The 121,896-nt window shown below is 43.4% G+C and overlaps 6 protein-coding genes across 14 annotated transcripts in view; 3 read left to right on the forward strand and 3 right to left on the reverse strand.

The window, feature by feature from the left end:
- unk (unk zinc finger) overlaps nucleotides 1-3,872 on the forward strand; it is an 11,591-nt gene extending 7,719 nt beyond the window's left edge. For all 3 annotated transcript variants that reach the window (XM_052478168.1, XM_035734471.2, XM_035734473.2), the window contains 6 exons: nucleotides 935-1,148; nucleotides 1,413-1,508; nucleotides 1,598-1,783; nucleotides 1,940-2,121; nucleotides 2,294-2,554; nucleotides 2,701-3,872. In XM_052478168.1, coding sequence (XP_052334128.1) covers nucleotides 935-1,148; nucleotides 1,413-1,508; nucleotides 1,598-1,783; nucleotides 1,940-2,121; nucleotides 2,294-2,554; nucleotides 2,701-2,853 — 1,092 coding nt within the window. In that variant the 3' untranslated portion in view covers nucleotides 2,854-3,872. The remainder of the gene's footprint in view (nucleotides 1-934; nucleotides 1,149-1,412; nucleotides 1,509-1,597; nucleotides 1,784-1,939; nucleotides 2,122-2,293; nucleotides 2,555-2,700) is intronic.
- Nucleotides 3,495-16,546, reverse strand: LOC118357407 (protein unc-13 homolog D). Of its 5 annotated transcripts, none has more exons than XM_035734468.2 (34): nucleotides 16,386-16,546; nucleotides 15,452-15,484; nucleotides 15,278-15,328; nucleotides 14,991-15,047; nucleotides 14,734-14,841; nucleotides 14,495-14,554; nucleotides 14,335-14,401; nucleotides 13,956-14,136; nucleotides 13,725-13,769; nucleotides 13,559-13,630; nucleotides 13,396-13,465; nucleotides 13,045-13,149; nucleotides 12,612-12,704; nucleotides 12,412-12,512; nucleotides 12,211-12,328; nucleotides 12,001-12,122; nucleotides 9,822-9,912; nucleotides 9,664-9,720; nucleotides 9,426-9,523; nucleotides 9,235-9,286; nucleotides 9,021-9,151; nucleotides 8,772-8,892; nucleotides 7,791-7,943; nucleotides 7,541-7,636; nucleotides 7,141-7,347; nucleotides 6,536-6,610; nucleotides 6,331-6,410; nucleotides 6,048-6,162; nucleotides 5,110-5,181; nucleotides 4,876-4,959; nucleotides 4,673-4,793; nucleotides 4,462-4,585; nucleotides 4,069-4,286; nucleotides 3,495-3,993 (listed from the first exon to the last, which is right to left on the reverse strand). In XM_035734468.2, the coding sequence occupies exons 1-34, from the start codon at nucleotides 16,446-16,448 to the stop codon at nucleotides 3,881-3,883; spliced, it is 3,354 nt and encodes a 1,117-aa protein (XP_035590361.2). In that variant the 5' UTR covers nucleotides 16,449-16,546; the 3' UTR covers nucleotides 3,495-3,880. The 5 variants fall into 5 exon arrangements, with proteins under 5 accessions (XP_035590361.2, XP_035590360.2, XP_035590359.2 ...); XM_035734467.2 differs by having other exon boundaries at nucleotides 6,325-6,410; XM_035734466.2 differs by having other exon boundaries at nucleotides 12,412-12,530.
- A 4,224-nt stretch (nucleotides 16,547-20,770) lies between these two features.
- Nucleotides 20,771-31,532, forward strand: wbp2 (WW domain binding protein 2). Its single transcript, XM_035734477.2, has 8 exons — nucleotides 20,771-21,031; nucleotides 24,333-24,441; nucleotides 24,563-24,701; nucleotides 25,244-25,336; nucleotides 25,445-25,588; nucleotides 25,733-25,855; nucleotides 26,061-26,131; nucleotides 30,783-31,532. The coding sequence occupies exons 1-8, from the start codon at nucleotides 20,973-20,975 to the stop codon at nucleotides 30,828-30,830; spliced, it is 786 nt and encodes a 261-aa protein (XP_035590370.1). The 5' UTR covers nucleotides 20,771-20,972; the 3' UTR covers nucleotides 30,831-31,532.
- A 27,825-nt stretch (nucleotides 31,533-59,357) lies between these two features.
- On the reverse strand, nucleotides 59,358-87,769 carry trim65 (tripartite motif containing 65). Of its 2 annotated transcripts, none has more exons than XM_035734478.2 (8): nucleotides 87,650-87,769; nucleotides 82,945-83,419; nucleotides 82,723-82,818; nucleotides 72,476-72,706; nucleotides 64,711-64,879; nucleotides 64,207-64,296; nucleotides 63,760-63,977; nucleotides 59,358-63,626 (listed from the first exon to the last, which is right to left on the reverse strand). In XM_035734478.2, exons 2-8 carry the CDS (start codon nucleotides 83,377-83,379, stop codon nucleotides 63,318-63,320), a joined length of 1,548 nt encoding a protein of 515 aa, XP_035590371.1. In that variant the 5' UTR covers nucleotides 83,380-83,419; nucleotides 87,650-87,769; the 3' UTR covers nucleotides 59,358-63,317. The 2 variants fall into 2 exon arrangements, with proteins under 2 accessions (XP_035590371.1, XP_035590372.1); XM_035734479.2 differs by having other exon boundaries at nucleotides 63,405-63,626; nucleotides 63,723-63,977.
- A 701-nt stretch (nucleotides 87,770-88,470) lies between these two features.
- LOC118357413 (39S ribosomal protein L38, mitochondrial-like) lies at nucleotides 88,471-96,997 on the forward strand. Its single transcript, XM_035734481.2, has 4 exons — nucleotides 88,471-88,585; nucleotides 95,222-95,423; nucleotides 95,772-95,817; nucleotides 96,372-96,997. Exons 1-4 carry the CDS (start codon nucleotides 88,511-88,513, stop codon nucleotides 96,454-96,456), a joined length of 408 nt encoding a protein of 135 aa, XP_035590374.1. The 5' UTR covers nucleotides 88,471-88,510; the 3' UTR covers nucleotides 96,457-96,997.
- A 4,417-nt stretch (nucleotides 96,998-101,414) lies between these two features.
- On the reverse strand, nucleotides 101,415-121,444 carry fdxr (ferredoxin reductase). Of its 2 annotated transcripts, none has more exons than XM_035734484.2 (13): nucleotides 121,358-121,444; nucleotides 120,676-120,848; nucleotides 120,344-120,444; nucleotides 114,668-114,763; nucleotides 114,413-114,535; nucleotides 114,192-114,305; nucleotides 112,440-112,541; nucleotides 109,847-109,954; nucleotides 109,068-109,152; nucleotides 107,916-108,115; nucleotides 107,542-107,713; nucleotides 107,028-107,201; nucleotides 101,415-101,793 (listed from the first exon to the last, which is right to left on the reverse strand). In XM_035734484.2, exons 2-13 carry the CDS (start codon nucleotides 120,764-120,766, stop codon nucleotides 101,663-101,665), a joined length of 1,497 nt encoding a protein of 498 aa, XP_035590377.1. In that variant the 5' UTR covers nucleotides 120,767-120,848; nucleotides 121,358-121,444; the 3' UTR covers nucleotides 101,415-101,662. The 2 variants fall into 2 exon arrangements, with proteins under 2 accessions (XP_035590377.1, XP_035590376.1); XM_035734483.2 differs by having other exon boundaries at nucleotides 120,676-120,885; nucleotides 121,358-121,428.
- Nucleotides 121,445-121,896: the final 452 nt, after the last annotated feature.

Here is a 121,896-nt window from a genome sequence, read left to right on the forward strand (position 1 = left end):
ACCCTGGTTTAAATGAAGATATGGATTTACACACTGCAGTCCACTAAATACCCTGGTTTAAATGAAGATATGGATTTACACACTGCAGTCCACCAAATACCCTGGTTTAAATGAAGATATGGATTTACACACTGCAGTCCACCAAATACCCTGGTTTAAATGAAGATATGGATTTACACACTGCAGTCCACTAAATACCCTGGTTTAAATGAAGATATGGATTTACACACTACAGTCCACTAAATACCCTGGTTTAAATGAAGATCTGGATTTCTCACCCTTCCTGTAGGTTTGTTATAGGTCAATTTGATGTCATCTAGTGGACATTTTGTTCAATTGCCTTCAGCTATGTTTAGACTGTTGTTGTTCGTGTTTTTCTGTGTTCTAGTGTACTATGGAATATATTGCTTTCTTATTCTTGACACTTCTCCCAGTCATATTTAAGGTTAGAACTACCTTTCTAAGTGTTCTAATACTTCTAGCTTGGAGTTGTATTTTTATGATAACATAGCTACTGTATTTAACTTTTTAATGTGTATAGTATTGCTTACTAGGTGTGTCCAATCAGTTGTGTAACCACTCCCTCTTCTAATTAGGGCTAATTGGAAAAGCTGTTCAAAAGAGGACATTGTATTATTTCTTTGTCCTCTCTGACGAAGGCCATGCAGCTGAAACGTGTCTGATTTTTAAAACCTTGTTTCTATTGAACATGTTATACAAATAAAGGCATTTTAATTAATTATATGAAGAGTGCCTTGGTCCTTTCATTTTGATAATTACACATTATTGGCTTGGGTGTCTGTTGCTGCTTCAGCCAGCTTGTCATTCATTGTCTTGATGTCTCTGTAAGGCAGAAACTATCAGGTGACATTGCTTATTGTACTATATCTACACTAGTCTGTATAGAAGATACCATCCTTCTCGCTCTCTCTAGGACCTGCTGGTGTTCCTCCCAGTGGGTAGTCCTCTGAGTCTGTCCTCCAGTGTTCCCTCCAGCCTGGCAGCCACCCCTCCCAGCCCTGCCCCTCCTGGACCCCTCCACCAGGGCCACCACCACCATGGAGCCCCAGCACCAGGCCTCTTCCCGGGCATGAATGCCAACGCACTGCCCTTCTATCCCACCAGCGACACCGTTGAGTCTGTAGTGGGTGAGTCAGTCACACAGGCACAGTAGACTTTTTAAACTCGTATTACTCTTAGAGGAGCTAGCCATTTGTAAAAGTAGCTAACTATTGTAGTTCACTTAATAACATTCCATTCAATTTAAAAAAACTTTATTTATCTCTGAGGGGCAATTACATGGGATATCGCTGAAGAATATTGCCACTTGATTGCCGTGGGACTGATGTTTTGGTTGATAATGTGGGACAGATCTGACAGGCTGATGTTTTGGTTGATAATGTGTTGTATAGAATCAGCTCTGGATGACCTGGACCTGAATGACTTTGGCATGTCTGCCCTGCAGAGAAGTCTGGACAGCAGCTCGGCTCTTCCCAGAGCCATGCTGGGTGAGTATGGATGCAAGACACACGCACACACCTGAGTGGAATTTCATGATTGATTGATTAATTAAATTATTGATTGATTGATGTTGCAGGAGGAAATCAGCTCCAGAGTTCTGCTCCTGTCAACATTCCAGGAACCCTCTGCAGCTCTGCCCCTTTCAGCTCCCCCTCGCCCTCTCCACCAATCAGAGCCCACCAATCGCCATTCTTCTCCTCCCATCTATCGCAGCCTAGCAAATCAGAAAGCAGCTTCTTGGGGCCATCGCATAGCTCTTTAGGTTTGTGGATATCTTTTTAGATCATGTGTTTTTCTTCCCAAATCTTACAAAATTAGAGGGTTTTAAAATGTGTATAATTCTTTAATTCTCCCATACATTCCAAAGACACCTCAGCTAAATACATGTCTCATGTGTTCCATGTCTCCTGTATTGCAGGTCTGAATGGTATGAGCAGTAGTATCTGGGAGCACCCATCAGGCCAGGGTTCTCCCGGTACGCCCCCGGCCCTGCTACCCACCATGGGCCAGAGCATGGAGACAGCCCGGGTCCGACAGGAACTAGACGATGCTAACAGACTACTGAAACACTGGGACCACACCTGGAGACATACAGCACAGGTACGAGAAGTGGGAGTAGGTGTGGGTTTGTGTGTGTGCGCATGTTAGTGTACACAAATAAACCAACAGATGGGTCAGACTAAAACATTTTCCTTCAATTCAATCCCTCTGTTGCTCTCTCCCTCTTTTCACTCATCACCCTCCCCTACTCAACATCCCGCTCTCGCTCCAGTCGTGGGCGGTGTTGAAGTCTGATGCAGAGGAGTCTCGTGGCTCGGCCGGTCGGTCAGCTCTTGAAGCAGAGCGGGCCAGGCAGGCTGAGGAGGCGGCAAAGAGACAGACCTCCCTTCTCCAGGAGGCGCTGGAGAGCATGAGGACAGGAGAGAACCCTCACTTGGGCCTCCACCAGCTCCAGCTGCTCCACAGACTGCCTCTAGAGTCTGTCCTCAGTTTGCAGGCCCAGCTCTGTACATGTCTACACACTGTGGAACAGGTAAAGGAGACACACTGATATTTGCAGTATACACATGCAAACTCACATACACACAGAGCTATGCTTGTTGATGTGAAACATTCCCCAACTAACCAGCAGACATTTATTTTACCTCTCCTCTCCCCCTCTTCCTTCCCCTTATCCAGGTGGTGTATAGAAAGCAGTGTCAATGTTGTGTGACGTGTGGAGAGCAGGGATCGGTCTCGCTGCCCTGTGGACATGGTCTACTGTGTGACAGCTGCACCAGCTCTACAGAGTGCCCCCTTTGCCCAGAACAGAACCTAGATCAGTTATCCTGACCGAACTCCACTATCTATAGCCCATATATAGATATGGTATCCTCACTCAAAGACCAGCCCAAAGACCAGCCTCCGGTCCATATAGTCACTGATTCAAGATCAGATTTTTTTTTTTTTTTACATGCACTACCCGTCCATAAGAAATTATTCAGGATCAGCTTTAACCACAGACCTGGCTTTAACCATTACAAGCTAAACCACAAATCTGACTCAGTTGTTAAAGGCATGTATGATCCAGACAGCCATCTCATGGTGCAGCCTAAGTGGGCCACCATTTGAAGGAGTACAAGGTTTTAGTTTTTACCGTTAGTTATTATTGTTTTTGCTAAGGAGACTTATAGTCTGAGGAAGAATAGGGCTGCATCTCAATAGTATAAAAAGGCTTCCTCTCCTTGTCTCCTTCACACTGATCTGAAACTACAGGAAGGACATATGGTGGAAGCATACAAAGAAATTGCAGATTAAGGAAGGAAAGCCATGTTAAACTATTTGGACGCAGCAGTCTGTGTTGCTTACAGATAGTTTCTGTGCGTGACTGACTCAGGTTTGCAGTCTAATATTATTATTCTTTGTTAACCGGAAAGATGGGAGCATGTTAACACAATCAAGAAAAATGTACTATTCAATTGTGTAGTCTGAAATTATGCCGACTTTTCATTTTAATAACAAGGCGCTTCACGTTAACTCAAATGCCAGCCTTTTCTTTTTATAAAAATCTATGTATAATGTTTTTGGGGCATAATTTACATTTGTAAGCATTTTGATATTTCACAGTATGTCAAACTCATGTCAAATATACATAGTTCTTGTATGTCATACTTGCTACATGCACTGACTACACCAGGTGTCAGGCTTTGGAAACAGCAGGGGTGTGTTGATAACCAGTGAAAAGACATGATTACTTCTATACATAGACTTGGCACAAAGTTCACACCTTGTCCTACTGCATCCACCAACAGTGATTCATTTTTGTGTGTTTTGGTATAAAAAAATAAAACAAATGTATATTTTTGGATGAAGCTGTGTGTTATTGTTGTTTCCCCTCCTGTGACTGTTTCTCTCTCTGTCTGCGTTTCTTCACAAACAGCTGAGCCTCCCTCTCTCCTCTCCTCGACTCCAACAGCTTCAGGATACTGTCATCTGGAGAGAACACACACACTTCAGTATCATACACCTTTGTGTTTCATTTTCACATAATTGAATTCCAAATCATACCGTTTGGTTTGGGGTGCATGAGCGGCAGGCGTATCTGGGCCGGGGAGGGGTCTGGCTGGTGCCCCTGTCTGTCCCCTGATCCCCCTCCGACCCCCGGCACTGCCTTCAGAGCCAGGAAGGCCTCCCCCTCGAAGTCGTCTGTTGTCAGGGTGTCATAGTCCAACACTGTCACCACCAGACATGCCCCCGCAGCCTGGCACTGCTCCACTGACACCAGACTGACAGAGGGAGTACATAAAGAAGAAGAGGGGAATGAGAGAGAATTACTTGTATGGGTCCTAAGGGCAGGGATGAGTAGGAGGCAAGGTTAAAGTGGAAAAGATCTGAGAGACTTGGATTATCCGCTGCCACCAATGTAGCGATGGAAGGGCAGCAGTTGGAGCTAGTGCTTACAACTCGAAGGCCTCGTCGAACAGGGGGTTAAGGTCACAGTTCTTGATCTGGGTGGTGCGAAGCTCCACCTCAGAAAACACATGACCAGGCTCCAGACGCAACTGGACAAACGGATCACTGGAACCTGGAGAGAGACAGGAGACATATCTGATCTGTAAGAACCTGTCTCGTTGACCTGTCTAGAAGGAGTCAAGGAGAGGAAACCAATTACCGTTGGAGTCCATAGGTAGGAGGTTAGCTGCATTCAACACTTCCACTCTAAGTCTATGGTCAGACCTCCTGTAGGATGCTAGGAGTGTGACCGCGCCGTACTTCTCTCCACTGTAAACCTTCTGTTACACAAACACAGATGCAATGTATTCTCTATAGCAATGCTTTTTACTGTTATACAACACAAATGAAATAGTCTCTTACCTGCTCCCATACTTTTCTATCCAGAAATTTCTCTATGAGCTGCTGGCAGTTGAGAGAGTTGTGTGTCAGATGAGCTTTCAGAATCTCAATGAATGAGTAGAGAGAGGAAAGAGAGTTATTGTATAGTGTTTATAAGCCAAGCCCCCCCCCCCCCATTTCATGTTTCTACATGTCCTTATAGAACCATATATGTTTCTAACAATATAATGTGAAATGTAACCAACATGAACTCACCTTGTAGCTGTCAACGTGAAGAGTATCCAGAGGCATTCCATTCCCCTCAGCATGAAAACACTGCTCCAGACACTGCAACACAGTCAGAAATGTTCTGAAGTGTGTATTTAAGAATAATGTATTAATCTGGAGTGTGTACTCAGTACCATACTAACCTGGAGTGTGTACTCAGTACCATACTAACCTGGAGTGTGTACTCAGTACCATACTAACCTGGAGTGTGTACTCCGTACCATACTAACCTGGAGTGTGTACTCCGTACCATACTAACCTGGAGTGTGTACTCAGTACCATACTAACCTGGAGTGTGTACTCAGTACCATACTAACCTGGAGTGTGTACTCCGTACCATACTAACCTGGAGTGTGTACTCAGTACCATACTAACCTGGAGTGTGTACTCAGTACCATACTAACCTGGAGTGTGTACTCAGTACCATACTAACCTGGAGTGTGTACTCCGTACCATACTAACCTGGAGTGTGTACTCTGTACCATACTAACCTGGAGTGTGTACTCAGTACCATACTAACCTGGAGTGTGTACTCCGTACCATACTAACCTGGAGTGTGTACTCAGTACCATACTAACCTGGAGTGTGTACTCTGTACCATACTAACCTGGAGTGTGTACTCCGTACCATACTAACCTGGAGTGTGTACTCAGTACCATACTAACCTGGAGTGTGTACTCAGTACCATACTAACCTGGAGTGTGTACTCCGTACCATACTAACCTGGAGTGTGTACTCAGTACCATACTAACCTGGAGTGTGTATTCAGTACTTAACTAACCTGGAGTGTGTACCCAGTACCATACTAACCTGGAGTGTGTACTCAGTACTTAACTAACCTGGAGTGTGTACTCGGTACCATACTAACCTGGAGTGTGTACTCAGTACTTAACTAACCTGGAGTGTGTACTCAGTACTTAACTAACCTGGAGTGTGAATTGCAGTCGTTGACAGAACACCATGAGTCCATCCTCCTGCTTCTGCTGTGTAGCTACCTGGTATAAGGTCCTTATGGAGTTAGTCCACAACGGAGTCAACAGACTGGGGAAGGAAGGAAGAGTGGAGATGACGAGAATATTTGAAAGGCTTGGCAACTACTACTCTAAGATATTCATACAGGCATGCTGGAACAAAGAGGGTGATACATGTTCACCACTAGTTGAACCAGAAAGAGTGTGTGATCGGCGCTACAGGTGTGTGTACCTGTACCTGTTGAAGTTCTCTTGGACTAGGTTCTCATTCATGTACTGCAGTTCTCTCTCTAGATATTTTATCAGGGGAACCACAGCCTACGGTAGGGGACACATGGAACAGTTCGTGTCAGTTACAGTAATATGCTTTTCATAAGTCAAGGAAATGTTTGTCGATAAATTCAGTATTGCTGAATCGGAAATGGCTGACGGCAGTTTCTTACTTCTTCCGTGGACTTGGAGGGGATTCTGCATCGAGTAGACATGCTGCGGACGTACATCGCAATGTCTGAATTCAGCTGGAGAGAGCGAGAGAGAGCTACTTCAATAACTATAAACTATATTAATGAAGGTGACTATAGGCCAATTTCTGAAGCGTTTGGGTCATAAAGGGCGGCTGAACTTCCTGGTTTGGCCTTGTTTTAGATTTGGTTCATTAAGAAATGCTAGAGGCCAAGACTGAATTCAAAATGTGAGTTGAGGTGCGTTCAGTTCGCCTGAACGTTTGCTACGTTGCGGAACGGTTTGTACTGAACGACACGTTTCCCCAAAATGTTCTTGTAAGTTCTTGAACAGACTTTGAGGTATGTTTTGCTCCCGTTTGGTGGGTGTGGCTTGAAGCATTGAGTGATGTATTTAAAGGGAAGTGGCCATGCTGACAGCGTTCCCCAACCCACACCCTCCCCGGTTTTTACCTGGTCGTTCAGTACAGCACCGTTTCCGTTCAATTGAACGTTCCAGAACGTAAAAACGTACTGAACGCAGCCCTGCTCTGGGTCTCTTTTGACTCTCCTCCATTGAACCCCACCCCTCTCTCCTACGCCCCTACCTTCCGTCCAACGGTCTCTAAGGCAGAGTGTATCTCTTTGTTGAGGACCCCCTGTGCATGCAGCAGCTGTGAGGGGAGCACGTTGTGGAACTGAGGGTCCCCTATCACGTGAAGGGTACGTTCTCGAAGCCCTGCCCAGTTCAGTTGCTGGGGCAGGCGGATCAGCACTGACCTCAGGTGTTCCAAGTCATTCACTACTACGCACAGCTGGGGTGGGGGGGGTGAAAGAGGGAGAGACACAGAGAGATGGCCATGTACATAATTCACTTAAAAGTAGTTGAGAGAGGAGGAGATAGCCACACAAACAAAGATTGTGATCGAGATGGACACAAGTAGAAAGAGAGAAAGGAAAATAAATGAAAGTGGAAGCGGATAGAGGGAGGAGTGTTCTTCCCCTCACCATGTTGACAGCCCTGCCGGGGTCTGAGTTCTCAGACAGCTCCCTGACCCGCTCCTTCAGGATACGACAGTAGTTCATCACAATCTTACACACGTCCTGAACCGTGCACACACACGAAAAATTAGCAAAAAACGTGTATGCCAACAATAGTAAATCTGTGTATGATAATGTACGATAGAGCATGTCCTTGTCTACTTATGATGAGATACTATGTGTACTTGCATGACGATGTATGTTTATGATGCAGTACCTCAGTGAGTTTGACCATGAGCATGAAGGCCTCCTCAGGGTCTGGCCAGGAGAGCTGCTCCCACAGCTGACAGATGGGCTGGACACAGGTCACCAGGTCTACTGCCGACGAGCTGTGTTTTATGGGCACCGGGCCCGACTGCAGCGGCTGGAGCTTGGGGGAGAGCGGGAGGGAGGGAGTAAGTATCTTACCTGGCTTTAAAAGACGCACTCCAGACATTTTTCTTTTATACTTTTCCTGTTGAAAAACAATATCCCACGTATAAATACAGTAATGTAGACAAATATGTTTTGAGGAAAATAGTGCTTTTTTTGTTTGTTGCAAACTTCAAGATGTTGGTCTGATGGTGCCCTCTGATGTCATCGGCCTCCCCCTTGCTTGGAGGGAAAAGTAGAGGAGCAATAGAGAACAAAATAGGAAAGTCCAATCCTCCCACTTGTGCCAAATCATGAGGATACCTCGACCACCTATCGAGATGTGCCCTTTGTTGAGTATATCAGGTGAAGAAGGAGACTGGAGTGCAACTTTAAGGTGTACAGTGAATATTGTAGCTGGTATCTATTCTACTATTCAATTGAATAATATAACTGTATAGGTTGTATTGCTGATGTTGGTATGGGCTACCGTGGAAATTGTGTCGGTAAGAACACACAGAGAGATGGAGAACAGTCCAAAAGGCTATAGCCTATTTTAATCATAGAATGTAATAGCAGGGATGACAGGATGGTACAGATGTATTTTCAATAAATGCATCGACAGGTAAAAGGTATAACCTACTGAACTACTACCAACACCGAAAGGTATCAACTGGAGGTTTGTCGGGCTGCCACTAATTGCCTGCAGGTGTGTGTATTTAACTTGGCGAAGGGGCTGAAGTCCCGCCTCTGCTGGAGGGAGAATGGACGGGATAATGGTAGTTTTGACTGAGGAGTGGGTGGAATTCCATTCTATTCTAGGTGCTTAGTTATAACAGTATGTTACCTGGTCCACCTGTACAGCTCTCTCCACCCTGTCCTGAGTGGTGCTGAAGGCCTTGTTCAACCAATAGGGAAGCGCCTCACGGAAGCCCTCATGGAAGTTAGTCAGCTCCAACAGTTTACCCCTGAAACAACACAACAGCCTTAGCTCTATTATATAGTGTAGTAGTGTGAAGTACTGAGTATGTATAAGGGAGTAGTGTGTAAGTAGTGTGTACTACTGAGTATGTAGCATAAGGGAGTAATATCTGACCTTTTCTGTAGGAAGGCCTTGTCTTTGTGGATGACCTGTAGACTTAGGTAGAGAGGGAACAGGCTATTGGCTAGATTCTGCTCCATCTCACCCTCCAACAGGCTTAGAGTGTGTCTCACCTCCCCCGCCAGCTACAGGAGAGAGAGGGGGAAAGGTGTGAGTTATACAGAGGAGAGAGAGAGGTAGAGAGTAAAAAACACTGGACTCCACTTACCAGGAAGTCCAGCTTTTGGTAGACTACAGTGAACACATCCACCTGCACAGCACTACAGAGAGAGAGAGAGAGAGAGAGAGAGAGAGAGAGAGAGAGAGGGAGAAACAACCCCATTCAAGTCCATTCATATCACAAACAGATAATGACACCTCCCACCATACTTATATTCTGTATGGTTGTCTGTCTCTTACCTGACAAACACTCTATTCCAGCTGTCCTTGTTGTGCTTGATGTCCTGCTGTACTTCACCTATCAGTCTAGAGAGAGCACTCACGGTCTCTGTCAGGTCCTGGGAAGAGGGAAATAGGGGGGTGGAAAGAGAGATAAAGTTACAGAATGTGTGTAAAGGGAAAGTGTGTAAAGAAGTGCATGATGTGCTTTGAAATTGATATGTGGGAGGGGGTCTCTCTTCCTTTGTCTGTAGCCTACCTTGGTCATGGGCTGGTGTTGCCCTTTCTTTATGGCGAACCACTCCTGTGTACCAGACTGAGGCAAACAAGGACGTTTAGTCTTACAGAGTAATAGCTCTGTGGATCGTTCACAGTATTAACTGTACACATAATAGTAGTCTTTCTATGTGTACTTACGTGCACAGCCTCGTTGACCTCGTCATGTAGGTCAAACTGAGCTGCGTTCAGCTTCTGAAAGGCCTGCGTCTTACAGACCTGAGACAGGATTCTAGAACAAAACAACACGCAGGTTGTTCATTAGCTCTGTTTTAATAAACACATAATATACGACGCACACACACACACACACGCGCGCGCACGCACATTTTACAGTCAACAAATTGACAACAGACTTTCAGCAGGCGTGTAGGGAAGGACATTCAACAAGCACAGCACTTACACAAATGGCCGATGATTGGCTGAGAGAAATTGATGATAAAAATATTGTGGGGTCTGTTTTGTTAGACTTCCGTGCGGCTTTTGACATTATCGATCATGGTCTGCTGTCGGAAAAATGTAAGTGTTATGGCTTTACACCTGATGGGTCAAATTGGGGTCATGATAGGGGCTGCACCAAATGTTTGATGTATTATAATAATTGATTATGCTTATGTTGTATTAATAGAAGGGGAGGGGCTATGGGACCCCTCCTCCTCTACATTTATAGGATCCTAGACTACAGATTAAAATTATATTTTTTAAGTCTCTGCCTCTTTTAAAGAAATGGGGTCTGTGAGAAAGCATTTCAAAGATAAACAAAGAGACCTGCAGGGGAGTAGAAGAGATAAGAGGCTCGTCAGACATACCTCTATAAATCAACTTGGGGGAGTGGACATTTACTACTGAGGCCTTAGAAAACACTGGAACTATTGTATCTCTTGCCAGTTAGTATAGCCGTGTATGCATGGGCTTGGTCTGAGGAGTAGTACGTATGCAGTGACATCACAGGGGGTTGACTACAAGCATGATAAAAGCAACTCGGACTTTTCCTATGGGGCAGATCTCATGAGAGGCATCAGTTGTATATGTGATGTTTGATCTTTGACTTCAGTCTACAGCTGTATTTTGATTCAAACTGTTATGATTTATAAGTGCACATTTTGAGTGTTCCTTATTTGGTAAGTAAATAAAACGGAGCACAGAAAACCAGAACCAACACACCCCCTGTTATATTGTGAATAAAGAGTTAACAGTCTAACAGAGCACAGAGGTTGTTCTTTAATGGAAGCCTCTCCAACATAATCCAGGTAGAATCAGGAATTGTTCCATATATAATGTGTTTATTAAAACAGCCGCTGTCAGTTTCAGAATGGGCGGCAAGGAATAGGTTAGTCCTAAATATTTAAAAAACTAAAAGCATTGTACTTGGGACAAATCATTCACTGAACCCTAAACCTCAACAAAGTCTTGTAATAAATAATGTGGAAATGGAGCAAGTTGAGGTGACTAAACTGCTTGGAGTTACCCTGGATTGTAAACTGTCATGGTCAAACATATTGATACAACAGTAGCTAACATGGGGAGAAGTCTGTCCATAATAAAGCGCTGCTCTGCCTCCTTAACAGCACTATCAACAAGGCAGGTCCTACAGGCCCTAGTTATATCGCACCTGGACTACTGTTCAGTCGTGTGGTGAGCTGTCACAAAGAGGGACTTAGGAAAACTGCAATTGGTTCAGAACAGAGCAGCACGGCTGGCCATTGGATGTACACAGAGAGAAAAACATGAATAATATGGATGTCAATCTCTTCTGGCTCAATGTGGAGGAGAGATTGACTTCATCACTACTTGTATTTGTTAGAGGTATTGATTGACATGTTGAAAGCACATAGCTGTCTGTTGAAATGACTAGCACACAGCTCAGACACCCATGCATAACCCACAAGACATGACACCAGAGTCTCTTCACAGTCCCCAAGTCCAGAAGAGACAGTGGGAGGTGAACAGTACTACATAGAGCCATGATTACATTGAACTCTATTCCACATCAGGTAACTGATGCAAGCAGTAGAATCAGATTTGAAAAAAACAGATAGAAATACACCCAATGGAACAGCGCAGACTGTGAAGCTACACCAACATAGACACAGACACATGCATACACACACATCATAACATGGATTTTGTGTTGTAGATATGTGGTAGTGGAGTAGGGGCCTGAAGGCACACACTTAGTGTGTTGTGAAATCTGTTATGAATGTATTGTAATGTTTTTAAAATTGTATAACTGCCTTAATTTTGATGGACCCCAGGAAGGCAGCAGCTAATGGGGATCCATAATAAATACAAATACAAACACACACATACAGCAGGGTACCTGAGCAGTCTGTGTAAGCGAGGGGTAGCGTCCTGCGTTGGGGGAAAGATGTCTCTGTATTTGGCCACGAGACACAGTCCGTACTGCAGGAAACCACGGAGAGAGTCCCCTAGCTCCTGTTTCTGAACACATATGTTTGTGTTTATTTCCTTAGTAAATGATATACACAGTATATAATATGCAATCAAAGCAAAGTAAAGCCTGTCTTACCTGTTGGTAGGGCAGATCCTGCTGGTGCCAGTGGTACTCTATACTGGTCAGCTGCTGGAGCAGCACTGAGGAGTCCACCTCTAAACTCTGGTATAGTTTACTGTAGGCCATCCACTTCCTATAAAACATATAGTGTCAATTTGAACATGTAAACGAGTGTAGATGTGTGTATGTGTTTTGAGTGTGTGGTAGCCTACTTACGCCAGGTCCTGCAGGAAAGGTGAGAGGTTACACTGAGTGGCGTAGAGGTCCAACAGGGTCTGTCCCTCCCCACACAACTCCCCCTTCCATGGAACACTACCCTGAGGCAGGTGTATTACCTTCACAGATGAACCACTAGATGTACAGGCTGTATGTACTGTATGTATGACTGTCAAATGTTGGAACTAAACATGTATTACCTGCTGCTTAGAGATGTGTGACTGGACAAACTGCAGTAGGATCCCACAGTAGTTGACGTAAGCACTACGACCAGCACTCAATGTCCCGTCTCTCTGTCACAGACAAACAAACACTATAATCGGTCTGTTTCTTTCTTCACATACAATAAAATACAATTGTACAGCAGACACATCGCCAACTACAAGTGATAACCTGAGCTTACTATAGATCAACAACTATTACTAACTGTTAATAAAACATTGTTTAAAAAATATATATATCTCACAGTTACTGTAAGAGAAAGACCACCCTGCTCCTTGGGTGTTTCTCTCATCTGACTAGATGTGTAGATTGACAATTTTGGTTTGGTGTGTTCATTATGTTGACAAATTTAACTTTATTATTAAACATAATTTGCCACTAGAGAGCTGTAGAGGGACTTGAGCTCCATACCTCTTTATGGATGAATTTGAGCTGCAGATGACACTGGCCCCGATCTGGATAAGTCTCTGTCCTCGGCTCCAGAACATACCAGTTATCCTCTGTACAATGCAGGTCCTTCACACACACGCACACACGCAGACATACACGCACACACACACACACACACACACACACACACACACACACACACACACACACACACACACACACACACACACACACACACACACACACACACACACACACACACACACACACACACACACACACACACACACACACACACACACACACACATTAGGAGTGTTGCTTGGTGAGCATCAGGGTGGGGGAGCATGTATGTTTTGGAACTGCTTTTACCTCCAGTCTCAGCACAATGTTTCCCAAGTAATCATCCTGGCCTTTCTCCTTCTTAGCATCTTTGATCATCCTGAATGCGATCACAAACAATCAACATTGGGATAATGCGTGTGTGTGTGTTTGTGTGTGAGCGAGCGAGTGCATGTGTGTATGCAAGCTCTACCTCCTCAGCCCATGAAAATTGGTTCGGATCTCCTCTAGCTTCTGTGCCAGAGACAACTCCTCATCCTTGTCCCTATGAGAGAGAGATTGTTCAGAATGAATATGAAGTAACAGATTGAGTTTATTTTACTTCAACCTAACAGAACAGTGGTTTACTGGAAACTCACCACATCTCAATGTGGAAGCTGGCCACTGCAGTGTCTTCAAACTCCCTACCAGCCCAGGGGAAGAAATATGTTTACAATCTCCATGAGAGACACCACATGGAGAAGCTTCAGTGTTTACTTTGTCAGGATGTTCAAGGGACCAGGCTATTTCAAGGCACCCTATGTAAAGTAAACTCATAGATTTGTTATATTTATAGGTTCTATGTTCTATGTAAATGTTCCTTCACGCACAGTACGAAGGTCTGGTTCCAGATGGGGTTGAGGGTCTGTTTCTTTGTGTCTGTCGTGTAAACCTTCTCGTCTGAGACGGCGTCCTTCACCACGGCTTTACGGGGTTTAGGTCTGGACCGTCGTGTCTTGCTCTCCTTCTCATCCTCCAGGATGGTCAGTAAGCAGTATGGGTCACTGAAACCTGGGGACAACATAACACAACCCACTGGAGGTCAGCTATAGTTCTGGAGGTCAGCATGCCACAATACTTCTGCCAGATCTGTTGTTCCTAAAGGGACCAACCAAAATAGAGAAATCTCTTGCCAACTCCAGATAATTAAAATAGTTCACCCTAAGTGAAATGAATTGTGTTCACAGATCTGAGGTGAGGATGACGTACCACTGACGTCTTTTCCCAGGATGCCCTTGGCTTCCTTCACAGTGGCCATCAGACAGTAGATTGGAGGCTGTGGACAAGATCCCCCTTAGATACTGTATAGGTATATACTGCTGGGTCAAATGGCTTCTCATAGACCTTTGAAACTCCTCTGCTAACTCACCTCTGTGTTCTGGACCCTCTCTGTCAGACTCTGGTGTTCATCCACTGCCATAGAGAAAGCCTAAAGGGGGAGGGGTAGTTTGATAGCAACAAGGTATTAGTATTGGGACAATGAAATAATCAGAGCACAGCATTTGGTCTGTGAGAGGTTGAGGACAGAGAGAGTGTGGTTAGATGTCATGTAAATGAGAGGGTTAGTACATTATAGGGTTAGCTGAGTTTGTTCGTTTAGATTATCACCTCTCGGATGTATTGGTGCAGCTGGTTGTCAGTGAAGACCTCTGCCGAGAGTGGCTTCCCCAGCTTGTGGGTGATAGTGTACAGCAGCTCTTTATACAGCGACTTGAGCTGGGAGGGAGAAGATGTGGGAGAAAGAGAGAGAAGATGGACAAACATGAACCTTCAAAAGGGACTCTAAAAGGACTACTAATACAGCCTGCTGTAGAGAAAAAGCCAATGAAAACGAGCACAATTCCTGTAAGTTGCAGCGATGATACCTCTTGCTCCTTATGTCTTTTCTCCTTCTCTTCTGGGTTCTCATTCTCTTTAAAGTCCTGAAAGTACATCGATCCTGTTATCTACTGTGTGTGCTGTATTCAGGAAATGCTGAAGTCAGAGTTCATAAAGTGATGGTGTACAAACTTACTTAATAGTTTATTTGATAATGACAAATACAATCAAGACACAACATCATTGAGTATGATATTCATTGCAGCACGAGGCTTTAGCTCATACTGATTAACCACCCGTGTCCCTATGTGGAGAAAAAAGGAGCTGGACCTACCCTCGTGTCCTTCTCTTTCCTGGTCATCCCCAGTTTACGGGCAGGGGAGCTCTGACAGACAGAGGGGTTACACACAATACCGTAATACAGGAAACCTTGGTTCTGGGAAGCATGTATCGCAAAATAGCATTCATATTTTGTGCATATTTAAAATAGAGTCTCTTCTCACTCTACCTGTCTCTGTCTGTTCCAAGTTGAGCCATGAGTCTGTATGGAGGCAAATGTGGAAGGGAAACAACACAGTTTAGCCACTGGTGGTCAAGAAACCCCTGGCCCTATACTTATCCTAGAAATCCACGCCATAGATAGGCCAAATGTACCTGCTGGGACACAGCAATTATGCAATAGTGGGGAGCTTGAGAAATGTCTGAGTTTTAATGTGAAACAATCCCATGCATAGTCAGGGTGACACAAGTAAGATAGGCATCGATTCTGGCAGGGACTTCCTCATTGAAGGCGATAAAGAAACTACACTACTCCAGTCTCTGTACACAAATTTAGGATTGGATAACAAATGATGCACATAAAACATGAACACACACACACGGGTATTAAAACTATGGATATCTTGTCTGTGGTTCTTTTATGAAAAGTGAAAACATATCCCTCTCCATACAGTATCATTTGACCTCATGTAGTTCCGAGTAGTACCGAAGTATGAGTCATGGTCACATCTTATCTAGAAATACCAAATGGACTGCATGTAATGCTTACACAACGAGTACATTAACGATAATTAAAGTGTTATTAAAACATCAATGATCATGACACATTTCTTCTCAATACAAAAGGTATTTTGAAGTCACTCAAAACTTAACTGATGCGGGAAATAAAGTTTTGCAAACCAATTTGACCTCAGCATCCGTAGACAACCAGCCTCCCAAACTGTTATCTAAGAAGACATCAAACTCTAAACACACACACATGAGCCTGATGATAAACATAGTGCCAAACATGCAATATAAACCCTTTCTAATAAGATGGGCCAATGCCAGTACAATAAAGGTGTTTCACAGAAGACGAATGCTTTGGATTTATTTAGTTGCGTATTACAAATTTGAACACATTAAATTCACGTATTTTCTACATGACAAAGTTTGGTACTTGCCTGATCTGGAGGTTGTAGTAGGTCGTCTTCCGTTCTGGAGAATCCATCCTGGCTTGTCATCATGGTTGAGGTGGACGAACAGCCAAATGCCCGTCTTTGGTGAGACTGTACGACTGAGTGTGTGTGGCTGTGTGTTGTCTGCTGTGTCTAGTGGATGAGAGGCTATACGAGAGAGCTGTGCTATCGCTTAGCAACAGGAAGTCATCATTTCCTGTTGAAGGTGGTTGCTGTAACTTGCAACCGTTTCTTTATCTTTGTCCAAATGCCATCTTTCTCTTGCAAACTGTATACAGTAGTGTACACACACTCAAACGCATAAAACAAACACACACACACACACACGATCCATCACTTTCAAGAACATGGCATGTTTCTCTCTCCCCTGCATGGTGTTCTCTTCTCATTTGTCTCTGTTTCAACAAAACTCATAAGCCCATCAACACCAAGCTTCCTCTAGAAGCTACAGTGAACCTCTGTGACTTCATCAACATCTTGGTTTAGGCAACATTGCTTACATTTACATTACATGGTCTAAGCTCAGTGTGCAACACAATGTAAGGGGTCTGAGACTTGCCTGACCAAGAAGGCTATAACTATGGCTCTCAGGGCCTTACACATGCCACATGGCAATATCCTGTTATGTGTAGATTAGGCAAGGCAATAAAATGTAAATATTGAACATGGTTGCTTTGCATTCGGCACTGAAATGTCCACAGTAGCAATCCTGTTATGTAAAAATATAACACAAGACAGGGACGCAACTTTTGCAACATGTCCCCCCCACATTCTGAAATTGCACTTTTGTCCCCCCCAGTTTTATCATTGGAATGTGGAAGCAACCCCCCCCATACACTTCTTAAACCAAAGTTGCGCCCTTGACACAAGATATAAGAATACATTTAACTTGGAAGTTGGGAGCTCAACCCCTCCACGGTAAAGCACAGCACAGAACTTACAGTCAAGAGAAAGACTTCTTGGAATATCACAGCTAAAGAAGGTGGGGAGCACCATGGGCTTTTGCAGCCTACACTGACCACAAAATGTACTCATCAAACCTGGGGTGTATTAATTACATCTTGTAACGGAAACCGTTTACGTTTACCGTTTAAGAACCAAATAGAGCAAATGACCGTTCAAAACTATTTTTTCCTGTCAGAGCTAGTTTTTTCCCCAGTTGTCTTGAATGCACTGAAGTCGGAAGTCCGAGATTTCCGAGTTCCCATTTGTTTTTAACGCGGCATGAGACCTGACTAGCTGTTCTTGACCAAAAATCTCCTGCAGAGAAAATAAAAGAGAAAATAATTGGATCATGAAATACAGTCTTCATTGTTCAGTTGTGCTTACACACAGGGATGACTAACCTACACACAGAAGGTTTTCTGCGTCAACCAATGTATGGTGTCAACAAGAGCACTTGCACCTATAGCCGAGGGAAGTAGTTTGGGGGGGGCTGTGATATTTTCGCTGACGGTGGGTAGTGGTGCTGCAGTGCTGAATACATTTTTTAGCCCATGTTACAGACAACTATATCGGTCCGCTAATACACGACTACTAAAGGCTCCATCTTTTAGGGGGTGCTGCAGCACTAGGGGTGTGCCGACATGGCCATACCCATGTTTGTAATCACATCCGTAAATGTTTTAATATGCCTAAGTAGATGTTCGAAAAATACCTCCCTGCATGTTTCTCACTGCAAAAGAAACTGCAGATTAGGCCTGTGTGTGTGTGTCAAATCAAATCAAGTGTTATTTGTCCCATGCTCCGAATACAACAGGTAGACCTTACAGTGAAATGCTTACTTACAAGCCTTTAACTAACAATGCAGTTTTAAGAAAAATACCTTAAAAAAAAGAAAAAAAAGTTAACAAATAATTAAAGAGCAGCAGTAAAATAACAATAGCGAGGCTATATACAGGGGGTACCGGTACAGAGGAGCACCGGTTAGTTGAGGTAATTGAGGTAATATGTACATGTAGGTTGAGTTATTAAAGTGACTATGCATAGATAATAACAGAGAGTAGCAGCAGCGTGGGGGGCAGTGCAAATAGTCTGGGTAGCCATTTGATTAGGTGTTCAGGAGTCTTGTGGTTTGGGGGTAGAAGCTGATTAGAAGCCTCTTGGTCTGTCTCTTCAACTTGCAGCAGGCAGCCAAGTTTGCTGTCACTCAATCAGAATCAGTGGAGGCTGATGAGGGGAGAACGGCTCATAATAATGGCTGGAATGGAGTCAATGGAATGGCCAAGTCAATGGAATGGCCAAGTCAATGGAATGGCCAAGTCAATGGAATGACCAAGTCAATGGAATGACCAAGTCAATGGAATGGCCAAGTCAATGGAATGACCAAGTCAATGGAATGGCCAAGTCAATGGAATGGCCAAGTCAATGGAATGGCCAAGTCAATGGAATTACCAAGTCAATGGAATGACCAAGTCAATGGAATGACCAAGTCAATGGAATGACCAAGTCAATGGAATGACCAAGTCAATGGAATGGCCAAGTCAATGGAATGAACAAGTCAATGGAATGGCCAAGTCAATGGAATGGCCAAGTCAATGGAATGGCCAAGTCAATGGAATGGCCAAGTCAATGGAATGACCAAGTCAATGGAATGACCAAGTCAATGGAATGACCAAGTCAATGGAATGGCCAAGTCAATGGAATGGCCAAGTCAATGGAATGAACAAGTCAATGGAATGGCCAAGTCAATGGAATGGCCAAGTCAATGGAATGACCAAGTCAATGGAATGACCAAGTCAATGGAATGACCAAGTCAATGGAATGACCAAGTCAATGGAATGGCCAAGTCAATGGAATGGCCAAGTCAATGGAATGGCCAAGTCAATGGAATGAACAAGTCTAGGCTTCTTAAGGCTTCTTAACAGCTTCTACCCCCAAGCCATAAGACTGCTGAACAGCTTATCAAATGGCTGGACTATTTGCATTGACCTCCCCTTCGCTAAATTTAACCAAAAAAAGTATGCTGCTGCTACTCGCTGTTAATTATCTATGCATAGTCACTAAACCCCAACCTACATGTACATACTACCTCAATTACCTAGACTAACCTGTACCCCCGCACATTGACTCTGTACTGGTACCCCCTGTATATAGTCTCGTTATTTTTATTTTATTGTTACTTTTTTATTTTTTACTTTAGTTTATTGTGAAAATCTTTTCTAAACTCGTATTTTTCTTCAAACTGCCTTGTTGGTTAAGAGCTTGTAAGTAAGCATTTCACTGTAAAGTTGTATTCGGCGCATGTGCCACATCAAAAACTCCATTGACTCCATACCAGCCATTATTATGAGCCGTCCTCAGAAGCCTCCACTGGTCAGAATCCGCATCAGCATTTCATATTACTTTCTCTAGCCTTGTCCCGATATTTTTGATATTATGCATATTGATAGCTTGATATGCTTAGTCCCATGTGGCCCAGTTGGCAGAGCATGGCACTTGCAATGCCAGGGTTGTGGGTTTGATTCCCACGGGTGGACCAGTATAAATGGAAAATGGATACACTCATTCTCTGGATAAGAGTGTCTGCTAAATGACTAATAATGTTTAAAAAGTCAAATCAGGGGCCTCCTGAGAGGTGCAGTGGTCTAAGGCACTGCATCACAGTGCTAGCTGTGCCACTAGAGATCCTAGTTCAAGTCTGCGACTGGAAGACCCATGGGGTGGTGCACAATTGTCCAAGTACCGTCCGGGTTAGGGGAGGGCTTGGCTAACCGGGATGCCCTTATCCCATCGCGCTCTAGCGACTCCTGTGGTGGGCCGGGCACATGCAGGCTGACATAGTTGCCAAGTGTACAGTGTTTCCTCCGACACATTAGTGTGGCTGGCTTCTAGGTTAAGCGGGCATTGTTTTAAGTGTCGTGTTTCGGAGGACGCGCGGCTCTTGACCTTCGCCTCTCCCGAGTCCGTACGGAAGTTGCAGCGATGGGACAAGACTGTAACTACCAATTGGATACAACAAAAAAGGGATTCAAAATAAATTAAAGTTAAATCCTAGTATCAGGCAGAAGCAATCTAAATGATCATGTGAGGAAAAGTGATCGGAAGCGAGTGGACTCAGAAATAGGCTCTGTCAGAGCAGCAGGATCAAAGTACAGCCCGCCCATCTCTTTACAGACAGGCAAACTAGCCAGTTGAGTTATTTAGAAACGTGCACATATGAATGACTGACATTAGAAAGTTGTGTTCTGACACCTGATTTAAAAAAATATATATATTTTTTATATTGGGTATTGGGTAAATATTGGGTACTGTAGAGCTCTTTCAAATTCAACTGCTAATATGTTTAACAAAATACAGTATGGTAAACCACTTCACTGTGTAGCTTAATTACATTTTTCTAAAGTCGTCCACTCTCTCTAGAAACTGCCAGAGAGACACTTTGAGATGACACCGCCGTGTGGGCGTAACATGCCAGAAAGTGCAGGCGCATCAGCATCACAACAAAAGTGGTCCGTGAAGCAGGCGGACTAGTGAAACTACACAACGATTTTATCCAGTTCACATTTGAGACTGCATTTGTCAGTCTTTTACTTTGTTCATTCCACTCGGTAGTTACGAAGCGACATCGCAATGGCTTTGAACAAGAACAATTCAGAATCCGGAGGCGTCATTATCACCAACAGTGAAAGGTAACGTTGGATAGCTAGAGCTAGCTTGCTCACACTAGCTAGCTAATGCTCTTCAGTCAACCTGAGCAAGCCAGCCGTAGTAGACGCACAGAGTTTCTTAACACAGATACGGAACATCGCTAGACTTCTGTGAACGCTTGCGAAGCAGACTAAACAGACCAGGCCGGGGTTTGGGGGTTGGAGAAGTCAATGAGAGAATTGAAAAAATATTAATTGGTTGTTAATTTTCATGAAATGTAAAGGCACCACCTAGATTCGTGCCAATGTCTTAAGTATTTGAACATGTTATTACTCCAACCTCGTGAAAGTGACAAACTGACACGTTTTTATTTTCGTCAAAAACGACTTTATATCGAAGGAGTGCCTTTGAGTTGACGGTTTACACATGCGCAGTTCAGCGTGAGACGAGCCTAACGTGTCTATGCGCATGAGCTTCGCTCGCCAACATCGCCATGACTTCGCCTTCAAGCGTCATCCGGAATTTCTATCCAAAAAGCAATTCCTTCATGTCTTCATACTGTACCGTCTTTGGTAGAGTTACGTTAGTTAGCTGTGTCGATGGGGGGGGAATCTCCTCGTCCTCTCTTCACCTCCTCAAAACCCATTTGGAGGAGAAGGCCAGAGGGGAAGAACCTAGGAGTATGCAATTGAGATTCTCCCTATGTAGCTAGGCAATGTCTAGCTATGTAACGTTAGTTAGCTTTCTGTGTATTTTACGAGCTAGCCATTCAATGTATTGTAGCTATTGTAGCTTTGACATTGCGTATTATTTCAGGCACCTAGCAAACTAGCGAATAGATCTTGCCTTGTCAAAAACTTGGCCAGGACTCAGAAGCTAACTCTTGCATAATGATGACAATCAAATCGTGTGTTGACTGTGTCAGTCTCACTTCAGCTCATCAGTTTAGGTTGAGTTTATGCCGCGTTCAAAACAACTGGGAACATCGGAGAAGAAAATAAACGACCTCTGAACGGTCATCCAACTCTAGCATCTTTCTAGAACTCTGACCTGAAGATCACTGAAGTCATGATTTGAACCTAGTCTTATTCTTCCTATTGTGAATTTCTGGCAGACTAGACCCTTTTTGGCATATTGCTGCCTTTCTCAGTTTGGAATGTGCATTCCACATTGTGACAAAAAAAGAAAATAAAGGGGAATAGCAAAAACTTAAATTGCAGCACCATCTAATCCTGCACCTATACACTGTCCCCACTACCCAATCCCACTACTCAGTGTTGTAAAAATACTTTAAAGTACTACATAAGTCGTTTTTTTGGGGTAACTGTACTCTACTGTTTATATTTTACCTCACTACTTTCCTAATGGAAATAATGTACTTTTTACTCCATACATTTCCCTGACAGCCAAAAGTATTCATTACATTTTGATAGGAAAATGGTCAAATTCACACACTTATCAAAATCTCTGGTCATCCCTACTGCCTCTGATCTGGCGGACTCATTAAACACAAATGCCTTGTTTGTAAATTATGTCTGATTGTTGGCTATCTATACATTAAAAAAACAAAAACATTGTGCCGTCTGGCTTGCTTAATATAAGGAATTTGAAATTATTCATGCTTTTACTTTTGATACTTAAGTATATTTGAGCAATTCCATTTGCTTTTGATACTTAAGTATATTTAAAACCAAATACTTTTAGACTTTTACTCAAGTGTTATTTTACTAGGTGACTAACTTTTTCTTGAGTCATTTTCTATTAAGGTATCTTTACTTGTACTCAAGTATGACAATTGGGTACTTTTCCGTCCACTTCCCCTACTTGGCCCTAAACGATCCTACAGTAGGTCGTCAGTCTGGGAGGATGGAACCCCCTTCTCCCAAACTCTCCTGTAGATCTTCTGCACTAAAATCTCTCACAATCAAATATCTTTGCTGCTGCAACTACCAGATCTATCTTCTGTGATTTTGGCTCCATCAGTGCATTGCAGTTGATCACCATGGCTATAAATGCAAGAAATCCAACCTTACTAAAACTCATCCTCTCTGTCTCTCTCTCTTCAAGCCTACTCAATTGGGGGCTCGGAGAAGCCTAACTCACCCTTGGGCTATCCTCTACTCTTTATTTTTATTTTTTTATTTTTTTTTCACCTTTATTTAACCAGGTAGGCTAGTTGAGAACAAGTTCTCATTTGCAACTGCGACCTGGCCAAGATAAAGCATAGCAGTGTGAACAGACAACACAGAGTTACACATGGAGTAAACAATTAGCAAGTCAATAACACAGTGGAAAAAAATGGGCAGTCTATATACAATGTGTGCAAAAGGCATGAGGAGGTAGGCGAATAATACAATTTTGCAGATTAACACTGGAGTGATAAATGATCAGATGGGCATGTACAGGTAGAGATATTGGTGTGCAAAAGAGCAGAAAAGTAAATAAATAAAAACAGTATAAAAACAGTATGGGAATGAGGTAGGTGAAAAAGGGTGAGCTATTTACCTATAGACTATGTACAGCTGCAGCTACTCTCTTCACTGCCTCAGCATATTAAGTTTTCTGCCCCACTCAAACTCTGGCAATCTCAACCTGTCTCTCTCACAGGGCATTTTGGATCCCCAGTTGCATGGGCACCCCCACGGTTGACATCGGGCTTTCTCTATCGCAACTACACTCCCTCTGACTTTGCCCTCCTGCACATTTCTCACATCGTGAGATATCCTGTCTACACACTGCTGCAACATGTCTGAATCCTTGGCACCTAAAGCACCGAAGCTGGTTTGGAACATAGGGCCCTGACAGAATAGCAACTACAACCTGACCTTATCAGGAAGAAACACTGTCAAAGCTCAACAAGACAGACTGGGTATTCTCTGTCTTGCCATTGCCACCGGGTCTACTTCTCACCAAACGGCGGGTGTCACAAACACTAAGAATATTAATTTGATCCACCTCTACACTCAACGCTACTCCACTAATCACTAATCATGCCGTTTTCCCGTAAATACGCGTTACGTATCTGCCATGCGGTCATGGCAGGTAAACGTATTAAGGTGTTGTAACTAACTGTCTAGCCAGCCACTAGTGTGTCACCAAGCCTAAGCCTATTACAGCCTACTAGCTCTTTACTGGAGATGAGCAATGGATCACTTATGGTAACTGACCAACTCGGACAGTTGCACAATGCCCCCCTGATCTCATAAGCATGCTCTTTTTAAATGTTTTATTTTTATCTGTGGTTATGGAAAATAATAATTGTCATGTTAATTTAGGTAAATGAACACTGAATTGACTTGCAACATCAAAATGATATGTTGACAAGTTTGTGTGTGTCATCAGTGTGTTGATGAGCTATGAGAACGTGGAGCTTGTATTCTGTGAAGCTGAGTGCCTGCCTGATGCCTTCAGGAAGAGTAAGAAGGGGAGCATCTTCCTGACCCCCTACAGGGTAAGAGGAGACACACTTCTTTACCGTGCACATTTTTCAAACACCCCAACCCAGTCCCTAACCCTATAGGCACTAGATATGAAAGAAAATGATGAGTGTAATCCGGGTTGTCTGTCCCCAGGTGATCTTTGTGGCGAAGGGGGGTCATGATGCTCTGCTGTCCTTCATGATGCCTTTCTACCTGATGAAGGGCTGTGAGGTCAAACAGCCTGTCCTGGGGGCCAACTACATCAAAGGCACAGTCAGCGCAGAGCCCGGAGGTGTGTGTGTGTGTGAGAGGATGAGACTGACTGTATACCATTACACCTCAAAGAACTTCACACTGTCAGTAGCAGAGAAACATAAATCAAATAAAATTGTATTTGTCACATGCGCTGAATACAACAGGTGTAGTAGACCTTACCGTGAAATGCTTGCTTACAAGCTCTTCACCAACAATGCCGTTAGGAAAATAGTAACGAAAATATTTACTAAGTAAACTAAAGTAAAAAATAATTAACACAATAAAATAACAATAATGAGGCTATATACAGGGGGTACCGGTACCGAGTCAATGTGTGGGGGTACAGGTTAGTCGAGGTAATTTGTACATGTAGGTAGAGGTAAAGTGACTATAATAAGTACATTTATGAGACATACCTAGCCAAGGACCACTTCTGTGCTTAAAATGGACTTAGAAGGAAAGTCTTCTTGATCTCCCTGCCAAACCTTGGAGGAACAGGCTCGCTTTAGTTAAAACATATTCCAGATTTTAATATTTTATATTTTGAAAGAGTTAACTGTACTTCTATCACGATCTCAGGAGGCTGGGAAGGCTGTGCCACCTTTAAGCTGGTGTTTGCTGCTGGAGGAGCCATTGAGTTTGGACAGTGCATGTTACAGGTCGCTGCACAAGGTGAAGAACTTTGGAGCTTTAATCTTTGACCATTTTACCCAGTGACCAGCTCCTTTTGAAATAGCTAGTTTAAATGGATGTTTCCCCCTCTCCTCTTCCCCTGTGCAGCATCCAGAGGGCAGCCTGTGAGTGGTGGCTTTGGGGGCTGTCCGTACATGGCCAACGGGGCATATGCCTACCCTCCTCCCCCAGCCAATGGGTACCCGGCGGGACCCCCACCCGGGTACTCCTACCCCAACCCCCCTCCGCCAGGTACTGACCAGACACGAAGCCGACTGTTGTCCCCCTTTTAATGTTTTGTACTTGTCCAATTGAACTTTGAAAAATAGTTTAATCACAAAAAACAGTCCATGTATTATTGCATCTCATATCTAACCACTGTCTGTTTCTTTCCAGATGCATTCTACCCCAACCCCGCCCAGTTTGATGGCCCTGCGGCCTACATGCCCCCTCCTCCCTACTCCGCTCCCCTGGGACAGCAGGCCCCCCACAACCCTGACCTGCCCTCCACACCTGCAGGTCAGAATACATTTGGGTTCTCGCTTTCTCTCCTCTCTCTTTCTCTCCTTCCCCTCGCTCACACTCTCCTTTTCTTTCTGTCTAACTCACTCTTGCAAAGTTCCTTCATCAGTGATAGTTTTAATTGGCGTGATGTGAGCGATCCCTTGCTGCCAAAGCATTAAATAATAGGACAATTAATTAACTTGCTTCTCTCCTCCCCCAGCCGAGGCAAAGGCAGCAGAGGCAGCAGCCAGTGCCAGCTGTGCCACACTCCCTCCCGTCTACCTACCACAGGTACACCTGTTTACCACCTTTTTACCATTTTACCTCTGTAAATCTGACTTTATCAAATGCACATAGATAACATTTCACATTAGTAGGGTATGGATTTTCCCCATTATATTTAAATTGTTGGCCCAGTAGCAGGTAGGAGAGGCAGGGTCATCAGGACAAGTCATGACCACAGTAAAATTCCACGTAGCCTTTTGAGTCACGTAATCTCCTTTTTATGTACTCTGGACATGATTTGGTAGTACCCAATTTGCTAACTACCATCAGTTTGCTAATGGCCTGGTACTCAGGGCTTTATTGTCCCGTTATACAATACATCGCCTACTGCATATTACACATGGCACAGAAACATAAAAACTGATTTAAGATGTCTGGTACATAATTGGTCGAGTCTGTACTCCAAAATATAACAAATTCTAGTAATCGTCTTTGAGGGAGGACTGTATTATCATGCATGGACTGGTTACCTTATGCTACGCTCCAAACATTCTATATATGATTCTGGGGAAGGACATAAAGGCCGAGGCAGGCTTACAATTATAGTGAAATTGCAAATTCCCTAGTAATAGGGATTTTAAAAAATATTTTCATAATTAATAGGCTGAAGCGAGACTTTTTAGCTTTATACCGTGCATTTCCATCTCCTCTCTCTCCTACATTCCTTTCTCAAGCAAGCAGAGAGTTGGACTGTCAACAGTCAAATTAAATGTTTCCTTGTGAAAACGTAATACTATCGATGTGAAGCACTGGGGGAGCTGTAGGAACAGGGTTGGCGAGCCTATGGCGTACAGAGCACTGGGGGAGCTGTAGGAACAGGGTTGGCGAGCCTATGGCGTACAGAGCACTGGAGGAGCTGTAGGAACAGGGTTGGCGAGCCTATGGCGTACAGAGCACTGGGGGAGCTGTAGGAACAGGGTTGGAGAGCCTATGGCGTACAGAGCACTGGAGGAGCTGTAGGAACAGGGTTGGCAAGCCTATGGCGTACAGAGCACTGGGGGAGCTGTAGGAACAGGGTTGGAGAGCCTATGGCGTACAGAGCACTGGGGGAGCTGTAGGAACAGGGTTGGCAAGCCTATGGCGTACAGAGCACTGGGGGAGCTGTAGGAACAGGGTTGGCGAGCCTATGGCGTACAGAGTTTGGCAGAATATCACCTGTCGTGCAGCGAGAGGCTGCCTGCTCCTCAAACGGTGGTTGATGCATGGAGTGAAATATCCAGAGTAGCCTACCCAGCATGATTGAAAAACAAGCCGTGGGAAAGCGGCCTCCATTCGCTATTCGAGTGCATACGTCTTTTCTTTTGACACTGTTTCTGCCATTCTAAATCAAAACACATTTTTACATATTAGTTAAGACTAAGTTGAGAATCGTCTGTCGGATGAAAATATGATCACTTGATGAGAGAACAACGTGTGCAGCCTGAGGCAAGGAACAGAGTTTAAGCTTTTTTTTTAATGACTTTCTCAAATCATCAATAGCCTATGGGTCGCATCATGTTGCCCATATATGTTTGATTTCAAAGATCTAAGGTTTGTATCATTCACAACTGAAGTTGCCAAATACCTCTAAATCTAGTGTATAGGACTTGTTTCAAATGATCACTTATGCTCAACATAGCCACTTCATATGTACACTCTATCCAGAATGAAAAATATCCTTTGTATTTTATTCAACTAAGTTCAATTATATTATTCTTAAAATAAAATCATATAAAATAACAGCATGTGACTTATAAGCATATATCGTCCTCTAAATGAACTAGCCTACTTATAAGCATATATCGTGCTCTAAATGAACAAGCCTACGTATAAGCATATATCGTCCTCTAAATGAACTAGCCTACGTGGTCCTTCTGTAGCTCAGTTGGTAGAGCATGGCGCTTGTAACGCCAGGGTAGTGGGTTCGATCCCCGGGACCACCCATACGTAGAATGTATGCACACATGACTGTAAGTCGCTTTGGATAAAAGCGTCTGCTAAATGGCATATATTATTATATTATTATTACTTATAAGCATATATCATCCTCTAAATGAACACGCCTACTTATAAGCATATATCATCTGCTAAATGAACAAGCCTACTTATAAGCATATATCATCTGCTAAATGAACAAGCCTACTTATAAGCATATCATCTGCTAAATGAACAAGCCTACTTATAAGCATATATCATCTGCTAAATGAACAAGCCTACTTATAAGCATATATCGTCTGCTAAATGAACAAGCCCACTTATAAGCATATATCATCTGCTAAATGAACAAGCCTACTTATAAGCATATATCGTCTGCTAAATGAACAAGCCCACTTATAAGCATATATCATCTGCTAAATGAACAAGCCTACTTATAAGCATATATCATCTGCTAAATGAACAAGCCTACTTATAAGCATATATCATCCTCTAAATGAACTAGCCTACTTATAAGCATATATCGTCCTCTAAATGAACAAGCCTACGTATAAGCATATATCATCCTCTAAATGAACAAGCCTACTTATAAGCATATATCGTCCTCTAAATGAACAAGCCTACGTATAAGCATATATCATCCTCTAAATGAACAAGCCTACTTATAATCATATATCATCCTCTAAATGAACTAGCCTACGTATAAGCATATATCATCCTCTAAATGAACAAGCCTACGTATAAGCATATATCATCCTCTAAATGAACAAGCCTACGTATAAGCATATATCATCCTCTAAATGAACAAGCCTACGTATAAGCATATATCATCCTCTAAATGAACAAGCCTACGTATAAGCATATATCATCTGCTAAATGAACAAGCCTACTTATAAGCATATATCGTCCTCTAAATGAACAAGCCTACTTATAAGCATATATCGTCCTCTAAATGAACAAGCCTACTTATAAGCATATATCATCTGCTAAATGAACAAGCCTACTTATAAGCATATATCATCTGCTAAATGAACAAGCCTACTTATAAGCATATATCGTCTGCTAAATGAACAAGCCCACTTATAAGCATATATCATCTGCTAAATGAACAAGCCTACTTATAAGCATATATCGTCTGCTAAATGAACAAGCCCACTTATAAGCATATATCATCTGCTAAATGAACAAGCCTACTTATAAGCATATATAATCTGCTAAATGAACAAGCCTACTTATAAGCATATATCATCCTCTAAATGAACTAGCCTACTTATAAGCATATATCATCTGCTAAATGAACAAGCCTACTTATAAGCATATATCGTCTGCTAAATGAACAAGCCTACTTATAAGCATATATCGTCTGCTAAATGAACAAGCCTACTTATAAGCATATATCATCCTCTAAATGAACAAGCCTACTTATAAGCATATATCATCTGCTAAATGAACAAGCCTACTTATAAGCATATATCATCTGCTAAATGAACAAGCCTACTTATAAGCATATATCGTCTGCTAAATGAACAAGCCCACTTATAAGCATATATCATCTGCTAAATGAACAAGCCTACTTATAAGCATATATCGTCTGCTAAATGAACAAGCCTACGTATAAGCATATATCATCCTCTAAATGAACTAGCCTACTTATAAGCATATATCATCTGCTAAATGAACAAGCCTACTTATAAGCATATATCATCCTCTAAATGAACTAGCCTACTTATAAGCATATATCATCTGCTAAATGAACAAGCCTACTTATAAGCATATATCATCTGCTAAATGAACAAGCCTACTTATAAGCATATATCATCTGCTAAATGAACAAGCCTACTTATAAGCATATATCGTCTGCTAAATGAACAAGCCTACTTATAAGCATATATCATCCTCTAAATGAACAAGCCTACTTATAAGCATATATCATCCTCTAAATGAACTAGCCTACGTATAAGCATATATCATCTGCTAAATGAACAAGCCTACGTATAAGCATATATCATCCTCTAAATGAACACGCCTACGTATAAGCATATATCATCCTCTAAATGAACACGCCTACGTATAAGCATATATCATCCTCTAAATGAACAAGCCTACGTATAAGCATATATCGTCCTCTAAATGAACAAGCCTACTTATAATCATATATCATCCTCTAAATGAACATGCCTACGTATAAGCACATATCATCCTCTAAATGAACACACCTACGTATAAGCATATATCATCCTCTAAATGAACACGCCTACGTATAATCATATATCGTCCTCTAAATGAACACGCCTACGTATAAGCATATATCATCCTCTAAATGAACTAGCCTACAGCCTATGGCACGGAGCATAGCCAGATAACATGCAGTCGGCCAACTCGTATTCTGTTCTTCTGAAATACAATTTCTTCATATCCTAATGAGTTGAGGGCCTGGACATGCTAAACGTTTATGTTAATTAGCCGTCAATTACCGTGAGACCAGCACGTCTTTTGCATGACAACAACCAGCAGACAGAATGTAATGACGGCTACAGCCCGAAATCAGACACAGACAGGTTGGAGAAACCAGGCAAAGCAAATGCCAAATGTTATCCTGCTATATCCAGCATAGGAACTGACAGGGTATCAGATAAGCATAGTATCAATGTAGCACTTTAATCAAATGGGTTTAACTCAGTTGATTTTGTCCTCCGTACTGTGTATATCTGTAATAACGCTGAGTTTTTCTCCTCTTCTCCAGGACAAACCTCCCCCTTACTCTCCTACTGAGGACAAGAAGACCAAGTAGAGCATCGGTATCTCGGCTCCCACGGCCTCTACCAACCCAACTCTCCATCCCTATGATGCGTTTCCTCCTCCATTCTCCTCCTCTGTCTCTTCTGCCAACACCTCCTGTCTACCTGGCTCCCTTTTGAATCCATCCCAGCTTTCTCAAGCTTGTGTACAGGCAGTTCCCTTCTACCTGAGTTCCACTAAACAATTATATCATACCCAGCTGACTTTAACTAAACAGTGTAACGTACAGCTCTTCTAGAGTGGTTGATGATATGATTGTAGCTTGTTTGGGCCCTAAGCTGTCAGGAAACAGGGGATATTAGGTTCAAGTTGAGGTTTAGTACTAGTCTTGGGTACCTGCCCTTTTCTGTGTTAGCCAACCCTACATTTTCTTGCCAGACATGACAACGGCAAGTTGGCTGAAGTAGAAACGGGCAGGCTGAAGGTTTAGCAGGTTGTTTTGATGGGAAAGGGATTTGTTTTCTAAGACGACCTATCAAACTGGACTGAATGACGTTTTTTCTTTGCTAATCTATCCAGTGGCTAGCGAAAGTCTGTATTGTTGATTATTTATTTATTTATTTTCTGTACAGGATTTTAATGTGACTACTTTAAATATGAGAGCATAGCAGTAGATCATTGGACCAGGTCTCTGTTGAAAAATACATGTTATTGCAATGAGACTAACCTGAATAAAAAAAGGTTAAAAACAGAACAGTTGGTGAACTTTGACATATATGGTACACATCTGAAATGATACCCTTGTATATAGGAAATATGGTGTCATTTAAGACTCATTCATATTACAGTTCATATAAGGAAATCAGTAAATGTTCAATAAATAAATTGGGCCCTGATCTATGGATTTCACATGACTGGCCAGGGATGTGCCAGGGAGGGCCTAGGCTCACACGCTTGGGAGCCAGGCCCAGCAAATCAGAATAACTTTTTCATTCCACAAATGTGCTTTATTACAGATAGAAATACTCCTCAATTTCATCAGCTTTCTGAGTGGCTGGTCTCAGACAATCCTGCAGGTGAAGACGCCGGATGTGGAGGTCCTGGGCTGCCGTGGTTACGTGGTCTGCGGTTGTGAGGCCGTTTGAACGTACTGCCAAATTCTCTAAAATGACATTGGCTTATGGTAGAGAAATGAACATACAATTCTGGCGACAGCTCTGGTGGACATTTTCCAATTGCACGCTCCCTCAACTTGAGATATCTGTAGCATTGTGTTGTGTGACAAAACTGCACAATTTAGAGTGTCCTTTTATTGTCCCCAGTACAACGTGCACCTGTGTAATGATCATGCTGTTTAATCAGTTTCTTGATATGCCACACCTGTCACGTGGATGGACTACGTTGGCAAAGGAGAAATGCTCACTAACAGGTATGTTAACAAATTTGTGCCCAAAATTTTAGAGGAATAGCTATCAGCTACTGCCTATCTGTGTGTGTCTATAGAGCAGTTGCCCTAAGATGTAATGTCCTGTGTCAGTCTTCTGAACATTCTAGAACTCATTCACCCACCACATCAGATCAAGGATAAGTGCTGTCGTACTTGCGTCACAGCACTCTGCAGTGTTCCGGACTTGCACTCGCTAACAGACGAGGTCAGTTCTCTGTCTTATGACAACAGTAATGGCTGTACTTCTCTTGCGACGTCTTCTTCACTGACATGTTTGAGGTCAATCTCTGAATCGGATCTGAGCACCTTAATATTTTGGCCACTCTCTTTCTCCCTCTGTTACACAAGGCAGTCACCTGATTCTTTGCACTTTATAAAAAACTATGCATCAGGCTTCTTCGCTCCTGCTATGGCTGTATGTAGTAAACAAGTCATATGACTATATTTGTAACTCCCATTCATTTGAGTATTTTATTTTAAATGGTCAAATATTTTTATTGAAAAGACGAAACAAAAGCTTGGTCTCAATTGTAACTAATTGTCTTTATGTACACATTGTGATCCTAGCCTGGGTAGCTGACTTTTTCTGCATTTATATGCTACATCATTGCCTTGTTTGACAAAATGACAAGTTCGGAGAACTTGTGCAAATCTACATCAGTATCCCAAAGACAAGCCCGCTGTACAGAGTCTCCCATGTCCCAGAACATTAACATTCCAGAAGATTCCTATGTCACAGCTGTGCTTACTAATTGCCTCTCGTTCAAGTCTGTGTCCCTCAACAGGACCGTAAAAACATCTGTACAGGAGACATCACAACACTGTCATCATAAACTTTACATGTTAAGAACAGCAACAGGAGGGAGAGTGGTTTGCATTCCTGTTAAGAGGACCTCCCCCAATTTTCGCCTAAAATGACATACCCAAATCTAACTGCCTGTAGTTCAGGACCTGAAGCAAGGACTTGCATATTCTTGACACCATTTGAAAGAAAACACTGACGTTTTTGGAAATGTGAAATTAATTTAGGAGAATATAACATTAGATCTGGTAAAAAATTATACGAAGAAAGTGTTTAAAACATTTTTTTGTACCATCTTTGAAATGCAAGAGAAAGGCCATAATCTATTATTCTAGCCCAGGTGCAATTTAGATTTTAGCCACTACATAGCAGCAGTGTATGTGCAACGTTTTAGGCTGATCCAATGAACCATTGCATCTGTCAACATTTTGTATCAAGACTGCCCAAATGTACCTTATTAGTTTATTTATACATTTTCAAGTTCATAACTGTGCACTCTCAAACAGTAGCATGGTATTATTTCACTGTAATAGCTACTGTAAATTGTACAGTGCAGTTCGAATAACAAGAATTTAAGCTTTCTGTCCATATCAGATATGTCTATGCTCTGAGAAATGTTCTTGTGACTTACAACCTCATGCTAATCACATTAGCCTACATTAGTTCAACCGTCTGCGGGGGATGCACCAATCCTGTAGAGGTTAAGGTTCCCAAAGGAGTGGTCCTTTTAAGTCAACGTTGGGTTTGTGCGGTGGGGGTGTTGGTGGGGGAGATCTTTGTAGGCTATACTCTGTCGTCTCTCAGGATGGTAAGTTGGTGGTTGAAGATATCCCTCTAGTTGTCTGGGGGCTGTAATTTGGCGAAGTGGGTGGGGTTATATCTCTGTCTTTTTGTAGAGCAAGGTACCACTGGATGCACAGACCACCTCACACACTCAGTCATAGAGATATGCCAAGTTTCCTTGTAGGTGGGCTTTTCGGCGGGGAAACTGTGAAGCCAGCTGTATTGCCTGTTTCACATTCTTTAATAAAAGACCATGTCTGTTTGCTGCTTTTCATCCAATCATGCATAGCTGTTCTTTTATGTGACCTAAAATAAATGTGTTCATATTGGCAGAATGTGATCTATAGGCTATAGCATACTGAATTTGGATCAATAATGAAAATAGAACAGTCCATGCGAAAACAATATCTGGTATATGGCCGCAATTTGGACGTTTCAATTAAAAAAAGACTCGCATGACTATAGAAATTGAAACAATGATTTGAGAGACACAAAGTAACAATAGCCTAAGATTAAAGGGTTAGGTTATACTGGGCTCTCCGCACTGCTAAAGCTAACTCTCTCTCCTCTGCTCTCATCCTTCTAGACCTATCGGCTGCCTTCGATACTGTGAACCATCAGATCCTCCTCTCCACCCTCTCCGAGTTGGGCATCTACACGCTTGGATTGCGTCCTACCTGACAGGTCGCTCCTACCAGGTGGCGTGGCGAGAATCTGTCTCCTCACCACGCGCTCTCACCACTGGTGTCCCCCAGGGCTCTGTTCTAGGCCCTCTCCTATTCTCGCTATACACCAAGTCACTTGGCTCTGTCATAACCTCACATGGTCTCTCCTATCATTGCTATGCAGAAATCTTCTCCTTTCCCCCTTCTGATGACCAGGTGGCGAATCGCATCTCTGCATGTCTGGCAGACATATCAGTGTGGATGACGGATCACCACCTCAAGCTGAACCTCAGCAAGACGGAGCTCCTCTTCCTCCCGGGGAAGGACTGCCCGTTCCATGATCTCGCCATCACGGTTGACAACTCCATTGTGTCCTCCTCCCAGAGCGCTAAGAACCTTGGCGTGATCCTGGACAACACCCGGTGTCCCGTTCCTGTAGGTTCATGCTCTACAACATCCGCAGAGTACGACCCTGCCTCACACAGGAAGCGGCGCAGGTCCTAATCCAGGCACTTGTCATCTCCCGTCTTGATTACTGCAACTCGCTGTTGGCTGGGCTCCCTGCCTGTGCCATTAAACCCCTACAACTCATCCAGAACGCCGCAGCCCGTCTGGTGTTCAACCTTCCCAAGTTCTCTCACGTCACCCCGCTCCTCCGCTCTCTCCACTGGCTTCCAGTTGAAGCTCGCATCCGCTACAAGACCATGGTGCTCGCCTACGGAGCTGTGAGGGAACGGCACCTCAGTACCTCCAGGCTCTGATCAGGCCCTACACCCAAACAAGGACACTGCGTTCATCCACCTCTGGCCTGCTCGCCTCCCTACCACTGAGGAAGTACAGTTCCCGCTCAGCCCAGTCAAAACTGTTCGCTGCTCTGGCCCCCAATGGTGGAACAAACTCCCTCACGACGCCAGGACAGCGGAGTCAATCACCACCTTCCGGAGACACCTGAAACCCCACCTCTTCAAGGAATACCTAGGATAGGGTAAGTAAGGGTAAGTAATCCTTCTCACCCCCCTTCTCACCCCCAACAAGATTTAGATGCAAGTGGCTGTTCCACTGGTTGTCATAAGGTGTATGCACCAATTTGTAAGTCGCTCTGGATAAGAGCGTCTGCTAAATGACTTAAATGTAATGTAAATGTAATGTAAATGGCTCTCACCGTCATCACTATTATTAACATCATTCCAATTCAAACAAGTCAAACTGATCAGCTTTGGTATTGACATCATGGGTAGGCCTTCCAAAGGAAAACGTCTGAAAACAACAAATGATTATGACATTCGAGCCACAGAAATCCAATGTTTATATAATGTCTGCCTTTCCCCCTACATTTTAACAGTCTAATAAGTCCATACAATATAGGACAACATCACCAAATCCGTTTGGCCTATGTCGGTTAATTTAGTCTAATTCTGATACTGAACATGTTTGGCTATTTCAAAAGAACAGAACATATTTTGACTTGACTCTATAGGCTATTACACTAAAGATCTGAGGTTCAACTTTAAGGCAAGGGCATCTTTTTAAACTATTTTCATACTCACCTCACGTCTTGATAATATGAATGGGAATGAAGTCCATTTTGAAATCAGTATTTGGCCATCGCTCCGATTGTTACCACTTTCAATGAAAAAAGTTTGCCGGAGAGATTCACAAGACTATAACATTGGAACGTTGTCCTGCCCTACCCTGGCTGGTGAGTGAAGTGTAAGGTATTGGTCCCATGTTCCATGAGCTGAAATGAAAGAACCCACCCACAAAAAGCTTATTTCTCTAAAATGTACAAATGTGTTTACGTCCCTGTTAGTGAGCATTTCTCCCTTGTCAAGATAATCCATCCGCCTGACAAGTCTGGCTGATTAAACAGCATGATCATTACACAGGTGCACCTTGTTGTGGAGACAATAAAAAGACACAAAAAATGTGCAGTTTTGTCACAACACAATGCCACAGATGTCTCAAGTTTTGAGGGACCATACAATTGTCATGCTGGCTCCAGGAATGTCCACCAGAGATGTTGCCAGAGAATTGAGTGTTCATTTCTCTACCATAAGCTGCCTCCAACATCGTTTTAGAGAATTTAGCAGTACGTCCAACCGGTCTCACCACGGCACACCACATGTAACCACACCAGCCCAGGACCTCCACATCTGGCTTGTTCACCTGCAAAATCATCTGACACCAGCCCCCCGGTCAGCTGATGAAACTGATGAGTATTTCTGTCTGTAGTAAAGCCCTTTTGTGGGGAACAATTAATTCTGACTGGCTGGGCCTGGCTCCCCAGTGGGTGGGCTTATGGCCTCCCAAGCCCACCCATGGCTGTGCCCCTGCTAATTGATGTTAAATCCATAGATTAGAGCCTAATTCATTCATTTCAATTGACTGCTTTCCTTATATGAACTGTAACTCAGTAAAATTGTTGAAATTGTTGCATGTTGTGTTTATATTTTTGTTCAGTATAGTATTTTATTAACTTAAGATTCTCACCAAGACAGGCTGACAGTTCAGACAGAAAAACAGTACACTGCACATGAAGAGTACAGGCTATTTTAAGATATTTAAGAGAATGAATGCAAATGTATGCTGCTAATGAACAATAACTAGGCCCAATCGATTACCCTTGCAACTATCCTCTTTGAACTGCCAGATCTGAATAAATGGTTTGGATGGATGGCTTTGATTTGGCAGTGTGGAAGTGGCACAGCTGAGTATTTGTAGAGGTCTTGATATGGAACAGGTTGCAGCTGGTGGGGATCTGCTCTGACTCCAGCACACCTGTCTCCACTCACACGATCAGATACACCCACACAGAGAGAGAGAGAGGGAAAGAGCACTGTGGGAGTGGTGGCAGGATAGGGAGACACAGGATGAGAAGTAGAGGGCATGGCAGGGGCAGATGTAACAAAGCCTACATAACAACCCATAAAGTAAAATGTAACATCCATATATGGCCAGCTATGTAAACTTTAACATTGATTTATCCTGCAATAGATGTAGTTCAATTGGTAACATACATTTTTGTCTTCTTCAAATGCCTCTTAAGGGGAAAGTAATCTAAAAGTAACAGAATGTAATCAGATTACGTTACCGAGTTTGAGTAATCAAAAAGTTACATTACTGATTACAATTTTGGACATGTAACTAGTAACTGTAACATATTACATTGAGAAGGTAACCTACCCAACCATGAATATGAGTTTGTTAGGTCACGGTCATTCCCTTTCTCACCCCCCTCCTGAAGGGAGGTCCTCGACAGCTGTGCTGGACTGTGGAGGCCAACGAAGCCTTTCGTGCGCTCAAGGAACGTTTTACTAACGCATCTGTTCTGGCTCACCCTGAACCGTCTCTGCCTTTCTTCGTGGAGGTGGACACCTCTGAGGTTGGAGTAGGGGCTGTTCTCTCCCAACGCACTGGATCGCTGCCTAAACTCCACCATGCGCCTTCTACTCACGGTGGGCGATCGTGAGTTGTTGGCCGTCAAGAAGGAGCTGAAAGCATGGCGGCACTGGCTGGAGGGTGCTAAACACCCATTTGTTGTCTGGATGGACCACAGGAACTTGGAGTACATTCAATCACCGAAGAGGCTGAACCCATGTCAGGCCTGGTGGGCCCTATTCTTCATCGAGGTTTGACTTTACCCTCTCCTACCAGCCGAGATCAAAGAACGTTAAGGCCGATGCGTTGTCCCGGGTGCATGACACAGAGGATTGGAGGAAGATAGTGATAGTGACACCCATTATTCCCCTGTCCCGCATTGTGGCTCCTGTGATGTGGAATGTGGACGCGGACATCCATTGAGCCCTGCCACAGGAGCCCTCACCTGCCCACTGTCCCGAGGGGCATATCTACGTGCCCTCTGATGTGCAGGACCGTCTCCTCGCCTGGGCACACACAGCACCTGTGTCGGGGCACCATGGTATAGCCTGTACTATCGACTGTCTCTCTGCCAAGTACTGGATGTCCGGGTTTACGTCTCTCCCTGCTCCACCTGTGCACAGAGCAAGACACCTAGACACCTCCCCTATGGCAAACTCCACCCGCTGCCGGTTCCTCAATGACTCTGGTCCCATGTCTCCATGGACTTTGTCACAGACCTTCCCCCCTCGGAGGGACACATCACCACCCTGGTTGTTGTGGACCGGTTTTCCAAAGCCTGTCGTTTGATTCCTCTGCCTGGTCTCCCTACGGCCCTGCAGACCACGAAGGCTCTCTTCTCTCACGTCTTCTGGCACTACAGTATCCCAGAGGACATTGTGTTTGACCATGGTCCTCAGTTCCCTTCCCGTGTCTGGAAGGCCTTCATGGAATGACTGGGGGTCATGGTCAGCCTCACCTCCGGGTACCGTCCCCAATCAAATGGGCAGGTGGAATGGGTAAATCAGGAACTGGGTATGTACCTTCATAATTACTGTCAGGACCGGCCGGGGGACTGGGCTGCATTTCTGCCTTGGGCAGAATACGCACCAAACTCCCTCCATCACTCCTCCGCTAACCTCACACCCTTTCAGTGTGTTCTAGGCTATCATCCTGCCCTGGCACCCTGGCACCAGAGTCAGATCGAGGCTCTTGTGGTGGACGATTGGTTCCGGCGTGCCGAGGAGGTATGGAACCCGTCTCCAACCTGTCAGACTCCGGTTAAATGCGCAGGCCGTTCGACACAGTAGTGTGGCCCCGGTCTTTCACCCCAGTGACAGGGTCTGGCTTTCTATGAAGGGCCTGCCCCTCCGCTTGCCCTTCAGGAAGCTGAGCCTGCGGTTTGTGGGGCCAATCAAGGTCCCGAGGAGAGTCAATGAGGTGACGTACAGATTTCAACTCCCCGTCAATTACCGTGCCTTACCCTCATTTCATGTATCTCTCCTCAGGCCGGTGGCAACTGGTCCCTTGGCTAATGCTGGACCCCACAATGCACCTCCCCCTCCCTTGGACGTCGTGGGGGCCCTGGCGTACTGTGTCCGCAGCTTGTTGGACTCACTGCGTCGTGGTGGGCTTCTCCAGTATCTGGTCAACTGGGAGGGGTACGGTCCCAAAGAGCGGTGCTGGTTTCCGGTGCAGGATGTCCTGGATCGTTCTCTCATCCGAGACTTCCACGTTGTCCCGATTGACCCGCACCATGTTTCCGGGGTCATCCCTAAGGTGGCGGTGCTCTGCTGCTGGTGCAGTGTCTCGGGCATCGCCGGCCTTCTAGCTGCTGCCGAACCCACTGCTGGCAAACGCCCTTCACTCATCAACCCCGGACTTGTCTCATCATCAGTACATACACCCGGTTCCAATCCCCACTCTATCACTGTATATATACTCCCTCTGCCATTTATCTTTGTCGGTCACTGTAAATGTTACTTGTTTTCCTGAGAGGAATCTCTCCTACTATTTCCTGAGTACTTTATATTTTGCACTTTAGGTTCGCCCTATGCCTTTTTGTTTATGAAGATATATTTTGAGCACAACAGTGTTTATGTTTCATCCTGCTTTGTTCTATGGAGCTTAAATAAATTCAGTAGTTCTAAACCTGCGACTGCCTCCTGCCTACTCCTCTCAACACCTGTGACACTATGCATAATTACATGTGCAAAGAAAAAAACAATGTCTGATAACATGATGATTCCCACTCTCTCTTTGCCTGACTCTATGCCTTCAGGATACTTTTCAGCTGGGTTCCACAAAAATGAAGGCCCTAAAAAACCTTATGCTTTCACCCAGTCTTCAGAGGTGTTCCCAAGCCATGTTATTTTCACTTTTCTCCCCTTCTCCTCCTTCCTTCATAGCCACCCAATATACACGTGCAGTAGCCTTAATCCACTTTACCTCATCTTGAGGTAACTCTGCACTGTATTTACACGTTTCAACCTCACTGCCTTCAGAAAATGATATCCCAACAATGCTACTAAAGTAACCCCTGCTACTACTAACACTGCCCATGACGTGTACATCAAAATCCCTCATTTGCACCATAGCCCCATTCCATGTCGTCACTCTAGCATCCTTCAGTTACTGTCCCTACAGTGACTGCCGTGAGAACAACTACTGCATGGAATCTGTCTCCTGCTCTTCTACTGTTCGTGGTTCACTAATAGATTTAGGACTGACCCTTTCATATCTCCCAACTCATACCAAGTCCCCTAGCCACCAACATCTCCAATGACCTCCTGTATTCTGCTACAGTCTACATGTGGACAATACTTTCTTGTTTTATTTTAATTTGATTTACTTCACCTTTATTTAACCAGGTAGGCTAGTTGAGAACAAGTTCTCATTTACAACTGTGACCTGGCCAAGATAAAGCAAAGCAGTTTGACACAGGCAACAACATAGAGTTACACATGGAATAAACAATAAACAAGCCAAAAACACAATAAAAAAGTAAATGACACAGTAGAAAAAATAAAGTCTATATACAGTGTGTGCAAAAGGCATGAGGAGGTAGGCAATAAATAGGCCATAGTAGCGAATAATTACAAATGAGCAGATTAACACTGGAGTGATAAATGAGCAGATGATGATGTGCATGTAGAGATACTGGTGTGCAAACGAGCAGAAAAGTAAATAAAAACAGTATGGGGGTGAGGTAGGTTGTTGGGTGGGTGGGTGGGCTATTTACAGATGGACTATGTACAGCTGCAGCGATCGGTTAGCTGCTCAGATAGCTGATGTTTAAAGTTAGTGAGGGAAATAAAAGTCTCCAACTTCAGCGACTTGTGCTCAGGTTATGAACACATCGCTCATCCCAAGGCCGATCTACACCCCCACCCCTTTGTGAACACCCTCTTTATAGTGTCAACTTTGTGTCCCAACAGTTGATAAACAGCCACCCTTCTGACACTTTCTGTTTACCGTCACTCGGTCCCAGTCTTCTGGGAGAGATGTCAAGTGTTTGCTGGCTGTTAGAAATGGGGGAGAGATTAGTGACATTGGAAGAGTATCCAACCTTACACAACTCTGAGTCACATGTTTCTTATTCCCACTATGCAGGAGATGTGCTGCTATTATTACAGCCTTCCGGTGACGTGGCCTCCTTTATACAGGAATCGGTGGCAAATCTTCAAAGCATTGTCTTCTTTGACAAACCCATAATTGAAATGTGAAAACAGTGTCTGAAATCTGATATGACAACACTATCTCTGCTACTCTCACCGTGATGTGACGTTCAATTTAACGTCATAGTAGTCTATAGTGCACAGTTAGCTGTCGTCTCTCTCCTACTCCCTCTGCAACTGGATCCTGGACTTCCTTACGGCCGCCCCCAGGTGGTAAGGGTAGGTAACAACACATCTGCCACGCTGATCCTCAACATGGGGGCCCATTAGGGGTGCATGCTCAGTCCCCTCCTGTACTCCCTGTTCACTCATGACTGCATAGCCAGGCACGACTCCAACACCACCATTAAGTTTGCCGATGACACAACAGATCACCGACAACGATGAGACAACCTATAAGAAGAAGGTTAGAGACCTGGCCGTGTGGTGCCAGGACAACAACCTCTCCCTCAACGTCATCAAGACAAAGGAGATGATTGTGGACTACAGGAAAAGGAGGACTGAGCACGCCCCCATTCTCATCGATGGGGCTGCAGTGGAGCAGGTTGAGAGCTTCAAGTTTCTTGGTGTCCACATCACCAACAAACTATCATGGTCCAAGTGTCAGGATTTGGCCAGGGTTGTTCCGGTTTTTGGTCACTAGATGCCCTCATTGTGCCTTTTGACCTTTTGTTTTCCCTTGATCCCCATTATTATTTGCACCTGTGCCTCGTTTCCCCTGACTGTATTTAAACCCTTTGTTTTACTGAGTTCTTTGCTCTGTGTTTGTATGTTAGCACCCAGCCCTAGTACTCTGTGAGCTCTTGTTGATCCCGGTGGACTCTCTTGTGGAGTTCTGTTTTTTTGTTCTTGTTTGTTTATTTTTGAGTATCTTTTGAGGCTTTTTGTGCTGTGCCTTCCACCTTGTGGATTTGCCTTTTTGTCTTGGAGGATTGCCTTTGTTCTTGTGGAATTCCTTTTGAGGTTGTGGAGTTACATGTTTTCCTGAAGAACTTCACTTTTTACTTCATTAAATACACCGTCTCAAGTACTGCTGTGTCTGCCTCATCTTCTGGGTTCTGCTGACTATTCGTGGCTCAGTTGGTTTAGTGACTGTTTCTCACTCCGGAGACCCGGGTTCGTAACCGGGTCCTGACACCAAGCACACCAATAAAGTCGGGGAGTGGGCATGACAAAGCCTATTCCTCTCAGGAGACTGCAAAGATTTGGCATGGGTCACCAGATCCTCATAAGTTATACAGCTGTACCATCGAGAGCATCCTGACTGGTTAAATCACTGCCTGGTATGGCAACTGCTCGGCCTCTGACCACAAAGCACTGCAGAGGGTAGTGCGTACAGCCCGGTACATCACTGGGGCCAAGATTCAGAGCGCATCTAACCCGGAAGCCAGCCGCACCAATGTGTCGGAAGAAACACCGTGCACCCGGCGACCTTGGTTAGCGTGCCCGCCACAGGAGTCGCTGGTGCACGATGAGACAAGGATATCCCTACCGGCGAAAACCCTCCCTAACCCGGACGATGCTACGCCAATTGTTCATCGCCCCACGGACCTCCCGGTCGCGGCCGGCTGTGACAGAGCCTGGGCGCGAACCCAGAGTCTCTGGTGGCACAGCTAGCGCTACGATGCAGTGCCCTAGACCACTGCATCACTGGGAGGCCCTTGTTGCTGCTCTTTTGACAAAAATGCAAAAGCTTGCATGGCAGCATTTCCTCCGAATGCAGCAGGCTCCATTCCCACCTTACACTCCCTTTTCTAATGACCAACAGCCCCACTGTTGCGATATTGTATTTAGAGGTATGTGAAGAAGTCAAGCACAGGAGAGCAGAGATGTCCAAGTAGAGTCTTTTAATAGGCAAGTCCACAAGAACAGGATAAGGTACAATACCAAAATAAACGGCCACGACAAAAGAGAACACAGTTACTCACGGAAGGAAGAAAAACAACGCTCCTTAAACTTATACACACTCGGTATGTACCTGAAAATCAAATTTATTTATATAGCACTTCTTACATCAGCTGATATCTCAAAGTGCTGTACAGAAACCCAGCCTAAAACCCCAAACAGCAAGCAATGCAGGTGTAGAAACTCCCTAGAAAGGCCAAAACCTAGGACGAAACCTAGAAAGAAACCTGGCTAGTCCTCTTCTGGCTGTGCCGGGTGGAGATTATAACAGAACATGGCCAAGATGTTGAAAATTTCATAAATGACCAGCATGGTCAAATAATAATAAGCACAGTAGTTGTTGAGGGTGCAGCAAGTCAGCACCTCAGGAGTAAATGTCAGTTGGCTTTTCATAGCCGATTAAGAGTATCTCTACCGCTCCTGCTGTCTCTAGAGAGTTGAAAACAGCAGGTCTGGGACAGGTAGGACATCCGGTGAACAGGTCAGGGTTCCATAGCCGCAAGCAGAACAGTTGAAACTGGAGCAGCAGCACGGCCAGGTGGACTGGGGACAGCAAGGAGTCATCATGCCAGGTAGTCCTGAGGCATGGTCCTAGGGCTCAGGTCCTCTGAGATAGAGAAAGAAAGAGAGAATTAGAGAGAGCATACTTACATTCACACAGGACACCAGATAAGACAGGAGAAGTACTCCAGATATAACAGAATGACCCTAGCCCCCTGACACATAAAAACTGCAGCATAAATATTGGAGGCTGAGACAGGAGGGGTCAGGAGACACTGTGGCCATATCCGATGATACCCCCGGACAGGGCCAAACAGGCAGGATATAACCCCACCCACTTTGCCAATGCACAGCCCCCACACCACTAGAGGGCTGTCTTCAACCACCAACTTACCATCCTGAGACAAGGCCGAGTATAGCCCACAAAGATCTCCGCCACGGCACAACCCAAGGGGGGCGCCAAACCAGATAGGAAGATCACGTCAGTGACTCAACCCACTCAAGTGACACACCCCTCCTAGGGACAGCATGGAAGAGTACCAGTAAGCAAGTGACTTAGAGGCAGAGAATCCCAGTGGAGAGAGGGGAACCGGCCAGGCAGAGACACCAAGGGTGGTTAGTTGCTCCAGAGCCTTTCCGTTCACTTTCACACTCCTGGGCCAAACTACACTCAATCATATGACCTACTGAAGAGATGAGTCTTCAGTAAAGACTTAAAGGTTGAGACCGAGTCTGCATCTCTCACATGGGTAGGCAGACCATTCCATACAAATGGAGCTCCATAGGAGAAAGTCCTGCCTCCAGCTGTTTTCTTAGAAATTCTAGGAACAATAAGGAGGCCTGCGTCTTGTGACCTTAGAGTACGTGTAGGTATGTACGGCAGGACCAAATCGGAGAGATAGGTAGGAGCAAGCCCATGTAATGCTTTGTAGGTTAGCAGTAAAACCTTGAAATCAGCCCTTGCCTTAACAGGAAGCCAGTGTAGGGAGGCTAGCACTGGAGTAATATGATAATTTTTTTGGGTTCTAGTCAGGATTCTAGCAGCCGTATTTAGCACTAACTGAAGTTTATTTCGTGCTTTATCCGGGTAACCGGAAAGTAGAGCATTGCAGTAGTCTAACCTAGAAGTAACAAAAGCATGGATTAATTTTTCTGCATCATTTTTGGACAGAAAGTTTCTGATTTTTGCAATGTCACGTAGATGGAAAAAAGCTGTCCTTGAAACAGTCTTGATATGTTCGTCAAAAGGGAGATCAGGGTCCAGAGTAACGTCGAGGTCCTTCACAGTTTTATTTTAGACAACTTTACAACCATCAAGATTTAATTGTCACATTCAACAGAAGATATCTTTGTTTCTTGGGGCCTCGAACAAGCATCTCTGTTTTGGCCGAGTTTAAAAGTAGAAAGTTTGCAGCCATCCACTTCCTTATGTCTGAAACACATGCTTCTAGTGAGGGCAATTTTGGGGCTTCACCATGTTTCATTGAAATATACAGCTGTGTGTCATCCGCATAGCAGTGAAAGTTAACATTATGTTTTCGAATGATATCCCCAAGAGGTAAAATATATATATAAAGTTTTGAAAAACGTATTTGTTATTTAAATGAAAAGCCCAATGTATACTCGCCTGTGTAATGATTTAACTCCCACCGCTTGTGGGACATTTATTTTGAAGGCACGTATAAAATAACAACTGCACAAGGACAGACAGTGACTGACAGCCTGACACACACGTCACAGTTACAAATAGTAGCTAGCTAGAAATTGCGCAAAAAATATTTTTTCAAAGATTTAAAAGGAAAGTAGACAATGAATGGTGTTCCAGCATGAGTGGACATCAAAATATTTTCTTTATTGAGGTATCAGGGAAAGCTGTGTGCAAAGAGAGCATTGTTGCCTTGAAAGACTACAACTGAAAAGAAAAACTACAATAGTCCCGACACTTCCAGATGAGGCATGCAGAGAATTTTAGGAATATGTCTTCTGAGCAGAGGGCAAGTGCATCGAAAGATTTGCTTTCTCAGTTGCAAAAGCAGCACGGACTTTTCACAAAACTGTATTCAGCAAACGACGGAATTGCGAGAGATAGCTATGTACTGTCCCACAAAATTGCTAAACATAGCAAGCCATTCACTGAGGGCGAATTCAATACAGAATGTTTAATTCACTCCGCAGCAATACTTTGCCCCGACAAGAAAGAACTGTTTGAAAATGTTTCCCTGTCAAGACGAACAGTGACCCGGCGTGTTGAGGACATCGCAGAGAATATGGAACAACAGTTGAAAGACAAGGTAAAGGATTTCACCGATTTCTTCTTGGCCCTGGGTGAGAGCAGTGATGCACAATTGTTGATATTCTTACGATATTCTTACGAGGCATAACCCCAGACTTTGAAACAGAGGAGCTTGCTTCAGTGCAGTCAATGAAGAGCACAGTCACAGGGAAAGATTTATTGGAGGAGGTTAATAAGTGTGTGTCAAAGCTGGGACTGCGTTTTGAAAAGTTATCCACTACGACCACTGATGGGTCCCCAAACTTGTCAGGAAAAAAACATTGGCCTTTTGAAAAGGATACAAGATCAAGTAGCTGAGCTGAACCCAGATCCGAAAAGGATTTTCCTGCATTGCATTATTCATCAGGAGGTGCTCTGTAAATGTTTTCTGAAAATTAGCCATGTTGTGGATACAGTCACTAAAGTGGTAAACTTCATAAGAACAAAATATTTAAACCACAGGCAGTTTGTCTCACTGTTGGAAGAGACTGTCGGGGTCATGCAGATCTTCCCTACCATACACATGTGAGATGGTTGAGTTTGGGGAAAAAGGGTGTGGGACCTGAAGTCGGAGATTGCTGAATGTTTGTAAATTCAAGGAAAATATGTGGAAGATAAAGAATTGTTGACTGATTTTGCCTTCACCGTTGACATCATGGCCCTCATGAATGAACTGAATTCTAAACTACAAGGGAAAGGCCTTTTTGCACATCAGATGTACAGCCTTGACTTCAATGGAAAATTACTCCAAGTAGAAGCCAACAATTTCACCCACCTTCCGACACTACTAGTCTGTTCCCTATCAGATGACAACAATCTCACCCACCTTCCGACACTACTAGTCTGTTCCTTATCAGATGACACTACTAGTCTGTTCCCTATCAGATGACACTACTAGTCTGTTCCCTATCAGATGACACTACTAGTCTGTTCCCTATCAGATGACACTACTAGTCTGTTCCCTATCAGATGACACTACTAGTCTGTTCCCTATCAGATGACACTACTAGTCTGTTCCCTATCAGATGACACTACTAGTCTGTTCCCTATCAGATGACACTACTAGTCTGTTCCTTATCAGATGACAACAATCTCACCCACCTTCTGACACTACTAGTCTGTTCCTTATCAGATGACAACAATCTCACCCACCTTCTGACACTACTAGTCTGTTCCTTATCAGATGACAACAATCTCACCCACCTTCCGACACTACTAGTCTGTTCCTTATCAGATGACAACAATCTCACCCACCTTCTGACACTACTAGTCTGTTCCTTATCAGATGACAACAATCTCACCCACCTTCCGGCACTACTAGTCTGTTCCTTATCAGATGACAACAATCTCACCCACCTTCCGACACTACTAGTCTGTTCCTTATCAGATGACAACAATCTCACCCACCTTCCGGCACTACTAGTCTGTTCCTTATCAGATGACAACAATCTCACCCACCTTCCGACACTACTAGTCTGTTCCTTATCAGATGACAACAATCTCACCCACCTTCTGACACTACTAGTCTGTTCCTTATCAGATGACAACAATCTCACCCACCTTCTGACACTATTAGTCTGTTCCTTATCAGATGACAACAATCTCACCCACCATCCGACACTACTAGTCTGTTCCTTATCAGATGACTACTAGTCTGTTCCTTATCAGATGACAACAATCTCACCCACCTTCTGACACTATTAGTCTGTTCCTTATCAGATGACAACAATCTCACCCACCTTCCGACACTACTAGTCTGTTCCTTATCAGATGACAACAATCTCACCCACCTTCCGACACTACTAGTCTGTTCCTAATCAGATGACAACAATCTCACCCACCTTCCGACACTACTTGTCGGTTCCTAATCAGATGACAACAATCTCACCCACCTTCCGACACTACTAGTCTGTTCCTTATCAGATGACAACAATCTCACACACCTTCTGACACTACTAGTCTGTTCCCTATCAGATGACAACAATCTCACCCACCTTCCGACACTACTAGTCTGTTCCCTATCAGATGACAACAATCTCACCCACCTTCCGACACTACTAGTCTGTTCCCTATCAGATGACAACAATCTCACCCACCTTCCGACACTACTAGTCTGTTCCTAATCAGATGACAACAATCTCACCCACCTTTCCGACACTACTAGTCTGTTCCTTATCAGATGACAACAATCTCACCCACCTTCCGACACTACTAACTAGTCTGTTCCTTATCAGATGACAACAATCTCACCCACCTTCCGACACTACTAGTCTGTTCCTAATCAGATGACAACAATCTCACCCACCTTCCGACACTACTAGTCTGTTCCTTATCAGATGACAACAATCTCACCCACCTTCTGACACTACTAGTCTGTTCCTTATCAGATGACAACAATCTCACCCACCTTCCGACACTACTAGTCTGTTCCTTATCAGATGACAACAATCTCACCCACCTTCCGGCACTACTAGTCTGTTCCTTATCAGATGACACTACTAGTCTGTTCCTTATCAGATGACACTACTAGTCTGTTCCTTATCAGATGACAACAATCTCACCCACCTTCTGACACTACTAGTCTGTTCCTTATCAGATGACAACAATCTCACCCACCTTCCGACACTACTAGTCTGTTCCCTATCAGATGACACTACTAGTCTGTTCCCTATCAGATGACACTACTAGTCTGTTCCCTATCAGATGACACTACTAGTCTGTTCCCTATCAGATGGCACTACTAGTCTGTTCCTTATCAGATGACACTACTAGTCTGTTCCTTATCAGATGACACTACTAGTCTGTTCCTTATCAGATGACACTACTAGTCTGTTCCCTATCAGATGACACTACTAGTCTGTTCCCTATCATATGACACTACTAGTCTGTTCCTTATCAGATGACACTACTAGTCTGTTCCCTATCATATGACACTACTAGTCTGTTCCTTCTGTTCCTTATCAGATGACACTACTAGTCTGTTCCTTATCAGATGACACTACTAGTCTGTTCCTTATCAGATGACACTACTAGTCTGTTCCTTATCAGATGACACTACTAGTCTGTTCCCTATCAGATGACACTACTAGTCTGTTCCCTATCAGATGACACTACTAGTCTGTTCCCTATCAGATGACACTACTAGTCTGTTCCTTATCAGATGACACTACTAGTCTGTTCCTTATCAGATGACACTACTAGTCTGTTCCTTATCAGATGACACTACTAGTCTGTTCCTTATCAGATGACACTACTAGTCTGTTCCTTATCAGATGACACTACTAGTCTGTTCCTTATCAGATGACAACAATCTCACCCACCTTCTGACACTACTAGTCTGTTCCTATCAGATGACAACAATCTCACCCACCTTCCGACACTACTAGTCTGTTCCTTATCAGATGACAACAATCTCACCCACCTTCTGACACTACTAGTCTGTTCCTTATCAGATGACAACAATCTCACCCACCTTCTGACACTACTAGTCTGTTCCTATCAGATGACAACAATCTCACCCACCTTCTGACACTACTAGTCTGTTCCTTATCAGATGACAACAATCTCACCCACCTTCTGACACTACTAGTCTGTTCCCTATCAGATGACAACAATCTCACCCACCTTCTGACACTACTAGTCTGTTCCTTATCAGATGACAACAATCTCACCCACCTTCCGACACTACTAGTCTGTTCCTTATCAGATGACAACAATCTCACCCACCTTCCGACACTACTAGTCTGTTCCTTATCAGATGACAACAATCTCACCCACCTTCTGACACTACTAGTCTGTTCCTTATCAGATGACAACAATCTCACCCACCTTCTGACACTACTAACTAGTCTGTTCCTTATCAGATGACAACAATCTCACCCACCTTCCGACACTACTAACTAGTCTGTTCCTTATCAGATGACAACAATCTCACCCACCTTCCGACACTACTAACTAGTCTGTTCCTTATCAGATGACAACAATCTCACCCACCTTCCGACACTACTAGTCTGTTCCTAATCAGATGACAACAATCTCACCCACCTTCCGACACTACTAACTAGTCTGTTCCTTATCAGATGACAACAATCTCACCCACCTTCCGACACTACTAGTCTGTTCCTAATCAGATGACAACAATCTCACCCACCTTCCGACACTACTAGTCTGTTCCTTATCAGATGACAACAATCTCACCCACCTTCTGACACTACTAGTCTGTTCCTTATCAGATGACAACAATCTCACCCACCTTCCGACACTACTAGTCTGTTCCTTATCAGATGACAACAATCTCACCCACCTTCCGGCACTACTAACTAGTCTGTTCCTTATCAGATGACACTACTAGTCTGTTCCTTATCAGATGACACTACTAGTCTGTTCCTTATCAGATGACAACAATCTCACCCACCTTCTGACACTACTAGTCTGTTCCTTATCAGATGACAACAATCTCACCCACCTTCCGACACTACTAGTCTGTTCCCTATCAGATGACACTACTAGTCTGTTCCCTATCAGATGACACTACTAGTCTGTTCCTTATCAGATGGCACTACTAGTCTGTTCCTTATCAGATGACACTACTAGTCTGTTCCTTATCAGATGACACTACTAGTCTGTTCCTTATCAGATGACACTACTAGTCTGTTCCCTATCAGATGACACTACTAGTCTGTTCCCTATCATATGACACTACTAGTCTGTTCCTTATCAGATGACACTACTAGTCTGTTCCCTATCATATGACACTACTAGTCTGTTCCTTCTGTTCCTTATCAGATGACACTACTAGTCTGTTCCTTATCAGATGACACTACTAGTCTGTTCCTTATCAGATGACACTACTAGTCTGTTCCCTATCAGATGACACTACTAGTCTGTTCCCTATCAGATGACACTACTAGTCTGTTCCCTATCAGATGACACTACTAGTCTGTTGCCTATCAGATGACACTACTAGTCTGTTCCCTATCAGATGACACTACTAGTCTGTTCCCTATCAGATGACACTACTAGTCTGTTCCTTATCAGATGACACTACTAGTCTGTTCCTTATCAGATGACACTACTAGTCTGTTCCTTATCAGATGACACTACTATTCTGTTCCTTATCAGATGACACTACTAGTCTGTTCCTTATCAGATGACACTACTAGTCTGTTCCTTATCAGATGACACTACTAGTCTGTTCCTTATCAGATGACACTACTAGTCTGTTCCTTATCAGATGACACTACTAGTCTGTTCCTTATCAGATGACACTACTAGTCTGTTCCTTATCAGATGACACTACTAGTCTGTTCCTTATTGACACTACTAGTCTGTTCCTTATCAGATGACACTACTAGTCTGTTCCTTATCAGATGACACTACTAGTCTGTTCCTTATCAGATGACACTACTAGTCTGTTCCTTATCAGATGACACTACTAGTCTGTTCCTTATCAGATGACACTACTAGTCTGTTCCTTATCAGATGACACTACTAGTCTGTTCCCTATCAGATGACACTACTAGTCTGTTCCCTATCAGATGACAACAATCTCACCCACCTTCCGACACTACTAGTCTGTTCCCTATCAGATGACAACAATCTCACCCACCTTCCGACACTACTAGTCTGTTCCCTATCAGATGACAACAATCTCACCCACCTTCCGACACTACTAGTCTGTTCCTTATCAGATGACAACAATCTCACCCACATTCTGACACTACTAGTCTGTTCCTTATCAGATGACAACAATCTCACCCACCTTCCGACACTACTAGTCTGTTCCTTATCAGATGACAACAATCTCACCCACCTTCCGACACTACTAACTAGTCTGTTCCTTATCAGATGACAACAATCTCACCCACCTTCCGACACTACTAACTAGTCTGTTCCTTATCAGATGACAACAATCTCACCCACCTTCTGACACTACTAGTCTGTTCCTTATCAGATGACAACAATCTCACCCACCTTCCGACACTACTAGTCTGTTCCTTATCAGATGACAACAATCTCACCCACCTTCCGACACTACTAACTAGTCTGTTCCTTATCAGATGACAACAATCTCACCCACCTTCTGACACTACTAGTCTGTTCCTTATCAGATGACAACAATCTCACCCACCTTCCGACACTACTAGTCTGTTCCTTATCAGATGACAACAATCTCACCCACCTTCCGACACTACTAGTCTGTTCCTTATCAGATGACAACAATCTCACCCACCTTCCGACACTACTAGTCTGTTCCTAATCAGATGACAACAATCTCACCCACCTTCCGACACTACTAGTCTGTTCCTTATCAGATGACAACAATCTCACCCACCTTCTGACACTACTAGTCTGTTCCTTATCAGATGACAACAATCTCACCCACCTTCCGACACTACTAGTCTGTTCCTTATCAGATGACAACAATCTCACCCACCTTCCGACACTACTAGTCTGTTCCTTATCAGATGACACTACTAGTCTGTTCCTTATCAGATGACAACAATCTCACCCACCTTCTGACACTACTAGTCTGTTCCTTATCAGATGACAACAATCTCACCCACCTTCCGACACTACTAGTCTGTTCCTTATCAGATGACACTACTAGTCTGTTCCTTATCAGATGACACTACTAGTCTGTTCCTAATCAGATGACAACAATCTCACCCACCTTCCGACACTACTAGTCTGTTCCTTATCAGATGACAACAATCTCACCCACCTTCCGACACTACTAGTCTGTTCCTTATCAGATGACAACAATCTCACCCACCTTCCGACACTACTAGTCTGTTCCTTATCAGATGACAACAATCTCACCCACCTTCCGACACTACTAGTCTGTTCCTTATCAGATGACAACAATCTCACCCACCTTCCGACACTACTAGTCTGTTCCTTATCAGATGACACTACTAGTCTGTTCCTTATCAGATGACACTACTAGTCTGTTCCTTATCAGATGACACTACTAGTCTGTTCCTTATCAGATGACACTACTAGTCTGTTCCTTATCAGATGACACTACTAGTCTGTTCCTTATCAGATGACACTACTAGTCTGTTCCTTATCAGATGACACTACTAGTCTGTTCCTTATCAGATGACACTACTAGTCTGTTCCCTATCAGATGACACTACTAGTCTGTTCCCTATCAGATGACAACAATCTCACCCACCTTCCGACACTACTAGTCTGTTCCTTATCAGATGACAACAATCTCACCCACATTCTGACACTACTAGTCTGTTCCTTATCAGATGACAACAATCTCACCCACCTTCCGACACTACTAGTCTGTTCCTTATCAGATGACAACAATCTCACCCACCTTCCGACACTACTAACTAGTCTGTTCCTTATCAGATGACAACAATCTCACCCACCTTCCGACACTACTAACTAGTCTGTTCCTTATCAGATGACAACAATCTCACCCACCTTCTGACACTACTAGTCTGTTCCTTATCAGATGACAACAATCTCACCCACCTTCCGACACTACTAGTCTGTTCCTTATCAGATGACAACAATCTCACCCACCTTCCGACACTACTAACTAGTCTGTTCCTTATCAGATGACAACAATCTCACCCACCTTCTGACACTACTAGTCTGTTCCTTATCAGATGACAACAATCTCACCCACCTTCCGACACTACTAGTCTGTTCCTTATCAGATGACAACAATCTCACCCACCTTCCGACACTACTAGTCTGTTCCTTATCAGATGACAACAATCTCACCCACCTTCCGACACTACTAGTCTGTTCCTAATCAGATGACAACAATCTCACCCACCTTCCGACACTACTAGTCTGTTCCTTATCAGATGACAACAATCTCACCCACCTTCTGACACTACTAGTCTGTTCCTTATCAGATGACAACAATCTCACCCACCTTCCGACACTACTAGTCTGTTCCTTATCAGATGACAACAATCTCACCCACCTTCCGACACTACTAGTCTGTTCCTTATCAGATGACACTACTAGTCTGTTCCTTATCAGATGACAACAATCTCACCCACCTTCTGACACTACTAGTCTGTTCCTTATCAGATGACAACAATCTCACCCACCTTCCGACACTACTAGTCTGTTCCCTATCAGATGACACTACTAGTCTGTTCCCTATCAGATGACACTACTAGTCTGTTCCCTATCAGATGACACTACTAGTCTGTTCCTTATCAGATGACACTACTAGTCTGTTCCCTATCAGATGACACTACTAGTCTGTTCCTTATCAGATGACACTACTAGTCTGTTCCTTATCAGATGACACTACTAGTCTGTTCCTTATCAGATGACACTACTAGTCTGTTCCTTATCAGATGACACTACTAGTCTGTTCCTTATCAGATGACACTACTAGTCTGTTCCCTATCAGATGACACTACTAGTCTGTTCCCTATCAGATGACACTACTAGTCTGTTCCTTATCAGATGACACTACCAGTCTGTTCCTTATCAGATGACACTACCAGTCTGTTCCTTATCAGATGACACTACTAGTCTGTTCCTTATCAGATGACACTACTAGTCTGTTCCTTATCAGATGACACTACTAGTCTGTTCCTTATCAGATGACACTACTAGTCTGTTCCTTATCAGATGACACTACTAGTCTGTTCCTTATCAGATGACACTACTAGTCTGTTCCTTATCAGATGACACTACTAGTCTGTTCCCTATCAGATGACACTACTAGTCTGTTCCCTATCAGATGACACTACTAGTCTGTTCCTTATCAGATGACACTACTAGTCTGTTCCTTATCAGATGACACTACTAGTCTGTTCCTTATCAGATGACACTACTAGTCTGTTCCTTATCAGATGACACTACTAGTCTGTTCCTTATCAGATGACACTACTAGTCTGTTCCTTATCAGATGACACTACTAGTCTGTTCCTTATCAGATGACACTACTAGTCTGTTCCCTATCAGATGACACTACTAGTCTGTTCCCTATCAGATGACACTACTAGTCTGTTCCCTATCAGATGACACTACTAGTCTGTTCCTTATCAGATGACACTACTAGTCTGTTCCTTATCAGATGACACTACTAGTCTGTTCCTTATCAGATGACACTACTAGTCTGTTCCCTATCAGATGACACTACTAGTCTGATCCCTATCAGATGACACTACTAGTCTGTTCCTTATCAGATGACACTACTAGTCTGTTCCCTATCAGATGACACTACTAGTCTGTTCCCTATCAGATGACACTACTAGTCTGTTCCCTATCAGATGACACTACTAGTCTGTTCCCTATCAGATGACACTACTAGTCTGTTCCCTATCAGATGACACTACTAGTCTGTTCCCTATCAGATGACACTACTAGTCTGTTCCCTATCAGATGACACTACTAGTCTGTTCCCTATCAGATGACACTACTAGTCTGTTCCCTATCAGATGACACTACTAGTCTGTTCCCTATCAGATGACACTACTAGTCTGTTCCCTATCAGATGACACTACTAGTCTGTTCCCTATCAGATGACACTACTAGTCTGCTCCCTATCAGATGACACTACTAGTCTGCTCCCTATCAGATGACACTACTAGTCTGCTCCCTATCAGATGACACTACTAGTCTGCTCCCTATCAGATGACACTACTAGTCTGTTCCCTATCAGATGACACTACTAGTCTGTTCCCTATCAGATGACACTACTAGTCTGTTCCCTATCAGATGACACTACTAGTCTGTTCCCTATCAGATGACACTACTAGTCTGTTCCCTATCAGATGACACTACTAGTCTGTTCCCTTTCAGATGACACTACTAGTCTGTTCCCTATCAGATGACACTACTAGTCTGTTCCCTATCAGATGACACTACTAGTCTGTTCCCTATCAGATGACACTACTAGTCTGTTCCCTATCAGATGACACTACTAGTCTGTTCCCTATCAGATGACACTACTAGTCTGTTCCCTATCAGATGACACTACTAGTCTGTTCCCTATCAGATGACACTACTAGTCTGTTCCCTATCAGATGACACTACTAGTCTGTTCCCTATCAGATGACACTACTAGTCTGTTCCCTATCAGATGACACTACTAGTCTGTTCCCTATCAGATGACACTACTAGTCTGTTCCCTATCAGATGACACTACTAGTCTGTTCCCTATCAGATGACACTACTAGTCTGTTCCCTATCAGATGACACTACTAGTCTGTTCCCTATCAGATGACACTACTAGTCTGTTCCCTATCAGATGACACTACTAGTCTGTTCCCTATCAGATGACACTACTAGTCTGTTCCCTATCAGATGACACTACTAGTCTGTTCCCTATCAGATGACACTACTAGTCTGTTCCCTATCAGATGACACTACTAGTCTGTTCCCTATCAGATGACACTACTAGTCTGTTCCCTATCAGATGACCAGCGGGGAGAAGTATACGTTGCTGCTGTGTGCTTTGAACGGGGAGTTTTCTCGTCGTTTTCAGGATTTCAAAGTGTTGGAAAATGACATGCTGTTGGTTTCCTCTCCTTTCACGTTCCCACTGACCTGCAACTTGAGTTTATCGATCTTCGGATTAGGAGTCATGCTCAGAAGATGTTTGTACTGTTTGGGTCAACCTATGTATGTGAACAGACATTTTCATTGAAATATAACAAGTCAAGGCACAGATAATCTCTTACTGACTCTCACCTCTCAGCAATCCTGCGCATCGCGACGTCAGAAACTATACCTGACATCACCTCTCTAGTCAATGCCCATCAGAGACTTCACTCCTCACACTGAGTATTTTAAATGCAATGTTGAGCTTGGTTTTTGTTCATACCCGCTAACAGGAGTTCTGTCCGCGGTGCTGAATGCACAGTGTACTTTTCCCTCCGTGTAGTTCATTGCATGTTTAATAATGAAAATACCTACCAAAAGGAGAACATGGATGTGGTTTATTTCTTTTCATGTTAAAACAGTAAGTAGCAAAGCTGGATGTGATTTACAGTAGATATATCTGTCAACACAGTCATACACATGATGTACAAACCTGTAATATGACTCTGGCCCGCAATGGCAAAAATATATTCTAACGTGGCCCTCCATGGAAAATAATTGCCCAGGCCTGCCCTAGACTATAGCACTCAATATTTCAAAAGGAGACCTGATAATTAACAATATTCCAATTTTAGGAGACAGAACCCAGAATCAATCAACATCAAGGAATTTAAAAACAGAATCCTTGCATCAAATCACTCTGCAGTGTTCCAGACTAACACTAACTGACTAGATCACTGATCTCAATTGAAAATACTTTGGAAGATTGAAATACTGCTTGTTTTCTCTGAAAACGGCCCTTTTCGTCCTCATGCTATCTAGCAGTAGTCACCACAGCCATTTTGTCAGTCAATCAGCTCCTTTCTTCAACGCGACGTGCCATTCCACAAAAGGACGAAAAGGGCAGTTTCCAGAAAAGTAGCAGTATTTCAATCTTCTCGATGTTCAGTTTGGATAAAGGTAAAAGTTGGAGTACTCCGTGGTTTCTTAATCTTACCATGATGGCATCCTGGGCCAAGTGCAGTTCAGAGTAAACAAATGTAACGTAACAGATCTTTTGGTGAAGTTAACAAGTAATATATGGCTACATACAGTGCATTCGGAAAGTATTCAGACCCCTTCACTTTTTCCACATATTGTTACATTGATAAAATTATTTTTCTCAACAATCTACACACAATACCCCATAATGACAAAGCGGTAACAGGTTAAAAAAAATTTGGACTGGAAATATCACATTTACATATCTATTCAGACCCTTTGCTATGAGACTCGAAATTGAGCTCAGGTGCATCCTGTTTCCATTGATCATCCTTGAGATTTTATACAACTTGTTTGGAGTCCACCTGTGGTAAGTTTAATTGATTGGACATGATTTGGAAAGGCACATAACTGTCTATATAAGGTCTCATCAGTTGATAGTGCATGTCTGAGGAAAAACAAAGCCAGAGGAAAAACTAAGCCATGAGGTCTAAGGAATTGTCCGTAGAGCTCCGAGACAGGATTTTGTTGAGGCACAGATCTGGGGAAGGGTACCAAAAAATGTCTGCAGCATCGAAGGTCCCCAAGAACACAATGGCCTCCATCATTCTTAAATGGAAGAAGTTTGGAACCATCAAGACACTTCCTAGAGCTGGCCGCCCGGCCAAACTGAGCCATCGGGGAGAAGGGCCTTGGTTAGGGAGGTGACCAAGAACCCGATGGTCACTCTGACAGAGCTCTAGAGTTCCTCTGTGGAGATGGGAGAACCTTCCAGAAGGACAGCCATCTCTGCAGCACTCCACCAATCAGGCCTTTATGATAGAGTGGCCAGATGGAAGCCACAGTTCAGTAAAATGCACATGACAGCCCACTTGGAGTTTGCCAAAAGGCACTTAAAGGACTCTGACCATGAGAAACAAGATTCTCTGGTCTAATTAAACCAAGATTGAACTCTTTGGCCTGAATGCCAAGCGTTTCGTCTGAAGGAAACCTGGCACCATCCCTTCGGTGAAGTTTGATAGTGGCAGCATCATGCTGTGGGGATGTTTTTCAGCGGCAGGGACTGGGAGACTAGTCAGTATCGAGGGAAAGATGGACTGAGCAAAGTACAGAGAGATCCTTGATGAAAACCTGCTCCAGAGCACTCAGGACTTCAGACTGGGGTGAAGGTTCACCTTCCAACTGGACAACAACCCTAAGCACACAGCCAAGACAACGCAGGAGTGGCTTCAGTACAAGTCTATGAATGTCCTTAAGTGGCCCAGCCAGAGCCTGGACATAAACCCGATCGAACATCTCTGGAGAGACTTGAAAATAGCTGTACAGCGATACTCCTCATCCAACCTGAGAGCTTGAGAGGATCTGCAAAGAAGAATGGGAGAAACTCCCCAAATACAGGTGTGCCAAGCTTGTAGCGTCATACCCAAGAAGACTCGATGCTGTAATCGCTGCCAAAGGTGCTTCAATAAAGTACTGAGTTAAAAGGTTTGAATATTTATGTGATATTTCAGTTTATTTGCAATTTTTTTTTATCTAAAAACCTGTTTTTGCTTTTTCATTATGGGGTATTGTGTGTAGATTGATGGAAAAAAAACATTTATCTTTTTTAAAATAAGGATTAGTAACGAGGAAAAAGTCAAGGGGTCTGAATACTTTCCGAATGCAATGTATTTATTTCAAATTCACATTAATTTATTGAGTAATTAAAATGTTCAAATATAATATTGAAAAGACAAAACAAAAGCAAAGCATGGTCTCAATTGTAACTAATATGCATTGAATTGGGTTTTATCAAACTGATCTTGTGAAGTGTGTCCATTTTTTAAATTTGACTGTGTTTAATTTTTCTGTACACATTGTGATGCTAACCTGGGTACCTGACTATTTCTGAATTTATGTGCTACATCATTGCCTTGTTTGACAAAATGACAAGTTGGCTAAATCAGAAACAGGCTGGCACCAAGTCTACATTTAATTTCATACTTATGTCCAGCTCCAACTTCCAACACAAAGTTGTTCTAAACATTTAACATCATCTCCAGTACAATTCCAACAGGAACTTTTGAGACATTTCCTCAGCCTCTAGCAGCCCGAGAGATGTGATTTTCCGTTCTCTCACAGAAAACCGGTTTCCCGTACAGTAGTCCTTTCCAGTTCCTAACGGTGCTTCTGGTTCTCCACATCAGTATCCCAAAGACTAGTCTGCTTTACCGAGTCTGATCCCATGTTCTCTGAACATTAACATTCCAGAAGATTCCTGTGCCACAGCTGTACTTACTAATCTCTCCCATTTAAGTCAGTGTCCCATAACTGGACTGTACAAAACATCTGTACAGTAAGGTGACATCACAGCACTATCCTCAGCTTTACATGTTAGGGACAGCAATGTGAGGGAGAGTGGTTTGTATTCTTGTTAAGGCTCCAATTAGGAGCGGTCTCTTTTAACTCACAACATTTGGCAACTACACAACTAGATTTAATTAACATCTAGCTCTGGCCAAGAATGTTTTTCTTGATTATTTTTTTCTTCTATGTAATCAATACGTCTTAGAGAAGACTGGACACACAACAAATCCTACTAAGATATACATCTGGATCTAAGGAGATTAACTATGTCGTGTTTGACATGAGTTTAGGGTCTGTTGCATTTTTGCAACCGGGGGTCTCACCAGGTTAAGGATTTTGATTATAAAATGCTGACTGCTACATTATCTCACTATGGGAAAATGAGGGTTGCAGACTACAGTCAGAGAATGAAAGGTCTCACATGGGATGGGTCCCTAATACACATTTTATTTTCTACTTTCCTACATACATCCTCGTACCTTCCCAAACCAACGCATCTTAAAAGTCTGGATAGGTGAACAGAATATGGAGGCAACTCCACTGAGCATAATGGAAAACCACATTGCTTTCACCCATCCAGGCATCAGTGTCCTAGTATCCAATTGGGACAGCGGCTGGAATTCAATCCAAAAAGCTCCCTTTCTTCCCTCTATATGTGATGACTCCCTAATATCAAGGTTAGTGACCACAAGTATAGACAATATGGTTCTAGCTCTACCTAGGCCATAGAGAATGATAGAGATATCATATTTATACATGTCCCATAATGGCGTCTGTGCCTGCACAGGCAGCGCCATTGAGGCAATCTCTATTTTGAAGTAGTATATTTTCTTGTTCTACTACTTCTGAGTTGACAAACAAACAAAGGGTGCATACTGCCACCTAGAGTGTGTTGTCTGAACAGTTATAAAGCCAAGGTTGGTGATTTACTGTCACGAGTAGGCTATAATTAATTGGCTGACCCTCCTGATGACCTGGATGGAATCATGTGATCTGTCCTTAACCCATAGGAAGTCCCACCCAGTTGACTACTATAAAATGGTGGGAGCCCTCAATGGCAATGCCCATGACAAAACAGGTTTTTATCCATCTAGAGTCCTCTATCTAACACTACAACCTAGTCAATTAATTATACTCATTAGGAAACATTCCATAACTGCAGGTGGCAGTAAATCACCAACCTTGGCTTCACACAGGTTCAAACAATACACTCTAGGTGGCAGTGTGCACCCTTTGTTTGTTTTACCAACTCACAGAGGTAGTAGTAGATGAAAATTAGATGGCTTCAACTGAGCTGCCTTTTGAGATCTTTGCTTCATCCTATCCTGGATCCTTGGGACATACTGTGTACGACTCCCTTCACAGAACAGTGTGAACTGGCTCTAACCAGAATAGAAAGAGGAGTGGGAGAACCCGGTGCGCAACTGAGCAAGAGGACAAGTACATTAGTGTCTAGTTTGAGAAACAGACGCCTCACAAATCCTCAACTAGCAGCTTCATTAAATAGTACCCGCAAAACACCAGTCTCAACGTCAACAGTGAAGAGGCGACTCCGGGATGCTGGCTTTCTAGCAGAGTTGCAAAGAAAAAGCCATATCTCAGACTGGCTAATAGAAAGAAAAGATTAAGATGGGTAAAAGAACACTGACAATGGACAGAGGAACACTGTTGATGTTGAGACGGGTGTTTTGTGGGTACTATTTAATGAGGCTGTCAGTTGAGGACTTGTGAGGCGTCTGTTTCTCAAACTAGACACTAATGTACTTGTCCTCTTGCTCAGTTGTGCACCGGGGCCTCCCACTCGTTCTATTCTGGTTAGAGCCAGTTTGTGCTGTACGGTGAAGGGAGAAGAACACAGCATGGTACGAGATCTTCAGTTTCTTGACAATTTCTCACATGGAATAGCCTTCAATTCTCAGAACAAGAATAGATTGATACGTTTTAGAAGAAAGTTATTTGATTCTGGCCATTTTGAGCCTGTAATCAAACCCACAAATGCTGATGCTCTAGTCTAGATACTCAACTAGTCTAAAGGCCAGTTTTATTGCTTCTTTAATCAGGACAACAGTTTTCAGATGTGCTAAGATAATTGCAAAAGGGTTTTCTAATGATCAATTAGCCTTTTAAAATGATAAACTTGGATTAGCTAACACAACGTGCCATCGGAACACAGGAGTGGTGGTTGCTGATAATGGGCCTCTGGATACCTATGTAGATATTCCATTCAAAATAAGCCGTTTCCAGCTACAATAGTCATTTACAACATGAACAATGTCTACACTGTATTTCTGATCAATTTGATGTTATTTTAATGGCCAAAAATGTGCTTTTCCTTCAAAAACAAGGACATTTCTAAGTGACCCCAAACTTTAGAACGGTGGTGTACATGAAAACTATTAACCTCTCGTTGAATGACAACATACACTTAATTGAAAAATCACTACTGTTGACCAATCACCGACAAAGGGGTGTAAACTTCGGCTTCGAACTTCAGGCTTGTCTCTAGAAAATATGTATGCACGAACAACTGAAAACGATCTACCCCCCCCCCAACCCTAACTCAAAATGTTTAAAATTCAACTTCAATGGGATGATGTCAGAGTTGGGACATCCCTAGGATCCCGTTTAGACTTTTCCGTGCTCTCACAGACGCCATAATTGGACAGATACAATGATGCAATGTCTATGGTTCCCGAAAAGTAACTGAACCTGTTGCCATAAGCCCCGTTTTTACCTGGTTCTAACGTGTGTCCTTTGTCCTGATCCTGTCAACATCCTGATTGTGCCCACATTTTTAGACAGGTGTTGACAATCAAGACACATTGTAATTTGATTGTGACTGGAGGTCGTCAGACACACAGTGTCTGGATATTTTGTGTAGTGAAGACGGATCCGGACAGAGAAACCATTTAAATCATAATTATTCCACTCTCTAAAATCATTGACAGGTGGCACCATTGACTGATTATAGACTGATTACATCAATATGTGTCTTAAATAAATATTATTGTGAAAGCTGTGAAATAATTTGCATAAAGGGACAAGGAAATCTGGTCAAAATGGAGACACAATGGACCAACCACAGGCACATTTTAATAGCATACTGTATGCTGACACATTTCTGGAAATGTAGGCACAATCAGAATGTAGGCAAGATCAGGACAAAGGACCCATGTTAGCACCAGGTATAAACAGGGTTATAGTTTCCCAAGACTAGTCCTATAAGAGATTGTTAGATCACGGTCATTCCCTTTCGTGTTGTCGTCATGGCGAGCAGAGGGTGATGCTCACGCCCTCCCCTATCCAACAGGCGGGGAACAGCTCCTGAGTGAAGGCACAGTGGAAGGCATGCAGCCGCGTATGCCCGTCTCCATAGTACGTCAGTGTTCCAGCCTCGTAGTCCAGTAGAATTCCGATGCGGGAGTGGTGGGAGTGGCCAGCCACCGTCTCCCGGCGGCCGTTGTGCCAGGCACTCAGCTGGCGCTCATCCAGCTGGAGGCTCCAGGACAGATCGTTCATTCCCACCATGCACCTTTTCCCCTTTTCCTTCCTGGGGATGCCCTCGTAAGTCACCTGGGGGAGAGATGCAGGGGTCAAAGGTAGGAAGAGGTGCAGTCAAAATTTCTAAAGACACGGGCACAATTCTATACAGTATATACAAATATTTACATATCATTCGGCTGCCATGGCCTTCACATCTTCTTACCCCCAGGTAGGCCCATGGCTTGGACAACTCCAGCTCCCAGTAGTGCTTTCCGTGTTTGAAGCCCTGGAAGCAGAGCACCTGCCAGGTGTGGTCAAAGCGAGCTTCGTGGGCTGGGACAGGGCGCGGCCCAGAGGTCAGGTGTTCCGCCCGTAGGTTCTCCTGGCAGAGGAGCAGGTGACTGTTGGCTGTGCGAGGGTCAAAGGTCAGGGTGCAGCGGTCTGAGGAGGTGGGAGGTAGCATGAGAGAATACTTTTTTTAGGTGTAGAGTTTATTAGTCTAAATTAGCTCTAAAACAAAGGGTAGGTGATAGATCGCTTATGTTGGTAAACTTCTGAACATCATTCAGGTTACTAATTATAGATTCCAGAAAAAATATATATGTTGTTATTTACAGTTACTGTGTTGATATCTGAACGTTTTATCTTAAAGTAAGGAACGACCACATGCATTCACTGAGGCCCTCCTTCCCAGCAGGGTGGCATGGAGCAGCAGGACTGGGGACCACAGCCAGGACAGGGCGCTTATCCTGGGGAGAACCTAGGGAAGAGATGAGGTGGGGGGATGGGGAAAAGGAGGGAGATCCACAGACAGACATTTTAAAAGTTTAGAGATGACTATCCATTAAAACAACACACACAGCTCCAGCTAAATATAGAGCAGCTAAATATAGAGCATTTACCTCGGCAAAGTAAGACAATATGCTCCTCATACAATAAGGTTACCTTGTCCTGTTCTGACCTTACACACAGCCTCCTCCTGCATACAGTGAGGTTAGGTTACCTTGCTTGTTCTGACCTTACACACAGCCTCCTCCTGCATACAGTGAGGTTAGGTTACCTTGCTTGTTCTGACCTTACACACAGCCTCCTCCTGCATACAGTGAGGTTAGGTTACCTTGCTTGTCCTGACCTCACACACAGCCTCCTCCTGCATACAGTGAGGTTAGGTTACCTTGCTTGTCCTGCCCCACAGCTGTAGACACAGCCTTCTCCAGGTCCTCAGACACTAGCTTGGAGATCCGTGAGAGGACGTCTGTCACCCCGCTGAGCCTCTCCTGCAGGTTAGGGGTCACATCCACTGGAATGTCCTTCATGCGAGGGACCTCTACCAGCCGAGACTCCTACAGAGCAAAGGAGGAAAATTATATAGTTTGATTGTCAATAATAATACAATATGGGAATTTTATCCCAAAGCTACTTAGTGCTAACATGTACATGTATTTTATGTATGTGATTTATGTAGTACTCAAGTACAGGACTCGGACTCAAGTACGGCTCAAATCCCAATTTTTAAAATATTTAAAAAAAGTTTTTTTATGTCTTGTGACTAAACTTGGTCTCGGCCATTGGGGACTCGGACTTGCCTTCCGATGACTGGTATTTTCACTTGGGACTGGATAGGCTACTATGATAATGTTGTGACTTAACTTTAATATTAATCTGAAGACTGTTATTCAACTAATTAACCAACTATGTGTAATTGTTACCCGGTTTGAATTAACCATTAGGATCTGGGGCACCACGACAGTGGTTATTTAAAGAGTTACCATCTCCTGAATTCAACTCTAAAAGGTCTTTAGCTATCACATCTATAACCAGACAACTTATTAATCATAACCTCGTATCATATCATCATTTTGAACAGTCGTAACCTCCTTGCAACTGCAAAAACCCGAGCCGTAGCATCCCGGGTGGCGCAGTGGTTAAGCAGAGACTCTGGGTTCGCGCCCAGGCTCTGTCGTGACCGGCCGCGACCGGGAGGTCCGCGGGGCGACGCACAATTGGCCTACCGTCGTCTGGGTTAGGCCGGTAGGGAAATCCTTGTCTCATCGCGCACCAGCGACTCCTGTGGCGGGTCGGGCGTAGTGCGCCCTAACCAAGGTTGCCAGGTGCACGGTGTTTCCTCTGACACATTTTTTATTTTTTTTATTTCACCTTTATTTAACCAGGTAGGCTAGTTGAGAACAAGTTCTCATTTGCAACTGACCTGGCCAAGATAAAGCATAGCAGTGTGAACAGACAACACAGAGTTACACATGGAGTAAACAATTAACAAGTCAATAACACAGTAGAAAAAAAGGGGAGTCTATATACAATGTGTGCAAAAGGCATGAGGTAGGCGAATAATTACAATTTTGCAGATTAGCACTGGAGTGATAAATGATCAGATGGTCATGTACAGGTAGAGATATTGGTGTGCAAAAGAGCAGAAAAGTAAATAAATAAAAACAGTATAAAAACAGTATGGGAATGAGGTAGGTGAAAATGGGTGGGCTATTTACCAATAGACTATGTACAGTAGCAGCGATCGGTTAGCTGCTCAGATAGCTGATGTTTGAAGAACTTCAGCGATTTTTGCAATTCGTTCCAGTCACAGGCAGCATAGTACTGGAACGAAAGGCGGCCGAATGAGGTGTTGGCTTTAGGGATGATCAGTGAGATACACCTGCTGGAGCGCGTGCTACGGATGGGTGTTGCCATCGTGACCAGTGAACTGAGATAAGGCGGAGCTTTACCTAGTATGGACTTGTAGATGACCTGGAGCCAGTGGGTCTGGCGACGAATATGTAGCGAGGGCCAGCCGACTAGAGCATACAAGTCGCAGTGGTGGGTGGTATAAGGTGCTTCAGTGACAAAATGGATGGCACTGTGATAGACTGCATCCAGTTTGCTGAGTAGAGTGTTGGAAGCCATTTTGTAGATGACATCGCCGAAGTCGAGGATCGGTAGGATAGTCAGTTTTACTAGGGTAAGCTTGGCGGCGTGAGTGAAGGAGGCTTTGTTGCGGAATAGAAAGCCGATTCTTGATTTGATTTTCGATTGGAGATGTTTGATATGAGTCTGGAAGGAGAGTTTGCAGTCGAGCCAGACACCTAGGTACTTATAGATGTCCACATATTCAAGGTCGGAACCATCCAGGGTGGTGATGCTAGTCGGGCATGCGGGTGCAGGCAGCGATCGGTTGAAAAGCATGCATTTGGTTTTACTAGCGTTTAAGAGCAGTTGGAGGCCACGGAAGGAGTGTTGTATGGCATTGAAGCTCGTTTGGAGGTTAGATAGCACAGTGTCCAATGACGGGCCGAAAGTATATAGAATGGTGTCGTCTGCGTAGAGGTGGATCAGGGAATCGCCCGCAGCAAGAGCAACATCATTGATATATACAGAGAAAAGAGTCGGCCCGAGAATTGAACCCTGTGGCACCCCCATAGAGACTGCCAGAGGACCGGACAGCATGCCCTCCGATTTTACACACTGAACTCTGTCTGCAAAGTAATTGGTGAACCAGGCAAGGCAGTCATCCGAAAAACCGAGGCTACTGAGTCTGCCGATAAGAATATGGTGATTGACAGAGTCGAAGGCCTTGGCAAGGTCGATGAAGACGGCTGCACAGTACTGTCTTTTATCGATGGCGGTTATGATATCGTTTAATACCTTGAGTGTGGCTGAGGTGCACCCGTGACCGGCTCGGAAACCAGATTGCACAGCGGAGAAGGTACGGTGGGATTCGAGATGGTCAGTGACCTGTTTGTTGACTTGGCTTTCGAAGACCTTAGATAGGCAGGGCAGGATGGATATAGGTCTGTAACAGTTTGGGTCCAGGGTGTCTCCCCCTTTGAAGAGGGGGATGACTGCGGCAGCTTTCCAATCCTTGGGGATCTCAGACAATATGAAAGAGAGGTTGAACAGGCTGGTAATAGGGGTTGCGACAATGGCGGCGGATAGTTTCAGAAATAGAGGGTCCAGATTGTCAAGCCCAGCTGATTTGTACGGGTCCAGGTTTTGCAGCTCTTTCAGAACATCTGCTATCTGGATTTGGGTAAAGGAGAACCTGGAGAGGCTTGGGCGAGGAGCTGCGGGGGGGGCGGAGCTGTTGGCCGAGGTTGGAGTAGCCAGGCGGAAGGCATGGCCAGCCGTTGAGAAATGCTTATTGAAGTTTTCGATAATCATGGATTTATCAGTGGTGACCGTGTTACCTAGCCTCAGTGCAGTGGGCAGCTGGGAGGAGGTGCTCTTGTTCTCCATGGACTTCAGTGTCCCAGAACTTTTTGGAGTTGGAGCTACAGGATGCAAACTTCTGCCTGAAGTAGCTGGCCTTAGCTTTCCTGACTGACTGCGTGTATTGGTTCCTGACTTCCCTGAACAGTTGCATATCGGACTGTTCGATGCTATTGCAGTCCGCCACAGGATGTTTTTGTGCTGGTCGAGGGCAGTCAGGTCTGGAGTGAACCAAGGGCTGGATCTGTTCTTGGTTCTGCATTTTTTGAATGGAGCATGCTTATCTAAAATGGTGAGGAAGTTACTTTTAAAGAATGACCAGGCGTCCTCAACTGACGGGATGAGGTCAATGTCCTTCCAGGATACCCGGGCCAGGTCGATTAGAAAGGCCTGCTCACAGAAGTGTTTTAGGGAGCGTTTGACAGTGATGAGGGGTGGTCGTTTGACTGCGGCTCCGTGGCGGATACAGGCAATGAGGCAGTGATCGCTGAGATCCTGGTTGAAGACAGCGGAGGTGTATTTGGAGGGCCAGTTGGTCAGGATGACGTCTATGAGGGTACCCTTGTTTACTGAGTTAGGGTTGTACCTGGTGGGTTCCTTGATGATTTGTGTGAGATTGAGGGCATCTAGCTTAGATTGTAGGACTGCCGGGGTGTTAAGCATATCCCAGTTTAGGTCGCCTAACAGAACAAACTCTGAAGCTAGATGGGGGGCGATCAATTCACAAATGGTGTCCAGGGCACAGCTGGGAGCTGAGGGGGGTCGGTAGCAGGCGGCAACAGTGAGAGACTTATTTCTGGAGAGAGTAATTTTCAAAATTAGTAGTTCGAACTGTTTGGGTATGGACCTGGAAAGTATGACATTACTTTGCAGGCTATCTCTGCAGTAGACTGCAACTCCTCCCAGCTGCCCATTGGTGCGGCTGGCTTCTGGGTTGGATGGCGCTGTGTTAAGAAGCAGTGCGGCTTGGTTGGGTTGTGTATCGGAGGACGCATGACTTTCAACCTTCGTCTCTCCCGAGCCCGTACGGGAGTTGTAGCGATGAGACAAGATAGTAGCTACTAAACAATTGGATGCTACGAAATTGGGGAGAAAAAGGGGTTAAATTCACAAAAAAAAAAAACAAGCACGACACAAATTGGTTAGATTATTTATTTACTAGCTAATTAAATGGGAACACAGGATAAACATACACTCTGCACCGGTTATTAACTGGAGACCTAATATGCTGAAAACAGGTCCCTAGCGGATTGACAACAACATGGATGCTTGTTAAAGAAGAGATGGAGAGAGAGACAGACACTTAACATAGTCACATTCAGAAACTACTCTCACCTATAATAACCATATACTTTGCACACAAACCTGCGCCCGCATTGAGAAAGAAATCATGAATGTATTTCATGACATGGGACTTGGGTTCCCCGGGGTCTCTCAGCCGTTTCCAGCTACAATAGTCATTTACAACATTAACAATGTCAACATTAACAATGTCTACAATGTCTACACTATATTTCTGATCAATTTGATGTTATTTTAATGGACAAAAGACAAAAAAATGTTATTTTCCTTCAAAAACAAGGACATTTCTAAGTGACCCCAAACTTTTGAACAGTAGTGCATATACACTGTGGCATACAGCAGGTCAGCCACCAGGGTGAGACTCGTCGAGGCCTGGTCGATGCCTGGTGAAAGACTGAGTATACATCACGAGGCGATGGCTCCATCTGCTGGAGGTGCCAGGTCTCGACGAGCTCTTCGGCCAGGGCTGATTGGGAGCTGGTGAGTAATCAAGGGCTGATTGCTCACCAGCTGTGCAAGGCCCATAAAGCTGCCAGAAGGGCAGCACACGAGAGAGTGGGGGAAGAAAGGACTCCTGTATAGTTGGTGACGGTTGCAGAGGTATGAGGAGGGAGTTCAGTTTTTGTGCCAGACAGGATACAGCAAGATGGTATCCTGGAGAGGGTCTCATGGGGGAGACCTATCCTTTTCTTTTTTTATTTATTATTTAAATAAACACCCTTGAAACCGAGCTAATCATACTGTCCGTGTCTGATCTGTGTAAATGTCTTGACCAAACCCCCTGGTCTGCCACAATACATCCTCACACACTAAGCTTACAAAACATTAAGAACACCTGCTCTTTCCATGACAGACTGACCAGGTGAAAGCTATGATCCCTCATTGATGTCACTTGTTAAATCCACTTCAATCAGTGTAGATGAAGGATCGAGATGGATTTTTAAGACAATTGAGACATGTATTGTGTATGTGTGCCATTCAGAAGGTGAATGAACCAGACAAAAGATGTAAGTGCCTTTGAACGGGTATGGTAGTAGGTGCCAGGTTTGACTCAAGAACTGCAACGCTGCTGGGTTTTTCACACAACAGTTTCCTGTGTGTAACAAGAATGATTCATAACTATGGGAAGCATTGGAGTCAACATGGTTCAGCGTCCCTGAGCCTTTCGACACCTTGTAAAGTCCATGCCGTGACGAATTGAGGCTATTCTGAGGGCAAAAGGGCGGTGTACAACTCAATATTAGTAGGGTCTCCTAATGTTTGGTATACTCCGTATACAGTGCCTTCGGAAAGAATTCAAACCCTTTGACTTTATCCACATTTTGTTGCATTACAGCCGTATTCTAAAATGGATTAAAAAAATAAAAATCCTCAGCAATCTACACACACTACCCCATAATGTCAAAGTGAAAACAGGTTTATAGAAATCTTTGAAAATGTATTGAAAATAAAAAACATACCTTATTTACATCATTATTCAGACCCTTTGCTTTGAGGCTCGAAGCTGAGCTCAGGTGCATCCTGTTTCCATTGAGCATCGTCAAGATGTTTCTACAACTTGTCCGTAGAGCTCCGAGACAGGATTGTGTCAAGGCACAGATCTGGGGAGGTGTACCAAAAGAAATCTGCAGGATTGAAGGGCCCCAAGAACACAGTGACCTCCATTATTAAATGGAAGAAGTTTGGAACCACCAAGGCTCTTCCTAGAGCTGTCCGCCCAGCCAAACTGAGCAATCGGGGGACACGGGTCTTGGTCAGGGAGGTGACCAAGAACCTGATGGTCACTGACAGAGCTCTGGAGTTCCTCTGTGGAGATGGGAGAACTTTCCAGAAGGACAACAATCTCTGCAACACCCCACCAATTAGGGCTTTATGGTAGTGGCCCAGCCAGAGCCTGGACTTGAACCCAATTGAACATCAAATAGCTGTGCAGCGACGCTCCACATCCAACCTGACAGATCTTGAGAGGATCTACAGAGAAGAATGGGAGAAACTCCCCAAATACAGGTGTGCCAAGGTTGTAGCGTCATACCCAAGATGACTCAAGTCTGTAATCGCTGCCAAAGGTGCTTCAAGGGTCTGAATACTTATGTAAATGTGCTATTTCAGTTTTTCATTTATTTTTTTGCTAAAGTTTTTAAAAAACAACAGTTTTTGCTTTGTCATTATTTGGAATTGTGTGTAGATTGAAGATATTTTTTGTTTTAATCCATTTTAGAATAAGGCTGTAATGTAACAAAATGTGGAAAAAGTCAAGGGGTTTGAATACTTTCTGAATGCACTGTAAGACTGTAAAAACACCAGGAAATCAGCTCCAAGTGCTCCAGCTCCAACTATTCCCACACATAATAGACAAATGTGATCGTAAACAATGCTTGAAATTATTATGTTTTAGTCAAATATTTTATGTTTGGGCTTCTTGCTGTCATTTTGCAGTCTACAAATTATAAGTAAATATGTTCTATTACCTGCGCCTGAATGTAGTTGATGCTCTAGAGTATTTGGAGACTAATGAAGTACAGTCCCAGGCTTCCCCAAACAATGGTAGTGTTACATCTGCCCCTGCCACGCCCTCTACTTCTCATCTTGTGTCTCCCTAACCTGCCACAAGCCATCCAGTGCTCTCTCTTTGTGGGTGTATCTGATTGTGTGAGTGGAGACGGGTGTGCTGGAGTCAGAGCAGATCCCCACCAGCTGCAACCTGTTCCATAATCAAGACCTCTACAAATACTCAGGACTGCCACTTCCACGCTGCCAGATTGTAGCCTCTGCTCAGTCAGTCTGCATTTCAAGCTGTTTGTTTCTGCATAGATCTTATTATCCTGTTGTGCCTGATTTCCCTAGCCTGACGCTGCTTTTCTCTACTCTACAGTTCCGTCTGCTCTGACTCTGGTCCCTGTCGCCAGTCCCTCGTCTCGTCAATCCTGCATCCCTGCCCTGGACCCCCGCTCTACTGCTTCCTTGGATTCCGCTCCGGACCTGCTTACCCTGCCCCTACTCCCCTTACCCCAGCCTCAGTTCCTAGTTTCATCTCCCCAGCTTTTCAATAAATACCTTGGTAACCTTATCGCTGTCTCCTCGCCTGAGTCTGCACTTGGGTTCAATCTTGTTATATCCTGATGTGATTTGTTTACTGGGGAGTAGAATATATCAATGGTCTGTAAAAAGAGGATGCTGCCTGAATCAGGAGGGAATGGCGTCAGTGCTAAATATCAAGATTATCAATCTTTTTAAACATTTCTATTACTCTGCTCTGTGCACACTAGGCTTGAGTCTCCTAACCGACAAGTTTTATAGCAGTGAATGCGTACATGTAAAACCAGCTCTGAGATAAATGATCAGCATATTGTTTTTGGGGATAGGTCATTCTGTATGCCGGTAAAAATCCAATCTATTTGGGAAAATATGTCAATGCTAACCTGTATTAGCTGGATGTCGGGCAGGTTGCGAAGAGTTGCGATCTGGCTCTGGCGCTCCCCGAGTTGCTTGGCCCTCTCCTGTAGCTCCTCCAACCTAGCCTCCCCCTGGGAGAGGGAAGCCTCCTTCTCCTGCTCAATGAAGTTCTCTGTAGACTCCTGTTTCTCTGCTAGCACCTTCAACAGCATGGAAAACTTGGCATTCACCCAGTGGGAGGTCTGCTGCAGGGTCACCTACAGAGGGGGAGAAGTTGGGGGTGAGAACAGTAAGAGGGGAAACATTTACCATATGGAGACAAGGATATTAGTAGTATTTAGGATTGTAGTTTTGACTGCAGTGAGAGGTGTCAACTTTCCAATAAACCAATATTGAAATTAGGGCTGGCTTGTGTAGCTGCAGATTATAGATGAAGACCGTCATGAAATTTTAAAAAACTCATTACGTATACATTTATTTTATGTTTTAAACAAACAGCTGAATGCATTCGTGCGCCTGAGTGTTTCCACAGTTACATATTTTTTTACATGTGCATCTTTCCCTTTCAAGTGGATTCAATTCGTACCTAGATACATTGGCTCCGATACGATACAGGAATGATACGTTTTAGTTTTAAGTGAGCCGGTTTGAATAGAGAACTAATCGATGTGATTAGTTGGGATTCGATGAACGAACATTTGTTGCATAGACACATTCATTTTCCAATTCAATTCTACTGCTGATGGAGCTCATGAGCTGGGCCTCTCTGAGCTGGATTTGTCTGATTTGATGTGTGTGTGAACTTGTTTTCCTATCTTGTCAGGACCAGCTATTTTAGGTTTAAAGGTTCAGGGTTAAAGGGACACTTCGGGATTTTGGCAATGAGGCCCTTTATCTACTTCACCAGAGTCAGTTGAACTCATAGACTTCCAGCCATGGCGCTAATGCGAGTTGGCAATTAAAATCCAATTTGTAAGTCGCTCTGGATAAGAGCGTCTGCTAAATGACTTAAATGTAAATGTAAACTGGCGCTAGTTAGCAACTTCCTTTAAACTGCACGCAGAGACATAAAAATGGTATCCACAAGTTCATCTGACTCTAGGAATGTAGACAAGGGTCTCATTTTGTGTGTGTGTGTGTGTGTGTGTGTGTGTGTTTGTGGAGGTGGAAGTGTTTAACTATTCTTTTGGGGATCAGAAGTCCCCACAAGAATAGTAAACAAAGATTTGGCCAACTCTGGACATTTTGTTAGTCAAATGCTATTTCTAGGGGGTTTAGGCTTAAGGTTAGAATTAGTGTTAGGGTTAGAATTAGGAGCTAGGGTGGGTTAGTTTTATGATTAGGAGCTAGTGTTTAGGGTTAAGGTTAGGTTAAGAGTACGGGTTAGGGAAAATAAGATTTTGAATGGGACTGAATTGTGTGTCACAAGACTGTGCATGTGCGCGCGTGGAGCATACCACCCTGCATCCCCATGCTGGCTTCCCACTGAAGCTAAGCAGAGTCGGTCCCTGGATGGGAGACCAGATGCTGCTGAAAGTGGTGTTTGAGGGACAGTAGGAGGAACTCTTTCCTCTGACCTAAAAAAATATATCAATACCCCAGGGCAGTGATTCGGGACATTGCCCTGTGTAGGGTGTGCTGTATTTCGGATGGGATATTAAACAGGTGCCCTGACTCTGTGGTCACCAAAGGACCAATGGACATAAGAGTAGGGGTGTTAACCCCGGTGTCCTGGGTAAATTTCCAATCTGGCCCACACCACCATCATGCCCACCTAATCATCCCCAGCTTCCAATTGGCTCATTCATCTCCCACCTCTCCCCTGTAACTACTCCCCAGGTTGTTGCTGTAAATGAGAATGTTTTCTCAGTCAACTGACCTGGTAAAATGAGGGTTAAATAAAATAAAAAGTGTGTGTGTATGTAAATGATGTATGTACTATGTAAGGACCTGAGCTGTGCCATAAAACGAGACTAAACATCTACCACCCCACTAACAGATTAAGGGGGCGTTTTTTTTGTTGGTCCGACCACTTTGGGTTGGAAATCTCCATCACCCACTAACTCATTTTTGCAGATTAAGTGTTTGAGCTAGTGTTGTATAACATGTATTGTTTACAGATTAACATTTTAATTTCCACTAGAATGGAGTCGGAGGGGATAGCTGCCATTTTATGGGCTTCTAACCAACTGTGCTATTTTGTTTGTTTTTTTGCGTTGTTTGTAACTTGTTTTTTGACTTATTCACTACATAATGTTGCTGCTAATGTTTCTTATGACCGAAAATAACTTCTGGACATCAGAACAGCGATTACTCACCTCTAACTGGACAAAGATGTTTTATTTAACGAGTTTGACGCAAAGGATATACGATTTCTCGGAAACGGGCCCATATCCCTATCATTTGCGTGAAGAGAATTTGTAGGCGAGTGAGTAAACTCCTACGATCATCCGTTCTACTGGCCAACGTGCAATCATTGGGAAACAAAATGGATGATATATGATCAAGACTATCCTACCAACGGGACATTAAAAACTGTAATATCTTATGTTTCACCGAGTCGTGGCTGAACGATGACACGGGTAATACAGAGCTGGGGGAATTTTCAGGACAGAGAAGCTACGTCTGGTAAGACGAGGGCCAGGCGTGTGTGTCTATTTGTCAATGACAGCTGGTACATGATGTCTAATATGAAAGAAGTCTTGAGGTATTTCTCGCCTGAGTATATTATGATAAGATGTAGACTACACTATCTACCAAGAGAGCTCTCATCTATATTATTCGTAGCTGTCTATTTACCACCACAAACCGATGTTGGCACTAAGACCACTCTCAACCAGCAGTATAAGGCCATAAGCAAACAAGAAAATACTCATCCAGAAGTGGCGGTCCTAGTGGCCGGGGAGTTTAATGCAGGCAAACTTAAATCCGTTTTACCTCATTTCTACCAGCATGTCACATGTGCAACCAGAGGGGAAAAAACTCTAGACCACCTTTACTCCACACAGAAAGGCATACAAAGCTCTCCCTCGCCCTCAATTTGGCAAATCTGACCACAATACTATCCTCCTAATTCCTGCTTACAAGCAAAAACTAAAGCAGGAAGTACCAGTGACTCGCTCAATACGTAAGTGGTCAGATGACCCGGATGCTACACTATAGGACTGTTTTGCTAGCACAGACTGGAATATGTTCCGGGATTCATCCAATGGCATTGGGCAGTACACCACCTCAGTCATCGTCTTCATCAATAAGTGCATCGACAATGTCGTCCCCACAGTGACTGTACGTACATATCCCAACCAGAAGCCATGGATTACAGCCAACATCTGCATTGAGCTAAAGGCTAGAGCTGCATCTTTCAAGGAGTGGGACACTAATCCGGACACTCATAAGAAATCCCGCTATGTCCTCAGTAGAACCATCAAACAGACAAAGCATCAATACAGGATTAAGATTGAATTCTACTACACCCAGCCGCGAGCTGCCCAGTGACGCAAGCCTACCATACGAGCTAAATGCCTTTTATGCTCGCCTTGAGGCATGCAACACTGAAGCATGCATGAGCGCACCAGCCGGTCTGGACGACAGTGTGATAACACTCTTGGAAGCCGATGTGAGCAAGACCTTAAAACAGGTCAACATTCACAAAGCCGCGGGGCCAGATGGATTACCAGGACGTGTACTCAAACCATGTGCGGACCAACTGGCAAGTGTCTTCACCGACATTTTTAACCTATCCCTGACCGAGTCTGTAACGGCTACATGTTTCAAGCAGAATACCATAGTCCCTGTGCCCAAGGAAGACAAGGTAACCTGCCTAAATGATTACCACCCTGTAACACCATGAAGTGCTTTGAAAGGCTGGTCATGGCTCACATCAACAGCATCATCCCGGATACCCTAGACCCACTCCAATTAGCATACTGCCCCAACAGATCCACAGATGACGCAATCTCAATCACACTCCACAAGGCCCTTTCCCACCTAGACAAAACACCTTGGTGAGAATGCTGTTCATTGACTACAGCTCAGCGTTCAACACCATAGTGCCCACAAAGCTCTTCACTAAGCTAAGGAACCTGGGACTAAACACATCCCTCTGCAACTGGATCCTGGACTTCCTGACGGGCCGCCCCCAGGTGGTAAGGGTAGGCACCAACACATCTGCCACGCTGATCCTCAACACTTGGTCCCCTCATGGGTGCGTGCTTAGTCCCTTCCTGTACTCCCATGACTGCATGGCCAAACATGACTCCAATACCATCATTAAGTTTGCTGACACCAAACAGTGGTAGAACTGATTACCGACACCGATGAGACAGCCTATAGGGAGGAGGTCAGAGACCTGGTAGTGTGGTGCCAGGACAACAACCTCTCCCTCAATGTGAGCAAGACAAAGGAGCTGATTGTGGATTACAGTAAAAGTAGGGCCGAACAGGCCCCCATTAACATTGACGGGGCTGTAGGGGAGCAGGTCGTGAGTTTAAAGTTCCTTGGTGTCCACATCACCAACAAACTATCATGGTCCAAACACACCAAGACAGTCATGAAGAGGGCACAACACCTTTCCCCCCTCAGGAGACTGAAAAGATTTGGCATGGGTCCCAGATCCTCAAAATGTTCTACAGCTACACCATCAAGAGCATCCTGACCGGCTGTATCACCGCCGGGTATGGCAACTGCTTGGCACCTGACCGTAAGGCGCTACAGAGGGTAGTGCGTACGGTCCAGTATCTCAGCTTCCTGCTATCCAGGACCTATATACTAGGCGGTGTCAGAGGAAAGACCAAAAAATTGTCATAGACTCCAGTCACCCAAGTCATAGACTTTTCTCTCTGCTACAGCACGGCAAGCGCTACCGGAGAGCCAAGTCTAGGACCAAAAGGCTCCTTAAAGCTTCTACTCCCAAGCCATAAGACCGAATTATTAATCAAATGGCCACGCAGACTATTTACATTGACCCCCACCCCCCCCTTTTTTTTACACTGCTGCTACTCACTGTCTATTATCTATGCATAGTCACTTTACCCCTACCTACATGACCCCCATTTGTTTTTACACTGCTGCTACTCGCTGTTTATCTATGCTTAGTAACTTTACCCCTACCTACATGACACCCCCCCATTTTTTTTTTACCCTGGCTGCTACTCGCTCTTTATCTATGCATAGTAACTTTTATTTTTAAACTCTGCATTGTTGGTTAAAGGCTTGTAAGTAAGCATTTCACGGTAAAGTCTACACCTATTGTATTCGGCGCATGTGACAAATAAAGTTTGATTTGATTAGTAATGACATAGTCAATGAATATAAAGCACTTTGGATTTCCCCCCATCTCAAAATCAAATGGTTTTGACCATTTGGATGTTTTTACAGAGTGCTCTTCTTTCCTCCTCTCGCTTCACCATGCAGTGCACCTCGCAGAAGTGATTGCTTTCCTCGTTATGAAATCATCAACTCCACCCTGTAAATCTAAAGATGACCATATACACTGATCGTTTAAAGCAAAACTACTAAAACTATTGCTGATGGTGAACCTGAAACCTGAATTTTTGTATGGAGGTTAGTGTCGAATTTGGCCAACAAAAAATATAATAGCTAATTTGCTACCTGAGGCTTATTTGATCTAATAGAAGTTTTGTAATGGTTAGGTTGTTAAAAATGCACTCATATAATAATCTATGTAACTTACCCAAAAACAACTTTATATCAGAGTTATGCCTGTTGTGACAGACATGGAGGACTCATCACTGATATAACCTGTTTTAGCATGGACATTGAGGGCTTCCACCACTTGAAAGTAGTCAACTGGGTGGGGATTCCTACAAGTTGGGAGCAATCAGCCAATTTTGTATTCAACCTTTATTTAACTAGGCAAGTCAGTTAAGAACAAATTCTTATTTACAACGACGGCAAAATGATTAAAAATCAAAATAAATTCAATCAAAATATAGGACAAAACACACATCACGACAAGGGAGACAACACTACATTTGTTGAGAGACCTAAGACAACAACATGTCATGTGTTGCTGCCATGCTAACACAGCATGGTAGCAACACAAAATGACAACAACATGGTAGCAACACAACATGGCAGCAGCACAAAACGGACTACAAACATTATTGGGTACAGACAACAGCACAAAGGGCAAGAAGGTAGAGACAACAATACATCACGTAAAGCAGCCACAACTGTCAGTAAGTGTCCATGATTGAGTCTTTGAATGAAGAGATTGAGATAAAACTGTCCAGTTTGAGTGTTTGTTGCAGCTCGTTCCAGGCGATAGCTGCAGCGAACTGAAAAGACGAGCGACCCAGGGATGTGTGTGCTTCAGGGACCTTTCAGAGAATGTGACTGGCAGAACGGGTGTTGTATGTGGAGGATGAGGGCTGCAGTAGATATCTCATAGGGAGGAGTGAGGCCTATGAGGGTTTTCTAAATAAGCATCAACCAGTGGGTCTGCGATGGGTATACAGAGATGACCAGCTTACAGATGAGTACAGAGTGCAGTGATGTCAACATTTATTACTTGAAAATTGAGATGGGCTCAATGGCGCAGCCCATGCTGTCATGTCATCTCCATGGTCTGTTGTTGACACACGTATTTGCTCACTCATTGGCTAGAATGGTCCCACCTGATCTCGCCTCTTCCCGCATGCCTTCCATCTTTGAGAACATGTATTTCCATTGTTAGAGCAGTCACTCAAATATATTGTCAATATAATAGACAATCTTTGAGTATAGCCAGATGAGAGTTGTCTCCATTATCTTACTTTTATTTCGGCAAAACACAATTTTCAACAGCGCATAGATAATAACCTAGCAAATTACATAGGTTGTAATTTAAAAAATAAAACCTAATATCAGGCATGCCATTTTAGCATTTGAATCATAAAGGTGCCACTCATATGTGCAAGATCAGGAACAGGCCTCCTACCTCGCGCCGGTCAGTGAGTGATGCTAGGCACAATGCGCAGTTTGACTAGGCTACTAATATTGCCTGGGGTTGTTTGGCATGCAAAATGACTTGTAGATAAATGACTGTCAACACCGTTACATGTAGTTCTGACAGTGAAGGGGAGGACGCATCAAATCTTATTTTATTTGTCACATGCGCCGAATACAACTGGTGTAGACTTTACTGTGAAATACTTAATTATGCACCCTTCCCAACAATGCAGAGTTTAAAAATAAAATAGTAACACGAGGAATAAACTAAAATACACAAGAATGGAGCTATATACAGCGAGTACCAGTACCAGGTACAGTGAGGAGAACAAGTATTTGATACACTGCCGATTTTGCAGGTTTTCCTACTTACAAAGCATGTAGAGGTCTGTAATTTTTATCATTGATACACTTCAACTGTGAGAGACGGAATCTAAAACAAAAATCCAGAAAATCACATTGTATGATTTTTAAGTAATTCATTTGCATTTTATTGCATGACATAAGTATTTGATCACCTACCAACCAGTAAGAATTCCGGTTCTCACAGACCTGTTAGTTTTTCTTTAAGAAGCCCTCCTGTTCTCCACTCGTTACCTGTATAAAAGAAACGTGTCCACACACTCAATCAAACAGACTCCAACCTCTCCACAATGGCCAAGACCAGAGAGCTGTGTAAGGACATCAGGGATAGAATTGTAGCCCTGCACAAGGCTGGGATGGGTTACAGGACAATAGGCAAGCAGCTTGGTGAGAAGGCAACAACTGTTGACGCAATTATTAGAAAATGGAAGAAGTTCAAGATGACGGTCAATCACCCTCGGTCTGGGGCTCCATGCAAGATCTCACCTCGTGGGGCATCAATGATCATGAGGAAGGTGAGGGATCAGCCCAGAACTACATGGCAGGACCTGGTCAATGACCTGAAGAGAGCTGGGACCACAGTCTCAAAGAAAACCATTAATAACACACTACGCCGTCATGGATTAAAATCCTGCAGAGCACGTAAGGTCCCACTGCTCAAGCCAGCGCATGTCCAGGCCCGTCTGAAATTTGCCAATGACCATCTGGATGATCCAGAGGAGGAATGGGAGAAGGTCATGTGGTCTGATGAGACAAAAATATAGCTTTTTGGTCTAAACGCCACTCGCCGTGTTTGGAGGAAGAAGAAGGATGAGTACAACTCAAAGAACACCATCCCAACCGTGAAGCATGGAGGTGGAAACATCATTCTTTGGGGACAGGACGACTGCACCGTATTGAGGGGAGGATGGATGGGGCCATGTATTGCGAGATCTTGGCCAACAACCTCCTTCCCTCAGTAAGAGCATTGAAGATGGGTCGTGGCTGGGTCTTCCAGCATGACAACGACCCGAAACACACAGCCAGGGCAACTAAGGAGTGGCTCCGTAAGAAGCATCTCAAGGTCCTGGAGTGTCCTAGCCAGTCTCCAGACCTGAACCCAATAGAAAATCTTTGGAGGGAGCTGAAAGTCCGTATTGCCCAGCAGCAGCCCCGAAACCTGAAGGATCTGGAGGTCTGTATGGAGGAGTGGGCCAAAATCCCTGCTGCAGTGTGTGCAAACCTGGTCAAGAACTACAGGAAACGTATGATCTCTGTAATTGCAAAAAAGGTTTCTGCACCAAATATTAAGTTGTGCTTTTCTGATGTATCAAATACTTATGTCATGCAATAAAATGCAAATGAATTACTTAAAAATCATACAATGTGATTTTCTGGATTTTTGTTTTAGATTCCGTCTCTCACAGTGGAAGTGTACCTATGATAAAAAGAATTACAGACCTCTACATGCTTTGTAAGTAGGAAAACCTGCAAAATCAGCAGTGTATCAAATACTTGTTCTCCCCACTGTATATGTGCAAAGGTACGAGGTACTTGAGGCCAGAAAGCAGAGTAAAGTGACTAGGCATCAGGATAGATAATAATAAGAGTAAAATAAAGAACAGAGCAGCAGCAGCAAATGATGAGTATAAAAGTGTGTGCGTATATATTTGATGGGTTCTGATTTCTAAACTTGAAATATTGTTAATCATCAGGTATCCTATTGAAATGAGGAGTGCCACAGTCTGGTTTCTACACCAGAAGTTAATCTGTAGGAGGAATGTATATGGTGGAGTCAATTAAGCTTGGAATGTACTGAGTAAAGTTAAGGCAATTACATGGTTGCAGTCACTGATAAGGGTGGAGAGCTGTGGTTTAGGTCAGGTCAGATTAAGGGAGAAGGAACAGTTTTTTTTACCCGCATCACTTAACTTCCTGCCTAGCAATAAAGATGTCATGTTTAGAGGGAAGGAAGAGACTTCACCCAAATTGAGGTATATACACTTGTGCTGGTGGAAACACATCTTTGTCTGTTCAGCTGTCTGACCCTTTGGATGAATAAACTTGGTTTGAGTTTTTATAGTTGTCCGTCTGTTTTTACCCTGTTATTTAGAACCTAACATAGTGTATGCGTGTGGGGTGTCAATGTTGTGAGTGAGTGTGTGTGTGTATATAGTTTGTGTTTATATAGTCTAGTGAGTGTGTGTAGGGTCAGTGCAAGACAGAGTCAGTGCAGATAGTTTGGGTACCCTTAATTGACTATTTAGCAGTCTGGCTCTTTAGAAGTCTTATGGCTTGGGGGTGGAAGCTGCCTCGGAGCCTGGTCGTCCGAGAGCCAATGCTCTGGTACCGTTTGTCGAACAGTAGCTGAGTGAACAGTCTATAGCTTGGGTGGCTGGAGCCATTGACAGTTGTCACAAAAGATGAGAGGTATTTTCAGAAGGTAGAAAAATGTACAAAACATTTTTGTGAATCGGCATTTTTGTGAACATTTTGAATTCATTTTTTATGACCGATGCAGGCTACATTTTGATCGGTTTGGGGTCCGTAGACTGATGCACTTGTATCTTAAACATTTGAATCATGGACAGATGCCTATGTGAATCGTTACATCCCCATTTACAACGTGATTAAACTTTGCTGAAACAAGCAAGGTGTTGCAGAAAACGAGTCTTAGGCTGCCTAGACAACGCACCCCTTTCAACAGTAGCACCTGCATTCACGAGTAGAGAACAAAATATGCGTCTTAAATATACACTGAATGATTATGAAGTGGCTGCAGTCATATGGCTGACAAATAACCTTCATTCAAATGTCCATGACCGTCACGGCCCTAATTTGAAACAATGCGACGAATATCCGACAAATCTACTTCGGAAGTAGAGGAAACCTTTTCACAATAAACCATAAGGCCTATCCATTGACTATGGTCCTTTCAATATGAAGATGTAGGGACGGTCACTGTAAAAATCAACTTTACCTTGGCTTTGGTGATGTTCTCCGTCAGCTCAGCGATGCTCCTCTCAGTCTTCTCCATACATATTCCCACCTCCACACTCTTCCTCCTCAGTAGTAACTGTTCAGATAGACAATACCACAATGAGTGTAGGCAGCCAATGGGGCTGTGGCAGATTTTGTTTTTGTTCATCTCTGTGACAGTCACAAGAACATAGGAGCCACTTACGGTCTGTCTGACACTCACCTCTCGGTTCTCCTTCTCAGCCTCCACCAGCACTTTCTCGTGGTTCTTACACTCGGAGATGGCACACTCGCAGCATACACACATGTTGTCCTTCCGGCAGTAGTACACCAGGGGCTTCTTGTGTCGGTCACACAGAATCAGGGGCGTGGCTCTGGCCATGTCGCCCCTCATAACCGGTACAGTGTCTCTACCGAATGCACCGGCACTGTTCGCTGTGGCCTCAGCCAGGACGGACAGGGACACGTTGCGTTTTAGGATGGGTCTAGTGGGGAATTTCTCATTGCAGATAGGGCAATGCGGCCCGATGTCGGACTTGGACTTGGTGTCCCAGTGAATCGTGATGCAGTCTCGACAGAAGGTGTGACCGCATGGGATGGTGACTGGGACTTTGAAGCGGTCCAAGCAAATGGCACAGGACAAATTATGGGTCTCCATCCCTCCAGTAGATCTGTAAACAGAACACACCTCTTCAGATCTGTGGAGAGAAATGAATGTGAGAAGTTGGACATGATGTAGGTTGCCGATACAGTAGCAACATAACATGCATATGGATTTCAATCTTGATTCTAAGATTGCTTCATGCTGTAGCTAGCCATGATACTGTCACATTATTGTGTACTGGCCTACTGTAACATGTTCATTTATTTATTATCGACAGCATCACGAGACAAAGAGCCATTTAGGACAGGGGTCTTAAACCTTTCTTGCCCAGGGACTACCGCCCAGGCAAACCGGCGACCCCCATCATATGTTAGCACAAAAATATATAATTCACATCTTATCATCAGGTGAATGCCAAGGAGAAGTAATCAACATTTTAAAATGAATAGATTTTGCATTATTCTGACCTCCCCACACTACAATTGGAAAAGGAAGTGTGAACTCTAACACAGCCAGTGGAGGATGCTGAGGGAGGACGGCTCATACTAATGGCTGGCTAACCATGTATTTGATACCATTCCACCAATTCCGCTCCAGCCATTACCACGAGCCCATCCTCCCCAATTAAGGTGCCACCAACCGCCTGTGAACACAGCCTATTAGATATTAGGAGTTGATAAGTAAAGTTGACATCGTGAGAAAGATGTTCTCCTCTTCTCTACTATAGGTATGTAATTCAAGGTGTGTTTATTCTATTAGCGATAGTCACCATTTTTCTTTATTTTGACTATTTTCTACATTGTAGAATAATAGTGAAGACATCAAAACTATGAAATAACACACATGGAATCATGTAGTGAGCAAACAAGTGTTCAAAAAATCATGACAGCTTTGCACACTCTTTGCATTCTCTCTACCAGCTTCATGAGGAATGCTTTTCCAACAGTCTTGAAGAAGTTCCCACATATGCTGAGCACTTGTTGGCTGATTTTCCTTCACTTGCGGTCCAACTCATCCCAGACCATCTCAATTGGGTTGAGGTCAGGTGATTGTGGAGGCCAGGTCATCTGATGCAGCACTCCATCCCTCATCCAAATAGCCCTTACATAGCCTGGAAGTGTGTTTCATGTCATTGTCCTGTTGAAAAACAAATGATAGTGGGACTAAGTGCAAACCTCCTCCATGCTGCAGGGTGGGAACCACACATGTGGAGATCATCCATCCGTTCACCCACACCGTGTCTCACAAAGACAGGGCGGTTGGAACCAAAAATCTAAAATTTGACTCATCAGACCAAAGGACAGATTTCCACCGGTCTAATGTCCATTGCTTGTGTTTCTTGGCCCAAGCAAGTCTCTTCTTCTTATTGGTGTCCTTTAGTAGTGGTTTCTTTGTAGCAATTCGACCACGAAGGCCTGATTCTTGCAGACTCCTCTGAACAGTTAATATTGAGATGTGTCTGGTACTTGAACTCTGTGAAGCATTTATTTGGGCTGCAATCTGATGTGCAGATAGATAACTTGAATTAACTTATCCTCTGCAGCAGAGGAAAAAGAGCCAGTTTCATCATAGCACTTGATTGCAAAAAAAACCATCAAATTTTCCAGATTGACTGACCGTCATGTCTTAAAATAATGATGGACTGTAATTTCTCTTTGCTTATTTGAGCTGTTCTTGCCATAATATGGACTTGGTCTTGTACCAAATACGGCTGCTATCTTCTGTATACCACCCCTACCTTGTCACAACACAACTGATTGTCTCAAACACATTAAGGAAAGAAATTCCACAAATTAACTTTTAACACGGCGCACCTGTTCATTTAAATGCATTCCAGGTGACTAAGTCATGAAGCTGGTTGAGAGAATGCCAAGAGTGTGCAAAGCTGTCATCAAGGCAAAGGGTGGCTACTTGGAAGAACACTTTTTTGGTTGCTACATGATTCCATATGTGTTATTTCATAGTTTTGATGTCTTCACTATTATTCGACAATGTAGAAAATAGTAAAAATAATAATAATATATACTATATACTATATATTATGTATATACTATACTATATATTATGTATATATATAATAAATATATATAATGTATATATATAATAAATAAATATATATATATATATATACATACATACATACATACATACATAATATATATATTATATTTATACATAAAATATATATTATATATATACATAATATATATATTATATATATTAATATATATTACACACACACACACAGACACACACACAGTGGGGCAAAAAAGTGTTTAGTCAGCCACCAATTGTGCAAGTTCTCCCACTTAAAAAGATGAGAGAGGCCTGTAATTTTCATCATATGTACACTTCAAATATGACAGACAAAAATGAAAAAAAAAAAATCCAGAAAATCACATTGTAGGATTTTTAATGAATTTATTTGCAAATTTTGGTGGAAAATAAGTATTTGGTCACCTACAAACGAGCAAGATTTATGGCTCTCACAGAACTGTAACTTCTTCTTTAAGAAGCTCCTCTGTCCTCCACTCGTTACCTGTATTAATGGCACCTGTTTGAACTTGTTATCAGTATAAAAGACACCTGTCCACAACCTCAAACAGTCACACTCCAAACTCCACTATGGCCAAGACCAAAGAGCTGTCAAAGGACACCAGAAACAAAATTGTAGACCTGCACCAGGCTGGGAAGACTGAATCTGCAATAGGTAAGCAGCTTGGTTTGAAGAAATCAACTGTGGGAGCAATTATTAGGAAATGGAAGACATACAAGACCACTGATAATCTCCCTCGATCTGGGGCTCCACGCAAGATCTCACTACGTGGGGTCAAATACGTGGGGTCAAAATGATCACAAGAACGGTGAGCAAAAATCCCAGAACCACACGGGGGGACCTAGTGAACGACCTGCAAGAGAGCTGGGACCAAAGTAACAAAGCCTACCATCAGTAACACACTACGCCGCCAGGGACTCAAATCCTGCTTAAGCCAGTACATGTCCAGGCCCGTCTGAAGTTTGCTAGAGAGCATTTGAATGATCCAGAAGAAGATTGGGAGAATGTCATATGGTCAGATGAAACCAAAATATAACTTTTTGGTAAAAACTCAACTCGTCGTGTTTGGAGGACAAAGAATGCTGAGTTGCATCCAAAGAACACCATACCTACTGTGAAGCATGGGGGTGGAATCATCATGCTTTGGGGCTGTTTTTCTGCAAAGGGACCAGGACGACTGATCCGTGTAAAGGAAAGAATGAATGGGGCCATGTATCGTGAGATTTTGAGTGAAAACCTCCTTCCATCAGCAAGGGCATTGAAGATAAAACGTGGCTGGGTCTTTCAGCATGACAATGATCCCAAACACACCGCCCGGGCAACGAAGGAGTGGCTTCGTAAGAAGCATTTCAAGGTCCTGGAGTGGCCTAGCCAGTCTCCAGATCTCAACCCCATAGAAAATCGTTGAAAGTCCGTGTTGCCCAGCAACAGCCCCAAAATATCACTGCTCTAGAGGAGATCTGCATGGAGGAATGGGCCAAAATACCAGCAACAGTGTGTGAAAACGTTGTGAAGACTTACAGAAAATGTTTGACCTCTGTCATTGCCAACAAAGGGTATATAACAAAGTATTGAGATAAACTTTTGTTATTGACCAAATACTTATTTTCCACAATAATTTGCAAATAAATTCATAAAAAATCCTACAATGTGATTTTCTGGATTTTTTCTCTCTCATTTTGTCTGTCATAGTTGAAGTGTACATATGATGCAAATTACAGGCCTCTCTCATATTTTTAAGTGGGAGAACTTGCACAATTGGTGGCTGACTAAATACTTTTTTGCCCCACTGTATATATAAATATATATATAACCTAATATATACTGTATATATACACGGTATATATACTGTATATTTGGGAGAATGACCATGGTGACAGTTGGACATTATGAGCAACTCGACCATTACAAAGGAATTAACGTTATACACTATGAGACGTTGTCATTTGATGCCATACAGTGAGTGGGTCAAACGATGCTACATAGGCTATAGCAAAGCCAGCAGTTTGTAGCTAGCCTAGCTATATCAAATGAATGACATCACAGTAGATACTACTATCCATGGCGCTAACGTTAACAGTTAGCTAATGTAGCTAGCTAACGTTACTTTGTAACCATGATTACAGTAAAAAGACAGCTATCAAGTAGAAATATGAGTAACGTTACAGTTTTATGATACTAGCCAAACGGATTTAAGGTACAACTTTTCACATATATAATCATATATAATTCTAGCTAACATTCCACTTAAAAGTAAATGTAGCTCACCAGTGCAATATAATAAATTAGGGCATCTGACGTAAATACAGTTGCTGAGAATCCGCCTTGCCGAAATACAGCGTTCACGACAACTGGGAATTCGGAAAAAAACGAGGTAAAATCACGACGTCGGTGATCTGCAGTTCGGAAAGTCGGAGCTCTGGAAAGAGGCCCGATTTGGAATTCCTTGTTGGATTAACATCCATTTTTCTCAGTCGGAGTTTGTTTTTCTGAGTTCCCAGTTGTCTTGAATAAACTGAAGTCCAGGCTGTATCACAACTGGATTGGGAGTACCATAGGGCGGCGCACAATTGGCCCAGCGTCGTCCGGGTTTGGTCAGTTTATACCGTAATTGTAAATAATAATTTGGTCTAAACTGACTTGCCTAATTAATTAAAGTTTAAATAAGAAATATATTTTTAAAGTCGGAAGACAGAGATTTCCGAGTTGGTTTGAACGCAGCAGACGCTCCACATGATGACGAAGTACGCATACACATACATATTCCCACTTACCGGATGTTACAGTTTGCGTTTCTTCATTCACCAAAGTCAGACAGCGCCCGGTGGAAGTCTTGTGCGATTCTCTTGGCGCGAGTACAGTTGGTGAAAATGTGTGAACGGTGGTGAAGAAGAGTAGAGTAAAAGTGGCTGAAGTTGGAAATGAACAGCAGTTTATGGTGCGAGTGCTATTCACGAGCAATTATATATTTTTTGGTTGACCCAGTTTACGGTCTCGAAGATGGTGAATGACGAATTAGGTAAAGTGGAATCGGTCAGAGTGATCAGGAGTCATGAGCGGTATGATGTTGTTTTCGTGTGTCAAAATCGCAAAATAGGAAAGCTCTCTGGCTCTTCAAGATGTCGACATATGATGTGCAAAGCTTTGCCTTTCAGAGTATATCACCGGTTAAAGGTGTTGTCTCTGGTGTCTCGTTTGACCGAGGTAAAGACAGTTTCAGGTTGAACAGCAGTTAGGGACCGCCAACATGGTGACAAATCAAACATGTAAAATTTACTCCTAAAATGTTAGAAACTCGTTCTAGCTAACCCGAAGGCATAGACACATTTACATTACATTTTTACATTTAAGTAATTTAGCAGACGCTCTTATCCAGAGCGACTTACAAATTGGTGCATTCACCTTATGACATCCAGTGGAACAGCCACTTTACAATAGTGCATCTAAATCTTTTAAGGGGGGTGAGAAGGATTACTTTATCCTATCCTAGTAGACACACTGCACACTTTTTTGGTCGATTTTTATATATTTTGTTTATTTTCGATCTTGCACTATATTACATTTTTGAATTTCAATAGCTCTTTGTCATGTGATCTACTGACTTCAGGCAGGGTTCAGAATGTACAGTCAGTGGGTCTACACCCCGTAGTTTGTCCATTTTCATCTCTCACAATTTTACATGAATTGTCAATGTTTCTAATTTCAATAGCTGCTTGGTCATGTGTACTACTGACATCAAACTAGGTTCAGAATGTCTACTGACTACACTTCTATATTGCACACCCTTTAGTTTGTTCATTTTTATCTCACATGTTTTTACATGAATTTTAAAACATTAAAAATTCAATATCTCATTGGTCATGTGACCTACTGACTTTACAAACAAGGTTCAGAATGTACACTCATTGGCCCTACACATTGCACACCCTTTAGTTTGTCCATTTTTATCTCACACGATTTTACATTAATTTGCCTGCTCTGTCCCTCTGAAGGACAGTGTCATTCACAAACCTGTTCACTTGGGCCTTCTCCCTGGGGCCTTCCTAACCTCCAGGGAGGCCCCCATTGACCTGGTGACCTCTGACTCCTGGCCTCTAGGCCTACACTCCCTGCTTGCCTTCTCCCTGGGCCTGAGAGTGTTTCGCTTACTCCCTGGAACTACAGGCCTCCACACCTGCTTTTTTCTGCTCACAGACTAAGTCCCCACTCCAACCTCCATGGCCTGAGTGCTGCCCCCAGCCCCCATGTCTGACCGCCCCTGCTTGGACTCAGAGTGCCCTCCACCTTGTTCGAGGCCTCCTTGTGCACCTGGTGACCCTCCTGCTTTTAGAGACTAAGTCCCCAACCTCCACAGCCTGAGTGCTGCCCCTGAGTAACGTCCGGTGGTATCATCAGATGCTTTTCTGTCTTACAAACTGGACATCAGTTGCTGCTACTAACCTTCTGCGGACTTTGCTGTTTTTTTGTTTGTTTTTTTACACCCAATCGACATCAAGTGCCAGCGCAATACTTATAGGCTTGAGAACCAAATACCCCTTGCAGTATCTAGCGGCACCATCAACTGGGTGTCGGAAGAAGCAACAGAAAATAATCATCCCCTTTCAATCATTTGCTTGCACAGTCATCCCTCCGGGAGAGAACCATAGGAACCACCTTTACCAGCGCTTCAATTGATATTCCTCACTTTGACATGAGGGGGTCACAGTCACCCAACGGGTGACTTTAATGCGACCTCGACAGGTGGGTATGTTCCTTTGAATTTCATCAAGTTGACATTCAGTGATCCGTGCCCAGTGGGAACCTAGGCTTCTTCCGTCCGTTTTATGGATCCGCAGCAAATCGATGAGTGTGGATGGTACTACCCACATCAGATGTAGGCTTCCCTCCCCAGACAAGCTGGAGATACCTCTCCACACTTTGTAGGGCATGAGCCAGATCCATGCAATGCCCTATCACTGCAGGGCCAATGGGTTTAGTCTCCATCTCAAGTCAATTGAGCGTAGAGGAGACTGCCCCACCTACAATGTGGGGGGCCGGCGGGCGCCATAGTCTGGGGAGATCTGCGAGAAGGGCCTGGCACGTGTCCAGAGTTTCCGCCGCCAACAATCGGAACCAACACCCCACCGGCCCGCCGACGGACACCACCCCAACGAACCCCTGCACGCAGCCGCTTGCGAAACCACACACGAGAGACAGCGAGATAGGCCGCACAATGAACTTCCAATGGTGCCGAGGAGGGCGACAGAGCGACTACACCCCTAGACCCGGCTTAAGCCCAGCCCCGCTTCGCACCCCAGCCCGACTGACCCAGCCCTTAGAGCCAATCCTTCTCCCGAAGTTACAGATCTTTTTCGTCAACTTCCCTTACCTACATTGTTATTTTTTTAAATTTCACCTTTATTTAACCAGGTAAGCTAGTTGAGAACAAGTTCTCATTTACAACTGCGACCTGGCCATGATAAAGCAAAGCAGTGCGACAGAAACAAGACTACAGAGTTACACATGGAATAAACAAGCGTACAGTCAACACAATAGAAAAAAAAGAGTCTATATACAGTGTGTGGAAATGGCATGAGGTATGGCAATAAATAGGCCATAGTAGCAAAGTAATTTCAATTTAGCAGATTAACACTGGAGCGATAGATGAACAGATGATGGTGTGTAAGTAGTGATACTGGTGTGCAAAAGAGCAGCAGAGTAAATAAAAACAATATGGGGATGAGGTAGGGAGATTGGGTGTGCTATTTACAGATGGACTATGTACAGCTGCAGCGATTGGTTAGCTGCTCAGATAGCTGATGTTTAAAGTTAGTGAGGGAAATGTAAGTCTCCAGCTTCAGCGATTTTTGCAATTCGTTCCAGTCACTGGCAGCAGAGAACTAGAAGGAAAGGCGGCCAAACGAGGGGTTGGCTTTGGGGATGACCAGTGAGATATACCTGCTGGAGCGCGGGTGTTATCGTGACAAGTGAGCTGAGATAAGGCGGAGCTTTACCTAGCATAGACTTGCAGATGACCTGGAGCCAGTGGGTCTGGCGACGAATCTGTAGCGAGGGCCAGCCGACTAGAGCATACAGGTCGCAGTGGTGGGTGGTATATGGGGCTTTGGTAACAAAACGGATGCAGTCTTGAGTATTGGAAGCTATTTTGTAGATGACATCACCGAAGTCGAGGATCGGTAGGATAGTCAGTTTTACTTGGTTAAGTTTGGCGGCGTGAGTGAAGGAGGCTTTGTTGCGAAATAGAAAGCCGACTCTAGATTTGATTTTGGATTGGAGGTGTTTGATATGAGTCTGGAAGGAGAGTTTACAGTCTAGCCAGACACCTAGGTATTTGGAATTGACCATGTATTCTAGGTCAGAACCGTCCAGAGTAGTGATGCTAGTCGGGCGGGCGAGTTGCGGTCAGCGAACGGTTGAAAAGCATGCATTTGGTTTTGCTAGTGTTTAAGAGCAGTTGGAGGCCACGGAAGGAGTGTTGTATGGCATTGAAGCTCGTTTGGAGGTTAGTTAACACAGTGTCCAACGAAGGGTCAGATGTACAGAATGGTGTTGTCTGTGTAGAGGTGGATCAGGGAATCACCCGCAGCAAGAGCGACATTGTTGATATACGGAGAAAAGAGTCGGCCCGAGAATTGAACCCTGTGGTACCCCCATAGAGACTGCCAGAGGTTCAGACAACAGGCCCTCCGATTTTACACACTGAACTTAATCTGTGAAGTAGTTGGTGAACCAGGCGAGGCAGTCATTTGAGAAACCAAGGCTATTGAGTCTTCGAATAAGAATGTGGTGATTGACAGAGTCGAAAGCCTTGGTCCAGGTCGATGAAGATGGCTGCACAGTACTGTCTTTTATTGATGGCGGTTATGATATCGTTTAGTACCTTGAGCGAGGCTGCGGTGCACCCATGACCAGCTTGGAAACCGGATTGCACAGTGGAGAAGGTACATTGGGATTCGAAATGGTCAGTGATCTGTTTATTAACTTGGCTTTCAAATACTTTAGAAAGGCTGGACAGGGTGGATATAGATTTGTAACAGTTTGGGTCTAGAGTGTCACCCCCTTTGAAGAGAGGGATGACCGCGGCAGCTTTCTAATCTTTAGGGATCTATCTTTAGGGATCTCGGACAAAATGAGAGGTTGAACAGAGTGCTAATAGGGGTTGCAACAATGGCGGCGGATAATTTTAGAAAGAGAGGGTCCAGATTGTCTAGCCCAGCTGATTTGTACGGGTCCACGTTTTGCAGCTCTTTCAGAACATCTGCAATCTGGATTTGGGTGAAGGAGAAGCTGGGGAGGCTCAGGCAAGTAGCTTCGAGGGGTGCGGAGCTGTTGGCCGGGGTTAGGGTAGCCAGGAGGAAAGCATGGCCAGCCGTAGAGAGATACTTACTGACATTTTCGATTATCATGGATTTATCTCGTGGTGACCGTGTCGCCTAGCCTCAGTGCAGTAGGCAGCTGGGAGGAGGTGCTCTTGTTCTCCAAGGACTTTACAGTGTCCCAAAACTTTTTGGAGTTAGAGCTACATGCCAGAGGCTGTTCACCTTGGAGACCTGCTGCGGATATGGGTACTGCCCGGCATTAGATTTAAACCCTATCCCCCGGATTTTCAAGGGCCAGGGAGAGCTCACCAGATGCCGCCGAAACCACAACGCTTTCTAGGGCTTGGGCACCTCTCTCAGGGCGAACCCATTCCAGGACGCCCTGCCCTTCACAAAGAAAAGAGAACTCTCCCCGGGGCTCCCGCCAGATTCTCTGGGATCGGTCGCGTTACCACACTGGATGCCTCGCGGCGCCAGTCTGTGTGTCTCACCCTGATCTGGTTCACCTATCCTTGTGATTGTCTCCACCCCCTCCAGGTGTCACTTATTATCCCTAATGTATACATCCCTATGTTTCCTATCTCTCTGTGCCAGTTCGTCTTGTTTGCCAAGTCAACCAGCGTTTTTCCTTGCTCCTACTTTTCCCAGTCTCTGTTTTCCTTGCTCCTACTTTTCCCAGTCTCTGTTTGTTTCTAGTCCTCCTGGTTTCGACGCTTGCCTGTCCTGACTCCGAACCCGCCTGCCTGACCACTCTGCCTGTTTCTGACCCCTCCCTGACTTGACCTCGAGACTGCCTATTGCCTGGTACTGTTTGGATTCTGACCTGGTTTATGACCTCGCCTGTCCCCGACCTGCCTTTTCCATAATAATTATCGGCGCTCAACCACCTGCCTCCTATGTCTGCATTTGGGTCTCACCTTGTGCCCTTATACTGTGGACATTCTGAAAGTAGTTTGAGGTCAGTAGGTCACATTACCAAGGAGATATTTAAATTTTAAAGTTTGAAATATTCATGTAAAATAGTGTGAGATGAAAATGGACAAACTAAAGGGTGTGCAATATAGAAGGGTAGTCGGACATTCTGAAAGTAGTTTGAGGTCAGTAGGTCACATGACCAAGGAACTATTGAAATGAGAAACATTGAAAGCTTGTAAAAACATGTGAGATGAAAATGGACAAACAAAAGGGTGTGCAATGTGTAGGCCCACTGAGTGTACATTCTGAACTGTTTGAAGTCAGTAGGTCACATGACCAAGGAGTTATTGAAATGTTGAATTTAGAAAAAATGTAAAAATGTGATTTATGAAAATGGACAAACAAAAGGGTGTGCAATGTGTAGGCCCACTGAGGGTATATTCTGAATCTTGTTTGAAGTGAGGTCACATGACCAAGGAGCTATTGAAATTCAAATGTAAAAAGAAGTTTGTACTTTGTTTACACTCCCTAACTAATTCAATTAGGAATACAAAATGCTGTTCACATTTCCACATTTTTATTAGCTTTGGAAAGTGAATTAATGTCCAAATAGTGTGCTATTTTGTGCGCAATTTTTCAAACATGACACTTATTTGGAGTCTGTGGCTCAAGTGGTTTGAAAGCGCGAATATCCAACTTGAAACTGTCTTTACATTGGTTCTCGTTTGACAGAGGATGTGTGGTTTAAGAATAACGTTCGAGGAGTTGGTAGACGCACGTCGCTTTAATCGAACGATATGCTTTTTTCTGTCTTATCAGTTTTGCTGTCATTTGACGAAGTGATTCTCTCGACTTAAGTTTTACATTATGTATGAGGAATATGCGGTGACACCATATGCGCAGAAGCCGCTGCATTGTTACAATTGTAAAAAGTTTGGACACTTGGCAAGTGTTTTGTCTAAGGAATAAATATGCAGTAGTTGAAGGGTCAGATGAAACATGTTGCTGTAATTGTGATTGGAATCACGTTCCCGGAGTGCCCTGTAAGGATGGAGGTTGCAGTAGCTAGGATCAGGGCGATCCAGCAGGTCTCTTATGTGAAGGCAGTGAAAATAGCTGAAGGAGTGAGTAGAGATTAGATGCTATTGGATGTCCACACAATTTGCAGTTAATGCAATGCAGGAGAAGGATCCCTAACAGTGAAGACGGACTTTTGCGTTTATAGCGCAAGTGATACATTGCACTAGTCAAACTAATAAAAACAATCTAATTAGCTAGACATTGTGAATGCGACATAGATTTCTGGATCTCCAGGACTTTACAGCTGAAATGTTATAGGGAGTACTGAATGAAGAGGTTCCCCTCTCCCAGTTTCCCGAGCCTGTGTTGGGATCTGAATAGACATTTAAATCCGACTGAAGGAGTTTTTTGTGTTTTTGTTTGAAATTCAGGGTAGTAGTGTGAATTTGCTTAGTGATGTTTTGATTTTTGATAATTAATATGAATTTGTTAATCCAAAACATTTTGTTTTGGGGGATTTTCTTTACTACCCTGTACAGTAGGTGTCAGCAATTCACCTTATGAGTGGTCTTTGTTGTTTTTCCAGTCAACGTTCACCTGGATCAGGTGCAAGCAGGCAGGGAAGAGACAAGTGGTCCGTACCACGTCGAGGCTTGCGGATCACTATGGGATCTTCAAGGAACTGTTCCCCATGGCCTACTTTGTCCCCCGGGGTCACACTGCGCGTCAGCTACGACCAAGACAGCTCAGCACAAGTACATTATGGGAATCACTTGATGCCCAAAGAGGTAAGATAAATGGATCATAGGGCATACAGTAGTTTTTATGAAAGATACAATAACGGTTGCCGTATCTTTGTTCAGATCAGTTTTTAGCTCTCTGAATCCTGCATGGCTCTTCTATTTCACCTGCCCTCCTCTGTGTGTGACAGGCTTCTGTAGCACCTCAGGTCAGTTTTGTGGCAGAGTAGGGCTCCCTATGGACACTGCTGCGCACCAGCCCAGGCAAGACACTCATACACCATTTAAGAATACGAGTTTTGTAATCCAGTTCTTAACATGTCCACATGGTGACACTGTGTCCTCATACGAATGTATGACTAAAGAAATATTTACTGAATGATTCCTTCATTTCAGATGAGCATCTGCTGGATAGTGAAGGGGAGTGTGTGCACTGGCTGGTGTGAGTATTGCAATAATGATTATTGTATTGTGCTTTTGTCAAACTTGTAAGGGATTTACATTTTCTGGGGGTAAGGGCAATTCCACAGTAACAGAATAATGCGGAGACTGATTTTACACTTTAAAAAAAAATGTATGCCAAACAAAAACCCATGATTGCAAGTTAAACAAACCATACAATTCTATGCACAAGTATGACTTAATTTCCACAAAAAATGTTACAAAAACACATTTACTTGAACAGTGCAGATGCAAAGTTTGGTAACAGTATGGCGGTACCAACAGCACAAACTGTCATTCTGTTATCAAACTTTGCATCTGCACTGTCCTTCATGTGTTTATGTAAAAATGTTGGTGAAAATTGTTAAAAGTAATCCTTGTGCATAGTTGTATGGTTTGTTTAACTTTGCAGTGTCTCAACATCACTCTGTTACTGTGTAATTGCCCGTAACGAAATCCTTCCACCACAAATATGATGAAGATGATTAGTTTAATTACCATCAGAAAATGACGACAAAAAAAAGCGAGCAATTGACATCCTCTCCTTGTTTCCAGTGGGAACATCCCAGGTGGGGCTGTGACGGCAGGAGAGGACCTGTCAATATCTGGCCCCGATCCCTGCCAAGGCTACTGGCTTTAACCGCTTTGTCTACATCATGTTCAGACAGGAAGGAACCATCAACTTCCATGAAGACATCTGACCATCACCACAGTGACTAACAGGACATACAAGTATCATTTGTGCTCCATGACCACCATCCATCCATCTGTTCATTTCACACTAACACGCTTCCCCCCTCTCTGCTCCTCGAGTGCATCTCTGTCACAGCGGATATTTAAGACTGTAGATTTCTACAGGAAGCACCAGGACCGCATGACTCCAGCAGGCCTCTCTCTCTTCCAGGGTTGGAGAGTCATGCTGTACAGGATGGTAAGAAGTCACAGGATTGCTGTAGGGGTGGAGATCTTTGGATTAGGCATCAAGGGGGTTGAGGTCAAGGGAGAAACAATGGTTTTACACGATCACGTCGTCTTCCTGTTGAACCATAAAATATGTAAGGATTGGAAGGACTGGAGAAGTTCCCACATTGGTGTATATATACATTTGTGATGGTGGAAACATCTTTTGTCTGAATGCAGCTGTATCGACCCTCTAGGCAGAATAAACATGGTTAAGCTTTCATAGTGTCCGTTGAGTTTTTTTACTCTGAGAATTACAACATAACACTCTTAAGCCATCCCTTTAAAATATGGTGTACCTTTATTAGAATTGTTGACCGACTCACTAGAATACATCGAGAGAACTGGTTCAGAATATAAGGATCAATTAAAGAAAGCCTTTATACACCGTGGCCTATTCCACATTGTTACAGCCTGAATTTTAATATGGATTAAATTGATCTACACATGAAAACATTTGAGCAAATTTATTCTATGAAATACAGATCTCATTTATGTAAGTATTCACACCCCAGAGTCAATGCTTTGTAGAAGCACCATTGGCCGCGATTACAGCAGGGAGTCTTTACACACCTGGATTGTGTAATATTTGCCCATTTATTAAAACAATTCAAGTTCTGTCAAATTTGTTGTTGATCATCGCTAGACAACCATTTTCAGGTTTTGCCATATTTTAAGTAGATTTAAGTCAAAACTAACTCGGCTACATTCAACGTCAGGGTAAACAACTCCAGTGTAGATTTGGCTTCGTTTTAGATTATTGTGCTGTTGAGAAATGTATCTCCCAGTGTATAGTGGAAAGCAGTGGAAAACAGGTGTGCCTGCATTTCTTTTGTATCCTGAAAAAAACTTTCCAATCGTTAATGATTACAAGCATACCTATAACATGATTTCAGTGCCATTGTTAACCAACACACCCCATAAAGAAAATAAGAATTAAAAACAGGTTTAGCCCCTCAAGAGTTATATTTGGCGAAAGGCTCAGCACATGCATACTCAGCTTGACTGGCTCTCGTTCAGGAAATTGAGAAATAAGTGCACTCAGCTATCCAGAAGGCTAAAGTTAGTTATTTTAAGGCGCAGTTCCCCCAGCCCTTCTAATGCGTCTAGCCCCGATACTCCTCTTTTTCCCCTGCCCCGCTATAAAGTTTCTCCCTGCAGGGAGTCTTAGGTGCTTAAGGAGCTCCTTAAACTTGACCCCCAAAAACCATCTGGGTCAAATTGTTTAGATCCTTTCTTCTTTAAGATTGCAGCTCCTATCATTGCCGAGCCTCTCTCTCCTCTCTGGGAAGGTTCCCATTGCTTAGATGGCAGTCACGGTGTGTCCTTTATTTAAAGGGGAGATCAAACTGATCCTAACCGTTACAGACCAATATACACCGCTGCTACTTTCTTATCTATGCATAGTCACTTTAATAACTACCTACATATTACCTTGACTAACTGGTGCCCCTGCATATGGACTCTGTACCGGTACCCCCCTGTATATAGTCTCGCTATTGTTATTTTACTGCTGCGCTTTAATTACTTGTTAATTTTCTTTTAAAATGTATAGAAATAAAAGTATTAAACTGCATTGTTGGTTAGGGGCTCGTAACTAAGCATTTCACTGTAAGGTGTTGTATTCGGTGCATGTGACTAATACATGCATACTCAGCTTGACTGGCTCTCATTCAGGAAATAAGTGCTATCCAGAAGGCTAAAGTTAGTTGTGACTAATACATTGATTTGAATATACATCTTGCTCTGTTTATCAAAAGTGTTGGAAAAACTTGTCAACAATCAACAGACTGGCTTTTTTAAACCTTTATAGGCAAGTCAGTTAAGAACATGACGGCCTACCGGGGAACAGTGGGTTAATTGCCTTGTTCAGGGGCAGAACGACAGATTTTTACCTTGTCAGCTCGGAGGGATTCGATCCAGCAACCTTTCGGATACTGGCACAATGCTCTAACCTCTAGGCTACCTGCTGCTATTTTATTGACTTGGTCAAAGCTTTTGATATGGTAGACCATTCCATTCTTGTGGGTTAGCTAAGGAGAATTGGTGTCTGAGGGATATTTGGCCTGGTTTGCTAACTACCTCAGAGTTTATTTATTTTATCTTTAATTTAACTAGGCAAGTTGGTTAAGAACAAATTCTTAATTTCAATGATGGCCTAGGAACAGCAGGTTAACTGCCTTGTTCAGGAGCAGAACAACATTTTTACCTTGTCAGCTTGGGGAGTCAATCTTGCAACCTTTCGGTTACTTTTCCAATGCTCTAACCACTAGGCTACCTGCCACCCCAAGAGTGCAATGTATAAAGTCAGAACATCTGCTGTCTCAGCCACTGTCTGTCACCAAGGGGGTACCCCAAGGCTCGATCCTAGGCCCCACACTCTTCTAAATTTACAGCAACAACATAGGTCAGGCAGTAGGACACTCTCATCCATTTATATGAAGATGATAGACTTGTACTCCGCTGGCCACTCCCCGGATTTTGTGTTAAACGCATGCATTTCCCGCTGTGTAAACACATTCCAAATAGGATCAGGATAACTCCTGATAAAGTTGGGTAGCTGATATTCAGAGCCAAATAGATTAGTCACAGGAATCAGGACTAATAAAGCCAATGCAACAGTCTGTTTTACAAATGTGGGCCTAACACATGGATGGGCATTCATACAATTGAATTGTAACACCCTAGTAAGCACAGACCGACGCCAATGTCTTTTTTTGGTCCTGTCTGGACTAGCCAGACCGGCCTTGATTTGAACGTCCACAATCACCCAACCCCAACCTAAATGAGAGGGTTTGGGATGAGTTGGACCGCAGAGTGAAGGAAAAGCAGCCAACAAGTGCTCAGTATATGTTGGAAAAGCCTTCCAGGTGAAGCTAGTTGAGAGAATGCCGAGTGTGTGCAAAGCTGTCATCAAGGCAAAGAGTAGCGACTTTGAAGAATCTCAAATATAAAATAAACAAATCAAAAGAACACTTTTTTTGGTTACTACATGATTCCATGTGTTATTTCATAGTTTAGATGTCTCCACTATTTTACAATGTAGAAAATAGTACAAATAAAGAAATGTAGGTGTGTCCAAACTTGACTGGTACTGTATTTTTACAAATGTTAACATTTTTCTTCCACTTTGACATTCAAGCATTTTGTGTAAATCTTTGACAAAAATATATTAATCCCACCTTGTAATACAACAAAATGTGGAAAAATTAAAGGGGTTTAAATACTTTTAGGCACTGTACATAAAGTGCATTCATTTCAAAACGGTAAAACATGTATTAAAAAAAACTTTAATACAAGGTGACTACAACACTTCTGGGTTTTTCACACTCAAACGTTTCCCTTGTATATCAAGAATGGTTCACCACCGAAAGGACATCGAGCCAACTTGACAACTGTGGGAAGCATTGGAGTCAACATGGGCCTGCATCCCTGTTGTCGTCCATGCCCCGACGACTTGAGGCTGATCCAAGGGCAAAAAGGGGGTGCAACTCAATATTAGGAAAGTGTTCCTAATGTTTTATACACTCAGTGTTTATGGCCAACTGAACTTTAACACCTTTAACTGGCTTTGATGATGCAGAGGTTGTTGATTCAGGTCTATCCAAGTTTTTAGTGTCACACTTAATGAAAACACAATTACACTACAGTTACATTAACATAAAACAGTAGTGACACACTGATGTGGGGGGTAAGTCTTCATGGAAATGCAACAGAGACTAGGTCCCAGTTTTCATAAGGCATCTTAAAGCTAAATTCATTGTTAGAACCTTCACGGGGCATCGTTAAATCTCAGAGTTGTTTCCCAAATCCATGGTTACTAAAGTTGCACTTGAAAACGCTTGTTATTTACCATCTCCCTCAGACCACTCGTAGAACAGCTAAGTGCGTAATTAGATGCGTTTTTCCCTACCGCGTCACTTTATACACAGAAGATCACCGCTAAACATAGAATCAAGATATTTGTCTCTCTGTGACGGTCGATAACTTCACAACGAAGTTGACTACAAATAAAGTTGCCAATGTCTTTAAAATTCTTACAAATAAGCAACGGATAAAAATATACTTCAAATGAAAACCCAGACGAGTGCATTAAAAGATAAATAGTCGACCTACAGCTACATAGGCTTATATACGGAACTTCAATGTTCATTAAATTTAGTTTTAGTTTGCTATTAGCCTACTGTCTATTCTTTTTACTCAATATATTTCATGATGTGTAGCCTAATGTGCACAATGACGTGCCAAATCCAGTGTTTTAAGATTTGCAGCCATAGGCGATAATCTCTCCATGAGCTGATCCATCGACAGTATTGTGGAACAATTATAATGTTTAAGGTGTTATTTGAACGGAGAACGCTGATCCAAGAGCAGCACTGCCTTTTTTTGTCTCGATCCTATCTGTATCGCCACATGCCTCAACAACGCACTTAGCGAACATTCTCTCTGTGGTGTATTGAGAAACACATACTACATCTTCAGAAATATGGATGCATCATTAAAAGACTTGTATGCCTAAATTCCATCGCTATCGGGAAACCAGGCCCTGACGGTTTTTATTAGCGCCAAGCCACAACCATTAAAATCACTAGTACTGCAGTGAAACACCACCATTGTTTCAATGAGAGCTCTGGTGAGTAAGATGCAAAGTGTCTTTATTACATATGGCAAGTCAACTTGGAACTTGGGTATAGTATGACTGGCATTGCATGATGGTCAGGGACTAAATTGATTGTATGCGTGTACCATAGACAGACAAGTTCGTGGCCTGTAGGTGGCATAAAAAGTGGGGTTGGACCAGAGTTGTGTGTGGTCAGTGGTTCTTATTCACTTATTGGTTGTCGAGTCCTCTGATCCATATGACCTGTGTGTGTGGTCCCTTGTCCCTATGCCCGGGCTACCTGCAGCATCTCTCCCACGTCCAGCATCTTTTCCCTGGGCTTTCCCTTGATCTCTCCCCTCCTCGTCTCCTCACTGTCGATCTTCTCCCAGTCAGAGAACGAAACTGGCTTCACACCTACAGTCATGCACAGGGAGGTAGGTCGTTTTTGTAAAATATCAAGGTGGACGCTAACACTTGTGGAAGCTGATACTTAGTCCTCAACATACCTAAACTCAGCAAAAAAAGAAACAACTGTTCCACAGGTACATGTTCATTGTTTATGGTTCATTGAACAAGCATGGGAAACAGTGTTTAAACGCTTTACAATGTGAAGTTATTTGTAATTTTACAAATGATCTTTGAAAGACAGGGTCCTGAAAAAGGAATGTTTCTTTTTTGTTGTTGCTGAGTTTACATTACAGTGGACATACATTGTTATGATTATCCTTTTCTCTTTAGTCAGGCTCCGTTTATGGCATAGTTAGTGACAGAGAAAGGTCTGTATGGAGTCAGCAAGATTACCATTTGCCTTAGGGGATTTCCAGCCGTCATGATTTGTTATCATGTAAAACAGGGATGGGCAACTGGCGGCCCACGGGCACTTTTGAAAGCCCTCAGATCAAACATTTATTTATTATTTATTTTTACATACAAAATAAATACAAATATATTCTTGTAAGATAGAATAGTTGCAATTTTGAAAATTGCCTGTGCGCCAGCAATTTCTCTTTTGTCAGCCTTTAATTACTTGTTACTTTTATCCGTATGTTTTTAAACTGCACTGTCGGTTAGGGTCTCGTAAGTAAGCATTTCACTACATTTCACTATAACGACACCTGTTGTATTCAACGCATGTGACCAATACAATTTGATAGTCACTCAATTAACCAATGTCAGCTAAGAGTTTTAGATTGCTAAGTTAGTTTAGCGGCCAGCTATTTAAACTTGTTATCGTGGTCGAATTACGGTCTGGGGGGGCTCCATGGATTTTGTTATTCAGTCTCACCCAGATATCATTCAAATCCGCAAACATTTCTCTCCACCTTATGGTAAAATCAAATCAAATTGTATTTGTCACATATGCCAAATACAACAGGTGTACAACAGGTGTAGGTAGACATTACCTTAAATGCTTACTTACAAGCCCTTAACCAACAATGCAGTTTAGAAAATGTAGTTAATAAGAAACGAACTAAATAAAAAAGTTAATTATGATTTTTTTTTTTTTTACACAATAAAATAACAATAATAAGGCCATATACAGGGGGTACCGGTATCGAGTAAATGTGTGGAGGTACAGGTTAGTCATGGTAATTTGTACATGTAAGTAGGGCTAAAGTGACTGTGTGTGTTGTGGTGGGGGACAATGCAAATAGTCTGATTGCCCATTTGATTAATTATTCAGGAGTCCTATGGCTTGGGGGTAGAAGCTGTTAAGAAGCATTTTGGACCTGGACTTGGCGCTCCGGTACCGCTTGCCGTGCGGTAAAAGAGAGAACAGTCTGTCTAGGGTGGCTGGAGCCTGACAATTTTTAGGGCCTTCCTCTGACACTGCCTAGTTTATACAGTTGAAGTCGGAAGTTAACATACTTAGGGTGGAGCCATTAAAACTCGTTTTCCAACCACAAATGTCTTGTAAACAAACTATAGTTTTGGCAAGTCTGTTAGGACATCTACTTTGTGCATGACATAAATCATTTTTTCCAACAATTGTTTGCAGACAGATTATTTAATTTATAATTCACTGTATCACAATTCCAGTGGGTCAGAAGTTTACATACACGAAGTTGACTGTGCTTTTAAAACAGCTTGGAAAATTACAGAAAAGGATGTCATGGCTTTAGAAGCTTCTGATAGGCAAGTTGACATCATTTGAGTCAATTGGAGGTGTATCTGTGTATTTCAAGGCCTACCTTCAAACTCAGTGCCTCTTTGCTTGACATCATGGGAAAATCCAAATAAATCAGCCAAGACATCAGAAAAATAATGCAGTCATCATACCGCTCAAGGAAGGAGACGCGTTCTGTCTCCTAGAGATGAACGTACTTTGGTGTGAAAAGTGCAAATCAATCCCAGAACAGCAGCAAAGGGCCTTGAGAAGATGCTGAAGGAAACAGGTACAAAAGTATCTATATCCACATAACCTGAAAGGCTGCTCGGACAAGGAAGCCACTGCTCCAAAACCGCCATAAAAAAGCCAGATTACGGGCTGCAACTGCACATGGGGACAAAGAGTGTACTTCTTGGAGAAATGTCCTCTGCTCTGATGAAACAAAAATAGAACTGTTTGGCCATAATGACCATCGTTATGTTTGAAGGAAAAAGGGGGAGGCTTGCAAGCCGAAGAACAGCATCCCAACCGTGAAGCGCGGGGGTGGCAGCATCATGTTGTGGGGGTGCTTTGCTGCAGGAGGGACTGATGCACTTCACAAAATAGATGACATGGAGTTGCTATCACAAAGCCCTGACCTCAATCATATAGCAAATTTGAGGGCAGAACTGAAAAAGCGTGTTCGAGCAAGGAGGCCTACAAACCTGACTCAGTTACACCAGCTCTGTCAGGAGGAATGGGCCAAAAATTCACCCAACTTATCGTGGGAAGCTTGAAGAAGGCTACCCAAAACATTTGACCAAAGTTTAACAATTTAAAGGCAATGCTACCAAATACTAATTGAGTGTATGTAAACTTCTGACCCACTGGGAATGTGATGAAAGAAATAAAAGCTGAAAGAAATCATTCTCTCTACTATTATTCTGACATTTCACATTCTTAAAATAAAGTGGTCATCCTAACTAACCTAAGACAGGGAATTTTTACTATGATTAAATGTCAGGAATTGTGAAAAACTGAGTTTAAATGTATTTGGCTAAGGGGTATGTAAACTTCCAACTTCAACTTTTCCTGGATGGCAGGAAGCTTGGCCCCAGTGATGTACTGGGCTGTACGCACTACCCCCAACTGCAGAGTAGTTGCCATACCAGGTGGTGATGCAAACGGTCAGGATGCTCTCGATGGTGCAGCTGTGGAACTTTGAGGATCTGGGGACCCATGCCAAATGTTTTCAGTCTCCTGAGGGGGAAAAGGCATTGTCGTGCCCTGTTCATGAATTTCTTGACGTGTATGGACCATGATAGTTTGTTGGTGATGTGGACACCAAGGAACTTGAAACTCTTGACCCGCTCCACTACACCTGCGTCGATGTAAATGGGGGCGTGTTCAGTCCTCCTTTTCCTGTAGTCCATGATCATCTCCTTTCTCTTACTCACGTTGAGGGGTGTTTTCCTGGCACCACACTGCCAGGTCTCTGACCTCCTCCGTTTCGGCGGTCTCATCATTGTCGGTGATCAGGCCTAGCACCGTTGTTGTCAGCAAACTTAATAATGGTGTTGGAGTCGTGCTTGGCCACGCAGTCGTGGGTGAACAGGGAGTACAGAAGGGGAGTGAGCACGCACCCCTGAGGGGCCCCAGTGTTGAGGATCACAGTGGCAGATGTGTGGTTGCCTACCCTTACCACCTGGGAACAACCTGTCAGGAAGTTTAGGATCCAGTTGCATAGGGAGGTGTTTAGTCCCAGGGTCCTTAGCTTTGTGGGCACTATTGTGCTGAACGGTGAGGTATAGTTAAAACCTCTTGGAACTACCGCTCCCGGATCCGGGAGAATTGTCATCAACTGACACTAATTAGCATAACACAACGGACAAAATATTACTTGAAAATATTCATATTTGTGAAATATATTGAAACATAGCTTAGCCTTTTGGTAATCACCCTGTCATCTCAGATTTTAAAATTATGCTTTACAGCCAAAGCAAGACAAGCATTTGTGTAAGTTTATCGATAGCCTAGCATAGCATTATGCCTAGCTAGCAGCAGGCAGCTTGGTCACGAAAATCAGAAAAGCAATCAAATGAAATCGTTTACCTTTGAGCTTCGGATGTTTTCACTCACGAGACTCCCAGTTAGATAGCAAATGTTCCTTTTTTCCATAAAGATTATTTTTGTAGGCGAAATAGCTCCGTTTGTTCTTCACGTTTGGCTGAGAAATCGACCGGAAATTGCGGACACGACAACACCGAAAAATATTCCAGATTAGATCCATAATATCGACAGAAACATGGCAAACGTTTTTTTATAATCCATCCTCAATGTGTTTTTCAAATATCTATTCGATAATATATCAACCGGGTCAGTTGGCTTCTTAGTAGGAGCGAGAGAAACAATGGCCGCATTTGTCTATTACGCACACATCACTGAGCCACCAGCTGACCACTGACGCAATGTTGTCGCTCACGCTCATTTTTCAAAATAAAAGCCTGAAACTACGTCTTGTGACACTAGACACATTAGGGAAGCCATAGAAAAAGAAATCTGGTTGATATCCCTTTCACTGCTCAATAGGGACACATAGGAACGCAGAGGTTTCTAAATAAGAGTCACTTCCTGATTGGATTTTACTCAGGCTTTCGCCTGCATAATCAGTTCTGTTATACTCACAGACAATATTTTTACAGTTTTGGTAACTTTAGTGTTTTCTATCCTAAGCTGTCAATTATATGCATTTTCTAGTATCTGGTCCTGAAAAATAGCCTGTTTACTTTGGGAACGTTAGTTTTCCAAAAATGAAAATTGTGCCCTCTAATTTCAACAGGTTAATGAACAGCATTCACATCATTCACATAGGTGTTCCTTTTGTCCAGGTGGGAAAGGGCAGAGTGGCGTGTGATTGAGCTTCATCTGTGGATCTGTTGGGGCATTATGCTAATTGGAGTGTGTCTAGGGTATCTGGGATGTTGTTGTTGATGTGAGCCATGACCAGCCTTTCAAAGCACTTCATGGCTACCAACGGTAATCATTTAGGCAGGTTACCTTCACTTTCTTCACAGGGACTATGGTGGTCTGCTTGAAACATGTATGTAGGGAGAGTTTGAACATGTCAGTGAAGACACTTGCCAGTTGGTCCGTGTATGCTTGGAGTACACATCTTGGTAATCCGTCTGGCCCTGCGGCCTTGTGAACGTTGACCTGTTTAGAGGTCTTGCTCACATTATCTATGTGTATAATTGCAGGTAATTAGCTGTAAAACAGAAATGCACATGTGGGTACGCCGACCCGAGAGGATCTGTGGTCCCTCATGATGAATTCAGATTTTTTTGTGGCCCCCACTCCCATCAAAGTTGCCTATCCCTGATGTAAATAGTACATGCAAGAAGTTAAAACACAAATACAGCACTGCAGGCGTAACCCCGGTACACTGCTGTATTGCATTTATTGTACGTACTATTGCACACAAGAAGTTTCCTCACGGGAAAAATGTTATTTGAAGTGAATTGAATCATTTTAATAATCAAGTGTTAAAGAGTTGCAGTACCTCTTTTCTCCAGGAGGGCAGAGACCCCCTGTGAGCCAGGCTTGACGGTGGATACATCCAGTGTTCCTTTACCAATGTCCTGTAGCAGAGTCCTGGCTGTGTCAAAGCTGTCGTTCATGGTGGTGGCTATCACCCCCGTGGGACCCCTCTTCACCCAGCCACTGCAGTACAGACCTGCCCCCCCCAACACACACACACACGGGTTAAAGGGGACAGTTTAATCCAAAAGGGATAGACGTTCTTCTCAGACCTCAATAGTGGTCTGAGGTCGATCATCGAAACCCCACCGCCTGCGGCATATATCCACCACCCTAGCGTGGGTAAGAATCCCGACCCCACTGCTATTCTGTATCTCCCTCTCTCTCTGGGTCACCACTCTCATTTCATGTTAGCCCTATCTGAATTAAAAACAAAATGAAAATACTTACATTTATACACCTTTTGGGAGGAAATGGGGCCCATCTTTCCAATTAGCTTGTGTTTAAGGCAGGCAGACGAACGCACCCATACACACCTGCAGTCTGTTGCACGCGGCCCATAGTGTTGGGGATGATGGCTTTTCGGGCGTCGAAGGGGACGGCGGGGTCGATGAGAAGGCTCTTGTAGCCGATGCTGCTGATGACTAGGCCGCACTCCACATCTTCCACCTCACCGGTGGCCACTGCCCTCACCCCCTCACCGTCGTCCTGGGGAGAGACAGAGAGAGGCCGGGGCCAGCTTAGCCTAGGCGCTTCTCTGTTCCAGCTTCAGACAATATGGCCTTGTCTTGTGTTTAATGAAAAAGGTTTTATTGGGTTTATCTGGGAAGGTAGGGACAATCAATTACGACAGAGGGTAAGCTCAAGAGATGATCCCACAGTATATCTATTCCTAAAGCACCCGGCTCACCTCCAGCCGATTGACAGCCAATCGTATCCCTGCGGCCCTGATGAGGTCAGTGGAGGGGAGGACCTCCAGGGGCTTCCGGAGGAAGCGGAATCCCCAGGCCCGCTCTGCCCTGTTCCGTCTCTCCAACTCCTCCTCCCCTGGAGTCTCTATTGCAGCCTTCAGCAGCAGCTCGGTCAGACGCTTCCTGGGCCTGGCCAGCGCTGAGAGGACAAACACACAATTACAGTCAAATTATACTGACAAAAATAAACAAGTTGAACCAAAGCTAGAGGGCAAGTATCAACACATACCTACAGTTCAGGCATAAACCCAAATAAGACAGCCCACACACACAGGAATCTACACTAACCCTTGGTTGAAACTTTCAGGTACTTTTCCGAGACACCATACGTTGCCAAACTAGCTCCTACACGTCAAACTTGTTTCAATTTCTTTTTCCGTGCAAAAATAATCCCTCAGGCTGTCTGAAGAAGCACCGTTCCAATAGATAATCTCCATTATGTCATCCATTTAGCCCGTAAGGTTGCTGGGTCGGTGAATAATCTGCGATGTGCAAGGCACTTAACCCTAATTGCTCCTGTAAGTTGCTCTGTATGTTGCTCTCCTGTAAGTCTGCTAAATGACTCAATGTAAATGTAAAATTAAAATCCATAGTCCTATACTTAATATGGTTAAGAAAATACTGTGAATATGTGACTGACAATCGAGTAAATAATTCAGACTTCTGAAACGCCCTCGCAAGACTGTGATAGCAGAGCGGACAGTCTAGATTAGAGACAGTTTATCATGGGGAACAGGTTGATGGGAAGGCAGAGAGAGAGAGAGATGCTGGTTTGAAGACAAGGGAGAATTTACAAATGGATGTTAATCTGATTCTGTAACCATTGACGATCTGGGTTATGGTAGAGCAAACATATACTGCTGCTGGTCTGCAGAGTTCCGACATGATTGAGAGGGGGGAGTTTGGAGCATGTTCCTTGTCAGATAGATGGTCGCAATGGAGGCCTTAGGGAAGGGGAAGGGAATACAGATGCTGTTGAGGCCTGTGAAGGGCAGTGTGTGACATCACATTACTAAGGACAAGGATACAAGTCAATAGCAGAAGATTTTAATGAGAGAAACCTTAAGAGGAACTAAACAGCCGTCTCTCACATTTAAGAGTTTCTGCTATGCCCTCAAACTCAGACGCCTCCATCTCTGGTCTGGTGCCAGGCAGGTTCACCATCTCTCTCAGCTCCTAGACACAACAAATAATGTTGATTTAACCACATACAAGCACAGGTGATGGTTATGAACGCAACTCTTAACGCTTTGTAATCTAGTTGTCTTAAGTGTTCGTCAAAGAAGTAGAACAAATTATAAGTCGAAAAAGTTAGACAGGTGTTTCATGTTTTACAATTTTTAGCTCACATATCATTTTAACAGTATGCATACATTTTTCTTTAATCGAATAAATGTGGAAAAAAAACAAAATGAAGACATTAATAAATGCATTTCTATAACTTCCAAAATATTTGTTACAATGATAGGGGATTGCCAAGTTGGAGGCACGGTGGATTCAACACATTACCCCTGACCTGATCTGAGGGTAAGTTCATTTATAAAGATGTGGGGATGTTTAGGCAGATAAAAGGCTAAACCTTCGTTGTGAATGGAAACTGTCCCACAATCTAGAATCACACTATGCAAAACCAACACAAATACTATGCAGTAATAAATAGTCCCTGATTTACAGAACAAAATAATTGCACTTGGAACTTTAAACCCTCATAAATATGACTTCATAATTTAGTGTTTGGACAATAAAAATACATACAATGTTAATCATCAAATGTGAATCATGAAATGTGAGACATCAAATTGTGTGCTCCCTGTGTTCTGCAGCCCACCTGTAGTGGTCAGGGGTTAAGTGTTAGGGGTCAGAGCCTTACCTTAATAGTGCAGGCCACCTGTAGGGGTCCTCTGCGCCCCACAATGAGCACCCTGCGGACACTGCTCTCTGCCAGGGCATCTAGTGCATGCTGGGTGATATCAGTCTTCTACACGGGAATGAGACAGAAAAGGGGTTACATGGAGACACCTGACACTTAGCAATAATTATATATCCAGAGTAGAGGTTGACCGATTAATCAGAATGGCCGATTAATTAGGGCCAATTTCAAGTTTTCATAACAATTGGTAATCTGCATTTTTGGACACCGATTATGGCCGATTACATTACACTCCACGAGGAGACTGCGGGGCAGGCTGACTACCTGTTATGCGAGTGCAGCAAGGAGCCAAGGTAAGTTGCTAGTTAGCATTAAACTTATCTTATAAAAAACAATCAATCTTGACATAATCACTAGTTAACTACATATGGTTGATGATGTTACTATTTTACCTAGCATGTCCTGTGTTGCATATAATCGATGCGGTGCCTGTTAATTTCTCATCGAATCACAGTCTACTTCGCCAAACGGGTGATGATTTAACAAGCGCAAAAAAAAGCACTTTCATTGCACCAATGTGTACCTAACCATAAACATCAATGCCTTTCTTTAAAATCAATACACAAGTATATACTTTTAAACCTGCATATTTAGTTAATATTTCCTGCTAACATGAATTTATTTTAACTAGGGAAATTGTGTCACTTCTCTTGCGTTCTGTGCAAGCTGAGTCAGGGTATATGCAGCAGTTTGGGCCGCCTGGCTCGTTGTGAACGGCTTGAAGACCATTTCTTCCTAACAAAGAACATAATTCATTTGCCAGAATTGTACATAATTATGACATACATTGAATGTTGTGCAATGTAACAGCAATATTTAGACTTAGGGATGCCACTCGTTAGATAAAATACGGAACGGTTCCGTATTTCACTGAAAGAATAAAAGTCTTGTTTTCGAGATGATAGTTTCCGGATATGACCATATTAATGACCTAAGGCTCGTATTTCTGTGTGTTATTATAATTAAATCTATGATTTGATAGAGCAGTCTGACTGAGTGGTGGTAGGCAGCAGCGGGCTCATAAGCATTAATTCAAACAGTACTTTCCTGCATTTGCCAGCAGCTCTTCGCGGTGCTTCAAGCATTGCGCTGTGTATGACTTGAAGCCTATCAACTCCCGAGATTAGGCTGGCAATACTATAGTGCCCATAAGAACATCCAATAGTCAAAGGTATATGAAATGGTATAGAGAGAAATAGTCCTATAATTCCTATAATAACTACAACCTAAAACTTCTTACCTGGGAATATTGAAGACTCATGTTAAAAGGAACCAGATTTCATATATTCTCATGTTCTGAGCAAGGAACTTAAACGTTAGCTTTTTTACATGGCACATATTACACTTTTACTTCTCCAACAGTGTGTTTTTGCATTATTTAAACCAAATTGAACATGTTTGATTATTTATTTGAGACTAAATAGATGTTGATGAAATATATCACTAGCCACTTTAAACATTGCTACCTAATATAATGTTTACATACCCCACATTATTCATCTCATATGTATATGTATATACTGTACTCTATATCATCTACTGCATCCTTATGTAATACATGTATCACTAGCCACTTTAACTATGCCACTTTGTTTACATACTCATCTCATACGTATATACTGCACTCAATACCATCTACTGTATCTTGCCTATGCCGCTCTGTACCATCACTCATTCATATATCTTATGTACATATTTTTTATCCCCTTACACTTGTGTCTATAAGGTAGTAGTTTTGGAATTGTTAGCTAGATTACTTGTTGGTTATTACTGCATTGTCGGAACTAGAAGCACAAGCATTTCTCTACACTCGCACTAACATCTGCTAACCATGTGTATGTGACAAATACAATTTGATTTGATTGATTTGATGTATTATATTAAGTTAAAATAAAAGTGTTCATTCAGTATGGTTGCAATTGTCATTCTTACAAATATATATATTGTAATAATGAAAAATTAACCGGTATCGGCTTTTTCTGGTCCTCCAATTATCGGCATCGGCATTGAAAAATCACAATCGGTCGACCTCTAATCCAGAGATATGCAGATATGGATTGTTCTCTTTCTGTGTGCTTTTAACATTTTATACACAATGGTAGGATTCAGGCTTTGACAGAGAGAGATCAGATATAGAATGTATTTGGGTAGATGCGTGGCAGCATATCTCTAGCCTGACTAACCATCCACATCGCTCTGTACAAACTAGCGTTTCTTCTCCACAATGAGTCCCGGTTTGCTTTCCTCCATTATGTTCTCTAGAATGCAAACACATTCTGAGCGTTCCGATTGGTCCCAGAAACCAATGGGTTGGCCCAGAGCTGGCCTACATGATGATGTTATCAACTTTGATATTGTGATTCGTTAGATTTGTTAGAGATGACCCATTTGCTGTTTAATTAGTTTTGTACAAGGGCACTCATTTTGAGGTCAACACAAAAAACTTCTAGGATGGCAGTTTTAGACAATAGTTTGGAGCGATAGAGCAGCGGAATTAAATTTGGGATGAGTCGTCTAGACAAGCATATCTTACCTTCAGAATATCTACAGGAGATAGCAGTATCCTCGCAACATCCAGTGCCACGTTACCCTGCCCCAGAATGACAGCCGTCTCACAGCTCAGATCCGGCCTAAGCTAGTAGGATGGAGAAAGAGAAATGGAGAGGGGCCGAGATAAACAGATTTATGTACAGTGCATTCAGAAAGTATTCAGACCCCTTGACCTTTTCCACATTTTGTTACGTTTCAGCCTTACTCTTAAATTGACGAAATAAAAATTCTCAGCAATCCACACACAGTACCCCATAATGACAAAGCAAAAACAGGTTTTTAGAAACAGAAATACCTTATTTACATAACTATTCAAACCCTTTGCTATGAGACTCGAAATTGAGCTCAGGTGCATCCTGTTTCCATTGATCATCCTTGAGATGTTTCTACAACTTGGAGTACACCTATGGTAAATTCAATTAATTGGACATGATTTGGAAAGGCACATAACTGTCTATATAAGGTCCCACAGTTGATAGTCCATGTCAGAGCAAAAACTAAGCCACGAGGTCAAAGGAATTGTCCGTAGACCTCCGAGACAGGATTGTGGCGAGACACAGATCTGGGGAAGGGTACCCAAAACAATTCTGCAGCATTGAAGGTACCCAAGAACAGAGGCCTCCATCATTCTTAAATGGAAAACGTTTGAAAACACAGAGACTCTTCCTAGAGCTGCCCCCTGGCCAAACTGAGCAATCGGGGAGAAGGGCCTTGGTTAGGGAGGTGACCAGAATGGGAGAACCTTCCAGAAGGTTCCACAACCATCTCTACAGCACGCCACCAATCAGGCCTTTATGGTAGAGTGGCCAGACGGAAGCCACTTCTCCGTAAAATGCACATGACAGCCCACTTGGAGTTTGCCAAAAGGCACCTAAAGCCTCTCAGACCATGAGAAACAAGATTTTCTGGTCTGATGAAACCAAGATTGAACTCTTTGGCCTGAATTCCAAGCATTACGTCCGGAGGAAACCTGGCACCATCCCTACGGTGAATCATGGTGGTGGCAGCATCATGCTGTAAGTACATTTGTCAGCGGCAGGGAGACTAGTCAGGATCGAGGGAAAGATGAAATGGAGGAAAGTACAGAGAGCTACTTGATGAAAACCTGCTCCACAGCACTCAGGACCTCAGCACTCGGGTTCACCTTCCAACAGGACAACGACCCTAAGCACACAGCCAATACAATGCAGGAATGGCTTCGGGACAAGTCTCAATGTCCTTGAGTGGCACAGCCAGAGCCCGAACCCGATCTAACATCTCTGGAGAGACCTGAAAATAGCTGTGCAACAAAGCTCCCCATCCAACCTGACAAAGCTTGAGAGTATCTGCAAAGAAGATTGGGAGAAACTCCACAAATGCAGGCGGCCAAGCTTGTAGCTTCTACCCAAGAAGACTCTATGTTGTAATCACTGCCAAAGGTGCTTCAATAAGTTACTGAGTAAAGGGTCTGAAAACTTATGTAAATGTGATATTTACATTTTTTATAAATTAGCAAAAATGTCTAAATCTGTTTTTGCTTTGTCATTATGGGTTGTTGTGTGTAGATTGACATGGGGGGAAAAAATATTTAACACATTTTAGAATAAGGATGTGGAATGTGGAAAAATGTGGAAAAGGTCAAGGGGTCTAAATACTTTCCGAAGGCACTGTATATCACTGAAATGTGTCGAAGCCTGTGATTTAAAAGCTCAGTACTTTCTCCTAACACCTCTGTAAATAGTTAGGACAACATTACCTCACTGTTTCTAGGCAGCCCGTTGTACCAGCCGACAAAGTCTTTGGCAGAGTACACCCCAGCCAAGTCTTCCCCTGGTACACCCATTGTCCTGTTCCCCTCCGCTCCATAGCTCTACGGATAAACACACACACACATAAATACTCACACTTAAAAGACACAAAACCAACACACACACACAGTGATTTAGGGGTGTAGATCTCTTTGGGGTGTAGTCTCACCAGCACCACAGCGTGGTAGGCTTCTTGAAGCTCCTCCACAGTGATGTCCTTCCCCACTCTCACATTGCCATGGAAACTACACCTGGCATGCTGGGCCGTTTGGGTGAAGGTGTTGATGACGTTCTGACGAGACAACAAGAAAAAAAGAGAGAGAGAGGAGAAGAGGGAGGAGAGAGAATGAGAGATGCCATGATTCAATAAATTATATACATTGTCTGCTTCTGTCTGGCTATCATTTAATCAATCAATACTGACCTTGACCTCTGGATGGTCGGGGGCCACCCCAAATCTGACCAGGCCGAAGGGGACGGGTAGACGCTCGTAGATGTCCACCTGAACATCTGTCAGAGTCTTTTACAGACACACACACACAAAAAAGCCTTGCTTACACTTAAAAACATGCCAGTATGAACCAAACATATGTTGACACTGACTCAGGCCTGGGCAACTCCAGTCCTCAGGGGCCTGATAGGTGTCACACTTTTCCCCATCCCCAGCAAACACACCTGATTTAAACTAATTGCATTTTTAACTGAAGATCATGATTAGTTGATTATTGGAGTCAAATGTGTTGGCTGGGGCAAAAGTGTGACACCAATCAGGCCCCTGAGGATTGGCGTTGCCCAGGCCTGCGTACTACTTTAGTTTGACTCTATTGACGTATGCAGGGCTATATTTGACCCGACAGTATTGCTAGAGCAACAATGTCGGGTACTGTGAGACTTGGTAGGCTTTTATTTTAAAATAAGGGCTTTGTGTGCAAGTGCAGGAAATGTATTCATGCCATTTAACAACCGTGGACCACAAATAATGCTATTTTTACACATGGGAAATATACAAGTAGCAGCCAGTCGCTATATACTGTATGTACCACAATGCAAATGAGAGCTATTGATAAAGTAATCAGCAATTGATGATGTAATTTCCTGGTTTACGAGCAGGTTCGGTAGCTGCCTGTAAAAATATGTTTCAAGCAAATTAGGCAATTGTGCACATACAATTTCTCAGATGATCTCTTAATATCACCAAGTATGGGTAAATCCATTTGAATTCAATCACTTTTTGACAGCATCACATTGATATGAACAAAACCTTCCATATATATATTTTTTCCCATTGTCGAAGTTACTTTTTTGTCAGAAAGCTACTTTTAAAACTTGAATGCCAGGACATTCAAGAGATAGAAGGTGCTCAAAGTTGACCTATATTGCTTACCCTACCATACCATGAGACATCCATGTCTTCATCACTGGAAAAGATAAACAGTTGAGATTGCTATCATTTAAAAGCTTACAAACAGGGCTGTCAAACTATTGTATACTTTCGTGAAAAAAAAACATTGTCAAATTGTATTTTGTTTTTGTTTTACCTTAAACGTCAATTATCTAAAAACGCCTCAACTCAAGATTATTTTCCGTCTGTTTCGTCTGTTGTTTTAACCCAATGAGTCCCACCGTAACGGCAGCACGTTTTGGACTTCTAACCTCTTGGAAAACACATTGTGTGTCTACAGACTTCTGCGTTATACCATTGGATATGTCTATTTCTTCTGCAGCCATAGATACCAACTGTGTGATTAGAGCGGTGCTCACAAGCTTATACAAAAGTTATTGAAAGGTAAGGTAGACAATCTCAGGACAGTGCCTAGAATACTGTAATAAGCTCACAGCTGCTGTCACAAACGCTACACGGTTGTCACAGACCAGTTGGATATTCATTTCCCAGTGAGCAAACCATTTCTGTAGTTTTTTTGTACTTACAGCATTCATAAATTCAATTTTAATCAGGTTTTTGCTTTGGCTGACTTTCTTTTTTTATTATTGATTTTTGCCACAAAAACTCAATGCAATGCAACTGTTTATGTCAAATTCGTTTGTGTTCTACTTGTAGCCCCTGGTTGTCCTGAAAAGAAAATGGTAAATCACTGCATTGTGATGCTAAATATAAGGGCTGGACAGGCAGATAAATGAAAAGCCTATTTTTGATGGGGTATCGGGACTGAGGGTTAAATTATACAATAGCAAACCTAATGAAATCATAGGAATATGGATAATAGAATAGACATGACCATTTAAGTTGACATTTGACAATAGGTGGGCCGGCAGCCATCTTTGGGGTAGTAATTAGAACTTAACATTTCAATTAAATGTTTATGTCAATGGTGTACCAGGTAAATTGCAATGGTCTGAAGGGATTGGTCCATTCTATTTCTATGATTGAAATGACACCCACCCGGTATTCAAGAGCATGTAGTGTCTCAACTGATAGTGGGCACAACACAAAAACCTAAAATGATGTAAAGTATGGTCTAAGTAAGCTACAACGTATGCAATATTTTTTAGATAACTGATGTTAAAAAAGTTTTTAAAAAGTTGACAAAAAAAATAAGTGATTGAATTCAAATTCAAACCCATATTTTACATTTACTCTAGTAAAAAGAGTTGTCACTAGTTACCACAGCCACAACGTTTAAATGGGCAATATCATAACATAAAAACATTTGCTTTTTGATCTTAATTTAAAGTTAGGCATAAGGTTAGCAGTGTGGTTAAGGTTAGCCCAATACATTACACATAAAAGTAATTGGACGAAGGCGTCTTCTGTATGGGGGAGTTTAATCGGAATGGCCGATTATCGGTCAACCTCTAGTCGAGACCCAGGGTCTCGAGCTTAATGACGAATTTGGAGGGTACTATGGCGTTAAATGCTGAGCTGTAGGCGATGAACAGCATTCTTACATAGGTATTCCTCTTGTCCAGATGGGTTAGGGCAGTGTGATTGCGTCGTCTGTGGACCTATTGGGGCGGTAAGCAAATTGAAGTGGGTCTAGGGTGTCAGGTAGGGTGGAGGTGATATGGTCCTTGACTAGTCTCTCAAAGCACTTCATGATGACAGAAGTGAGTTCTATGGGGCGATAGTCATTTAGCTCATTTACCTTAGCTTTCTTGGAAACAGGAACAATGGTGGCCCTCTTGAAGCATGTGGGGACAGCAGACTGTGATAGGGATTGATTGAATATGTCCGTAAACACACCAGCCAACTGGTCTGCGCATGCTCTGAGGACTCGGCTATGTATGCTGTCTGGGCCGGCAGCCTTGCGAGGGTTAACACGTTTAAATGTTTTACTCACACTGGCTGCGATGAAGGAGAGCCCGCATGTTTTGGTAGCGGGCCGTGTCGGTGGCACTGTAATGTCCTCAAAGCGAGCAAAAAAGCGGTTTTGTTTGTCTGGGAGCAAGACATCGGGGTCCGCAACGGGGCTGATTTTCTTTATGTAGTCCGTGATTCACTGTAGACCCTGCCACATACCTCTTGTGTCTGAGCCGTTGAATTGCGACTCTACTTTGTCTCTATACTGACACTTAGCTTGTTTGACTGCCTTGCAGAGGGAATAGCTACATTGTTTGTATTAGGTCATGTTTCCGGTCGCCTTGCCCTGATTAAAAGTGGTGGTTTGCGCTTTCAGTTTTGCGCGAATGCTGCCATCAATCCACGGTTTCTGGTTGGGGAAGGTTTTAAAGGTCGCCGTGGGTACAACATCACCGATGCACTTGCTAATAAACTCCCTCACCGAATCAGCATATACATCAATGTTTTTGTTCGATGCTATCCGGGAAATATCCCAGTCCATGTGATCGAAGCAATCTTGAAGCGTGGAATCAGATTGGTCGGACCAGCGGTGAACAGACCAGAGCACGGGTGTTTCCTGTTTTAGTTTCAGAACCCCTAACCCATCTGGACAAGAGGAATACCTATGTGAGAATGCTGTTCATCGACTACAGCTCAGCATTTAACACCATAGTACCCTCCAAACTCATCATCAAGCTCGAGACCCTGGGTCTCAACCCCGCCCTGTGCAACTGGGTACTGGACTTCCTGACGGGCCGCCCCCATGTGGTGAGGGTAGGTAACATCTCCACCTCGCTGATTCTCAACACTGGGGCCCCACAAGGGTGCGTTCTGAGCCCTCTCCTGTACTCCCTGTTCACCCACGACTGCGTGGCCATGCACGCCTCCAACTCAATCATCAAGTTTGCGGACGACACAACAGTGGTAGGCTTGATTACCAACAACGACGAGACTGCCTACAGGGAGGGGGTGAGGGCCCTCGGAGTGTGGTGTCAGGAAAATAACTGCATACTCAACAAAACAAAGGAGATGATTGTGGACTTCAGGAAACAACAGAGGGAGCACCCCCCTATCGTCGGGACAGTAATGGAGAGGGTAGTAAGTTTCAAGTTCCTCGGCGTACACATCACGGACAAACTGAATTGGTCCACCCACACAAACAGCGTTGTGAAGAAGGCGCAGTAGCGCCTCTTCAACCTCAGGAGATTAAGAAATTTGGCTTGTCACCAAAAGCACTCACAAACTTCTACAGATGCACAATTGAGAGCATCCTGTCGGGCTGTATCACCGCCTGGTACGGCAACTGCTCCGCCCACAACCGTAAGGCTCTCGAGGGTAGTGAAGTCTGCACAACGCATCACCGGGGGCAAACTACCTGCCCTCCAGGACACCTACACCACCCGATGTCACAGGAAGGACATAAAGATCATCAAGGACAACAACCACCCGAGCCACTGCCTGTTCACCCCGCTATCATCCAGAAGGAGAGGTCAGTACAGGTGCATCAAAGCAGGGACCGAGAGACTGAAAAACAGCTTCTATCTCAAGGCCAGACTGTTAAACAGCCACCACTAACATCGAGTGGCTGCTGCCAACACACTGCCTCAACTCCAGCCACTTTAATAATGGAAATTGATGTAAAAATATAATCACTAGCCACTTTAAACAATGCTACTTAATATAATGTTCACATACCCTACATTATTCATCTCATATGTATATACTGTACTCTATATCATCTACTGCATCTTTATGTAATAGATGTATTACTAGCCACTTTCAACTATTCCACTTTGTTTACCCTACATTACTCATCTCATATGTATATACTGTACTCAATACCATCTACTGCATCTTGCCTATGCCGTTCTGTACCATCACTCATTCATATATCTTCATGTACATATTCTTTATCCCTTTAGACACACAAGTGTAAGGTAGTAGTTTTTTAATTGTTAGGTTACTTGTTGGTTATTACTGCATTGTCAGAACTAGAAGCACAAGCATTTCGCTACATTCGCATTAACATCTGCTAACCATGTATATGTGACAAATAAATTTGATTTGATAAGGGCCTCCCGGGTGGCGCAGTGGTTAAGGGCGCTGTACTGCAGGGCCGGGCGCAGTGCGCGCTAACCAAGGTTGCCAGGTGCACAGTGTTTCCTCCGACACATTGGTGCGGCTGGCTTCCGGGTTGGATATGTTAAGAAGCAGTTGGGTTGTGTATCGGAGGACGCATGACTTTCAACCTTCGTCTCTCCCGAGCCCGTACGGGAGTTGTAGCGATGAGACAAGATAGTAGCTACTAACAATTGGATACCATGAAATTGGGGAGAAAAAAAGTAAATAAATAAATTGATTTGATTACTATGGCCTATTTATTGCCTTTACCTCCTTACTCCATTTGCACACACGGTATAGATTTCTATTGACTGTACTTTTGTTTAAAAAATGTGTTTTTTTGGCCAAAGGATCAAATTCTCAGCTATGTAAACAATACAGAGCTGTAGCACAACAAAGACCTGGGTCTGGTGGATTACTGTAGGTGGGGAATTATGTCAACTCTGGGTGTAAAGTACACATTGGCTGCTGTCCCTTTTATCTAATCTCTATCCTTCCTGAAGTCTGCACTTGTTAACTTCCCCTCATGGAATGGACTCCCTAGTTTACACTTCGGGGAAAAGGGCAATAAATTGGAACAGGATTTTGGGAAAGAAAGCTCTGATCCAGGATTTGTGCCTAAGGGAAGCATCTACCCGATGGTTCAAATCTTGGGGACGGTAGCACTGAGACATCACTCACCTTGACTAGGTGTTGTGCAGTGTAGAAGCCAGCTGGGCCACCTCCAACTATGCACACCTTGGTACTGGAGGCAGGTGTGGAGGTGGAAAGTCCACACACACCTGTATAGACACAAGCCAGAATGAGCAATGACGACCCATGTATGTAGCTAACTCATTCTATGTCACTAAATGGTAATTTTATCTGTCAATATAGGCTAGTGTCAGACATATAAATATCTGTTACTAAATCACTATTCTGTCCAGACCTGTAGACGTGTCGTTTTACTCTAAGCAGGGTGAATTACTGCATGCACTTGGAGAGCAGTGTCCATTGTTTGCCCCCCTTCTTACCATGGAATCGTGTGATCCTCCCGCACCTTGCCGAAGTCAGAAATAACTTTAAAATATGGACCTTGCACAACGCAGCTTTATGAGTGTTCATCTTCACAACTCATCAATCGTCCAGGAAATGTCTCTTTGGTAGGCGGCTAGCGAGACTAGCTTGTAGTTTGGTCCAGACTGATCTTTGGGCATAACGTTAAATGCAGAAGAGACAAGGCACTAGGACAGGAATGGATTACGGGCGAGATTATCAATCACTTCATCTCTTCCGGCGGCGTGTGCTCTCCAGTTGTCACACAATAATGAAAACACAATTAATCAGATAGCTGGTACATTGCAAATAGGTAGCTAGCTAGCGTTAGTAACTAAATAAAGGCACAGTCATTCATTAAAAGTACAATTGTTCCCCTACTAGATAGTTAACCATCCACAGTGTAGTAGCTACATGAGTGTGCTAGCCACAGTGCTGCAGATGACCGTGGGTGCGTTTGTTGACAAATTAATTCAACAGGATTAGCTAGCTACCTCGCTCAACTGGTTAGGTTTATGCGATTTAGAGTTAATTATTAGACAAACTAAGTTAGCTAGCTATTCTGAAAAATGTGGCACTTGCCATGCATGAAGGCAGATTACATTTTAAAACAATAGTTGTAGACTTGAAACAAATGTAAATCATATGTCAAAAACGAACCGTCTATCATGTGTTCCGTCCAAAGTGTCTCGTCCTGAAAATACAGCTGCATACATAGTTCCGGGTTAAAGCTAACTGCACCTTGACAAATGGCATTATAGAGATAATAATCTCTAAACCCAAGGTAATAGTGGGTCAATGTCTTGGATTTATCAGGACCCCAGGGTACACACACGCACAGTTACATAACAAGACCTTGCTTTTGAATTTCTGGCGCCCTTGAATGAACATCACTGTGTTTTTTGTTGGGTTTCTACATCAAATAAATTCAATAGCTTCTGCACCATGTTTTATTTTGAAGTTTAAATGAATTACTATGTCCTCTCTTTCAGACACCATAATGTATTCTTAGATTAGACATTGACGAGCCCTAGATAATTGCCTCATGAAATTCCCCTGTAGAGTGCCAAATTATCATAAACTCTACAATATCTGTTAGCAGTGGCAATGTTAGCATATACATATTGGTGGGGCAAACAAAACATATATTTTTTAGATGCATGCCAGCAAAACCACTACACAACCCAACACTAAACAAT

This window comes from Oncorhynchus keta, chromosome 24, assembly GCF_023373465.1.
Source record: "Oncorhynchus keta strain PuntledgeMale-10-30-2019 chromosome 24, Oket_V2, whole genome shotgun sequence".
Taxonomy (NCBI): domain Eukaryota; kingdom Metazoa; phylum Chordata; class Actinopteri; order Salmoniformes; family Salmonidae; genus Oncorhynchus; species Oncorhynchus keta.

Excerpts from the sequence above, each read along its gene's own strand:
- trim65 (XM_035734478.2), bottom strand. The coding sequence starts at position 83,379 with ATGGAGACCCATAATTTGTCCTGTGCCATTTGCTTGGACCGCTTCAAA. Across the intron at positions 72,707-82,722 it reads AGAACATCACCAAAGCCAAG|GTGACCCTGCAGCAGACCTC; the intron begins GTAAAGTTGATT and ends CCCCCTCTGTAG. Across the intron at positions 64,880-72,475 it reads CCGACATCCAGCTAATACAG|GAGTCTCGGCTGGTAGAGGT; the intron begins GTTAGCATTGAC and ends TTTGCTCTGTAG.
- LOC118357413 (XM_035734481.2), top strand. The coding sequence starts at position 88,511 with ATGATGTGCAAAGCTTTGCCTTTCAGAGTATATCACCGGTTAAAGGTG. Across the intron at positions 95,424-95,771 it reads ATCACTTGATGCCCAAAGAG|ATGAGCATCTGCTGGATAGT; the intron begins GTAAGATAAATG and ends CCTTCATTTCAG. Across the intron at positions 95,818-96,371 it reads GAGTGTGTGCACTGGCTGGT|TGGGAACATCCCAGGTGGGG; the intron begins GTGAGTATTGCA and ends CCTTGTTTCCAG.
- LOC118357407 (XM_035734464.2), bottom strand. The coding sequence starts at position 16,448 with ATGATGACAAGCCAGGATGGATTCTCCAGAACGGAAGACGACCTACTA. Across the intron at positions 12,531-12,611 it reads CACACATCTCTAAGCAGCAG|GTAATACACCTGCCTCAGGG; the intron begins GTAATACATGTT and ends TCATCTGTGAAG. Across the intron at positions 4,287-4,461 it reads TTCGACGAGGCCTTCGAGTT|TCTGGTGTCAGTGGAGCAGT; the intron begins GTAAGCACTAGC and ends TCCCTCTGTCAG.
- fdxr (XM_035734484.2), bottom strand. The coding sequence starts at position 120,766 with ATGAACACTCATAAAGCTGCGTTGTGCAAGGTCCATATTTTAAAGTTA. Across the intron at positions 114,536-114,667 it reads CCGACCATCCAGAGGTCAAG|AACGTCATCAACACCTTCAC; the intron begins GTCAGTATTGAT and ends TTGTCTCGTCAG. Across the intron at positions 109,955-112,439 it reads CTCCTGTAGATATTCTGAAG|AAGACTGATATCACCCAGCA; the intron begins GTAAGATATGCT and ends ATTCCCGTGTAG.
- wbp2 (XM_035734477.2), top strand. The coding sequence starts at position 20,973 with ATGGCTTTGAACAAGAACAATTCAGAATCCGGAGGCGTCATTATCACC. Across the intron at positions 24,442-24,562 it reads TCTTCCTGACCCCCTACAGG|GTGATCTTTGTGGCGAAGGG; the intron begins GTAAGAGGAGAC and ends GTCTGTCCCCAG. Across the intron at positions 25,856-26,060 it reads CCTGCCCTCCACACCTGCAG|CCGAGGCAAAGGCAGCAGAG; the intron begins GTCAGAATACAT and ends CTCCTCCCCCAG.